This window comes from Alosa alosa, chromosome 7, assembly GCF_017589495.1.
Source record: "Alosa alosa isolate M-15738 ecotype Scorff River chromosome 7, AALO_Geno_1.1, whole genome shotgun sequence".
Classification (NCBI taxonomy): Eukaryota; Metazoa; Chordata; class Actinopteri; order Clupeiformes; family Clupeidae; genus Alosa; species Alosa alosa.
Genome location: NC_063195.1, coordinates 4,509,605 through 4,653,783, shown reverse-complemented (window position 1 = coordinate 4,653,783; position 144,179 = coordinate 4,509,605). Strand labels below are relative to the sequence as shown.

At 41.1% G+C, this 144,179-nt stretch overlaps 3 protein-coding genes and 1 long non-coding RNA gene across 8 annotated transcripts; 2 read left to right on the top strand and 2 right to left on the bottom strand.

The window, feature by feature from the left end:
* Positions 1 to 6,760: 6,760 nt before the first annotated feature.
* Positions 6,761 to 11,800, bottom strand: LOC125297686 (interferon-induced protein 44-like). Its single transcript, XM_048248124.1, has 5 exons — positions 11,615 to 11,800; positions 11,029 to 11,181; positions 10,513 to 10,726; positions 10,195 to 10,295; positions 6,761 to 7,532 (listed from the first exon to the last, which is right to left on the bottom strand). Exons 1-5 carry the CDS (start codon positions 11,798 to 11,800, stop codon positions 7,281 to 7,283), a joined length of 906 nt encoding a protein of 301 aa, XP_048104081.1. The 3' UTR covers positions 6,761 to 7,280.
* A 34,199-nt stretch (positions 11,801 to 45,999) lies between these two features.
* Positions 46,000 to 62,418, top strand: LOC125297321 (uncharacterized protein K02A2.6-like). Of its 4 annotated transcripts, XM_048247626.1 has the most exons (9): positions 46,000 to 46,110; positions 50,618 to 50,663; positions 58,139 to 58,303; positions 59,731 to 59,842; positions 59,929 to 60,115; positions 60,899 to 60,956; positions 61,116 to 61,201; positions 61,549 to 61,649; positions 61,749 to 62,418. In XM_048247626.1, the coding sequence occupies exons 2-7, from the start codon at positions 50,633 to 50,635 to the stop codon at positions 61,142 to 61,144; spliced, it is 582 nt and encodes a 193-aa protein (XP_048103583.1). In that variant the 5' UTR covers positions 46,000 to 46,110; positions 50,618 to 50,632; the 3' UTR covers positions 61,145 to 61,201; positions 61,549 to 61,649; positions 61,749 to 62,418. The 4 variants fall into 4 exon arrangements, 2 of the variants coding, with proteins under 2 accessions (XP_048103583.1, XP_048103582.1); XR_007193995.1 differs by having other exon boundaries at positions 59,918 to 61,201; XR_007193996.1 differs by lacking the exon at positions 50,618 to 50,663 and having other exon boundaries at positions 59,731 to 61,201.
* A 21,087-nt stretch (positions 62,419 to 83,505) lies between these two features.
* On the bottom strand, positions 83,506 to 127,327 carry LOC125297379 (interferon-induced protein 44-like). 2 transcript variants are annotated; one of them, XM_048247730.1, is made up of 8 exons: positions 127,261 to 127,327; positions 115,431 to 115,491; positions 115,145 to 115,178; positions 89,257 to 89,455; positions 88,557 to 88,709; positions 87,806 to 88,025; positions 87,622 to 87,722; positions 83,506 to 83,777 (listed from the first exon to the last, which is right to left on the bottom strand). In XM_048247730.1, the coding sequence occupies exons 2-8, from the start codon at positions 115,477 to 115,479 to the stop codon at positions 83,589 to 83,591; spliced, it is 945 nt and encodes a 314-aa protein (XP_048103687.1). In that variant the 5' UTR covers positions 115,480 to 115,491; positions 127,261 to 127,327; the 3' UTR covers positions 83,506 to 83,588. The 2 variants fall into 2 exon arrangements, with proteins under 2 accessions (XP_048103687.1, XP_048103688.1); XM_048247731.1 differs by lacking the exons at positions 115,145 to 115,178; positions 115,431 to 115,491; positions 127,261 to 127,327 and adding an exon at positions 96,218 to 96,589.
* Positions 109,301 to 114,547, top strand: LOC125297447. The gene is made up of 3 exons (XR_007194035.1): positions 109,301 to 110,790; positions 110,894 to 111,063; positions 114,462 to 114,547. It is a non-coding gene; the product is annotated as an uncharacterized LOC125297447 (long non-coding RNA).
* Positions 127,328 to 144,179: the final 16,852 nt, after the last annotated feature.

The window sequence follows — 144,179 nt, the reverse complement described above, 5'->3', positions numbered from 1 at the left end:
GCAAACCACCCACGGGTATTTGGTAACTCACACCATCCACCTTTTCACCATTCACCTTCTATCACAATGCCTTCCATGTATGCACAATGTCTCAGAGTAGACACAAAGTCTCCTGGCAACCTTGCCCAATCATGAAATCCTTGCTCTGCCATGGGATAGTATGGACCTACGAACTGAATTAGCAAGGAGAACAGTAGCCATATATAGCTTACATAATAGAGTTGTTTTCACATTGACGGTATTCAAATTAAATTTTTCATTATCGTTAAATATCATGATGGGAGAGTATTATTAAAAATGTTACAAGTATGCAAATGCATATGTTTACGGGCATTTAGGTTTTACTGTGTTGTTTTGTTGTAAAGACATGCAAGGCATTCTGGGCCGTAATGAACAGTGGTCGGCAGCACTCCATAGGCTACGTATTAATATGAATAGGTGTTTCTGTAAATCTAGGGATAATAAACAGCTATCTCTGTTACAAAAACGAGCTGGTAATCGCTCATTGAAGAGGGTACTATGATAAAAAGATTGTTTTCCTAAAAGCATGGAGTTGACGAAAGAATAAACAATCAATGTCAATTTAATGTTAAATAGCCTAGAACTATCTGAACGCTAGGTGGCAACGCGTTGTATTACATTTCACTAGTGTAGCCTACTTGAAATACGATTGAGATTCCCAAGTAAGGAAGGTGCAAATATTATGTAATTTATCATGGGAAATTATTGGAAATGTTATTTCTTGTTTATTCTAATTGCAAACCACACACATCCATTTGGAATCCACGTTACACATTTAATACTGAAAGACTATCATTTCGTTTATTTGATGTTGCCTTAGCAACACAGCCTTCAGAGCAAAGATTCTAGAAAAGGGCAGAGAGACACGCTTTGAGTTTGTGGCCAAGAACCTAAAATATCGGTTTCCATGTGCTGGATGGTGTCGTCCTTTATGAAAGTAAGTGTTTTATACAGTTAACGTTACAGACATAATGAGTCATGTTGTAGTGGTCAACATAAATGTGCCCCTTCTGTTATTAGAATGCTAAAGCGGAGAAGCATGCTAAGCAGAGATTTAGTATCATTAATTTCTTGTGTGGCTAGCTATAGGGAGGAGGAGATGTAGTGCTATGTTGCTAATTGGGATTTATGTTGTTTAGCGTAATGCCATGGTCATTTGATATGAGATGCTTGCACTTTCGTAACTTAGTCCGCGTGTAACTTTAGGACTGCTATTTTTTTTTTACTAACAGTAATTCACGAAGCACTTAAGCCCTAAAAGTAGCACCCTCGTCTGTGGCGGCTTAAAAGAAGTGGCAAGGACTCCTAACGCGATGTTTTGAAATGCGTCTACTATTGTCTACAGGAGCTTCCAATCGCGAGGGAACTTGCATTGTAGGCATGCAATAACACCACCAACAACCAAAACTAGCCTACTCATTGTCAACATGTACATGAAATGTAACGTTTCATGTGGATCAAATTAAAATGTTTTCTTTGCAAACGTAAGCATAGGCATATGGTGACAGATTAATTTATTAATGCTGCTGTGTGAATCACGGTAAGCGCGAATGAAGTGGCCACTTCTTAATGGGACCCACTGTATGGAAGTGGGATAAGTAAAATAGAGATGTTTTAAATAAGATAAGGTTAATCAGAATTGGCAAGGACTCCTAACGCGATGTTTTGAAATGCGTCTACTATTGTCTACAGGAGCTTCCAATCGCGAGGGAACTTGCATTGTAGGCATGCAATAACACCACCAACAACCAAAACTAGCCTACTCATTGTCAACATGTACATGAAATGTAACGTTTCATGTGGATCAAATTAAAATGTTTTCTTTGCAAACGTAAGCATAGGCATATGGTGACAGATTAATTTATTAATGCTGCTGTGTGAATCACGGTAAGCCTTGAATGAAGTGGCCACTTCTTAATGGGACCCACTGTATGGAAGTGGGATAAGTAAAATAGAGATGTTTTTAAATAAGATAAGGTTAATCAGAATTCTACTATATGCCCGCTTGACAATGGCAGAGATAGAACTGGCCTTTGGCCATAGCAACCATCCATTTAGAACGACTGGCCTTCATAGCAACCAAAGATCTGAGCTGTGTTGCAATGTGAGGCAAAGTATAGAAAGGTGATGAAACATACAGAGACAGGTCAAGAAATATAGTGCAATGTAGACAGTAGTATACAGTTGATTTACAGACGGTGGTTTAGAGTAATATGAAGTATTCCTTTATTCTGAGATAGGCTACATCAATAGGCTCTCAAAACAACCCCAGGCTCACAAAACAATCCCAAACAGACATACGGTCTTTATAGAGCAAATCCATATAGATTATTTGTCAAATAAACCAGTAAAACATAATTTGTGGGATGGAATATATAACATTCACACTCATAGCTCATATTTTTTTAAAATAAATCAGTGAAAAAGTATCCTGACAAACAAGTAGCTTTTTTAATGCCTTGGTCATATTTCATAATTTCAATTCCTCTGTAGGTTACCTGATAGCCCAGTTTGAGAGGCTAGAAGACACGTGACATTATTTATTTTTGCAGCCAATCACTGCTGTCATTTTATTTTATTGATTTGATCTCAGTCATAGAAGCTAAATTCTAAGGCAGGCCAAAGGTAAAATCCAACGAATCACATTCAACCCATGAAGCCAATAGTTGAATAGCCCTCTCCTAGAGCTTTTGGGATATTGCCACTGCTCCAACACTGAAAGGCACCGTTACAATGCCTGGATCAAGCCAGGTTCAGCATAGCGTATGCCACTGCCTGCTCACGTTGCTGACCGGACCAGGGCAAGCACACTTTCGCAGTTCCCGCCGGAAATGCAGTCTAGTTATTGTTATTGTTGTTGTTGTTCTTCTTCTTTTTCTTATCCTTCTGCTTCTTATTATTATTATCATTGTGTGTGTGTGTGTGTGTGTGTGTGTGTGTACATGTACTCACGTGGAGAAGGCAGAGTAATCTTTTTTTTAAATAGCCACGCCATTTCTCCCTGTGTCACAGAGTAAAATGAGAAATGGTGAATATCAAAGCAGATTACTCTAACAACTTTTTTTTTTCAATTTAAGACCTGTTAATTACATCAAAAAGTTTGTGTTTGTGTGTGTCAGTGTTTACATTACCAGCCACAAAAAGAAAATGACCGGTATCATGTGTAGTTGCCCAGCAGAAACGAACAAACAAACAAAAACACGGACAGAATGTCTGGAGAAAAAAATGCTAAATTCTGGATCTGATCTACCTGATCACTTCTGAATGTAAATGAGGATGTAAATTCTTCATGACAAGGGTTTACATGTAAATGAGGATGGGGTTCTTCATGATAAGGGTTTACATGTAAATGAGGATGGGGTTCTTCATGATAAGGCTAAACAAATCCTGAGACGGGTAATTGGAGATTGGTTCAGATTGATTAAGTCATCCAAGAATGACTGCATGACTCACCTGCATGCCCCCACTAAACACCTCCTCTTCCTCACCTGCCCCCTCAACACCTCCACCTCCTCTTCCTCACCTGCCCCCTCAACACCTCCACCTCCTCTTCCTCACCTGCCCCCTCAACACCTCCACTTCCTCTTGCTCACCTGCCCCCCCCAACACCTCATCCTCACCTGTGTGTGTGTGCATGTGTAGGCTGATGTGTTACTAAAGGAGGCTACTTAAAGCAGAACAAATATGTTCACTTTATATACCTTCACATCAACAATATTTTACTCAAACACAAACACACACACACACACAATTAGAAAAATAGCTCTTCAAGAGGTCATCATCAGTTGGGCAAGGTTCTATAAGTAGGTGTATTTTACTATTAAGTTAACTCAGGCATTTTATACAAATCAACATATACTTATTAACCACATCTAGATTTGGCTGTGCAGAAAAGCTAGGCTATTATGATAACATTGTTGTCTTTAGAAGTATTGCCAAGGTATTATATATTGTATATTATACGAAAGCTGCATTTCACATAGAAGAACTTTATGAGGAGAGGATGTTTACATCACTGCCTACTCTGCTATATGCCTACTCTGCTATATGCTTATCAGCAGCTTGCAGAAACAGTTTGACTTTCATAGACAGGAAGTGGTGACTGACACAAAGCAGCGTGTGGTTTAGTGTGGGTGCAGGATTGGATAAGTGCTCGTGGGAACAAAACACATAAAATGGGCCAATATTGGTTTGTGACCATGTTTAATGGTTGTACTATTTGTACAGGGAACGCACACACTCTCTCCCATGTTGAACGCTGAACAACACACATAGTTATTCCGATTTCCCTTTAATGCAAACATTCATAAAGCTTAATGAAAATAGGAATTCTTCTATCAACCAAGGTGAAGTTCAGTCTCGTATCTAACACTATTTAAAAAAACACACAGCTCAGCATTTCAGTGGGGCAAATTCTAGCTACCTTATTATATATATATTTTACATTATACGAAAGCTGCATTTCACATAAGAGAGCTTATTGCTATTGTTGTATGTGTCCTACTTTGTACACAACTATTAGCACACACTGATGCTACTAAAGGGTCCTGCTAGTCTGTAGGCCACTGTTAGGGCCCTGCTAGGGCTTAATGGGCTGTCTGGGCTTATGGCTGGCGTCCCTCTGTCTGTCCACTGCTGATGGCTCTTCCTTACATGCTGACCTGCACTCTGAACATTCCTGGTGTGTCTCACTCACTGACTTTTCTCATCACTTCATTCACGTAATCAATTAGTAAACATTTAGTATAAAATACTTTTGGTGTGGTCTCCTTTCCACATCATTCCACCTTTGAGCTAGGCGCCCCCTAATGGCGAATGTGAACATGACAAACAGGTTTGTGTCACTTCAAGCATATCTATGAGATATATATTTCTGACAATGAAGATCAAAGACTCACAACAAAATGACCACCATGCTGTTATCAAACACATTAACATACCATGATTACTTTGAATGAATGAATTAATAATAATATACATATATATATATATATATATATATATATATATATATATATATAATAATAACAATAATAATATATATTAAATAATAATAATAATCATAATTATAATAATAATAATAATAATAATAATAATAAAACATTGATCCACAGGTGAATGTGGTTGAGCTGTAGAACTGACTTTCCTTAACTCAGTTCTACAGCTAGGATGAAGATCTTGGTATCAAGACAAACTAGATGACCTAACACAGTCATTGGTTTTATACTTGACATGATGGCAAGAGGACCAGGGCTCAATACCACTCACAATCAACAATAATCATTGCAACACAAGCTAGGTCTGAGCAGAATGCAAATTAGGTTTGTGCAGGAAAAAAACAAACAGAAACTAGGACCGTAAATGATACCATTGTTGTCTTTACAACCTTCTCACTTCTTCTGTCATAGCCTACATATTGATAATTTTGTTCATGCACAAATGGAAAGAACACTGTATTAGAGAGGTTATTAGTTGTGTTTGTCCTACCTTTATGAGAAGAGGAGCTCTGCGTTTATATCTCAGTGTAGGCTACTGGATCTGATCATCAGCAAGCTTGCAAAAAGAGTTTGACTTTCACAGAAAGGCTTGCAAAATGAGTTTGACTTTCACAGAAAGGCTTGCAAAATGAGTTTGACTTTCACAGGAAATGATGGCTGGCATGAAACAGCGTGTTGTTTAGTGTTTGTACCGGACATAAGATGTGAACATAAGATGAGCTAGTAGGCCTGTGGGTTTGTGACAGTGTTTTATGGCTGTGATATGTTAACAGGGAACACACATTGTTTTCCCCATGTTGAATACACATACAGTATAATTGTCTTTCCAATGTCCCTGTTCATTAGAATAATCACTAAGCTTTATAAAAATAAGAATTCTTAAATCAACCAAGCAAAAAGGTCTATTCTACTAAAACATTGAATCCCTAAAACCATGAGTGAAAACACAGCTCAGCATTTCAGTGGTTCTAGCTACCTGACACAGCTATTAGTTTACACGGATGCTACTACTGTAAGGGTCCTGCCTGACACAATTAGCACACACTGATGCCACTACTGTAAAGGCCCTGCCTGACACAACTATTAGTTTACACTGATGCCACTACTGTAAAGGCCCTACCTGACACAACTATTAGTTTACACTGATGCTACTATTGTAAAGGCCCTACCTGACACAACTATTAGTTTACACTGTGGCTGACACTGATGCTTGTCTGTGCTGGGTCTCTCACGCCTACTTTTGCTAATGGCATTTGCTCTGGGCTCTTGTGTGTCTTTCCATCTGATGGCCTGTAGGTGGGGGTGTGGACGTAGAGCTCTCAGAGGAGGGCTGTATGAGCTTATGGCTGGCAGTCATTCAAATGAGGTGCTGCTAGTTTGAAGCCTGGGGATGAACCATACAGTGCACAGAGGTTACTAATGGAGACTGCTAATGGAGTACTAATGGAGAGAATGTACTGTACATGGAGAGAAGATGCAAATCAATGAAATATATTGATGATGATGACATCTGTGAAATAGATTGATTCAGTGGGTGCTTTAATCACCCATTACATTCATTGATGTGTCAGTTTGGATTTGGCTTCTTTAGAGCAAATACCCAGACAACTTAGAATGAGAAGAAATAATAATGAACAATCATTGTAAAAAGATAATAATGAACAATCACTGTAAAAAGGCTGATTTATTTCAACTAATCCAGAGGTAATAACTAACACCTTGCATACTGTATGTGACCCTGCAAGGTGAAACCAGTCGCTTTGCGCATGGTGCTATTTTGAGAAAATCCACGATAAACAAACATACGGGTTATAACGGCAAATTTGGATGCGGTTATCTTAGCGATACTTGCAATACCCTCAATATACATATTGTTGGAAAGCTTAGTTTATGGCCATTCATGATATGAGCACAATAACTTAAATTTCTAAATTTTACCAAAGCGACTGGTTTCGCCTTGCAGGGTCACATATTATGTTAAACAGATTATATGCCCTTTAAAAATCTGTGGGTTAATGCTTAAAATGGTTTGTCCTGGTTAAATGAATATTTAAATAATTAAGTAATAAAACTAGTGAAATCAGTTATTATGTAAAGTGTGTGTGTGTGTGTGTGTGTGTGTGTGTGTGTATGCGCGTGTGCATGTGAGTGTGTGTGTGTCTGTGTGTGTGTCTGTGTGTGTGTGCATGGGAGAGACAGAGAGAGGTAGTATCAGATCAATAAGAGGAATGATAGTACAGTATATATTTTTAAATGGGACTTTCAGTCTTGTATTTTCATCTCTGCCACGTGGTCGTTAGCTGGGTTCAGGATGTGTGTCAGTGCAGACAGCAGCAGCACGTCCACTTCACCAGTTTTATCTGCCACGTGATCGTTAGCTGGGTTCAGGATGTGTTTCAGTGCAGACAGCAGCAGCACGTCCATGTCCTTGTTCAGATCAATCTCCTCATGGTAGCACTTCACTGGGAAGATGCAGTTTAGGGGAACTCCTGTGTTATAACTACAGTGTTTCATCTGCAGACACACACACACACACACACACAGTGTTTCATCACACATACCACACAAGCACACACACACACACACATGTTTCATCTGCACACACACACACTAATCACACACACACTGCATGATATTTCATCTGCAGACACCACACACACACAATGTTAAGCACAGTGTTTCACATGTTGTACTATTTAAATCAAAAAAATCATTTCATGTTGTAAACTTAAATGAGATAAAATCATTTCATAAACTGCCTTTTCTTGCCCTTTTCTTGCCCCACCCCGCTCTCTCTCGAACCCGCTGCCCCTTCTCTGCATACATTAAATAAAACATTAACAATTTTTTAAGGATTGTAATTGCCACATAGAAGCATTGCATAGAAGACAGCGGGCTAAATTGCTATTAAATCTGCTTAGCATTGTGACCATGCTGCGCAAATTTGTTCAAAACTGCTGCATTCAAGATAACTCTGCTTAGGTCTTATAACAACATAGTACATTGGAGAGACTAAACTAAGTTATGCAATCAAGCCGTATCGCTAAGCGAACGTTAGAATACTGTTTGGATGTCGAGCTTAACATGCTCGTGCAGGGCTCTACTCATTTTTTATCTCTGACACTGAATCACCAACATAACATCCTTAGGGAACATTTTACTGGAGTTATCAAGCAGGCAATTTCTTGAATTTCCCCTTGGGGATCAATAAAGTATCTATCTATCTCTATCTATCTGAATATTTGCAATATTTTCCCGATGTAAATGGAATTCCAAGACTCAAAAGTGCTTATCCCAAGGAGAAGTACTGTACGAACCTTTATTTTAACTAACTACGTAGAAAACATGAATTGCATTCACACATATCATAACTGTGTTCAAACTGCAAGGGTTCTCTCACAAATGTCTTAAAGTGACAGGCACTCAATTAGATCTACACGCTTCTCATGATCATCGGCGGACACTCGAGGTTGAGTATGTCGGTCCTCCTTCTTGGTCCTTATGGGTCTTCAGGTGGGCGAAGAGGCCAATCCTGGACCCGCATATTTTGGGGCAATGTGGGCATGGGTGGGCAGTAGTGCATGTGGGTTTGGGTGTGCAGTAGCGCGTGTGGGTTTGGGTGGGCAGTAGCGCGTGTGGGTTTGGGTGTGCAGTAGCGCGTGTGGGTTTGGGTGGGCAGTAGCGCGTGTGGGTTTGGGTGGGCAGTAGCGCTTGTGGGTTTGGGTGGGCAGTAGCGCGTGTGGGCATGGGTGGGCAGTAGCGCTTGTGGGTTTGGGTGGGCAGTAGCGCTTGTGGGTTTGGTGGCCAGTAGCGCGTGTGGGCATGGGTGGGCAGTAGCGCTTCTGGGTTTGGGTGGAGCTTTTTTGGTGGAAGCGATTTCCTTTCTGCGTCTGTGTTTGTCTTCTGCAGCACTACGGAGGTCGTCGTTATACTGTGCAGCTCCATCTCGGACAAGTTGTCTCCAGGCTGCCCTGTTAGTTGCTGTGGCCTCCCAGGTATTGAGGCCTATGTGGAACTTCTTGAGTTTGTTTTGATGTTGTCTTTGTACCTTTTCTTTTGGCCACCTGGGGCACGCTTTCCTTGGACAAGCTGTGAGTAGAGGACTTGTTTGGGGAGGCGAGAGTCAGGCATTCGAATCACGTGGCCAATCCATCTGAGCTGGTGTTGGGCGATGATGGCAGTGATGGTGGAGGTGCCAGCCTCCTCCAGGACGCTGGTGTTGGACACAATCTATCACACTCAAAATAGGCGATCACATCTTACAAAAATGATCATTACTGATTGGGTGCTGCTGGACAATTTGGGTCCTGTGACATCAAATATTTTTGGGCCTCTGAAATGCTAAGGGGGTCTGGGGGCACGGTGACTTCTCGTGTATTTTGTGGAAACTAATTGATTGACTTAAATCACTTGATGAAACTGGCTTCGAGCCTGCATCACTTGCTAGTGAAGCCTACTTGTTGCATAAGCAGGCTACTCTGGTGATTCTGTCTTGTCTGCTTTGGTTCATTGTTGGTATTTGTTGATAGAGAACCAATCATGAGTCATCACCTATCTGGGACGCCACCACTGTTGAGCCTTCTGGAGATGTTGTTGGCTTAACCTGTTGAGGAGTGAATTATTTTCCTGGTTCCTTCTAGAATTCTATTCTACAGTCTATGGGGAAAATCTCTGAGGGTAATTGTCGCATCATAATATGGAACTCTCGGACTGCGAACATTCTAATCACATATTTGTGACCGTACTCCTCAACAGGTAAATTCAGTGAAAACACCAATGAAGGAAAGTGCCTGCTTGATAATTCCAGTGAAATGTTCCCTAAGGCTGTTATGTTGGTGATTTTGTTTTTGCCAGTAAATAAGCTTTGTTGTTGATTGGCCACTGTGTTTGAAATACCCTACCTATAACATTAGGAATGTATCGCTTGAGTGTATGTTTGAGATATTAGTTCCACAATGGAGTACAACTGTACTGTATTTTAACCTTGAAGGGAAGCAGATTTGTTCTGAGAACAAAATATACTTTGTGTACATGCATGTGTAATAAAAACACATGTGCAACAATTATTGGCACATTAGTAACTCACTATACCTTTAATAAATAAACAAGTATGTTTTACACCTATTTTTAGCGTCTCCTTCAGCTGTTTGTATGTAATAATGTAAGAAATGTGCACCTTCTCACGGATCATTTTGCTTCTGTAGACCATTTTAATGTTGTTGTGGACCTCTGGGCATGCCTCATCCACTTTTGATAGGATGATAATTTGAGGGATGCCTGAAACAGAAACCAGAAACATTACCTTTCCAATTGTGGGGGGGGGGGGGGGGGGTTTCTTATTTAGGGTGATTTCCCTGACTCAGGTAACTGTCCCAAGCAGGAAGGTGAGTTTTATAAGAAAGCTATTAATGTGCTTTATCAAAGCTTACACGTCAATATGAAATTGATGTGTGAGCTTTTGATAAAAGCTAATTGGTTGTTGTGTAACACTTGCCCATCTTGCTGGCACGTTCTCTGACGTCTTTGATCTTGTTGATGAAGGCTTCGTCCTTTTCCTGCATGGCATGTTGTGATATGTTCTTGCTGTCAGCACACCAGAGGACACTGTCTGCTGGAATGATGCTGACCAGACAGTGAACCCTGTCACTCAGACTTGGATCTTTGTTGTGACTTTTGTCGCCCTCTGCACATGGGTTTATTGGGTTGAACTTTCCAAGGGAGTAAGAAAGGTGACAAAGAGAAGTTAGTAGTTAGTAGTAGTTAGTTAGTCCTGTAGTTAGTAGCAAGCATTTCGTTTAAAAGAACACACCAACATTTTGGCCCATTAGCTTATTCAATGTCTCCCACGGAATAACATCCCCTGTAAATAACATTCCCTGTCATCTCTTCGTTCAGTCTATCAAGAAAAAGGTGTTGCATGTATTCATTTGTTGCACTGCTGTTTTGTTATTGTACAATTCTTGGTTAATAGTGGACACACATATAGAAGTGAAGTGTATGTGTGTATTACCATATAACCGTCTTTAATGTGATCCTCCAATATTTTCATGAGGTCATCTATTTGCACCCCTTCAAATTCTCCTCTTTCCAGGCCCATGACATCACTGAAGACAAATGGTAAGTAGGATCCGTATTCTCCAGCTTTCATTTTGTGGGTTTTATACTGAAAATTATGATAAATATTCTCATTAATTTACACTAATTCATAACAATCACAAATTATGCTGCTACAATTAACCATATATTTAAAAAATTAAAATTATTAACGCCATCAAGGAACTGCACAAGGCTCCATGCATTTGACTTGTAATTGACGTTTTCATTTAAATAAGTGCACTATGTTGTCTATCCAGTATATGTGTTTAATTTGCTAGGGATCAACACACATTTCGATTCTGCGTTCTACTGTGTACAATGTTCTATTCACTGCACAATCTGTGTGATTGCTTGCAAATTATCTTTATTCATTTTTTAAACATATCAATCATCTTGAGCAGCAGCAGCAGCAACCTTCTTTTATTCAGTTATTTACCATATCAATTAACTTTCTTAGACTTGTCACATATATTCAACGAGGTGCCGTGAACGTTACTCACAATCTTTGTGAAGCTGTGGCCGGCCGATGCTTCTGCTATGGCTCCACTGGTCATTCGCCCCTGAAAGATGCTGTCTATGGAGTTGATGAAGCTGGACTTCCCTGCTCCCACTGGACCATGGACCAGGATATGGAGATGCTTCACATCTGGAGTGCTGATTTGAAATCTCTTTAAATGGTCTATCATCTCATCCTTTGTGCTGTGTATTTAAACATTGATGGGTCTGATGAATATTGTGGATGAACACTCACTGAATAATAAGAATACTAATAAATAAAATCTGAATCTGAATATCATGTGAAACTTTAGAGATTGCTTAAGTTAAAGAAACCCTATGCAACAATTTCAGCAAAAATGACCTTAATTATGCAGGTTGAGAGTCGTTCTGATGGTTCTACAACACTTTCCAATCGCACCTCAAAAATGTAGTCAGATTGTAGTTTCTAAGAAAACTGCAAAACGGACGCCGACTTGGCTTTGTTGCTGTTGAAATTGTAAGTAGCCTACCCTTGGGTGAACTTCGTTTTGTAATGTGGTTTGATAGTCTCTTGAACAATGTGTTGCTCGACCGTTTTATTGTGAGCCATGTATGTGTTTAGCTTGGTTTCTTGATGGCTAGTTCGCGCTAGGGTTTAGCGTAGCAGTCACTTGCTACCGAAGCTGCAGGGGGAGCTATGCTGTGAAAAATGCGAGCCCAAATCCAGCGAAAACCCAGAAATAGCGAAGGAAAGGAATGACCAGACTTGCATAGGGTTTCTTTAAAGAGCAACATGCAGGTTGGACACCCCTATAAATCATAGTGTAGAAAAAGGATGAAGGAACTAGATTCTCAGAAAGAAAAATATGTAACTATGCCAGAAACAACATTTTTCGAGAAAATTGTGAGAAAAAAACTTCCGCGATGCCCAATTAAGACTCACAGGAAAGCTGTGGATAAACCACTAAGGGACTGTTCGTTATTTATAAACGGGGCCACCAGAGGAATTTTAAGTGCTTCAATCAAAAGTTGCATGACCCTCCCCTGCCTGCAAGTAAATTTTCAACGACCCTCCAGCAGTTTTTTCAAAAAAGACATGAGCCAATTGTCGATATCTTCCGCCCACGCTTTTAAGCGCTATGAAAACACATTGACTAAGGCTACCGTTCTAAAATCAACCTCTGCTTTCTGATCTTACACATTACACTTTACCAAGATGGTGGCCATTTCAGTAGATTTACTAACTAACATTGTTGTGGAAACACAATAAGCATGGAAACTAAATGCACACTTCCTGCAACTGCATTAGCCTACTTGAAATAAGTTACTCCTCTAGTAAGTATTCACATGAAATAAAACAATAAAACATTGAGACCATTCAACAAAGCACACTGGGTAATAACAAATTCAACACATGAACTTGTTGCTATGGACTCGTCTCTAGGCTTCCTCAGTCATTGTAAAGCAATGTAAAATTTCTCAGACGAGCGTCAATTTGGGAGCTTGCTACACCTTCCTTCTCAAATGACTTGAAAAGGCCGTTTGCACAATTTCACAAATAATCACAGGGACTGAAAAATACCTAACATGCCAACTTTTTCCGGGTTTATCATTTTAACTTTTCCCCGCTGTCTTGCCGTTTTAATATTTTCCCGTAGAATATCCCATATTACTGTAATACTCTCATAACATTAGTCCTGCATTCTGGCCTGTCTCTGTGTTGTCAGAGCCCGTCTACGGAGAGCCTTGCCACTCTGTATTCCCATTGTACCGAATTTTGGATGCAGTTCCACCAGAGTTCCACTGGGGGCGATCGCCATGAGTGCAGAATGAGAGTCAATGGAGCTAGACGGCTAAATTTGTCTCTTTCACCTGATTGTCGTTGACAAATCTCAGATTTGATTGTAGTTTGTATAACTTCAACATGGGTTATAGGTCAAAAGTTGAATGAACGAGTACTTATGTCCTTTTGATTTCTTACAGGTTGGGTCGTTGTTGCACATAACACACTAGCATTGTGCTAATGAATGACGCCATTGACACATTTGAAAATGCTTTTAGAACAATTAAGTGACTTTAAAAAATATAATACTCAACCAAGTGTATTTTCTTTGCCTCCCCTTTTCGAATACAATACTCAAATTACTTTAAAAAGAATTATATCCCGAGAAAAGTGGATTTTGAGGGGTACAGCTCCATAGACCTCCATGCATTCTGCACTTTCGTGGGCGGAGCGCTCCTCATGTGGAACCACAGAAGGAACTGCAACCAGTTCAGAAACCGGAAGTTTTCCTAGAGTGGCAGTTCTCCCCTTATTAGACAATAGGCGTGTTCGACTTGAGGCAGATCTGTGCAGATCTGACTTGATGTGATGCATGCTGGGTTGAACACAATGCATATTGGGATGGACGCAATGCTTGCTGGTTAGAAATTCTGTCCGACTTCTGTCAGCCGTGGAGGGACTTACCACCGTGACACCATGTCACATGACCTTAAAATATCGTGGGAGTCTTAGCCTGCAGACAGATCTTGCAGTTGTCTTCCACTGTAGCCTGTCTGTCCGGGATGAGCTGCCCTCTGTTGTAGCTCCTCCCGGCTAGCCTCTGAAGATCACGTTTACGTAGAAAGCCAGACCAAGTCAGACTCAGTCCAAGTCGAACAAGCCTATTCTCTGGTGTTGTCCTGTTGTTACCCCTTAGCCTCGTGAGAGGTTTCACTCGCAGATCAGTCTGGCAACTTTTCGTTAAAGAGAATTTGGAGCAGTTCACCAAACAAACGTCCAATCAGCGTTGGCTTTGAGGCGGGTTGAGGTGTGACGCAACGAACAACATGACGGCATCCACAGATGAGATGAGCATAGCTATCGCGCAAGTTTTATTCAAATTAGAAAGTATTCCTGGGTAAGCTGTGAAGCTATGAGTCTCAGCCATGCAGCTGGGAGGAATAAACGACACAGACATCCTCCACGGCCGATTCCAGTTCATAACGGAGGAATATACTTTCTTCAGAAGTGTTGGGTCTACCGTAAAAACTTGATGGGAATTGTCGTTGATTAGGTTCATGTCACATACAAATGGTAAGTTAAAACATCTTAACGTTAGTTACGTTACCTAACTTAATTGTATGTTAAACGAAGGCATTAGAAGAACACTTTGTTCATCTAATTGGTTGATTTGGCCCTTCGATAACCACCAAAGGTGGTGATAGACAGATGGCTTATCCAATCAGCTAACCAGTATTTCCGCCCCTTCCCAAAAGTTCTTCAATGAAAAGTTCCCAGATGAGCAAATCCATCTGGCGGAGTCAGGTTAGTTACCCCTTGCCCTTACAGTGAAACAGATGTATTCAAATAATCGTTTTGCTTGCTTGAATGGGAACTCAGAGTGATGTTAACCTAGGCCTATTTAAGTTAACGACGTGGTTGTCGTGAGAGCACGATTCATTGACGCTTGCAGTGTTCGGCCGTAGGCTAGGCTATGGGTGCATTCAGGGCACCTCGGAATGACAAGGACCGCCCCCATGGCTACTTTGTTTTTCCGACAGCAAGTGTTCATGTGCTTTGCCATCAGAATGTGTGACAAACACGGATGCCACAACAAAGGTTAAAACATACACTCACTAATCCTAAACAAACAACTGTATTTGCTTAAAATATAGTGTAAGATGCTCGTGAAAGAATGATATGCAGCTTTCAAGTGACAAAAACGGCAAATTCCCAAGTTCACATTAAAACTGTTGGACATGAAAGGCCACATGGACTACAAACGAACTACAACGTGACAACAAAAGTGATGACGAGCGCCTAACTGGGCAACTCTGTTAGCAAAATCTAGCCCCAGTTTCCGACCTCTGACTCACACATTAAGTGACGTGAATGACGCGGAATGATGATGTTTTCACTCTGAGAAAGGTTTTTCCGAAGCCCATAAACGCTAGGTAAGTCTACGTGCGCACCTGCCAGGCTACTCAGCTACGATTAGACAAAGAATTCCCCGTGTATTCACTCCAAGTTGGCCTACCATAACTTACCAACTCTACACTGTAGACCATAAACTGGCTATTTATTTGACCAATGTATTTGTTCAACTTTATGAAGCAGAATTACGCACTGCTACTTGGAACGTAACACATTTTTGTTGGCAGGAGAGAGAATGACAGCGATTAACAAATTGCACTTGTTGCTGGTTACCAATAAATGGGGCCTACTATATATTTTTTTTGCAAACAACAAAAACAGAAAGGATGGAGACAGCAAAGCTAGAGATGGGCAGGAACAAAGTCAATTGGTAGAAATGCTTGTCAAAACGTTAGGAGCTGGATGTGTGGATGAATGAAGCACAAGTATGCTTTATGTTAAGCATGCACACTGTTTAAAGTTAGTCTACAAGTAAACCAAAGTTAAATTTAGCTTTTTTAGGGCTGGATAAAGTTGACCAAATGGATATAGGCTGTGAATAAAGTAGGCTACTTTGTTGCTCCAACCCTTCCAACGTTAATGGGGACGAATGTTGACTTTTTCCGTATTTTGCGTGAGAAACCCGGGAAATCTCCCTTATTTTCATTGTTCAATGTTGACAGAGCTATGGAACGAAAGAGAACGTTATATGGCGACAGAAATCAACAATCAAACAAGCCACTTTGATTTTTTGCTGTTTTCATTAATACAAAAGATGGGTGACCCCCCCTCCTAGACAAAAAAAAGTTAGGTGACCCTCCCCTCAACAAAGAATAAAAAGACATGACTCCCCTATTTTCCTCCGGTGGCCCCGTTTATAGAGCGTCACAGTCCCGCCCCTCCTCCGAGAGAGCTTAGTTTCCGGAAGTAAATTTCCCATTCATTTCTCCCATTGACGTTTTGGAAAAATCCGTATCTAAAGAGTTTTAGAGCATGTCTTAGGCTAATCAGCTACGGAGTAACTCATAAGCATACAACATATCATTTCGAGTGAAAAAACAAAGAGAAAGTCCAAAAAAAGTCAAAGGTACAAGACTGTGTACATATTGTCATTTCCGAGCGAAGGAACTACTCATCCCATAAACCACCGCGCCTCACTGAATAATATATAAGCAATGCACGAACCAGCGCGATATCATTTCCAACTGGGCGGCGACAGCATGCGAACCCTTTCCTCCAAACAGTGATTTTTATATAGTGAATGTGCAGTTAATAGCAGTTATTTCAGGAGTAATCGTGCAAATAATTGTGTTTTGGTATTGAATGTTATATTTACCATCGTGCATTTTATATTGTGTGTGTGTGTGAAAGCGGTTAACGTTAGCAACATTGTGCAGTGCTTCATATCTGACTGCCATCCTGATGCATGGACCGGTGCATGGTCTGCTCTTGGACCACCATATTCAGTTTGCTGTGAATTATTACGCAAAATGTTTATTAAATGTACGAAGAAGTATTTCTAGGTTAATGATTGATGATATGACTCGTACAGTATGAAGGCTACAGTAGCCTAGCTAATGTTAACTAGCATTACCAACCTCCCTGCAAAACTCACCACACAACTTTGTAGGTCTTGTCCCTCATGCTGGCCCTTACAAAACCCACAAGCTAACCCTCGGACACACAACAGTCAATAATGTGACCTGATTTAAAGTGTTTTTCACCCCTTTGTACACTCTTGATTTCGTCCTTGAAACAGTGAAATATTCACGGGGGCATGGACGGTTTGCTAACCATTTTACTACAGTGTCTAGCTGCTAGCCGGTGGTAGCATTCAGCTTGCATGTGCTATCAGCTAGCTAGTTAGTTCAAAAGTTGAAGTATTTAATGAGATACAGGGCTTTTTATGCCTCGACTAAGTTGATGTGTCCTATAAACAACAATTAATGTTCATAGAAACAACAAGGTCACTAAAACATTATATTAATGTTAGCAGCATTATAATGACATTCTAATGTCTGAAAGGCTAATGATTAGCCTACCGGCTACCTGAAAAGTTAAGTGTTTAAACTAGCATTCAGTGTTCTACTTGATGGTGTATTGGCCCTGACTAAGTTCGTGTGATATATAAACCGCAATCCTTGTTGATACAAGTACCAATGTTCGTCTAGAAAGTTTTTATTCACATTAAAGATTTTCGCCATAGGCAGTAAAAGACTCCGCCATCTTTGTCAATAATTTTCGCTGATAAAGTTTAAACTATGATCATAACGGCCTTTCCACCAATCAGAGGCATCACTGTGGGATTGTGGGATTGTTCAGGATTGTGGGTAATGAAGTACTTATCCAAGACATCGCGATTAAAAGACATTTATTTCAAAACAAGGTTAGTGCCCCTTGAATTTTCGCCCTCTATATGACCATATACAATCGCTTAGTACAGCCGTAGCTGGTTTTGAGTCTACCATGTGCAGTTAAGTTTTTATGGCTTATACCCGAATTGTCAATGGAGAAATTTCATTGAATTCTTACTTCCGGAAACTCCTGTGGGCGGGACTGTGATGCTCTATAAATAACGAACAGTCCCTAACCGGAAGTGAGGCAACAGAGGGCAGTCTGTTCAAGTTGAATGTATCCTCACACAGACTCAGAGGAGATAGTAAACAAACGCTTCTAAAACAGATAGTTCTGGTCCTTGATTGTGATTGGCTGAATCATGTTTAATGCCCTTGTAAACTCCTGCAGAATCTAGACACAGCCAACACATTGACCGCATTTTCTCTATATTAGGCTACTGCAGCACCACAAATAGAGTAGCCTACTGAAGTGTGATGTTCTGTTTCCATGATGGCAGTTTCATTGGATCTAAACACAATTTGGCATCTATGGCCTCAATTGCATTGAATGTAGACATGTGCCATCATTTCTACCTAATAAATTGTTTTAAATGTAGGCTAGCCGTTTAAATGTGTTTTACCTGCTAGGCAGCAGCTTAGCAACAAAACATGGATTCCCTGCCATGTGTAATAGCAAGAAACAAAATCCCCAGTGGACATTTCACGCCTTATCAAAAAGTCTGGCGGCTGTCAAGAGTGATGTTTTTTGCCTCAAAAGTAAAGCAAAGACATGTCCATGAATTTAAGGATTTTAACTGCATGCTGTTTAAGCTAAATGCTGGTTTCTTTTACAGAGGATACCCATGCTAAAATAAAACTTAAAAATAAAAGTAAAATAAAAAAATTATACTAACGTCACATAAATATTGTAATTTCTTTGAATAGATTATTTCTTGGCAGAAGAATGATTATCTATGAATAAGTCGTTTCTCGTTGTGTGCCTTTTTTATGAAATATTGCCAGATATATGTAGTAACCATTTTAGAAAAGCAATAAGCTGCTCGAGTCCATAGGTTGCAATGATTTTATGACAGCTAAGGGGGGGTTTAGCACGCTCTGCTAGTGCGTTGTGCCTAACAATGGTCCTTATCTGTTCTAAGATCAGTGTAACCTACGGCCTCTCAGGGCTTATTGCTTAAGCTTATAACGGGCCACAGCCCTATAATTATGAGCCTCCTATGCAAGATAAGAGGCCAGGGAGAGAATAGGGGAAGCAAGAGGAGATGTGGTGTCAGAGAACCAGTGGCGAGTTGGGCAGAGAGAGTATTGGATTCAGAACTTGTTATTCTTATATTCACAAGTGCTTTATGTCCTGATGCCTCTAAATCGGTTAATAATCTGAAAAAGGTGGTACACCAATCTGAGGTGGAGATCCATAAAAATATTATTTTTGGCTTACTAGCTCTTGTTCTGATTGTCATGATGGTTTGCTCTTTGATTTACTGTGGGTGCTATTGTACACCAATCATGTGTAGCTATTTTTCATGAGTTTCACGAAATCAGTCTAATCGTGTACCTCCTTATTTGGGTCTGACTAACTTTGATGAAACCATTTTAGAATCATTTTTATTTTGTGCATTTCCCAGTGGCAGTATCTGATGAAATGTTCCAGCCATAAAGGCTGAAAAATGGGGACTGAGAGAAAGTGGAGTAGAACATAATGTCCAATATTCCAATATGTTATTACCATCACCAGGTTAAAGTCCAACAGCAACGTCACAAGTATGATTGATGGTATATATCACGACTCTACAGCCGACCTCAGAGACAGAAAGTCTTGAGGTCTCGCGATGTAACAAATTGCTTTGCTGCAGAACACACATACAAATCAGGCACTGGCTAGGACAAGGTAGCGCTGGAGTTTCTCAGACATTTGTCATGGCAGAGCCAGCAAAAAGAAGCAGAAAGCGAGTAAACCGTTGTCAGAGGAACAGGGGAAGAGGAAAACGAGGAATTTGAGGATATTTGAAAGTAAACTTACTCCCAGTCCAGTGTCCTCCAGGGTTCTGGCAGCACTGGGAAACAAATGAATAATACTAATGAATAAATTAACTAATGAATCAGAGAACACCAAAAACTTATCAGAACACAAATCAAACGTATAGTAAGTTTGATAGCCAGACATTGTGCTTTATGCCTTTATGACGGAAAATTATAACCTGGACACAGTCTTGGGGAAATCTTGGAAAGGTCCTAAATGTAAGGCTGATTATGGTTGCTGAATCCACTAAGGGGTGCTGGTGATTTAACAAGAAGAGTGTCCTTACGTGGAAAAGAGACAGGAGGACGAGGAGGGTGCTCCTTGGATTCTGATCCTCCCATGGCTGTTTCTGGGGGGGGTGAGATCATCTGGCATGGAATGTTTTGTTCTCATTTTGATCACAGACATCAAAGACATTCCAAAACATATCAAACATGTTTCATACACTGGTAGCACCACTTCACCACTTCTCATCTGTGAACCTGTGGGCAATCTTCATACTGAGGCCCAAATTTGTAATCCTTGAGCCCTTTTATTTTATGCACCGTAAATGATAGAGATTGTCATCCTCAGCTCCTGTGCCAGGTTGCCCCAACTGCCAAAAGGTTTTGGAGTAGTGTGAGGGTCAGTTTGGTACATTTGGATTTATAACTTGTCTTGTCTATGTTAGCAACTTACATGGTCGGAACTATGTGAGTACGAAACAACTGTTTCCCAAAATGATAGTTTGAACTATAGTGGTGCAACTTACACAATCCGCTGCATCGTTAAGCTACACATACAGAAATGTGAGGTTTCTGGCAAACAGTTGTGGTTAACGTTTGGCAATGTTCCAGCAAATTTGTAGCAATGTCATATGCAATTGAGGTTTGTCACCCGAAGATCAATGAAAGTTTGCAAGTGTGGCAGCAAATCACACAGACACACATACACTTAAATACACATAGAAACTCATGCTATGTGTATGTAAGTGTGTGTGTGTGTGTGTGTGTGTGTGTGTGTGTGTGTATGTGTGAGTATTTTTATGGAGAGAATATGCTGGACTGATCGCCGGTCATATTTTGTACTGCTATGTGGTACATCTACATGTGTTTTTTTTGTTTCTTTTACTATGATTTATCATAAAACATCATATAACTAATGAAAACATGATAAATTCATATATTGTTTTTCATATATAATTGTTATATTTTTTAACAATTTACACAATTAAATCTTGTTTTAACAATAGGAATATTTGTAACTTTGGTACCATTGAACTCTGTTACCATGACTTATGAAACATATATCTTAGAAGTACGTCAAAACAGTCACAAAATCGTTGGTCATATTATCGTAAACAAGTATAGAAACACTTCTGTGAGCTTTTTAATGTATATTTTGAGAACCACATGTTTGATGATGTTGACTTTTATGGTAAAAAATAATGCTAATTTTCTGTAATTCTGTAACCGAGCACTTTCTGGCTTTAAAATCAAATAGATTTAATTTAATCAACAGACCATTTTGTGTTACTATTTAAGTACATATAGGTACATACAAACTAATTTATTGTTCTTAAATTTTGGTTCATCAATTGCTGAGTGGCACCAAAAAATCTAGTCGGAATGTAACTCTGTTACCATGTGATCTTCCCCTGCTGTAAGATGCAGCCAAAACCTGTGGATTGGCAGGGCCACATCCTGTCTGAACTTAAAAGCCACACCAGACACCACTACAATCAGCAAGACATCACATGATACACAATCAGCTGCTTTACAATCAGGAGATCTCTTGAAGGAGTTCTGATCGGAATATATCGCCAAATTTCAGTTTTCTGCATTATTTAATCAGGATAAACCATGGAAAAATTGTTACTTAAAAAGAAAGTTTGTGACTGGTTTTCAACACATAAGATCACTTATGGCCAGGCCAAAACTGAACAATAACTGATTCTGCATCATATCCACATGCAATATCCAGGGTCCCCACTTACAAGTCAAATGTAAAATTTCATGACTTTTCCCTGAATTTCCCTTACGAAAAAAACTGAATTTCCATGACTTAGCCTCAATATAATGCCTAAGCCATTTTGTTGCTAATGCAAACAAGCAAACTAAAACCAAAATGCCACATTATCTGGGCAACCAGATTTTCTGTTCTACTGAACCTATGCCATTTTCGCTATGTTCTTTCTTTGAAAACGACAAATCAATTTCAAAAGGTCAAAATCACGAAATCGAAACATGTCCAGTCTTTTATCCATTTGTCTGGAGTATTAAAGGAAAGGTTTGCACTAGCATGGGCATATAAAGTTATTAACGTAATAGTTATTTGGCCTAATCTGTTCTGATTAGGCTACAATACTTTACTACTGTCAACCAGGGTGGCTTCAGACACTTTTTATTTTTTTTTTGGAATTTATTTACAACCCTGAAAAAAAATCAGAAAGTAGACTCTGACTGATGATTGCACTCAGGAAGCACTGCACCTACACAACGTTAGTTTCAGTTTTTTAAATAAAAAATGAAGACAATCTATTGTCAATAATTGCTTCAGTCACCGGAAAAGCACACTGCTTATCAATTCACAAAAAAACCTTCCTTTTCTATTAAAACTTTGGTATGGCATAGTATTTCACATTGTTAATTTGGTTTGTGTAGAACAGAAAATTGGTTGCTACTGAAAAGTGACATCACACTTTAATACTCTATTAAGAATCTGCAATAAATTGCTTAACATACAAAAATTTACCATTTCATGGAATTTCACTGAAACTTATTATTTGTTCACATTTGTATTATTTGTTTTCGTAGAAGGCTGTATGTTAATGATATCAGTCATCTGTATCTTACCTTTGTGAGGTGGAGAGTTCTCTGTGTTGTTATACTGGCAATCAACACTTCATTGGCATGTCTTTGGTATCCACTTCTTCTGAAACCTTTTCTTTTTGTCTCCAAAAACAGGATGCAGTGACTGCACAAATGTCAGCATGTCAGTTGTGGTTTGGAGCTCAGTTAAGGGATACACAGACACCGGAGCCCTTTTCAATTTGACATTATTTGCAGAGCAAGTACCGATTTAGACGAAGTACGGGGTTTTTAATTATGACCGCCACGCAGCGAAGCAGCGGTCATATAGGTTTAGTCAAGATTTTTTTTTTTTTTTTTTTTTTTTCGCATGTCCAAATTTCCGTCAAGGATTCCCGGGACACTGAAAGACCGAGGTACACGACACTTGGTGGGCATGTAACCCCACATGGATAGCATGGAACCATCGTTTTTCGTTTTGATCTGTAGCCCCCCGCTGGACTGGACCCCCCCGAAAGGAGGGTAGGGCAGACACAGTTTTCTGTGAATATCATTTTTAGGAGGACCATTTTTTTTTGTATGTTGATCTCAAGGGGCCATGTCAACTCATTCCATAACCACTCATTTCATGTATAGCCACCTAGTTAAACACAAAAAAAGTAAAAATGAGGTGTTGTAATCGAAGGTATCGATAGATATCTAGTGAAACATAACATAGTCAAACACTGCACCAAATTGGAAGTGTAAGATCATTATGACACCCTCTGAATGCACGCCAAGTTTTGTGGAATTCCGTTCATGGGGGGCCACACAATAAATTAATTTCTGTTACTATACACCAACTGGCCTGTAGGTGGCGGAGACAGTTTTCTGTGAATATCTCGAGAACCGTGGGGCCTAGGAGGTCCACCTTTTATGTATGTTGGTCTTAAGGGGCATGTCAACCCATCCCATTACCACTTATTTCATGTATAGCCACCTAGTTAAAAATTAAAAAGCAAAAATTAGATGTTTTCATCACAATATCTCTGGCTGACAAGGTCAAAACTGCACGAAATTAAAAGTGTAGGATCATTATGACACCCTCCTAATGCATGCCAAGTTTTGTGTACTTTCGTTCATGGGGGCCTTACAATAAAATAATTTATGTGTACATTTAGTGACGTACACCAACAAGGATTCCCGGACACTGAAAGACCGGGGTACACAAAAATTGGTGGGCATGTACCCCCACATGGATAGCATGGAACCGTCATTTTTCGTTTTTTGATCTGTAGGGCTGGAGGGATTCAAGGACTGGACTCCCCGAAAGGAGGGTAGGACAGACACAGTTCTCTGTGAATATCTTGAGAACTGTAGGGCCTAGGATGACCATTTTTTTTTTCCGTATGTTTGCCTCCAGGGTCATGTTAACCCATTTCATGTGCACACATGTGCACAAACAGATACACACACACACACACACAAATACATTCACAGTAATCATAATGTACATGATGACACATACTCACACAGTAGACATATGCATTACCCACAAAGATGCACACACACACACACACACACACACACACACACAGAAACACAACATATAAACATAAACATGTACACACACAAACACACACACACACATAAACATACACATGCACACAATTCAAGAATTTCTCAGAATTATGAACAGGCAAGATGGGGGTGGGGTTGTATAAAATGAATTTTACATGTGAAATCTATGAACTAATCATGTTTTGGTACTTGTTGTCTAGCAGATACCAGTGAAAATTGAGTGTGGATAATGCAATTTAGTGAGACAGTTAGAATCATATAGGCCTTTCAGCGTGATTTATTTTGGTGGAAAAAATGTGCTGGACTGGGCGGTGGTCATATTTTGTACCGCTCTGCGATACATCTAGTTAATAAATGTATACTCATCATATTTTGCCTTTTTCAACACAGTTTATGACAGTTAAGGAATTAAGGGTATGAGAAAAGGTTAGAGATCATTTTGCTTTAATACTGCAAGACACTTTTTAATCTGGACCGGTATAATGTTGTGCCAGGTGTAACATAGGGTCCATACTGTTATTTGTAGCTGCAGTGTTTGTGGACTCTCAACTGGTTTATAATAATGAGAATGTCGTAATTTTCAGTACAAAACCAACAAAATTAAAGATGGAGAATATGGATCCTACTTACGATTTGTCATCAGTGATGCCATGGGCCAGGAAAGAGGCGATTCCAATGGAGTGCAAACAGATGACCTGATAAAAATCTTGGAGGGTCACATCAAAGAAGGTTATAAGGTAAACACAACTACAGGCAATAGTTAATTAATGTCCAATCTATTAATGTCTCCCATATACATTTCCCCCGGCAATTTTCACCATCCAGGTTAAATTAATTTTCAATTTTCACCATCCAGGTTAAATTATTTTTAAATATTCACCATGCATGTTAAATGCAGAGGTGGACAGAGTAGAGTAGACTAAATTATACTCAAGTACAAGTAAAAGTACAACAGTCAGATGTCTACTTAAGGAAAAGTACTGAAGTACTTGTTTTTTAAAGTACTTGAGTATCAAGAGTACAAGAGCAGCCTACATTTTCTAAATATTGCATTACTACTGCCACAGTGCTTACATTTATGTACAGAATTGTCCTACATGGAGTTATGAAAATTTTTAATGTTAATACCTTGGAGAATGTAAAAGGAATTGAAAGTAACATCAAGTCATTTTCATCGTTTTACCATGTTGCCGGATGGGCAGTATTTCTAATACATGTATTTAAAATATGTATTTCTAATACAAAATACTATTTTGTAATTGACACACTTGAAGCAAAAACTATCATTAACTTGTTCAGAAAATTGAAATAGTCTGGCGAGATGGGGCCACAGGTTGGCACATTCCCGGGATGGACCTGCTGCGTCTTCATCCATTGTTTCATCCATGGTTTCATCTCTTATCTAAATCTGACCATGGAGTTGACTTTGGCGGAAAGCTGAAGGTAATTGCTGATACTAGGCTGTCCCAATCAGTGGCGCCTACACAATCCAATCACATTTGAGAGGGAAACAACAAATTGAGGGTTTCCGAGATTTTTCTTTTTTCCTTTTTTTTAGAAGTAGTAACGGGTACTCACGGTTTTGGATAGAAATGTAGTGGAGTAAAGAGTACAATATTTGCCTCTCAAATGTACTTGAGTAAAGTCATGAGTACTCCCCAAAAATGATACTCGAGTAAAGTACAGATCCCTCAAAATTGTACTCAAGTAAATGTACTCCGTTACTGTCCGGCTCTGGTTAAATGAAGGGCTTGCAACTAACTACAGGACATTGTTGTTTTTCATTTTTCTATTCCCTTGTACAGTTCAATTCTGCAAAGTCTTGTCAACAGGAGGAAAAGGAATATAACAAAGATCCAAGTCTGAGTGACAGGATTCACTGTCTGGTCACTGTCATTCCAGCAAGTAGCGTGCTCTGGTGTGCTGACAACAAGAACGTTTCAGGCAATGTCATGCAGGAAAAGGATGAAGCCTTCATCAACAAGATCAAAGATGTCAGAGCATGTGCCAGCACGATGGGCAAGTGCTTTTTACACCATTAACCCTTACTGAAGACTAAGTAACATTCCATTTTTTCACACTTGATGCCTTGTGGCAGAAAAAAAAGGCTTATTGTAAGGCAATGCTACATGACAGAGATAAAATAGACCCCACCATTTAAATCCGAGGGAATAGCCCTTTAAAGTTATATGAAATATAATAAATAATTGTGAGGGCTGAACAATACCTTTAAAATTCAACCCTAAAAAACACCAAAATATCCGTTTATCAATATAAATCTAATTTTCAGAAATTAGAATGGTTAATCTGAAAAGCAAACCTGGAAACCAGACTCTCTGACTTCACAGAGAGTCTGGCCTAGATCCATAGGCAAATGTGTATTTCCGGGTGGGAGGGCACAGTTTGCAATGTTCTCAATGCTCAAGTTCCTGTATAGAGACACTGATGATGCTTCGATCGAAGTTTCATGTTATGTCGAGCCTTCTTATTGTTTGAAAAATAGCGACCATGTAGTGTACTAAACTAAAGTTAGACTCAGGTACGTTCGTATTTCAAGTGACAAAATTAAGGTATGACTAAAGTTTAGCTGACGATATAACATCCTACTCGACTGTGACTTTGTTCGTGACACTCCTGTTAATAGGCTAAACTAGAAAGAGCTGAAATAACTCACACCAACCTTATTTGCGCCTTTTATTCACATTTGCTCAAAGATTTCATAAGTATAAGCCCTTTTCGCTCCCTACGTTGATGTATTCCAAGCGGTCTGCTTAGGGGACGGGGACGTAGGAATTGAAACACCACATGCCTGTGTAACGTAATCGCTCTCAGGGACGCCCTCTGTTCACTGGTTGGTTCAGAGGCCAGGCTACTGAAAAGCCCCCCTATGTGAGAATTTCTCCCATCTAGTGGTTAAGTGTTATATTGTAATCAACCTCTCAAGCGCTGCCTCGTTTTAAACTATGGTAGTCGTCACACATAAAAAAAACTGGCACTAGTTCCGGACTCTTAGGCGCATCAAAATGTAAATTTTTCTCTGAATGAGCAATAACAAAATATTAATATAATTTTGTGTACTATTCTATTGCCATTGCTTGTGTGTGATGCCAATGAAACAGTCTCTCGGACATGGAATAAATAGTTTAATTTTGCCTGTTGTCCGAGCTAGCTAGCCAGCTAGCTAATGTTAGCACAATAAACGGAAAGTGAATTGGAATGGCTAGTTATGTTTGCTAGCTAGGTAACAGCTGAATACTTTTGGTTTAACTTGTATATTGTTGCAAACTAAGTAAGGGATAATGGCCACAGAGGTGTCCTGTTACACATAATTAATCTTTTATTTAATAATTAATACAAAAGAAATGAACAGATCTACTTAGGTGTCCCGTTATTCAGAATAATAATAATAATAATAATAACTAGAAATGTAATGCCAGAGGAATTACAGTAGTGGATGGAAAGCTGCTGGCTTAATGTTGGTGGGAGATTCCTGAAAAAATCTTTGGGTTCATACAAACCCTCATACCAAAAAAACCTTGTGGTGCCACAGGTGCCATTAGCCAGCCTTAGCATGTTTTTAGCATATGTCGCAATTATTTGACTTTATACACAGACATATAAGACTGCCAGCCTTAACCCTTTACCCCTCACAAGCACGCCATATGGCAACTGAGGCAAGGAAAAACTTCCATATTCCAGGAAGAAACCTTGAGCAGAACCTGACCTAATAGGAGGAGCCCATCTATTCCTAATCCATAGTAGCCACCCCACCAGCCAATCACATAAGAGTATTTCTTCTCTCTGGCTGATAACCTGAAATAAGACACGTTCAGCAACTTTGTGGTAGTTTAGTTCTAGCAAAACTGTGTTAGGTTAGTTTATCAACTGTCTCTGGGTCTAGAAACCAGATATATATATATATATATATATATTTCAATGTCGGAAAGTTAGGAAGACATGTGGCTTGTAGAAAATGGGTTCATAACTTACATTGCTGAATGTAGGGAAATTCTGCAGATGAATGTTTTTTTTTTCTATGCATGCAGATGCCAAAGACTGAGCTATATTTCTCATATGTCCCTTGCTGGCCACCGTTATTTTATAATGGTGCTCGCACACGGAGAGTCGCCTCTACGCTATGTAGATGTAAATGAGGATTTCTCAGCCAATAGGTATACTTCGAATTGGTGGTGGTGATAATTAAACATGAATGGGAAATGTTGATTTAGTTAACAAACAACTGAAAATGTTACACAGGGGACCTTTAAGCTCTGTCAAACACATCCATTTAATTCCTTATATTATAAAAACACAAAAGAAAGACACTTTTTCTGTTTGGTACAGTAACTTGGGGAAATCAGCCATACCGATTGGAAAGGAAATGTTTCTTTTTTTAAGTTGGTGAGTTTTTCTGTTTCAGACATCCCTCAAGTTGTCATCCTGTCCAAAGTAGACGAGGCATGCCGTGAGGTAAACAAGGACATTAAAATGATCTACAGAAGCAGAATGATCCGTGAGAAGGTGAGAATATCTCTTACATTTCTTAGACAGCCAACTCTCTACCAGTAGCCACTATCTTGAGGAAAGGTACTGACGAGTCAGTAGGCTCATTTGACACAATGCCAACATGCATCACATTCAACCAGATTTGTGCAGCGCTTGAATGAGCCTAAAGCTTTCCTTACACCAGTATACTTTGACAAGATTTTGGGAAAGATTATTTAAAGAGTTTAGTCTTTTGAAGTAGAGAGAATTACCAGTGCATGAAAATGCAATATATATATATATACAGTATAGGGTACATATGATGGTTGCTGTGCCAAATAAATGCTGGTTGTTGGTTGCTACGGTGGTTGTAAGGTTGACATTATAGGAATGGAAGGCTAGGGCTAGGGTAATATTATTATTATTATTATGCATCTTACCACTTTTTCCATGCACTATTAAACTTGAACTATGTGTGTGTGTGTGTGTGTGTGTGTGTGTGTGTGTGTGTGTGTGTTTCCAGATTAAATATTGCAGTGGCAATACAGGAGTACCTCTAAACTACATTTTCCCAGTGAAGAACTACCATGAGGAGATTGATCTGAACGAGGACATGGACGTGCTGCTGCTGTCTGCACTGAAACACATCCTGACCTTCGCCAACGACTACGTGGCAGAGATGAAAGAAAGAAAAAGTCTGAAAAGCTCTTTAAAAAAATCACTATCTGCAATCACTTCATGATGTCTTTGTCCTCATATGATTTTGTTGTAATACTCTGCATTGGTCTTCCTCCCCCCCTGTTTCACACATATACACCAATGCAAGACTTTACATTACAATTGACTAAACAGACGTTGAATGTTTTTTTTAAAGAAAATATTAATCTAACCAGGACAAATAATCTAAGAATGAATTACTATATACAGCATAACACATTCTATACAGCATAAAATAAATGTTTCACATAATATGTGATGTGGTAGCTATTTCTTTGCTTGATCTTAAAATGATCATTCTAACACTAACAAGAAATAAAAAAGTTTCCAAATTCAAACTGACACGTCAATGAATCAGTGGGTAATTAAAGTGTTACACTATATGTAGGCCTATCTAGTTCACAGTCCTCATCATCATCAATATAAATAATCAGCCGTTTAACCCTTGTGTTATCCTCAAATCCTACCGACACTCTTTATCCTTGGGGTCAATTTGACCCCAGCTAAATAAACCCTCAGAAAATTTCTATTTCTATTATTTCACTGGATGGGCAATATTGCCAGCCAGGGTTCCAAGGTTCATAAAGGGGGGTGGGATTGTTTTGTAGGGCTTTTCATGGTGGTTATTACACTCTTGTTAAGTACCTGTCACAAAAAAACTGGGTAAGTGTCTTTATACTACAAACAAAATAGATTTTAATGTTAATATAACATTAATAGTACTAGCATTAGCACCCAAAATAAATAATTTATCAACATGGAATCTCTCTTACTATCTTGGTGAAACTGCGATCAGTTGCTCTTTCGGCGATGGCTCCACTGGTCATTCGCCCCTGGAAGATGCTGTTTATGGAGTTGATGAAGCTGGACTTCCCTGCTCCCACCGGACCGTGGACCAGGATCCGCAGACTCTCAACCTCTGGGTTTCTCACTGTCATTTGTTTCAGTTTTGATTTCATTGTTTCTTCCTCACTGCCACAAAGCATATGACTTGGTCACTACAGCAAGTGTTCAAGATGAATCCTAATCATTTTGCCAATAAAATGAATTTGAAGAAAATATTCCACTCACCCCCACTTAATGTCTCGCCAGTCCTTTAACATCACTGAGAGAAATATAAAATAACACACAGATAATTGTACTTTTCTCTATCTCTCTCTCTGTCTTTGTGTGTGTGTGTGTGTGTCGAGTAAAGGTATTCTGCAGGTTATCAGTTTTATTTTACTAGATAGATAGATAGATACTTTATTGATCCAAGACACTGAATACGTAATTTTTACTGTATGCTCTTTGCAATTCTACAGCATTGTGACAGAATTTGATAACTAGTTCAACAATTTTGTATGTAATGACTCAAGCAATGAAATTAAGACTATTAGTTTTATTGGGTACGACTATTCAGCATTCATAAGTATAGTTCATTTTGACTGACATGACATAAGCAAATGATAATGTTAAAAAACAGCAGAGAATTGTATGAAAGCAACTGATACATGTCCAAAAGTATTTGCAATTTGTTCAGAGGAAGGAGAAATTGCTACTATGATGTGCACAAATGACTAAATGTTGTGGAGGTTGAACTAATAGTTATGAGAATTTTCATTCTGATCTGAAAAAAGCACCAAAGCGACTGAGAAAAACTGTAAAGAACCAGTCCATTTTGTCCTGTGTGTTAAAAGGAAAGAGGAAATGGTCACGATTCAACAAACGTGTTGAAAATTACGAGTTCCGGCAAATTGTATTATTTGAATGCTTGTTGGGTTTCTACATCATAACCCTTTTTCATTACTTTTGTGCAGGGACTAGTAACAACATAATTATTTTCATGTTTGTTTCTGTCTGAGCAAAGATATCATTCGTTCCAGTATTCTTAGGTCTCTCCTACAGTTAATAAGTGTAATAGGAAAATGGTTAATGATGTTACATTAAAAATCACATTTCTTTACAAATTGATTCATGGTAGGTGCTATAATAGTCAAAGTTTTTTTTCTTCTGCACAACACACAGGTTTAAAGGCCCTCTACAGAGTGTTTTACTTTAAAATAACATTTTCCAAAATTATTACGACACTTCCGTCGCACTCTGAGCAGATCTAATGGCTTGGAAACTTGGAAATGGCTTACATTCTTTGCACAGCAGAAGTCATCTCTTGCGAATGTGTTCACACATTTTCATTGGGTTCACACGTTTCTCACACCCTTTTGCAAAACAGTTAACACAGGTGTCATTCAAAAGCCCTAAATTCTATTGGTTTTCCCATGCTAAACAAAAGGAAAACATCTTTTCACAGGTGGTATAGATTCCATGCATAAGTCTGAATCTCTGATACACCTGTGTGAAACTCCTTTGCACAATTCTTCAATCAGCAATCATTCATTATACATAAGAGATGTCTGTTCTGTGTTGCTATTTGCAAGTATGGATCTAATGCACATTTGACAAAGTATTGTATTGCCTATTTGGTGGAGAAAACCGTACAAAAGGTGTTTACTGTAGGTTTATTTCGATGAAAGTTGTAGTTCAAGGAAATTTACAGTATCTTGGGAGGAATGAATAAATTATTTTTTTATTCAGTACATTTTGTCTTTTCACAGTTTTTTTCTGATACCAGAAAAATTAGAAAGTAATGGAACAGACATAGCAAAAATGCTCATTTTGAGAACTAGATTTTGCATTTTGTTGTCAAGTGTGTAATGATTGATTAAAGACTGTTTTTGAATTGGCAACAAGTTGTAGTGTTTGAAGGCAAGATTTGCTTTTGCTGCATGTTTTACAGTAAGTGTTTTGAGAGAGTAACAGCCTTTTGCAAGCAAAATGTGTCATTTTGTCCAGAGTGCTTTTGTTCAGACACGGGTGTTAACTGTTTTGAGAACGTGATGTCACAGTTGACACAGGTATCAAAACGATCGAGAAAAACTGTATTATTGCGCTTCTCAACTGTAGAACAGACCTTATTTAGTGGCGTTTTAAAGGTTTAATCAAAACACGTTAGATATCAAGGCTAATCAAAGCACATTAGATATCAAGGCTAATCAAAGCACATTAGATATCAAGGCTAATCAAACCACATTAGATATCAAGGCTATGTGTGTGTGTCTGTGTATGTGCGCTTGGTGTGGATGCATGCGTGTCTGCATGTGTGTAGGCCAATATGTATTAGCATGCGCTATGGGGAGGATCATATTTAATGGTTCTTTGATACTCAATTAATGCATTAAAAAGGGATTGTTGATTTGTGTAAAATGCCCACACCACTTGGTCTTCATAGACAGGAAGTGGTGACTGGCACGAAGCAGCGTGTGCTTATCAGCAACTTGCAGAAACAGTTTGACCTTCATAGACAGGAAGAAATAAATATCATATAATCTATACAGATAAAGCTTATTGTTATTGTTGTATGTGTCCTTGTTATTCTTTGTGAAAAGAGGGTTTTTCTTACTGTACTATCAGCAACTTGCAGAAACAGTTTGGTTTTCATAGACAGGAAGTGGTGGCTGGCACAAAACAGCATGTGGTTTAGTGTGGGTGCAGGATTGAATAAGTGCTCGTGGGAACAAAACACATAAAATGGGCCAATATTGCTTTGTGACCATGTTTAAGGGCTGTAATATTTGTACAGGGAATATACATAGTATTTCCCATTCATTCCATTCCAACGTATAGTGCCGTCATAGGAATTTAACGAGGCTTCGAGGCAGGGTTTTTGCCTCAAGTAATTTTTGTAATCGAGTTATTCGAGTAACTCGATGAATCGTTTCAGCCCTAAACTTAACTTCTTAGGACGTAGCTTGCATATTCATTATTTTTGCCTGCAAGGCAGCACAACTGGAAAGAAAACTGTATTCAAATGTATAAACTGTGTTTGTCCTACCTTTATGAGAAGCGGATGTTTGTGTGTATACCACTCTATAGTAGGCTACTAAGTCTGAATGTCAACAACTTGCAAAAACAGTTTTTATTTTCATAGACAGTAAGAGGTGACACAAAGAGGCGTGTGGTTTTGTGTTTGTGACTAGGTGTGTGTGCAGGACTAGCTACGCACTTGTGTGAACAAACTACATCAAATGTGCCAGTTTCGCTTTGTGACAATATTTCATGGCTATGCTATTTTAACAGGGAACCCAAACAGTTTCCCCATGTTGAAATCTCAATACATATTGTTATACAGATGTCCCTGTTCATTAAAATAATCATAAGGCTTAATGAAAAAAAAAATATTATGCCAACCAATCAGAAACATTCAGTCTAGCATCTACAGTAAGTGAATCCCTAAAGGTGTGATTTCAGTCAGGATTTCCCTAAAGCCTGGTTCAGTCTAGTTTCTGAATCCCTAAAACCATGAGTGAAAACACTGATGCAACTATTAGCTTACGCTAATTCTACTCCTGTAAGGGCATTACATTTCAAAAAAATACATTTCTAAATTTAAATTTCACGTATATAGTTTTAACACATATTATAATGTTGGTCTGACATAATGTTTTACACATCGTTTAGCCAAAGTGTAGAACAAAAACATTTTACACCTGTGATCCAAATCAGCCTCACTCCCTACTTAAACCCCAATCTCCCCGCTGGCCTTGTCTGAGACGACATCTGAAGTGTACTGGTTTACACATTGTTTTATGGCGTTTAGCAAACCTGTATAAAACTGCAGTTTTCTCTGCTTGTGTGACAAAGACACAAACACATGCCCACAGACACAAACATGCAACTTCAAAAGGGCTCCGGTGTCTGTGTCCCTTAACTGCACTCCAAACCACAACTGACATGCTGACATTATTTAGTTCAGTCACTGCATCCTGTTTCTGACATGAAAACAAAAGGTTTTATACAAAGCGGGCACCAAAGACATGCCAATGAAGTGTCTGTGTTGAACAACACAAGGAGCTCTGCACCTCCCAAAGGTAAGATACAGATGACTGACATCATTAACATAAAATCTTCAGTGAAAAAAAGATGAAGTTATATAGTAGAGTTGCAGTGAAATTCCATTAAATTTTATTGTTCTAGTTTAGCAGGTTAATTATGAGAAACACTCTGGGAAATTAATAGTCATACAAGATGATAATAGTCAGGATTCATACTTCATATGACAAATATTTTCAGCCTTCGTCCACACTTATTGTTCAGTTTGGCTATTATGTGTGGGCCACAAGTCATCTAACGTGTTGAAATGAGTCGCAAACACTCTGTTGGATTAACAATGATTCCATGGCTTATCCTAATCTAATGAGATTTGGCTTTGGCTATATCTTGAGATTGGGGCAGAACTCTTCCAAGAGCTCACCTGATGAAGCCCCTCATCATGTGTCATGTGATGTCTTGTTGACTCTCTAGCTGTGTCTAGTGTGGTTTTTAGTGGCAGACAGGATGTGGGTGTGCCAAACAACAGACTTCTGACATTCAGTTTTTGTCATAACAAGTTAGGGTTAGGATTAGGGTCAGGTTTAGAGTTAGGGTTAGGTTTGGGGTTAGGATTAGGGTTAGAGGTTAGGGTTAGGTTTAATGTGTCATACAGAGCAAGGGACAGTGAGCAGGTGGTGGAGCCTAGTTGAGGCTACATGATAAGAACTCAGTGGTGGAGCAGGTAGGCTATGTTTGACATACCATGCTGACGATGATGATTATGATGACTTATTAATTGCGATAATGTAATGATATGGTTATGATAACGTAAGGCCGTGCTGTGATTACAATAACAAACAGTGCAACAACAAAATGTTCTAAATTAATGATTTGCAAACCCGGACAGCAAAAGAGTGTCAAATCGATGTTAATTGTTGGTCAGATTGATCAGTTTCCGTCAGGCGCCCAAATTTCAACATCGATGGCATGAGTGGTGGTTGGTCTCTCAAAGTCAAAACCCTGAAAGGGTTCTATCGTGGAAGGGTTATCATGGTAAAGATGGGCTAAAAGACTGTAGACGGAAATGTAGGCTACAAAACATCAAGTCAAATTCATGCACAAGCCAACTAATATACAGTAACCTATACGATAGGCTACTGGAAGACATTAAAGATAATTAGTTAATGTAGCTATAATGTTCCAAAATGTAGCAGCAATGTAGTATAGCCTACAGGAATAAAATATTTCCAGCAACAGCCCTGTTTATTTTGTGTTGTTTCAGTTGTCCTACAGTGATAACTGGTATAAATTACATTAATGTCTAAGACAATCTGGGTAATTTAACTCTTTACAGATAGGCTTCAGTAATTTTTGGTGCTGCTGTCAATTGTAGCCTATTGAATAATTTGAAATGATACTTTGAATTCAAGCAGAAACTCTTCTTTAATAATTGCTTGTTAGCCTACTTGAATATGGAGATCATGTGCTCCATGGCTACAGGGTGATAGCCAATGAGGCCTACATCACTTTCAGTGCTCCATGACAGTTAAAAATATATACATAGTTAAGGAAGGTAATGCAAAGATTTTGTATTTAATTAGGTTTGCCCGACCAGTTTGAGGGCCGCTTGGGCCAAATATGCCAGGGCCGATTTTTGGCCCCAGTCCGCCCCTGGTTAGGGTTATGACAATGCCATGTCACTCTTATGTAGATATCTTCAGGTAAAGTCTTACCGAGAACCCCAGCTGATTACAACATAGAGCCCTGATTACAACATAGAGCCCTGATATTCCAGCTGATTACAACATATAGCCCTGATATTCCAGCTGATTACAACATAGAGCCCTGATATTCCATAGAGCCCTGATATTCCATCTGATTACAACATAGAGCCCTGATATCCCAGCTGATTACAACATAGAGCCCTGATTACAACATAGAGCCCTGATATTCCAGCTGATTACAACATAGAGCCCTGATATTCCAGCTGATTACAACATAGAGCCCTGATACCCCAGCTGATTACAACATAGAGCCCTGATTACAACATAGAGCCCTGATATTCCAGCTGATTACAACATAGAGCCCTGATAATCCAGCTGATTACAACATAGAGCCCTGATATTCCATAGAGCCCTGATATTCCAGGTCAAAAGTACTGCCAGGGAACACAAATAAAATTGTTGCTACCTAACTTGAGTTACCAGTCGGCTACAAAACTTTGTTTGTGTTTGTGTTTGTACCTTTTAACATACTCAAAATATCATTAAAGAGCTATGCAACATGAACAGAATCCTTACGAGACACCACTATGCTAACTCATGAACTGTGATGAAACAGGATATGCAGTGTTTGTACTTTACAGGAATTAACCAGGAGAAACAGTGCTATAGTGTCAGCTCCAGTGTAGGGATTTGAGTACAGGAGAAACAGTGCTAGTGTCAGCTCCAGTGTAGGGATTTGAGTACAGGAGAAACAGTGCTAGTGTCAGCTCCAGTGTAGGGATTTGAGTACAGGAGAAACAGTGCTAGTGCCAGCTCTAGTGCAGGGATTTGTGTGAGGAGTGAAATGGTCTGCTCTTTTAGATTTTGAAAGGACCCTCACTGCTGCACTTTGAACCACCTGGTGCTGCTTGATTTTCTCTCTGGGAAGCCCTGTAAAAAGCCCTGTAAAAATCCCATTGAAGTATCAACCCTGCTAGGGTGTGTGTGTGTGTGTGTGTGTGTGTGTGGAACCCTGCTAGGGTGTGTGTGTGTGTGTGTGGAACCCTGCTAGGGTGTGTGTGTGTGTGTGTGACCCTGCTAGGTGTGTGTGTGTGTGTGGAACCCTGTGTGTGTGTGTGTGTGTGTGTGTGTGTGTGTGTGTGTGTGTGTGGAACCCTGCTAGGGTGTGTGTGTGTGTGTGTGGAACCCTGCTAGGGTGTGTATTTGTATATAATATTTTTAATGTCTTGGCATCAAAATGAAAAACCTTCCTTCAGTGCAATGTTATTTTTAAACCTTCCTATCAGTGCAATGTTATTTTTCCCTCTCAGAAACAGCCAGTTATGGGAGAATCACAATCTAAGCCATGTCCTCATCCACTCTCCTCTCCATGTAAGGGCACCTTTTCTGACCAGCACCCCCTAGTGGATACAGCAATCATAACCACGTTTACATTTACACCTATTCTTCCAGCATTGTGTACAGATTATGAATTCCCATTTCAAAGGCATTATACAGTCTGTCTGGATATCAAACATATATGAAAACTATCATTTTGATTTGTGTTCTGATGGGGTTTTGGTGTCTCATTAGTTAATTCATTCATTAGTCAGTTTCATTTGTTTCACAGTGCTGCCAGAATCCTGGAGGAAACTGGACTGGAAGTGAGTTTCCTTTCAAAGATCTTCAGATTCAATAGAGTGAAAAACCTCCTACAAGAACACAACTAGCACTGTCCTACTGAATGCATCAGGAATGGGCCAGTTTGATCACTTATGAATGAAATTGACCTAATTATTTGCAACATGAACTATTTGTATTTTGTTTCGCTTGTGTTGAAATGATATATTCAATGAAAGACATGACACAACTGAAATGCATCTTTAATGGACTCATGTTTAAATTTGTAGATACATTTGCAACTTAAAATCTCCAGCAATAACACAACGTCAATGACAAAATGAGATGGGTTGCATTGTTTTCAATTAGAATGACCTAACTGTCTGTGACACATCTGAAAACTGTTTCTATTTTATTCTGTCTCTTGTGTTGAAATTGCATATTGAATCAGACATGATGCATATTTCATTGGATTAAAATGTTTCAATGCACAGCAAAAGGGATGAGATGATAGACCATTTGAGGAGATTTCAGATCAGCACCCCAGATGTTAAGATTCTTCGTATCCTGATCCATGGTCCAGTGGGAGCGGGAAAGTCCAGCTTCATCAACTCCATAGACAGCATTTTCCAGGATCACATGACCAGTGGAGCCATAGCAGAAGCATGTGCTGGGCACAGCTTCACAAAGATTGTAATCTTTGTAATGATGTTTGTAATGATAATGATATCCTTGCTGAAGACCAGCTTAAGGTGGTTTGCTGGTTGACCAGCTTGTTAACCAGCTTGTTTGACCACCCGATGATAGTTGACCTGCTAGACCAGCAAAACTGTAGTGGAAACATACTGTGCCTTCAGCTAGTTTACCCAGTTTACGATGGTAATTCAGCTGGTTTTGCTTGTCATGCCACCTCAAGCTGGTAGTTTTAGCTGGTGTTGCTGGTCTAAAAAGTAAAAAAAAACAGCTACCAGCATAAGCTGGTTTCTAGCTGTTTTTGTCAGCAGGGATCTCATTAGTTCCAAGGCGTTCCATGAATGGAACAAGTACCTCCCACCAACATTCTAAGTCATGTTTATGCATCATATTGTTGTGTAGCATAGTCAAATTATACACCATTTGAAAGCTTGGACTTGGGAATCAAAACATGACAATATCTGTCATGTAAAATATGTGTGTAGTACTTTACATTATCAAATTTATCTTACTATGTCTCAATTCAAAATGGCCGATGCCCCTCTTTCCCCCTGGTCCTTCCTAACCCTCTTGCCTTGTCTTTAGGTAGAAGCAGACATACCATATCAGTTCTTGAAATGTTCACAAGAATCCATAGAAATGGAATATCCATGTTGTTTCATCCAATACAATTTGTGTAGATGTATAGTCCATCTTAACTAACAAGTTGAATCAACATAGCGTTGCAAAAATAGATATTTGTGTGCTTATTCCATATTTAGTGTAGTGTAGTAGATAGTTGTGCAATTATTCCATATCAGAACCCCTTACATACAATCCAAATACAGGTATGAAACTGCAGAGTGTTACCGCTCATTTGAGACCAAGATTATGCTTCTACTCAAAGGGGTTCATATGCAGTAAACTTTGATTGTCAGTAATGGATTGATTGAGCAGTGAACCGAACATTTTGCCATACACCATGTTTGACACACACACGCAAGCAAGCAAGCACGCACACACGAACGCACACACACACACACAAACACACACGAATAATTGCAATCATGTTGTCAATTGTAGCTACAGTATTTGTGGATGTTACTGTGAATAGGTTTATATTAATGAGAATGTTTCTCATAACTTTCAGTATAAAACCTATAAAGTTAAAGATGGAGGACACGGATCCCATTTGCCATTTGTCTTCTGTGATGTCATGGGGCTGGAAAGAGGAGAATTTGAAGGGGTGCAAATAGATGACCTCATGAAAATCTTGGAGGATCACATCAAAGAGGGTTATAGGGTAACACACACACACACACACACACACACACACACACACACACAAACACACACACACACACACACACACACACACACACACACAAACACACACACACACACACACAAACACACACACACACACACACACAGACACACACACACACACACACACACAGTGGTTTTTTTCTGCTTCCCCTCGACTCTAGAATAATCTCCTGTCCCACTATCAGTAGCTTTAAATCAAATTTATTTTTATTTTTAAATCTTATTTTATTTTCTTTGGCCATTAATGTTCAGTAATTCTCCCCTTGTTTGTTTATTTATCTTATTTCTATTTTTCTTTTCAGCATTATATAACTTTACATTTTGCTCTAGGCCTAAAGTAGTAGCAGTTAGTTAGTAAACGTATCGTCTACAATCAAACCGTCTTTATCTACAATCATTTATACTATAATACTTATATTTTTGTTTATATTACAATATTTATTTTATTTCTGTGAGAACCGTGGGTCAATTGTATTGTGTTTAAGTGTGCAATAGAAATAAATGTGACTTGACTTGACACACACACACTTTCCTTTTTTATTTGTGTCCACAGTAAATATACACAAAGACACAAAATTGACAGGTGCAATAATTGCTCAAACAAGGTTCAGTTAAGTTCTCCAATAGACTAGTCTGAAGTGACTAGTTTATGCACGTGCCCAAAACTCCCAAGATCACAAATTTACTTTATAATAGGCTGATCTTTGAGGGTCGTCACACACGTCCACGCGCACGCACACACACACACACACACACACCTCTCCAGTCTTATTGACCGGCTGGCAGTAAAAAACGACTCTCTCAGTAACCTGCCATTTATTCACTGCCCAATATCTGCTGATTCCCCCACCACCAACCCACTACCAACCCACCACCAAAACATCCCCCACCACCAACCCACTACCAACCCACTACCAAAACATCCCCCCACCACCAACCCACTACCAACCCACCACCAACCCACTACCCACCACCCACTACCACCACCAAAACATCCCCCACCACCAACCCACTACCAACCCACTACCAACCCACTACCAACACCACCAAAACATCCCCCCACCACCAACCCACTACCAACCCACTACCAACCCACCACCAAGCCACTACTAAAATATCTCCACCACTAACCCACCACTAACCCACCCACCAAGCCACACCACCAAAATATCCCACCACCAACCCACCAACCTACATCACCAACCCACCACCAAGCCACTACTAACCCACTACCAAGCTACACTAAAACATCCAACCCTAACCCTACCAAACTAACCCACCACCAAGTTACATTCCCCCCACCACCAACCCACTACCAACCCACCAAGCCACTACCAAAACATCCCCCACCACCAACCCACTACCAACCCACCACCAACCCACCACCAAGCCACCACCAAAACCACCACCAACCCACTACCAAAACAACCCCCACCCCCCACCCACACCACCCCCACCACCAACCCACTACCAAGCCACCACCAACCCACTACCAAAACATCCCCCACCACCAACCCACTACCAAATTTTACTACTCCTAATAACCCACTACTAAATATCACCACCAACCCACCACCAAGTTACACCACCAAAATATCCCCCCACCAACCAACTCCACTACCAACCCACCACCAAAACATCACCACCAACTCCATCCCCACCCACTAACAACCCACCACCAACCCACTACCAAAACATCCCCCACCACCAACCCACTACCAACCCACCACCAAGCCACTACCAAACATCACCACCCCCACCACCAACCCACTACCAACCCACCACCAACCCACTACCAACCCACCACCAAACACCCACCAAGCCACTGCAAATATCCCCACCAACCCAACCCCCACCACCAACCCAGCCCCCACCACCAAAACCCCCTACCAACCCACCAAGCCACTACCAACACTGCAAAACCCCCACCGCAACCCACCACCAAGCCACTACCAAAACATCCCCCCACCACCAACCCACCACCAACCCACCACCAAGCCACTACCAACCCACCACCATCCCCCACCACCAACCCACTGCACCAACCCACTACCAACCCACCACCAAGCCACCCACCATCCCCCACCACCAACCCACTACCAACCCAACCCACCACCAAGCCACCACCAAAACATCCCACCACCAACCCACCACCAAGCCACCACCAAAACATCCCACCACCAACCCACTACCAAGCCACCACCAAAACATCCCCCACCACCAACCCACCACCAACCCACTACCAAGCCACCACCAAACCACATCCTAATGTATGAAGAATCAATAATACCAGAAATCTCTTTCTCTCTTTTTCATCCCCTCGACAGTTCAGTCCAGTCCACTCATGTTCACAGGAGGAGAACCAATACAACAAAGATCCCGGTCTGAGTGACAAGATTCACTGTCTGGTCAGCGTCATTCCAGCAGACACCCTCCTCTGGTGTGCTGACAGCAGTACAATTTCAAACCATGCCATGTGGGCAAATGACAAAGCCTTCATCAAAAAGATTAAAGATGTCAGAGAACGTGCCAGCAAGATGGGCAAGTGTTACACAACAGCCAGTCAGCTTTTATCAAAGCTTAAACATAAATTTCATTTCTTATAAAAAAAAATGTTTCAGGCATCCCTCAAGCTGTCGTACTGTCAAAAGTGGACGAGGCATGTCCTGTGGTCAACAAGGACATCCAAAAGATCTACAGAAGCAAAACCATCCGTGAGAAGGTGTGTATATCTCTTACATTAAAGTCAAAACAACTATTACATCATGCAATTTTCAAGCGATTTCACAGTTGGAGACTGAACATCAAAAGTTTGAATGAAATCATGGAAGGCACGCTGCTTTCATCTAGCTTAGGGTTTCTCAACAGGGGCGCTGTGAACAAGAGGCCTCTCTCTGTGCTATTTTTGCCTACATGTATATACCAGTGTACAGATGCTGCCAACATTTCTCGGATAGCCTCTCAGGCAACATACTGTAGCTTTCTGATAAATGTTATGTTGCCTAATCATATTCAAAATATCAGAAAACTGAAAGGCCTTTCCTACACCAGAATACATCACTCATAAATAATACAGTCAATCAGAGAGATTTGAGTTCATGTGATATTTCTGGCATGTGCTTTCTATGATACAAGTTGGACGATGCCAAATACAACTTACAAGTTAGATGCCAAAACTCTTATTTTTGAGGTGTTTAACAATGCTGTGTGTGTGTGTGTGTGTTTTTGCGTGTATATTTGTTTGGGTGTGTGTGTGTGTGTGTGTGTGTGTGTGTGTCTGCAGATGAAACACTGTAGTTATAACACAGGAGTTCCCCTAAACTGCATCTTCCCAGTGAAGTGCTACCATGAGGAGATTCATCTGAACAAGGACATGGACGTGCTGCTGCTGTCTGCACTGAAACACATCCTGAACCCAGCCAACGACCACGTGGCAAATAAAACTGGTGATTAAAAGAAAAGACGACTGAAAAGCTCATTAAATGAATGACTTACTTCATGATGCCTTTCTCCGTTATGCTTAAAAATGGTTTTGTTCTGGTACTATCACTGTGGCATACAGTCACACACACACACACACACACACACACACAGACACACACACACACACACACACACATCAATGTCACTCACAAGTTGACTATTTCTCAGGACTTTTACATTACAATTGACTTGACTAGTTTTATTATGGTTACATTTTTATTTCAATATTGATTTAACCAGGACAGATCATCTTAAAGTAGCTGTATGGAACATTGGCCACTAGCATTTAAAACACATATTGTAGTCCAAAATCAAAACACTGAAGAGCAATAGGTTAAGGGTTCAACCACCATGTACTGAGCTAAGGGCATTATTCATTATTACTATATAAGAACAGTCTTTATATTTATCAATATGTGTTCACTTCTGGCAACCTGGCTACCTAACGAGCAATCCCGAGCAATTTGGGACTTCTTCAGAACACCACAATGGCTGTGTATGAAAAACAAAAATGGGGGTTACGCTATCTAGAATTCTTAGGTGGTTGAGAAAACGTTTTCCACTTTTGAAGACATATGCACACTAACCCTCTGCGAACAATTGAGGAGGACCACAATTCAAATCCATTCTTCACTGTTTAATTGCTCACAGAGATCAGAAATCACATATCATCACACAATGCATATCACATGAACGTACACAACCCAAGCTTCTAAATGGTGCTAGCCGTTAGTTGTTATGATGCACATTTTGCAAGGAAATTAGCTTTTGAACAATGTAATCATATTTATGATTTCCTCCTGAAATATGGGAGTTATTCCTTGCCACTGTTACCATATGGCATGCTTTTAGGGTTTTTTTTTAGGGCGAAAATTGACCCCAGGGTGTTTTTTTTGCATTAAAACATATCAAATAAGTCGCTGAGCCAGTATTTTTTTTCGCTTGATCGACCACTACAGAGCTTGGCCCGCTATGGCCCCAAATCACAAACAGTGAATTAGCTAAGGATGGTAAGCAGGAGGACGGGAGGTCTGGAAGCTTGAAACAACATCAGTAAACAACTGCCAGGAAATGGAAATGTGTTTTTTGTGTTGTTATAGTGCTGCTGCCTCATTCCTGTTATTAGCATTTTGAACCTATAGCCCTCATTGACACCAGACCCTTCTCAACTGAGAGAGGGTGTGCAAAAAGTGCATTGACTTACAACATCCAGCAGGGGCATTACTAGCAGTGAAATTAAACTGAGGTTGTTACATTAAACTCTTACCAAATTGTTTCCGAAGTGTAGCAATCTTGTAAACAAAGGTTTTAAATGCAGTTGTTAACTCTTTTCCTAAGTAATACATGTCCATGCCAGATTAGTGATTGTATTTTGCATGCCTGTGTTTTTTTGGATATTGAAAATGGGCTTTTGATGGTCTCTTGGCCAGACACACACACACACACACACATTAGAACACCCATGCCCACATTCTCAACCGCTCATGAATACATCTCACCCATCATCCATAGCTTAACACTGTCTCATCAACACAACTTGCCCACTCCCACACTACAGTAAGTCTGTAAACGTCACTGCACTTTCTGAAGTTTATGATTAGTTGTTTGGTTGTTGAAAGACAAGTTGTTTTCTGGGCACCATGTGACCAGACTGTGGACCTCTGCTGTCTCCTGTAATGAGTCCGGCAAGTGTGGTGTCGTCAGCGAACTTTAGGATGACCTACAGGCTATTGAAAGGAATGACACAAGAGCCCAGCGCAAGAGCCAGCAGCAAACGTAGGCGTGACAGACTCGGCATTCAGGCAGGGCCCTACAGTTAGCCTGGCGGGCCATCCTATATCATTGACATGTATAGTCTGGCATCGAACCATTCACCTCGCTTAATCCAAGGGGCGGGCAGAGAATTGTCTTTCAAACTGCCTAGGCATGCAATAGGCCAGCGCTACAACCAAATCCGTTTCCGGTCGGCAAAACGGCAAATACATCCTTCTTCGAAAGGAATGACTTAAGTGCATTGTGTTGCTCAACTTTCAAAGAAAAGCACAAGTCCAACTTCTCCAAAGTTGACGCCAACGGCGATTCAAACAACTGCTCTTCGTTCGCCATAGCCACCTTCCTTGTTGTTCACCGTCGCAGGACTGTCGTTATCCTGTTAAGCCCGCCTTAAGACTCTCTAACAAAATAGAGCGCTGTGATTGAATAATATCCACGGTGTTAGCCAATAGAAATCCCTATGGTTTGATACTAGACGTACAGGCTGAGCAAATTAATTTTGTTACGCTAGGGTGCGTCTAGATTTCTAGGCTACCCTACAGTAGTAGCATCAGTGTAAACTAATGGCAGGGCCCTACAGTAGTAGCATCAGTGTAAACTAATGGCAGGGCCCTTACAATAGCATCAGTGTAAACTAATGGCAGGGCCCTACAATAGCATCAGTGTAAACTAATGGCAGGGCCCTACAATAGCATCAGTGTAAACTAATGGCAGGGCCCTACAGTTAGCATCAGTGTAAACTAATGGCAGGGCCCTTACAATAGTAGCATCAGTGTAAACTAATGGCAGGGCCCTTACAATAGTAGCATCAGTGTGTGCTAACAGTGCAATCTAATAGCTGTGTCAGGCAGCTAGTTTTGCCACCACTAAAGAATTCCTGTGTTCATAATGCTACTGTATGATTATTGGCTTGAACAGGGAGATTGGAATGACAACATGCTTGTAGGCATTAGGCATATGCACGCAGGCACGCACATGCACACACACAGGCACGCACGCACAGACTCACATGCACACACACACTTACCCCCACTCACCTACTCACAAGTGAACACCCACACACACACATAAACACAAACAAGTGCACGCACGCACACACGGAGAGACTGTGCAGGACTGGGCGGCAGTCATATTTTGTACGTAGTCTTGTGCAAACACTAAACCATACGCTGCTTCGTGCCAGCTACCTCAATCAAACTGTTTTTTGCAAGTTCCTGACCCAGTAGCCTACACAGTGGAATAAACACAGATCTCCTCTTCTCATAAAGGTAGGACAAACACAGTTCATACGTTTTAATACAGTTTTCTTTCCAGTTGTACAAGCAAAAAAATCAACATATGTGGGCTGTGTCATGAAATCTGTCTAATGACAACAATGTTATTATGTCAAGGACTGCTTCTTAGTCGACCCAAATGCAAGGCAACCAACACACACATAGTATTTTCACAAAACTACTACTACTATATACTCATGGGGTGCAGCACAGGGACTATATAACAATGACACAGAAGGAACAGAACAAAACTAGGGGTTTATATACACAGGGGTTTAACCAGGCTAACAGAGCAATACATCAAAATATGCAGGGTGCATCATAAAAAGAGAGGGCACTTTATCTAAAGACAACAATGTTATTATAATGACCTAGCTTGTGTTTGTCTGCAAAGCCCGTTTTGCAATTATTATTTGCCTATCTGTTGATAAGATTTGGAGTACAATTGAGCCATGGGGGTATTCTAAGTACGCGGTTTACTCAGGGATTAACCATTAGGCCAACTGGGCACTTGCCCAGGGGCACGGGACCAGTAAGGGGCCCTGGGCACAGTCAAAATATTACTTTCGATCACGTTACAAACACAGTACTCACTTCCCTAATTATATGCAGATTTTGCAACCTGTTCAATCAAAATATTATGTTAAATCACGTCAAAAACAGTGTCTGTAGTTGCCTGCACAAATGCTGCCTGCCGTCAGTCAATGAGTGAGGGCGAGCTATCACGTCGAAACATTTCATAACATCCAGACTACACTATAGTCGTCATGTCGAGATGTCATTTTAGCTAACGTGGTTAGCGTTTTCGCGGAGGCAATTGAGCAGTTAGTCCACACTTCATCAACCCACAAACAAGAAATCTACTTCTGTCAAAACTTTTGAGACTAAATTAAGTTTTGAGTGTAGCGCAGTAAGCACAAGCATAATTTTGTGGCTTTACGCACAGCGAGGGCATTCGTGTTTGTTAATGCCTGGTACAGATTGCAATCTAATGCAGACAAGGCTTACATGCAAAGAATATTACTGTACACACGTTTTGACTACAGACGAAGCTAAAGGTGAAGATATCTATCTCCTGTTACTATCAGCAGGTCAGCAGGTAAGACAGGAGGTGAGGGTGCCACCCGCACCCCAGACAGACTCACTAGCCCAAAGTACAACCAGTGGAACAGCTTTGAGAACCACCGATGGGCTGCTAAGAAAGGCTCTGTTGTAGTTTCTAGATGATAGCCTACACATACAAAAGTAATTTCTGTCAATTAAACATCTTATCAGTGCAGATTATTTATGGGTATCTTCATTTATTGTGATGTCCAAATTCCATGATAGTGTTTGTTTCACGCAGTGTGTGGTTTGGATGAGCCAGACCGCAGCTTGCCTGTCTTCAGCTTAAAGTTTCTGTCCAAAATTGCATGATTGTAGTGTAGATGGGTGTGTGTACCATAGCATTCATTCCTGCAGGCGACCCTGTGTCTGGTGATTGATGCGGGTGGCACTCTTACGTCCAGTCTTACCTGCTGATCCAGTAACAGGAGATAGATATCTTCACCTTTAGCTTCGTCTGGTCGAAACGTGCATCATATTTATGTAAGCCTTGTCTGCATTAGATTGTGATCTGTACCAGGCAGAATGTGCTTGCTCTGTGCGTGAAGCCACTACATTTTGCGTGTGCTTACTTTGCGTGTGTCTTAATTTAGTGTCTCTCCCTTTCAAAAGTTTTGACAGAAGTAAATTTCATGTTTGTGGGTTGATGAAGTGTGGACTAACAGCTCAATTGCATCCGAGAAACTTCTAACCACGTTAGCTAAAATGACATCTCGACATGACGAGTATAGCCTAGGAATTGTAGGCTAAGTAGGGTAGGCTACACAAATTTGGGGGTTCAGGGGTTTTTCTTGGTGTTTTTTTTTTTTGCAGTTAATTGGACGTTTTTCACACAATTTTTGACAGACACTTTAAGCTGCCCATCTGGCTCATCCAAACCACACACTGCATGCATGAAACAATTAAACACTATCATAGAACGACATAACAATAAATGAGGATACCCATAAATAAATCTGATAAGAGGTTTAATTGACAGAAATTAATTTTGTGTTTGTATCATCTAGAAACTACAACAGAGTCTTTCTTAGCAGCCCAACGGTGGTTCTCACAGCTGCTGTAAGCTACAGGTTAGCTTTTGGGTTAGTAAGTGCTCGCCTGCAGGTGTATGGCCGAACGCACTGTGCGTACCATCAGGCAACTGTGTGCTGGCGTGCATGCGGGGAGGGAGGGGGCACATTCCGATTTTGTGCCCAGGGCCCATGGTCATGATAATCCGGCCCTGATCAGTACACATTGATTGGGTTTACTGACAAAATGGGTAAATTAACTCAGAGTAAATGGTAAACCCCTACAACAAGATCCCTATGCCATTGTTTTGTAAGGAGAATGAAGCCACACAACTCTTTTATTACAATAGGAGGTTTACTCTTTACTCTGAGTTAACTAACTAGATGTACCACAGAACGGTACAAAATATGACCGCCGCCCAGTCCAGCACATTTTTTTCCACAAAAATAAGTCACGCTGAAAGGCATGATTCTAACTGTCTCACTGAATTGCATTATGCACACTCAATTCTCACTTGTATCTACTAGACAACAAGTACCAAAACATGATTAGTTCATAGATTTCACATGTAAAATACATTTTATACAACCCCACCCCCATCTTGCCTGTTCATAATTCTGAGAAATTTTTGAATTGTGTGCATGTGTGCGTGTACATGTTTATATTTATGTGTGTTTGGGTGGGTGGGTGTGTGTGTGTGCGTGCATGTGCTTGTGTGTTTGCCTGTGTATGTGCCTGTGTGTGTGTGTGTGTGTGCATGCATGCGTACAGATGTCTACTGTATGAGTATGTGTCATACATATGATTACTGTGAATGTATGTGTGTGCGTGTGTATCTGTTTATACACATGTGTGCATATGGAATGGAAAAAATTGGTCATCCTAGGCCCTACGGTTCTCAAGATATTCACAGAAAACTCGGTCACGGTACGGTCACTAAATGTACACATAAATTAATTTATTGTATGGCCCCCCATGAACGAAAGTCCACATACATTCAGAGGGTGTCATAATGATCCTACACTTTCAATTTTGTGCAGTTTTGACCATGTTAGGTCACAGATACCTGTGATTACAACACTTCATTTTTACCTTTTTGTTTTTAACTAGGTGGTGCTATACATGAAATGAGTGGTTATGGAATGGGTTGACATGGCCCCTTAAGATCAACATACAAAAAAAAGGTGGTCCTCCTAAACCCTACAGTTCTCGAGATATTCACAGAAAACTGTGTCTGCCCTACCCTCCTTTCGGGGGTCCAGTCCAGCGGGGGGCTACAGATCAAAACGAAAAACGATGCTTCCATGCTATCCATGTGGGGCTACATGCCCACCAAGTTTCGTGTACCCCGGTCTTTCAGTGTCCCGGGAATCCTTGACGAAAAATTAAGTTATTTGTGAAGTTATATATTTTTCCTACATTCTTCGGAACTAGTGAATATGTAAGTCAATGCTTGACGGAACTGTCTTCTGGGTCTCAATTTCAGACTGATGGGTTTTTCTGCAACACATTAAGCTTGAAGGTTAACCTCATAGCGAGCAGGCTAGTTCTGTGGCATAAATTCCCATAGTAACCAAGGTGGAACTCACGTAAACCACACTAATGGATTAGATCGGTCACTAAAATTAGCAAGACTTAAGCCAGGTTTGACCTTTAGCAAGGTTGATGGAATACCCCCTCGTTAAAATAACTGGCTGACAAATGACTGGCTAATAAAAAACAAGGTAATCAAAACTATGACAAATGAACACTGCACTTTGAGATTCTTTTTTTTTCGAATATGCTTTTGGTTCGCCTTGGGGATCAATAAAGTATCTATCTTCCTATCTATATATCTATCTATCTATCTATCTATCTATCCATCCATCCATCCATCCCAGCTCCAGAGCACTAACCCGGAATACCAACCATCAGGATTCTTATATTGCCGGATTCCAGACAACATCATCTACACATATGAATAGATATTGGCATGGTTCAAAAAATCACATTTTGAGACAAATTTCACAAATTTGAGACATTTTTTGTCCTTGATATAAAGGCTGACATAAGACATGCAAGTACTTTCCCAGATATGGGTAGCTTAGATGACCAAGATAAGAGCTTAAAAGTAAACGTAGTAAAATAACCCTGAAACACCATGATCGTAGTTGTCATCATTTCATATATGAGGTCATGTGAATTGGGGTACTATTTTCGGCACAATTTCCAAGCAAAAATCCAAACCCAATCATGAGGGTTTTCTAAGATCCAAACCCAATCATGAGGGTTTTCTAAGATCATTTGCAATTGAGATGAGCTCGTCATTTTGTATACTCATCATTTCCGTGTCATGTATGTTGAATCATGTAAACCCCACCATGTTCTCTTTACATGTATCATACAGCACAAACAAATAGAGATGCAGAATCAATCATCTGAGCCAGATTCACGTAAGTACACACACACACACACACAGACACACACACACACACACATAGGGGTGCCATTTGGGTGGGTTCTATGGGTTCTGAGGGTCCAGCATTCACAGGGGGCTCTCAGAGGATGGCGCTAAAGGAGCATTTTACTCGTAAGAGATGAAAAATATTTTTTTCTTGTAAGATCATTGAGTTAGCCAACAGCTAGAGTTGCTATAGACCGGTTTCAGGGGAACTCAGATTCTGATGCTTTGATCTCACATAATTATTTTTGTTGAAGGTGCTATGTAAGCAATGTAACACGGTTTCTAAGGTAAAACATTTTTGTCACATATGGCTAACATCACCTCACCATCCGCTAGCTGCCTGTGCCCTGAACCTTGCCCATAAAAACATAACAAACTGTTCCAGCATATTACTGATGAGATGTGCATTTGGGAGAGTTTCAATTTCACGGGAGGAAGGGAGAGGGAGTAGCGAGCAAGCTCTCTGTTTTGTTTGAACGTCAACAGAAGTGATGTTACCCTGCATCGCTTATAGCACCGTTAAGGGCTTTGTGTAGCCTACTATGTTGGTTATGACATATTCTGAATTATGTATCTCATGGATGCTTCAGAGTTAGAGCCCTCTTCAAGCCACAAGGTAACCGCCAAAGATTCTAGAACAGAGCAAGATAGATCAGTTACGTCATAGGCATGAAGTACCTAAGCCCGACAGGGCGCCATTTTGGTAAGCTCAGCTACATTTCATATACAGTTCCAATTCTATGAGCCCACCTGAACAGCTGGTTTTTTGTTTTTTTTTACTCGGTAATGAACTGCAAGGACTGACAGTGTGAAAGGCCTGATTTATCTTTTTCCAAGTTCCTGAATAAGGATAGGTAAATAGGCCTATTATTTAGACAGAAGTAGCTATTGCACTGGTAAATAGATCACATAAATTCCCATTGAGAGACTATAGCTGTTATATACCTGTTGGTAATTGATCGCCCCCTACTGGCGAATGGAATATACATGAAAAAGTAGGGTACTGTGTGTAGTTCTGCAAGCGGTTTGATTCAGTAAACAACCTAACCTGCATACGGCCTCCGTTTCTTCATTATTAGATATCACGGATATAACAGTGGCGACGAGGATGGGATTGATTGTCAACGGAGAGAAAACGGCTCACGTCTAGTGATAGGGGATAAACTTTCAGAAGAAAAGAACAAGTCACGAACGAAAATAACCAGGTGAAGTGAAGTTAGCTGTGCTTTATTGCTAGCATCATGGCGTCTTTCCAAATTGGAAGCATTGGGGAATATAAGGAATCAGATGAAGATTTTGAATCATATCTTGAACGCTTTGACCAGTGGATAATTGCGAATGCTGTGCCTTCTGACAAAAAGGTCAGTACATTTTTATCCATGATTGGGGCAGAAGCATATCGGTTATTGAAGAACTTAACGTCCCCGACCAAACCTAGCACCATGTCATACAAACTGCTCAGTAAAGCACTGACTGACCACTACAAACCAAAGCCAATGGTGATCGCCGAGCGATTCCGATTCCAACGGAGACAACAGCAAGATGGAGAAAGCGTGGCCGATTACATCGTTGCACTCAAACAACTCTCAACATACTGTGAGTTTTCTGGATATTTAGATGAAGCTCTTAGGGACAGATTTGTCTGTGGGCTGAGAACCGAAGCCATTCAGAGAAGGCTTTTGACAGAGCGTGATTTAACTTTTAAGACTGCTTGTGACATTGCGAGCTCGATGGAAATGGCATCTAAGAACACAGTGGAATTTTTGGAAATGCCAAACGAGGCGTCAGAGGTGCATAAAGTCTACAGCCAGAAAACAAGGCGTGAACAAACCAGACGTACCAATCCAAGTGGTAGCCAGCTGGATGGATCACTGGCTGACGTGAGTAGACAGCCATGTTATCGATGCGGGGGCCAACATGCCGCTAGTGTCTGTAAATTTAAGACAGAAAAATGCCACCATTGTTCCAAATTGGGTCACATTGCACGTGTGTGCAGGAACAGAAGTAAAACAATGAGAACCCAATATGTTAAACAAGAACACAGACAGGAAGATGAGGCTAGTGATTGCGAAAATGAACTGTTTGGCGTCTATTCAGTGTACACTGCTACAGATGGGACTGATGGCATTGGAATAGTGTTGGACATTGAAGGCAGCTCAATTCAAATGCAGCTAGATACTGGAGCTGCGGTGACACTAGTTTCAGAAAAAACATACAAAGAGGCCTTAACACATCTGCCACTGCGACAATGCAATTTGACATTAACCACTTTCACTGGAGATGTCATTCCTTTAATGGGCCAAGTGAATGTAGCTGTAAAATATGAGGCACAGAGACAGACATTGCCACTGGTGGTAGTAAAGGGTGACCGTCCGGCACTGCTGGGGAGAAATTGGCTGAAGAGGATTAAATTAAACTGGGCAAACATTTTTGCAGTAGACAACAGAGCTGGCCGTGAGCCTGAAGTGTCGGCGTTGCTGCAGCGCTATCGGTCTGTGTTTGATGAGGGACCCAGTACAATCTGTGGATTTAAAGCACATATCAGAATCAAGCCAGATGCACAGCCAATATTCAAGAAAGCCAGACCCCTGCCTTATGCTTTAAAAGAGACGGTGGAAAGAGAACTGGACAGATTGGAAGGAATGGGCATAATATCTAAGGTGGACCGCAGTGAGTGGGCCTCACCTTTAGTCGTAGTCCCAAAAGCAGACAAAAGCATTCGAATTTGCGGGGATTATAGTCACCATCAACCAGAGTGTGGAAGAGGAGTCCTACCCACTACCGAATACAGAAGACCTGTTCGCAACACTGGCAGGTGGTAGATGGTTTTCAAAGCTGGATCTTTCGCATGCATACCAGCAATTAGAGCTGAGCCCAGAGTCAGAGAAGTATTTGACTGTCAATCCTCACCGGGGATTGCATCGGCACCACCGCCTATCATATGGAGTCTCCAGTGCGCCTTCACTCTTCCAGGGGGTAATGGATCAAGTGCTACAGGGACTGGATGGAGTCACCTGTTTTTTGGATGACATCCTGATAACGGCAAACTCAAAACAAACTCATTTGAAGAGGCTGGAAGAAGTATTGAGCAGGCTGGAGAAATTTAGAGTGAGAGCAAAGCGAACAAAGTGCCAGTTCATGACAAACAAGGTTGAGTACCATCTCATTGATGCAGAGGGGCTGCACCCCACAGAAGAAAAAGTGGCAGCCATAGTGAATTCTCCTAGGCCTAGCAATGTAACTGAGCTGCGATCCTACTTAGGTCTCTTAAATTACTATGGACGCTTCCTAAAAGACTTAGCCACACTGTTCCAGCCACTTCATGCTTTATTCAAGAAAGATGTTCCGTGGGAGTGGACCCCTGCCTGTGAGGCTGCTTTCAGACAGGGCAAGGAGCAGCTATTAGGAAGTACAGCATTAGAGCATTATGACACAAGAAAACGGGTCAGGCTGGCTGTGATTTCACATGTGATGGAGAATGGGGAAGAACGGCCGATTGCTTTTGCCTCCCGCACCCTGACAGAGGCAGAAAAGAAATATGCTCAAATAGAGAAGGAAGCACTAGGGATTATCTTTGGGGTCAAGAAGTTTCACAAGTACCTTTATGGGAGGAAATTCATCTTGACTACAGACCATAAGCCCTTGTTGGCCATTCTGGGACCGAAGTCAGCCATTCCAACACTGGCTGCACTAAGAATGCAGCGCTGGGCACTGATCCTCATGGCTTACACGTATGAAATAGAGTATCGCAGATCAGAGGACCATGGAAATGCTGATGCATTATCAAGACTGCCAAGAATACAGAATGATGACACTGCAGCAGAGCAGGGGATCTTCTATTTCTCTTATGTGAACGAGCTCCCTGTGCAAGCCTCAGAAATAGCTGAAGGTACTAAGAACGATCCAGTTCTCAGCAAAGTTCAGCATTATATTTTGGAAGGATGGCCTTATGACATTCTAGACACTTCACTGAGACCTTTCTTCAACAAGAGGACAGAGTTGTCAGCCGACCATGGCTGTATCCTGTGGGGGCTAAGAGTAGTCATTCCACCTATGCACAGACAACGACTGCTGAATGACTTACATGACGGACACCAGGGCATCTGTCGTATGAAAGCTTTAGCAAGAAGCTGCATGTGGTGGCCTCAAATAGATAATGACATTGAAAACAGGGTACAGAGCTGCAGAGCTTGTCAGGCTGTCAGAAAAATGCCGGGTGTAGCACCACTGCACTGCTGGAAGTGGCCTGCACGAGTGTGGCAAAGGATCCATATTGACTTTGCTGAAAAAGACAAGCATCACTTCCTGGTGGTTGTGGATAGCCGCTCAAAATGGCCCACATGAGTGTAACAACAGCATCCAAAACCATTGAGGTTCTCCGTAGTCTGTTTGCATCTTATGGCCTACCAGAGGAATGTGTGAGTGATAATGGACCTCAATTCACCTCAGCAGAGTTCCAACAGTTCCTGAGAAATAATGGAGTAAAGCAGACCTTAGTTCCAGCTTACCATCCTGCCTCGAATGGGGCAGCTGAAAGGTCAGTGCAGACACTGAAGGCATCTTTGATGAGGCAGGTGCTGAGTGATGATCCTGCAGGCCACAAACCTTCCCTACAGCATCGTCTGGCAAACTTTCTCCTGATGTACCGCAGTACACCACATTCTGTCACAGGCTGTACACCAGCTGAATTGTTCTTGAAACGCAGACTGCGGACCCGATTCAGTCTTCTTAGACCAGACCGTGCCAAGTTCATGGAGGCCCAGCAGGCCAAACAGAAAGCACATCATGACAGGCCTTCCTCTATCCTACAGGACCCTACATGACGGCGACCTGGTACGAGTGAGAAATTTCCGTGAGGGGAAGGAGAAATGGAGTAGGGCCACAGTGGTGAAGCGTCTGGGGCCGGTGACCTACCTCATTCATGATGGAGTGCGAGAGCGCACTGCTCATATTGACCACCTGTTATCATCCAAAGAACCTGCAGATGTTCCCAGTGGTAATGACCATAACCCGACCCACTGGGCAGAGCTCCCAACTTCAGTAATGAATTCACCTGAGACTCCAGGGGCAAATGAAGGCATCGGCATAGACCGAAGCATGACACCAAATCACCCACAAACATACACACGTACTCCAGCACATGCACTTGCTACGCCACCTACAACATCACAAACACCACATACACACCCAGTCAATACACCCACATCCGACCCGGAACCACAAAGATATCCCCAGAGATACCACACTGCTCCTAAGAGACTGGACTGGTGATGGATCTGTTTTTAGTTAAAGGCTTTAGTATAAATTGTTTTAATAGTGTTCATAGCCTTTAAGTGAAGAACTTGAGTAAGTGTACATGTTAAAACGGGTTTCATTTTGACAGTAGTATGAAACTAAAAGATAAACAAAATAATATGTTAATAAGGTGAAAATCCATTGTTATGTTCTGATAGCATTTTGAAAAAGGATTTAGTTGCTAAAAGGGGAGGAGTGTTATATACCTGTTGGTAATTGATCGCCCCCTACTGGCGAATGGAATATACAAAAGTAGGGTACTGTGTGTAGTTCTGCAAGTGGTTTGATTCAGTAAACAACCTAACCTGCATACGGCCTCCGTTTCTTCATTATTATATATCACGGATATAACAATAGCCTACTGATAAGCTAGCTAGCAGGCAAACTAACTTAGCTAACGTTACATTATCACCATTGTTCTTTTTTCTACCTGTAGGCTATACGTTAACCCTTTGTTCACGACCTGCTTAAACACAGCGCATAGGCATAGGCTATTATTATCAATCACTAATAAGGTCAAGAGTTCACTCAAGCGTCTGACGTAACTTAAATAAATGCAAATAGTTGGCCTAGGCTAAACACAACCGTGCTTGACACTAATTATTATCGTTTCCATGCAGTCAAAAACTCCCAAATTGTCCTGCTTGCCTATGTGAAATGCATATGACCACAGAAGTTCGTTTTCAAAAATCATTAGCCTATATACAGGCTGGAGCCAAATTAAAACATGTCTTTGTAAAATAGGCTACGTTTAATTAAAAAGTGTTTCTTGCGTGCGTTCATTCTCTCATTCCCTCTCCAAAATGTTCCTGTTCTAGGCTGGCCAAGTGCATGAACCCAGCATCGGTGCGCGTGTCACATGAAACACAATTGAGACAATAGATTGACCATATTGTACAACTGCAAAGCCGCATGTTATATTCATGACATGAAAAGTGGAACTGAGAAATTGTGCAGTCGGCTAAACGTTTTAATCTTGCGCAAAACTGATGAACCCAGCATTGGTGCGTCGCATAAATTAAAACACAAATTGAAGCCGCACAGCTTGACCATTGGACAATCCTACCACAAAACCTTCCATAGGCATGCAACGTTTATGACATAAAAAGTGGAATATGAACGCATTTCATCACACCTGACAAATAAACAGGGTTGTGGCCGCGATTTGACTGATTTATTGAGCTCTCAGCGCAGTGCTGACTTGCGCGTCTTTGATGAGCGTATACAAAGGAAAGCCCTCTAATCGGACGGGCAAGACTGACAAGGAGGCCAGCCCGTGGCTACGCGTAGACTACTGTATGTCAAACAGGTGCTTTAATCTCTTCAACCTCCACAAATTAAGCTACAGTTAATTCCGTAGTCGTTTGAATAAGTTTGCAATTGACAACGCGACTGACAACGTTGTGATAAATAGGCATTCTAACTTTTGCAAAGTCAACTTGAATGCATCAATTTTGAACAAAGTTGTGTAGGCTACACCGCGCCAGTTGTAGTCTGCATGAAGTTCTTGCACAAGCCACCGTTTTGATTTCCGTAGGGGAGATGCGGGCTGAACCCGCTTGAGGGAGAGAGGTGCAGGGAGAGAATGGGTGCTCTACACTACGCACATCTCTATGAAATAATGTAGCCTAGACTAATCCATATTTTAAATATTTTAAAAACAATCATGGAAACAATGTCAATAGGCTAGACAGATATTGTGAGTAGGCCTAATGCAGGAATGGACGTTACAGTTATTCAGTAACTATAACGAATTACTGAAATTTAAATTGTAATGTGTTACCTTTAGACTACTTCGTTTCCCAATAAAGTAACGAAATTACAGTAACACGTTACCCCCAACACTGGCCTATTGAACTTTGATGGATGATGGACAGATGTCAGTGCCCTAGCCTAATTTACCCTCGGAAATAATTCTACATTGTCTTTATACAATATATTTAACTGGTCTAGACATGGTGTGGTCTATTGGGTTTCACGTAATTTCAACATACAGCTTTACAGAATAAATATTGTTAACATGTTAGGATCAGCGCCATAGGATTCCCACGGTAGCCAGCGTCTGTGACGACACCTGAGCTTACCAAAATGGCGCCCATAGAGTCATAGAACGTACTTCAACATATCCAACGTATTCTCCTGCCAGTAATCTATCTTGCTCTGTTCTAGAATCTTTGGTAACCGCTGAGGAGACCAGTGATATTCTAATAGAAAAAGAGGATGAGGAAGAGGAAGATGCAAAGAACCAGGAAGCAAGTGAGGCAGACATGAGGGATGTTGCAGAAAGCAAACCACTGGTTTCTGACCCAGATGATCTGCTGTCAGCTGTCCCAGGTTAGTTCATAGCCAGACTTCAAATGTACTGTATTCCTAGTGTTCCTTTTTCACATGACTTAAAAAGGCCTTCTCAAAACTCTCTGAATACTGGCCATGGGCATAAAATTTGTGTGATGTTAAGTGGCGCCACATATATGATCAATGTCCAAGGGTCCATAGTTATGTGAATTGGAGAAACCATTGAAGAAACCTGCAGTGCTCTGTTATGGGTGCAACTGGCATCGATTATCAGCTGCAAAGACAAATGCAAATTGAAATCTGAAATTGATTGAACCAAAGCTCTCAGACTCCTCCTTGTCACTCTCCACCTGGCATCAAGACATTTACCTTTTAGAGGTAAAACCAAAGAGTTAAGTAATTTCCCTGCAGCTTTTGGCACTTTATAATCCACATTTGAAAGAGCATCCTGTAAAAGTGAAAACTTCAAAAAAATGGTTGAATAGCTCACTATTGTATTTCAGACATCAAAAATATATTCATTGAATTGTGTGGGATAAGAGTCCTAAAAACAATCCTTAGAGAAAGGGAAGATGCCATCTATTATGGCATTGTTTGTGATGGCACAACAGATATTTCCCACACTGAGCCAAATATGATATGTTGTATCATAATGCTGAAGATATGATATGATATATGTTGATGATATGCTAACGAATTGGAAATAATTGAAAAATTCATTCTAATGAAATATTTCTACAGAAAACCAGGGAGTGAAATAACAAGGATGATAGATGGTGTGCTTGTATTGACATTAGTGATTGAAAGGGACAATGAAATGATAATGGTGCAAACATGAAATGAAACCAACATCAAACTGAAAACTTAAACTGAATGTAAAGTAAACCAAGATGTGCAATTACACTACTAAAAGAAATGTAAGTAGGAATAACCGCCTAGAACAAATGCCACATCTGAAAATGCCCTAAAGGAATTACAACATCTGAATATGCCCTAAAGGAATTACAACATCTTCCAACTCAGACGGTGAGGAGAGGTTAGGTGTGAGATTCACATAACGACTACAGTGGTCTTAGTCTAAAACAATATAAATATTTTAGATTGTAAAAGCAAACATGGACTGCTGCCCATATTACAAGGATCAATTCAAGACCAATAATTAATCGTATTCATGTCAAGCATTTACAGATATTTGGAAGTAAGTACCAGTTAAATCTTGGCCAGATCCTCAGGCGGTGTATGTTTTGTATTTTGTATGAAATGTAGATTTCGGCTATACAGTTTACACAGAGACCGCTCGTCTGTCTGGATAACACACAGCAACAACACATGGACAAAAGTCGTAAAAAACACACAGTAAAACCACAACATGCATACTGTATACTGCACACGTGCACGCACACACGCATGCACAGCACTTCCCACAACCATGAATCTGATGTCTGGCACCATGGCCCTGTCTTCAGCCCAACCAAGAACTCCAGTTCTGGCAATAAAGGAGGTGGTGGGACCTGGACCAGGCAGACAAACTACGACCAAAACACTGATGGAAAAGCCTTGGCGAGATATTCACTGGGGGTAAGATGAGTACTTCCTCTATATCTTTTAATTACAAAATGAGTGCTCCATCTTGACTTGCTAACCACTCAAAAGATTTGTGACAGTCAAGACAGACTGATGACAAAAAGAATGGAAAAGAAAATGATAGAGAAGAACCCAGATGTTGAGCATCTCCGTATCCTGGTCCATGGTCCAGTGGGAGCAGGGAAGTCCAGCCTCATCAACTCCATAAACAGCATCTTCCAGAGGAGGATGACACAAGCACTGAAAACTGATCACAGTTTTCCAGAGGCAGGAGAGGTTCCATGTTAATACCCTTTTGACAAATCAATTATTTTCTGAACTCAGTATACTTGAGGCAAATAACACAATTTTTACTGTTATGTAAGCCACCAGCAAAGCAGACATTGTTTCAGTTTTATCCACCTGGTTCTTATCTCGGTTGACCTACTCATCAAGGGGAATTATTTTAGCCAACAAATTCAGTATTCAATATTGTGAGGATAATTTTTAACGAGTACAAGTGGGAAAGCACTTAATGGTTTGTTATCTTACCACTGCCTTGTCTACAAGCTCTTCGTAAATCGTAAATCAGGTTTCTGGGCCAAGTATACTTGCGTATACAAGGAATTTGGTCTTTGCATTTATCCCATCCGTGAATTAACACTTAGAGCACACAGTGAACACACAGTGAGGTGAAGCACACACTAACCCAGAGCTGTGAGCTGCCTTGCTTGTCTACCTAGCTGTGAGCTGCCTTGCTTGCCTACCTTGCTTGCACAGTGAGGGGTTAGGCACCTTGCACTTCAACCGACAACCCTCCGGTTACAAGCCCGAAGCCCTAACCAGTAGGCTACGACTGCCTCACCTTTGCACTCACTCTACTGTAGAAAAAGGGCTGAGCATAAAAAAGCTAGATGACCTCTGACCTTACTCTTGTGCCCATGCCATTCTTTTCTCCGGAACTATTGCATCACAACGTCTCACAAGTCATCACAAGTTTGAGGTTGGAAAATTGCCTTAACCCTGAGGTCAGTGGTGTGTGTCATTGACATCATTCATCTGTTATTTCAGTTCAAAATCCACAAGATCAGAGATGAGATGCAGAGATGCATACACACACACAATCACAGTATGTTGCCATTTTTCTTTTACTACTACCTGAATCTGGTCATGATACTTTAGAGCTGCTCTTCTCTCTGTAGTTTAACCCTACAAGTTCCTGTTCAGACACAGACCCAAACTTTGTCAGCAACTCCACTCTGAGTAATAGGATTCACTGCCTTGTAAGTGTCGTTCCAGCAGACAGGGTCACTCTGATGGAAGAGAATGACTTTAAGAAGATGAAGCAAATCAGACAACAGGCTAGTGAGATGGGTAGGTGACAATTAACAATTTTCACAAATTACTTAAATTCAAAGTCATATACAGTCAGTAATACATAAATAAGTAATACATAATAAATTACCCATACATTTTAACATTCCTTTGACCAAGGACTATGGACCCAGGAAGTTTCCCATCCAAGCACTAACCAAGCTTGAGGCTTTTTAGCAGATGGTACATGTGTAGGCATGTGTCCCATTCACACAGTTGGCCTTTCTTTTCTGGCTTTGGCTGCATTAATTGTGATGATTTTGGGGTTTTGTCAAACCAGCTAAAATATTTCTTGTATGCTGAACTTTCTTTGCAGACAAAATGTAATAAATGAATTAATCCTGCAGGAATCCCTCAGCTTATAATACTAACAAAAGTGGATCTGGCATGTCCAGAGGTCCAGAAGAACATCAAAAAGATCTACAGGAGCAAGAAGATCAAGGAGAAGGTACACTTTCACCGCAGAATATGCAGGTGTGCAAGTGATATATAGGATACTGTCAACATATTGGCTATTTTTTCTTCTCTTTGCAAAACATCTCCTCAGATGCAAGAGTGCAGTAACAGACTGGGAGGTCACATGACAGACATCTTCCCAGTGAGAAACTACCATGAGGAGATTGATATGAACCCAGATGTGAACATGCTACTACTGTCTGCACTGAAACCCATCCTGAATCACGCCAACGATTATGTTGAAGACAACAAACCTGGCTGGAGCGTATTCTCTTTTTTATCTTGGATCTTTGGACAATGACCCTTGTAATGGTTGTGTCACAGTCAGGAGGGGTTTATTATTATTATTATTATTATTATTATTATTATTATTATGTATAAATGTCTGATGCTGGGGGAAAATGCTTATTTGTGCACAATGAACAATTCCCTGTGATGGACGTTTTCCTGCTTTCTCATGTGGAACACTGTGATTGGTGGATGGACTAATTGGACTGGGGTGTGTGAGGGGTTGTGATTGGGTAAATCCTTATAGGGAAAGGGGAGGTTGTAGTGACGACGGGGGGAACTCAGGGCTGGCCTGATGACGCGACCCCGAAGCAACAGCTGATGCGAGGTGGACTGCTGGATGACTGACCGCTGACGGGTTGATTAAGAGGACGCAAACTAGCGATCCATGAAGGAAAGTAACTTTTGCTTATCTGCTGTCTTGCTGTGTGAGTGGGCCATCGGTCATCTGTCTAAGTTTTAAGAACTGTCCTTTTCCCCGGGGTGCCGACTTCCTGGAGCTGTGCAGCCTGACTGAAGAGAGGAGACAGCTGATATGCCGATCGTGACGCCTGCTAAAGGAAAGTAAAACAATCATTCTGTCTTAGTGTGGATGGGCCAGCTCAAGGTTTACACGGCGCATTAAAACATTGTTCTCTCCCTCGCGATTATTTCTGCCGACAAGGAAGTCTTCTGCGCGCTTTGGACAGCAGTCTGAGCGTGCCCTAACGCCACTGGCTGCAGGGGCGGACTCCACGGAGACAGCGCTGCTACACCACCCAGTGCATTGTGGGATTTGTTGTTTTCTTGGTCGGCGAGGAGGGTGCCGCCGACCAATGTTATTTCTCTGATCGGGGGCCAGCAATGCGCGACAGCGGAGGGGGCGTGGACTGTGTCATGGTGAGCCCTCCCTCCTTATAACTGCTTGGGCCTATTGCACAATTGTCTACCTGTGTGGCAATTAAGAAACAAACTGGACTGAAGTGATTTATTGTGTGCTTATTCCTATGTGGCTTTATTGGTGTTAAACGTATTGCTATGCAATTCTGAATGGTACATTCAGGAATGCTGTGAATAATATTGTGTTTCTACTAGTGCTAGCCTGTGTGTGTTGGTAATGCTATTCCCTTTGCTGTGATTGAGTGTGTGGGCTATTTTATCTTAAGAGAGTCCTGTGATGTTTTTCTTGTTGCTCAGAGTTAGGCTTCTAGTGGCTTAAACTGGTATTGCGGGCACTGTGTGGGTGATATCCTGGACTTTAACAGAGGGTGGGCTCGGGCCTGACACTGTGTACACTTAACATCTTCTGCCGGCTCTGCATGTATGCTTGCTGCTGCTCCCTTGTAATAAATAACTGTAAATTTATTCAGTGTGGTGGTTGTGTCTCAGAGAGGTTCGAATCTGCATTCCTAAGAGTTGGACTCCAGTAATTAGTGGATGAGAAGCATTTTTTAAAGTGGAATGACAATAAAACAGAGGTACTTTTGGTTGGACCAAAATCAAAGCAAGACACTGTAATAATCTTGTGAACCTGGCACACCAGGTCAAATCAAAAGTAACAAGCCTAGGTGCAGTAACAGATCAACGATCAACAACCCCCCCACCCAGCAAAAAAAAACAAAAAAACACCAATTACCACAGCTACCACCATCACACAAAATAATCCAATAAAATAAGCCAGAATAATCACTACTGCTACGCGAAAAGAAACACCTGACAGTGAAATTGCCAGCTTGACTTGACACCAACAAATAGAAATCAACAGCCTACACACAATATACAGTATACCACACAATTGCTAACATATATTATATTAAAGGTACTGTAAGCAATGTTGGGTAACGTCACTTCTGTTGACGTTCAAACAAAACAGTGAGCTAACTTTACCTGATGGGCGTCACAGCGTCCTCCACAATTTTTGCCACCCCTGGTAATACTTATTTCATTAACTGCAAAAGCATTGCTTTAGGTAAGACTAATATTTTTATTTACTTTCATATCTTTACTCAAAAAATGGCTTACCAGTGGTAGGAGTTGTTATCATTATTTTACCTCAGGGATCCCTCAGGTGGTCATCTTGACAAAAGTGAATGAGGCCCATGTAGGAAACCGAAACTTAGCAATTGGAATGGGAGGAGAGAGGGAAAGTCAAATAATTATAATGCATTTCTTTGCAGACAGTCTTACCTAAAGCAATGCTTTTGCAGTTAATGAAATAAGTATTACCAGGGGTGCCAAAAATTGTGGAGGACGCTGTGACGCCCATCAGGTAAACCAATCTGGAAACAGTAGTGTAAACTGGAAGCATTATTAGCCGTGTTTAAAAACCAGCTGTTCAGCAACCTGACTGGAAGAAACTGCTATTAAGGAAGTGTTAGAAATGACTCAAATATACGTCATGTGTTTTTGTTTTTTTTGTAGATGGATGGATGCAGAGAGAACAGGGCATAAGCAGGGTGGCTAGTAAATTGAACAGGGCATAAGCAGGGTGGCTAGTAAATTGAACAGGGCATAAGCAGGGTGGCTAGTAAATTGGTAGACAATGTGATTGTGAACAACTTGAGTTTCTAAGAAAGAGGAACACACAGGTTAAGCAACATAGGTTAAGCAGACAGGTTGTTGTTGGCTGACTAATACACTAAGCAGACAGGTTAAATTGTTGGCTGAATAGGACACTATAAACCACACAGGTTAATTTGTTGGTGGTATTCCAGTAATTTGTTGTTTTGCACGCTGTCTTTTAATCATTCAGTGTTTTTGAATTACAACACCAAATCAGAAAAAGTTGGGACGTTGTGTAAAATGCATATAAATACAGAATGTGATAATCTGCAAATCTCAAAACTCACTTCTGCAAACTTCTCCTGTTAATTGACTTTTTTTCTCATATTGCCCACCACTCTAGTTTTGTCTGCTGCTTTGTCCACATCCCTGTGTGATATTTCAACCTTTATGTAACCATGTCCAAGTAGCTTGTCTGTTTGTTATGTACCTACTGTATCAGGCCCGGGGTGGGTAATCAGGAGAATTCCCTTTCACTGTAAAAATTGTATAATTCATGTACAATAAGCCTGAATTGAATTCCATGAGTAGTTACCATGATGACCACGCTTAATAAAGCATAATTTAGAATGATGTACCCACCATACTTAATGCTTTAGTTGATATGTTGTTCATGCATGAGGTCATGAATGACATATGATGAACTCATGTCAATTCCTGAATTAATGAATGAATGCATGAATTCATGATGATTTATGGTACCCTTACCATAGTGTTACCAAAAAATCTATAGCTTCTGAGCTGCAGATCAGCCAGTCCCTTGCTAAAAATGATGACGAGCCAGAAATTAGCAATGAGGACGCCATGACTACAGGGACAGGTAGAGAAGATAAAAGAGTAAGCAATATGAATTAAAGTACTTAATGTAGGAAAGAACAGTATATGACAGGCTACATGATAAAACAATTGTTACCTCTGTTCCCTGTTGGAAAATACACACTTGGAGCAGTTTGTTAATTTCGCAGAAATGTTGTATTCCCAGAGAAATTCTTAGCCAGAGAGGTAGAATACCCCTTCAGTATTCCCAGAGAAATTCTTAGCCAGAGAGGTAGAATACCCCTTCAGTATTCCCAGAGAAATTCTTAGCCAGAGAGGTGGAATACCCCTTCAGTATTCCCAGAGAAATTCTTAGCCAGAGAGGTGGAATACCCCTTCAGTATTCCCAGAGAAATTCCAAAGTTTTTAAAAACTGTTCCAGCCAATTGCCCTGTCCCAGGTTAGTATAGGTTTAGTCAGATTTTTTTTTTTATTTTTTTTTTTTTTTTTTTAGCATGCCCAAATTTCCGTCAATGATTCGGGACACTGAAAGACGGGGTACACGAAACTTGGTGGGCATGTAACCCCATATGGATAGCATGGAACCATGGTTTTCGTTTTGATCTGTAGCCCCCGCTGGACTGGACCCCCGAAAGGAGGGTAGGGCAGACACAGTTTTCTGTGAATATCTCGAAAACCGTGGGGTTTAGGAGGACCATTTTTTTTTTTTTGTATATGTTGATCTCAAGGGGCCATGTCAACCCATTCCATAACCACTCATTTCATGTATAAGCGCCACCTAGTTAAACACAAAAACAAAAATAAAAATGAGGTGTTGTAATTGAAGGTATCTGTGACCTAACATAGTCAAAACTGCACGAAATTGGAATTGTAGGATCATTATGACACCCTCTGTATGCACACCAAGTTTTGTGGAATTCCGTTCATGGGGGGGCCACACAATAAATTAATTTATGTTACTATACACCAACTGGCCTGTAGGTGGCGGGAGACAGTTTTCTGTGAATATCTCGATAACCGTGGGGCCTAGGAGGTCCACCTTTTTATGTATGTTGGTCTTAAGGGGCATGTCAACCCATCCCATTACCACTTATTTCATGTATAAAACCACCTAGTTAAAATTAAAAAGCAAAAATTAGGTGTTTTCATCACAATATCTCTGGCTGACAAGGTCAAAACTGCACGAAATTAAAAGTGTAGGATCATTATGACACCCTCGAATGCATGCCAAGTTTTGTGTACTTTTCGTTCATTGGGGGCCTTACAATAAAATCATTTATGTGTACATTTAGTGGCGTACACCAACAAGGATTCGGGACACTGAAAGACCGGGGTACACAAAACTTGGTGGGCATGTACCCCCACATGGATAGCATGGAACCGTCATTCTTCGTTTTGATCTGTAGCCCCCGCTGGACTGGACCCCCGAAGGAGGGTAGGGCAGACACAGTTCTCTGTGAATATCTTGAGAACTGTAGGGCCTAGGATGACCAATTTTTTTCCGATATGTTTGCCTCCAAGGGTCATGTTAACCCATTCCATGTGCACACATGTGCATAAACAGATACACACGCACACATACATTTACAGTAATCATCACGTATGACACATACTCACACAGTAGACATATGTATGCGCATGCATGCACATGCACAAACACACAAACGCGGGCAAACACACAAGCATGCACATACACACACACACACACACACACACACACACCCACACACATAAACATAAATTTATACATTGCACATGCACATAATTCAAAATTTTTCGGTCATCTACTCCCTGAATTTTTGGTCATTGATACCGGGACACCCGAACCACCCGGGTACACATGACATTTGGTGGGTATGTAGCCCCACTAGACTTTTAACGGAAAAATTTCATTTAGATCCCGGGGACCACCACCACCCCCTGCTGGGCCCCTGAACATAAAAAAAAAAACAGTTTTTCCTAAATAACTACCTGAACCGTGGCACTGAGGATGAAGAATATTTTATGGTATGTTGGTCTCAAAGGGTCCACATCAACCTGGCTCATAATCACTCATTTGTGATTTGCACCCCCACCCCCCGGTAAAAATGAAAATGCAATATTATTCTGCTTTAATTGCCCCTATCTTCAGTTAAGATGTTCAGAACTGCACCAAATTTTATGTGTATGATTGACCTGGCATTCTCTGGGGGTATGCCAAGTTTCGTAGAATTTCATCCATGGGGGGTCTAAAAAAATTAGGTTATGTGTACATTTAGTGACTGTACACTCATTGGCCTGTAAATGGCGGTGCACACATATACACATGCACACACACAGGCACCCACATACTATCGGTATTAGAACGGCCGATACATAATTACAAATTCAGTAGGATTAAAAGAAAGCCAAAATAAATATTCATCATCATCATCATGGCTGCATTTTCAGTATTGGCGATAAGTAGTGGTTTGTCCACTAGATGGCTTATCGTTGCAGTGAGGCGTAATTTTGTTGGAAGTTAAAAGTGGGTTGGAAAAACAATGGGCGCTTCCTACAAGGACTGTAATTTACTGCAGCGGACATCTAATAAGGATAGGACGATGTTCACATGAAGTGTAATTCCCATTTCTTCTTGAAGCCGAAATAAATCTGAGGATGTTTATCGGACATGCTTGGTTTTTACTGCAGGTACGTTAATCTTGTAATATCAATAAGGACCTAGGTAATGTTACCGTTAGCGTTGGTTGAGTGATGGAGGCATTTGATTGATTGCATTTGTAGAAAACTATAAATGCGGTTATACCAAGCAAATTGATAGCAGCACTGTTTGTATCTTTCGACTGTCATTTATTGCACGTGCTACAAAATCATTCTGTGCAATGGAAGATTTACCAACGTTACACCGGTCTGATACAGTTTTGCCTATACATGCGTGAGACTGAGACGCCTGTTTATTTTGTTTTAAAGTGCGTGCAGGGTGTGAGAGGGGGAATCGATGTGCTTTGATTACAGCTTGGTAGTTGTAGTCTTGTGAAATTAAAAAGCACGTGTGTGTGAAGTATCAAACAATGACACCTTCATTTCATTATGGCTGCTTTAGCAACACACCTTAAGCTACTGTGTAGTGGGTCCCATCTAGAAGTGGCTACTTCATTCGCCTTTTCCTTGACTCATGGAGCTGCTTGAATGTTATTACAATTTTTAAGCCCGCGATATGGCAGTTTAAGTCCGCTTGATACTGTAAAGGCGTAAGCCATTGGTTTCCAAAGGAGATTTTATTTGTGTAAGCCAGCATAGCCTATTGACAATTTATGTTGTAAATAGGCCTACCTTATAATCCTACCTGTAGCTTAGGGAAGCTAACAGCTTTCTATTAGGATCTAGTTTGTTAGTTACCGTTTTGTCATAACTCCCTGATGCATTTTTGCATTTAGAATAGCCAGAGCGTGTATATCTCAATCGGAAAATTAAACAATATCCGGTGCCTATGGACTAGGCTGGGTGAACCCAGCCTGATCTGCTCAATTTATTTTTGATTTCTTAAAAGATTGAGCTTGGTCTGATGAAAGCCAGACTAGTCATGGACCTCAGTTACACAATGCAAGGGAATATGAATCAGCCTATATTTGCCGCGAACAATAGCGGACAAAAGCTCTTCAACTTTGGCCCGTTAAAATGTGTATGAACAGTCTAGCGACGCATTTCATCAAGGCCCATTTGGACATGTCAGTTATTTGCACCACTGGTTAGATGTAAAACAGCATTTGGTTTCAGACTAGGCTACTGTTACTTAATTTGTGCATTAACAATAACGTTTCAGACTACTGTTACTTAATTTGTGCATTGACAATAAAGTATTACATGAACTAAAGATGACTAAAATCTTATGTAGAAGAAGAAACATTCACAAAAATCCATCCATCCAAAATGACCTTTGTTTTTGATAGCTGTTGAAAACGGCATGGAACTGACAGAGATGTTTTTGTTTATAAATACACAAAAATAAAAAAATAAATAAATAAATAACATTATGCTGATACCTTTTGCTTTTTCCCAAATACAATGTAGCCTACAGGTGTAAGTGACCTTTCATCAATCCAGTTGCAATGGATGAACTGTGATTAACTGCCCTACTTGTGATTGTTTAGAGATTTTTTAAAGGTTTTATAACAATGCTACATCTTCTTTGGCTATTCAACAATCTATTCACGTTTTCAACACCAGTAGGCTACTTTCTGTGCAGCCGCACACACACACTCAGGCATGCCAAACAAGCATACACAAAAGTTTCAAGAGTGGGGGATGGAGTAAAATATGGAGACAAATTGAAGTGTGATTTATTTTCGCGGAACCGATGTACAGGACTGAGCGGCGGTCATATTTTGTACAGCTATGCGGTACATCTAGTTCTGTCTTATTTTATTGGATTATTTTGTGTGATGGTGGTAGCTGTGGTAGTTGTGGTAATTGGTGTTTTTTTTTTTTTGGGTGGGGGGGTTGTTGATCGTTGATCTGTTACTGCACCTAGGCTTGTTACTTTTGATTTGACCTGGTGTGCCAGGTTCACAAGATTATTACAGTGTCTTGCTTTGATTTTGGTCCAACCAAAAGTACCTCTGTTTTATTGTCATTCCACTTTAAAAAATGCTGCTCATCCACTAATTACTGGAGTCCAACCATTACAAGGGTCATTGTCCAAAGGATAAAAAAGAGTCATTTGTTGTCTTCAACATAATCCCATTCAGGATGGGTTTCAGTGCAAAAAGTAGCATGTTCACATCTGGTTCATATCAATCTCCTCATGGTTTTCTCACTGGGAAGATGTCTGTCATGTGACCTCCCAGTCTGTTACTGCACTCCTGCATCTGAGGAGATGTTTTGCAAAGAGAAGAAAAAATAGCCAATATGTTGACAGTATCCTATATATCACTTGCACACCTGCATATTCTGCGGTGAAAGTGTACCTTCTCCTTGATCTTCTTGCTCCTGTAGATCTTTTTGATGTTCTTCTGGACCTCTGGACACGCCAGATCCACTTTTGTTAGTATTATAAGCTGAGGGATTCCTGCAGGATTAATTCATTTATTACATTTTGTCTGCAAAGGAAGTTCAGCATACAAGAAATATTTTAGCTGGTTTGACAAAACCCCAAAATCATCACAATTAATGCAGCCAAAGCCAGAAAAGAAAGGCCAACTGTGTGAATGGGACACATGCCTAGACATGTACCTTCTGCTGAAAGCCTCAAGCTCATACCTGTCAACACTCCCGTTTTTCCCGGGTTTCTCCCGTATTTCAAGGTCATCTCCCAGCACCCTCCCGTTTTGTTATTTTTCCCGGAAAACTCCCGTAATTTGCATGGCCATCAAACTTCATTTTAAAATCATTGATCCATTCAGGTTGCCAGATTGTGTATGAAATACACCCTACACATACACGATCACTTCGTTTCAATTTCAACCGTTTTGTCATAGGCTAAAACCTGGCAACCCAAAACCCAAATAACAAGTCTCGTCGTAAGCAAGCGGGCTAGTTGAATGGCCTACTCCAGAACTAGCTGTTGTGGAATTGTTGGGAATTTAATTAATTAACACATCACATAAACTGTTATTGAGTGTTGTTGATACACTGAACCTGTGCCCTCAGAACCAAATCTGATAGCAAGCAGCTTTGGAGTTTTGGAAGTAGGCTGCAGGCAGGCAGCTGGTGAATATATAACTGGCATGCGTAAGGTAAATGGTAAGGTAAAAGCAACGACCGAAATGCAGTGTTGAAACACGTGTATGAAACGTATTAAATATGCAAACACAGATCAGGTGTAAACACTGCCCCCCCCCCGAAATTTTTTTCCCCGTTTTTGGAAAGCTAAATGTTGACAGGTATGCTCAAGCTTGGTTAGTGCTTGGATGGGAAACTTCCTGGGTCCATAGTCCTTGGACCAAGGAATGTTAAAATGTATGGGTAATTTATTATTTATTACTTATTTATGTGTTACTGACTGTATATGACTTTTAATTTAGGTAATTTGTGAAAATTGTCACCTACCCATCTCACTAGCCTGTTGTCTGATTTGCTTCATCTGCTGACAAAGTTTGGGTCTGTGTCTGAACAGGAACTTGTAGGGTTAAGCTACAGAGAGAAGAGCAGCTCTAAAGTATCATGAAAGTATCATAAAGTATTATCAGATGCAGGTAGTAGTAAAAGAAAAATGGCAACATACTGTGATTGTGTGTGTGTGTGTGTATTTTTACCTTGTAACCCAATTTTATTTGACCTCTTAACACTTTGATGATGTCTTCAGGATGCACCTCTTCTGAATCTCGTTTTTTCCAACAAGAGGCAATTAGTAGTTGTATCATCTCTGATCTTGTGGATTTTGAACTGAAATAACAGATGAATGATGTCAATGACACACACCACTGACCTCAGGGTTAAAGGAGAATTCTTGATATTGACCATGATACCTGTGAACTCTCAAAATCTGGCTTGTCCCCTGCACTCCAAAATCTGGCTCTAATTAGCCGATGCTACCAACAGCTTTTTCAATGGTGGTGCTTCGTCATCGGGCTAGCCATGCAAATAAATCACTGTTTTACACCATTTACGAGGCTCAATGTATCTCCACACTTCATTGGTAGACTTCCGAGGGCCCTGACTTTTAAAAGAGACATTGAGAACTTTGAAAAAGCACTGGTAGTTTACTTACAAGACGATTTATGCAGACAGTATCTTCACGAAGTTTAGCGTTTGCAGCCATCTTGAATTTAGTCACCATAAGTCGAGCGACAAGTAAGAATGAACAGGTATGATAAGGGATCAGATTCCAAAAATAATTCAGTGGAAATGCATGGATTCCAGTTTCTTCCAGTAGCAGCAACTGAGAGCCCCCTGTGAATGCTGGACCCTCAGAACCCATAGAACCCACCCAAATGGTGCCCCTATGTGTGTGTGTGCGTGTGTGTGTGTGTACTTACGTGAATCTGGCTCAGATGATTGATTCTGCATCTCTATTTGTTTGTTCTGTATGATACATGTAAAGAGGACATGTTGGGGTTTACATGATTCAACATAAATGACACGGAAATTAAGAATATACAAAATTACAAACTCATCACAAATGCAATGATTGGGTTGGATTTTTGCTTGGAAATTGTGCCAAAAATAGTACCCCAATTCACATGACCTCATTGGATATGATGACAACTACGATCATGGTGGCCCCAGCCGTGATTCAACTGGCTGGGGCATCGGCACCGTACGCCGGCGACCCTTGTTTGATTCCCGCCCCGTGGTCGTTTCCGGATCCCACTCCGACTCTCTCTCCCACTTACTTCCTGTCACTCTCCACTATCCTGTCGCATTAAAGGCATAAAAGCCCCAAAAATATACTTTAAAAAAAAACTATGATCATGGTGTTTCAGTGTTTTTTTTTCTACATTTACTTTTAAGCTCTTATTTTGGTCATCTAAGCTACCCATATCTGGGAAAGCATGATGTGGAAATACTTGCATGTCTTATGTCAGCCTTTATATCAAGGACAAATAATGTCTCAAAAATGTGACTTTTTGAACCATGCCAATATCTATTCATATAACGTGTGGATGATGTTGTCTGGGATCCTGCAATATAAGAATCCTGATGGTTGGTATCAGGGTTTGAACTCTGGAGCTGGGCCCATTTTCCCAAAAGTATGTTCGAAAAAACAAATGAACGATTCAATTATGAATCTTAGAAAACCCTCATGATTGGGTTTGGATTTTTGCTTGGAAATTGTGCCGAAAATAGTACCTCAATTCACCTGACCTCATATATGAAATGATGACAACAACGATCATGGTGTTTCAGGGTTATTTTACTACGTTTACTTTTAAGCTCTTATCTTGGTCATCTAAGCTACCCATATCTGGGAAAGAACTTGCATGTCTTATGTCAGCCTTTATATCAAGGACAAAAAATGTCTCAAATTTGTGAAATTTGTCTCAAAATGTGATTTCTTGAACCATGCCAATATCTATTCATATGTGTAGATGATGTTGTCTAGAATCCGGCAATATAAGAATCCTGATGGTTGGTATTCCAGGTTAGTGCTCTGGAGCTGGGATGGATGGATGGATGGATACTTTATTGATCCCCAAGGCGAACCAAAAGCATGTTAGAAAAAAAAAGAATCTCAAAGTGCAGTGTTCATTTGTCACAGTTTTGATTACCTTTTTTCTTAGCCAGTCATTTGTCTTTCTTTTAACTAGGCGAGGGGGGTATTCCATCAACCTTGCTGAAGGTCAAACCTGGCTTATTCAGATAAGTCTTGCTAATTTTAAAATTTAATTTTAGTGACCTATCTGTTCCATTAGTGTGGTTTACGCGAGTTCCACCTTGGTTACTATGGGAATTTATGCCACAGAACTAGCCTGCTCGCTATGAGGTTAACTTTCAAGCTTAATGTGTTGCAGAAAAACCCATCAGTCTGAAATCGAGGCCTAAAAGACAGTTTTATCAAGCATTGACTTACATATTCACTAGTTCCTAAGAATGTAGGAAAAATGTATAACTTCACAAATATTAACTTGACTTGTGTGTATATTATTGGAGTCTTGCTACTCACAATATTAACATTATATGGTGATGCAATGAGTAGTACGACAGTACATCAAAGAAGCATTCGTGCTTGTTCAGGTTTGCTTCAAACATGAAGCTACATGATAATTTCTGTTATTCTAGACACTTTAGGATTCTTAGTTATACTTGAATGAAATAAATGCCCTACTATTGATGAAGGGACAAGCACATTTAGTAGCCTTTTCAGTGACAGTAGCCTAACCATATGCCAGTGAGCTACATTAAATCTAGCCTGATGCAAGCCAAATAAGACATGTCCTGTATAGCTTAATCCTGTAGTGTAAACAGGAAAAACCTGCATGGATTCTGATATTTTCAGAGCGGTTTCAGGCATCATTCATACAATGCCTATAAAAAGTATTCACCCCTTGGATATTTACCCTTGTATTGCTTTAGTAAATTGAATCTTTGTCATTTAATTTGTCATCAGATTGTTATTAACTGCATCTAGATTTGGATGTAGAAAAAGATAAGCTAGGTAATATAATAACATTGTTGTCTTTAGATGCATTACTTTTTAACATAAGTTATGACATACATATTCTTCATTTCTTGTATGCATGATAGCAAAACTATTAAAAAATCCTTTATTACACCTAGAGCTTATTGTTATTGTTGTGTGTGACCTACCTTTCTGAGAAGAGGTTGTTTTACATCACTACCTACTGTACTGGGTATATGCCTATCAGCAGCTTGCGAACACAGTTTGATTTTCATAGACAGGAAGTGGTGGCTGGCACGAAGCAGCCTGTGGTTTAGTGGTTGTGCAGCATTAGGTGAGCACTTGTGAGAACGAAATGGGCCAGCATCATTTTGTGACTTTGTTTACGGATGTAACATTTTAACACACACAGTTTTCCCCATGTTGAATACTGAACACATATAATTGTCATTTCAATTTTTCCTGTTTGTTAGATGTGGCCGGGTAAAATACACACAGCACAACAAATACAAAAGATAGGGTTTATTTCTGATAGATTCTTAGTTGACTAGTTACAAGATATAAAAGAAAGAAAATACAGTATGCTTCAAATAAAAGGGAAATGTAAAGCACTATCTGCCCTGTATTTATCCCAAAGTCCACTCAACTGTTAGCAATACTGGACCAGGTAACCCAGCTAAACTTGTCTTAACACAGTCACGTAACCCAAGACTGAATCTCAAAGATACCTATCTCCTTAGGCTCGCGGTTCCTAAACAAAATATCTTACTATATGTCTTAACTAACTGCTTTATTGCAGGAGCTAGATCTTTAAGTCCAAATACTCAAAGAAAATAATAAAAAATATTTCACTTATGAACTGTGTGGATTTCAGATTAGCCTATGCTTTAGCTATCCAGCTATTATCCTAAATGACTGTTACAATGCAAATTTCTCCAAACAAAGAATACGGCAGTGGCAATGCTGACAAAGGAAAATATTCACATTAGTCTACTTTCTAGCACTGTCATTATTACATTCAATTAACTTGTGAACTCTTATCTAAACACATATACTTACTTCTACATGAACTAGCGAACTCATGCAACCATAGGTATCTAGCTAGCGGGCGTGAGTCCTGGACAATCCATCCTCATCTTCGGGTTACAGATTAACATGCAAACGTACTCTCCCAAGATATAAACTCATTAACATCTAATCTCTTACATCTCATTCAAACTGCACACTTGCAACGTGCATTAAACTAGGATTGCTGGGTTTTTAGTTACACCATGCTCCATCCGACAACTTCTGATCTGGTCTCGTTGCTGATGACATCATACTGGCGCGCACGTTCTTAAAGGGACCTTGTGTTTTACCCAGAACACCATATAGCTGTACAGCAGATAACCCTGCTCTAAGTGACCCTTTCATCACCTGGCTACATAGAATAATCATGAAACTTAATGGAAATAAAATTCTCATATCAACCAAGCAGAAAAGTTTGGTCCATTTAACACTGAATCCCTAATGCCATGAGTGAAAATGCAGCTCAGCATTTCAGTGGTGGCCATGCTAGCTACCTGACACAGCTATTAGTTTACACTGATGCTAATGGCCCTGCCTGACACAGCTATTATTTACACTGTAAGGGTGCTGCCTGACACAGCTATTAGTTTACACTCATGCTACTACTGTTAAGGCGCTGCTTGACACAGCTATTAGTTTACACTGATGCAGGGCTGCCAACTTTTCAAAAAACCTTGGAGTGAGATTTGGTGGGGCCAACCAAAATTTTGCTGCGGAAATTTTTGTTTGGCCCATTCAGCATTATACCTACAGTAAAAAAAACGTACATCAGTGGTTCTCAGGTGTAGGAACCAGGCATGGACGGATTATGAACTTTCGGGCCCCTGGGCCCAGATGTATTAAGGGCTCCCCACTAATTGTCGCATATGTGGAAGGGGGGTTTGGGGGTACTCCCCCAGAATTTTTTTAATTTGTTTAATGTGATTTCCTGTATTCTGGTGCATTTTGGGGATGGGCATACTAAATTCGATTCATCAATCAGATTCATAGCCTACATCCTGATGTGTTGATATTGAGGCAATGATTCCATGCAAAGGCTTGGGCTTCAGGGCCCCCTGACACCTTGGGCCTGGGCCCGGAAGGCCCGTGCAGTAATCCATCCCTGGGACCAGGGTCCCAGAGTTTAAATAACATTGGTATCAAAGGGATCTAGTCTACTACTAGGACTATGGGCGTTGGAGGCATTCTGAAAGTGGTTAAGGGGGGTATGGGGGTCCTCCCCCAGAATTTTTTTTGTTTGACTAGATGCAATTTCCTGAATTCTGGTACATTTTAACAGGTTATTTAGATACTTCTATATAACAAAATAAAGCCAGCCTATGAAATTAATCAAAAGTAAATCATGCATAATTTAAAAATAACTCAATATATAGGCTACTTGGCTATTCAATAAGGTTTCCATAACAGCACCGCGGACGTTCAATGAACGCATGAAAGCGGATGGTTTGTTTGAAATCCCGACACTCTTTCAACTACATGGAACGTAATAGTGATCATCAAATACCTCCCCAGATTTCAGTGCCCATCAGTCCCAACATTTAACAATATAATCAAACAGTCCAAAAGTAAATTAAATATCAAACTAAACCGAAAATGTCATGCTTTTGAAGGCCTACCAGTATGCCGCTCCAAGAAACGCATGTCTCAAAATAAAACTCGCATAAGAAATAAATCACTGTGTGTGTGACAGAAGCGGAATGGGAGAATGCGTGTAACAAAAAAAAAGTTTATGAGCGATTTATGCGCAAATGGGAGAATCCAATGAAAATGACAATGAAGCACTAAACAGATGCTGAAAACAGCACTGGTATTTCGCACGGCAAAAGTGTGTGTGTGTGTGTGTGTGTGTGTGTGTGTGTGTGTGTGTGTGTGTGTGTGTGTGTGGAGGGGGGGGGGGGGGGGGTCCAAACTTAACCATTTTAAAAAGTGGGTGGGTGTTTTGTAAGAATTTAAGAAATGTTTGTATATTTTAACTTTTAAATGTATCAATCAGGTCAGACTTGCTTATTTTTATGGAAATATTTGTGCTGTAGCCTAAGCTATTTTGCACTTCAGAATTATAACCATGCACACACAGGTGGAATAGTTATGGTGATATTGCAATAAGTTCACAACCACAAAAACATATGCTACATTTCACAGTTCAGAAATGTTCAAAAATGTGTGTACATTTCAGCACTCCATGAAATTATGCAGAAGTGGTCACCTGTGTTATTCAGCTAGTTGTAATGGTCATTGTGATGGCCATAGCCTATAGCCTACATGCTATTCCTTTTTCAGGATGTACCCATATTTGCATGATGTGAATGTTTGCATATGGCTTATGTCAGGCTTTATATCAATATTTGTGTCTCGTTATTTGATTTTCTTCATATTTTTGCATTAATGTCACTAGGAAGCATGCCATATTCATTAATCTGTAATGGGATTGGCTGGAACCTGACAATATAAGAACCATGATAGTGGGATAATCTATGGCTGAGCAATTTACAAAAATGTATGTAGGCCTACTGACAAATAGTTTACATTAGAATACATTATAATTTCGCCCCAAAGAGGCTATGTAGAAATGTGTTGCAATTTCAAAACCGGATTAGTCTACTCAGGAACCACTTATTGCACAGAGGCATGTTTTATATCCTCGTATTCGGTACGGTTTGCTGTTTATTGTGATATTGGGTTTGCCACGTGTTGTGTGAAGAGTTAGTGAAATATTAAACCGAGAGTAATGGGTGTGCACTGTGTACAAAATGCAAATATGATTAGCCTAAATTGCACGTCGGATCAATGGTAATTTTCGCGAACCATTTATCACAGCAACTTGGCGCTAATATCATTGGAAAGCCTAGATTCCGCACGTTCATATGATGTGTGATATCATATGTATAGGCTTAGTTTAGTTGAACCTTATCTGCCAGGTATTGACACTGACACAGCGTGAGAAATCGGGGGTGTGGCGTGTGAGTGTGTGAAACTAATCAAATGCGTGTGTCTCATGGCCAATGCGTGAGAGTTGGCACCTATGTGATGCTACTATGCTACTACTGTACAACTTTTGTTGCTGGCATTTGATCTGTGCTTTGCTGTCCCTGTGATTGCCTGTAGGTGGGGGTGTGGAGCTCTCAGAGGAAGGCTGTTTGGCTGGCATTGCTCTGCCTATGTGCTGCATGGGGCTGACAGATTTGATCTCTCTTTTGCATACATGTTCCCATGCTGACTTGCTCTACATTCTCTCACAGACTTTACTCATCATTTCATTCACATAAATCGATTACTTTTGGTAAAATTTATGTTCAGTGTGGTGTGGTCTCCTTTTCATGTCACTCCACCTTTGAGCCAGGTGGACTCAGATGCCCCCTAGTGGGGATTGAGTGAATAGAGACAGAGAGAACAGATGAGGCATGAGAAGCAGGAGGATATTTGTGCCTTTCTTCATTGACCATATACTCAAAAACAAATACATACAAAAACAAAAAAATAAATACATACATAAATAAATAACACATTCAAAAACATATATGAAATTAATCACAGACAGAATTTTCGCAGGCCTTAACTCAGTTAAGTTCTACAGAAAAATATGACCTTACCGCAAATATGTGCTTTTTGATGCAATTCGTTATACTCAAAACAAACGACCACACATACACAAAGGAGTCACTGACTCAGATAAACGAGTGAGTGATGCTCAGATGGCCGAGTTTGCAGACAAATACAAGCTAGGTTATTATAATAACATTGTTGTCTTTAGATAAAGTGCCCTCTCTTTTTATGATGCAGCCAGCCCGCATATTTTGATGTATTGCCCTGAATCTCATCTTATATCAATGTTATGAAGCACCAAATTCCCTAAATGACCTTCATTTATTTTAAATATTGATGCAAAAAATTAATAAGAACAAACTGTCGCTGAACTGTCACAAAAATCTGTATTTTAGCTCTGAGAACCACCTAAATCTATGGAATTTATTCTGAGTTACCGAACTTACTTGGATGGATCAGATGAATCTGGGATAGAAGAAATGTAGTTGACCTCTACTGTTGAATTTTCGTTCGAAACAGCTGTATTGTATTGTTTATCAGACTACATTTGTGTTTAACTCGTGTACTAAAAAATCAGCGAAGTTCTGCTTTTCTCTGATTTGATGATCTCCCATTTGACTGAACTGGCATGTGCCAGCTTTCCTTACCAGCCTGCCCAGTCGCCCAGCATCCCTCTTCTTAGTGCTTCCTCCCCAGCATAGCAGAGTCGGTTAATCACTGCATCCTTCTCTCTATAATCTCTAACATGTGAATCTCCGGCTCTGCTCTCTCCTGGTTTGAATCCTACCTCACAGGACGCTCGTTTAACATATCATGGCTTGGACAGCTATCTGCACCTCACTATCTCACCACAGGGGTCCCCCAGGGCTCAGTGCTGGGCCCCCTTCTTCTTGCTATCTACACCACCTCCTTGGGACAGATTATCCGTTCGCATGGCTTCTCATACCACTGCTATGCAGACGACACACAGCTTTATCTGTCTTTTCCACCTGATGACCCCTTGGTCTCAGCATGGATCTCAGATTGCCTCTCAGACATAGCTACATGGATGAAGGCACATCACCTCCAGCTGAACCTCTCAAAAACTGCTGGTCCTCCCAGCTAAACCTCCCATACACCACGACATCAACATCAAATTTGACTCCCTGTCTGTTTCACCTACCAGGGCTGCAAGAAATCTAGGAGTTGTTCTCGACAACCAACTAACCTTCTCAGATCATGTTGCCTCAGTCGCCCGGTCGTGCCGTTTCACACTTGACTCAAGATGCTACCTCCTGGTTCAGGCAATAGTCATCTCACGTCTTGACTACTGCAACGCCCTCCTGACAGGTCTCCCAGCTTGCACAGGGAAACCTCTTCAGATGATCCAGAACATGGCGGCACGCCTGGTCTACAACCAACCTAAAAGGGCACATGTTACCCCGCTGCTCATCCAGCTACACTGGCTACCTATGGCGGCCCGCATCAAAATCAAGGCTCTAACGCTTGCCTACAAAGTCTCCGGTTCTGCTCCCGCCTACTTGAATGCCCTCATACAGACATGTGCTACCTCCTGACCGCTGTACTCTTCAGACGAACGACGTCTAGCTCTACCACCGGTACGCTCAGGCCAATCCAAACTTTTCTCATCTGTTGTTCCTCTTTGGTGCAATGCACTGCCAGTTCCTACAAGGGCAGGGACATCCCTCTCCATTTTCAAAAAAACTCCTGAAAACCCAGCTCTTTAGAGAACATCTCCTCTCATAGCACTACTTACAACTAGTCTTGCTGATCCTAGTACTTACAGTACCACCTGTCTTGAACTGACACTCAACTGTTTAAAAACAGCACTCACTGATGCACTTATTCTTACTGTACTCTACCTTTTTTAAATTGTCCTAAAATTGTTGCTTTGGTTAAAAATGCGTCAGCCAAATGTAATGTAATGTAATGTAATGTAAAGGCAGTGGCAACAACAGACTGGTAAAACTTCCAGAGGAGCTTGCTTCAGACATTGAAGGACTGCAGCCTTCACAGGAAGAACAGCCTGCTCTGCACTTTCCTGTAGAGTGCTTCAGTGTTGACTGACCAGTCCAGCTCATTGTCAAGGTGTATCCCCAGATACTTGTAAGTGTTTACCACCTCCACATTGACCCCCTCAATGGTGACCGACAGCAGAGCGGGCTTAGACCTCCAGAAATCCACCACCATCTCCTTGGTCTTTGAAGTGTTTAGTTGAAGGTGATTGAGTTTGCACCACTGCACAAAGTCCTCCACCAGGCTCCTGTATTCCTCCTCTTGCTCTTCCCTGATACACCCCACAATTACAGTATCGTCAGAAAACTTCTGCATGTGGCATGACTCAGTGTTGTAGCAGAAGTCAGATGTGTACAGGGTGAACAGGACTGGAGAGAACACAGTTCCCTGTGGAGCTACCCATCTGCAGGAGCTTGTCACCCAGTCTGAGGGGTTGGATGGTGTTAAAAGCACTGGAGAAGTCAAAGAGCACTTTTCCATTTGTCCAGGTGAGAATGCGTCCTGTAGATGGCATTGGCATCGCACATGCCCACTTTCTCCTGGTATGCAAACTGTAGCGGGTCTATTGCATGGCGTACCTGGGGTCTGAGTATCCCCAAAACCAGTCGCTCCATGGTCTTCATCACGTGTGATAACTGCCGTCACCTTACAAAAACCTATAATTTTTGTTCTTTCACTTGGTTTACATTGTCTCTTAGAAGATTGTTGGGGTCCTCATCTTCTAACAAAGAGCCTTAATCAACTTAAGCACTAGTTTGCCCCATGAGTAGATTTAGAGCTTTTGCCCAAACAAACTGCATGGCTTGAGTAGATTTACAGAAAAAGGTGGCTTGGGCACTGATTGATTCAGTGATAAAAAAAGTTTTTTCATGAATATCTCAGAAATTAAAGGTTTCTTCATAACACTAATATAAATGTGGCATTTCCGCATCTTTTAAGCCAAAACCTTCAGGAGCCGAGATACAGGTCTAAAAAGTGGGCGTGGCCGTTTCAGGGCCTTCCCCCACCTAATTTTTTGGGCTCCTTGCTTTTTTTTCTTTATTGGGCCCTAAATGAACAGAAAAACATTGGCTCAAATGTTAATCATGATTTGCAGCCTTGACCCCATTTTTGCCCCAAACTGACCAGACTATATCTCTGTGTAGGCTACTGGGTCTGAATGTCAACAACTTGCAAAAGCAGTCTGATTTTCACAGACAGGAAGTGGTGAGACAGACGCAGCATGCAGTTTAGTGTTTGTGCAGGACTAGGCATGCGCTTGTGTGAACAAAATTCATAAAATAGGGTAGTATTGGTTTATGGCAAATGTTTTATTGCTGTAATATTTTAACAGGTAAACACAATCATTTTGAATACTGAACACATAATTATCATTCCATTTTCCCTGTTCATACAAATAATCATGAAGCTTTATGAAATTAGGAATTCTTAAATCAACCAAGCAGAGAAGTCCATTCTACTAAAACACGGATTCTTACTGTTGCTACTACTGTAAGTGCCCTGCTAGTGTGTGATGGGTCTGTCACGCCTAATTTAGTTGCTGGCATTTGCTCTGTGCTCTTGCCATGGACTGTTGTGTGTCATTCTCTCCAATGCCCTGTAGGTGGGGATGTGGAGCTGTCTTGGCTTATGACTAGCAGTCATTCAGACGCTTCATGCGAGCATTAGTGGCTTGCAAATGCTGGTTATGTTTTGCATATATCACACAGATAGTGGTTGGTACTTGGACACGGGTTGCTAGATTAGCCAACTTAGGTGAACACAGCTAGTTGCAGCTATGGAGGCAAGCAAGAAATTCCTAACCAGTGACTCTGCCAGCACTATCATCTGAGCATTTGTTTTCAGGATTTACCAATGCATTCAGCTAACCCTGACGAATATGTATTAATATGTGGTAGAGGCTAGCTTGCCTAGCTCGGGTGGCCTACACTATTTGCAGAAATGAAATGAAATGTCCTTGCCTTTGTTAAATGGAATTGGTGTCTTCAAGTCATAATTTAGTTTCTGAATTAAATTATTTCCAGATTCTACTCTGATAGCTAGGTGTACATATTAGAACATCTTCAGGTAAAAAGTTGTCAGGTCCAATCTGATGTAATTCTGTAGACTTGACAGATGGTTTCTAAAGACCTGATGCCTTTTAATATGATGTCTGAGTAAAGTTACCAGAGCCCCCATTTAGTTTTTGCATACACAGCCTTGCCAACATGGTGTTTTGGAGAAGATTTTAGAAATAGCTAGTTACCATGTTGCCAGGAGTGAACACATACAGTATTGATAAATATAAACTGTTCTGATATTGTGATACAACTTGAATTTCCCCTGGGGATCAATAAAGTATCTATCTATCTATCTATCTATCTATCTATCTATCTATCTATCTATCTATCATGACAACATACTTTTTACGCTCCTTGTGTTTAGCTCAGTTCATGCTGGATGGGGGTGGGGGGGGTAGTCAAGTGTAATATAAAGTGTTGATATACAGCAAACTGTCAGTGACATTGGTGTGTGTGTGTGTGTGTGTGCACGTGTACGTGTATGTGTGTGTGTGTGTGTGTGTGTGTGTGTGTGCGTGAGCCTGTGTGTGTGTGTGTGTGTGTGTGTGTGTGAGAGAGTTTGTTTTAAAAAGCATAACGGAATCAATGGTAGTAAATTTTAAATGGGATTTTCAGTGTCTTCTATTTTCATCTCTGCCACGTAGTCGTTGGCGAAGTTCAGGATGTCTGTCAGTGCAGACAGCAGCAGCACGTCCATGTCGTTGTTCAGATGAATCTCCTCATGGTAGTTCTTCACTGGGAAGATGCAATATTGGGGAACTCCCACATTAACACTACAAAGTTTAATCTGAAGGAAAACACACACACACACACACACACACACACACACACACAGCATTGTTAAAGGTGACAGAGTGATTGAATGAGGTATTTATCCTTGTTCTGTTATGTGACATATAGACAGCATAATTTTGGTTGGGTCTGTAATGCCTTAGAAGCTTCTGAAAAACCTCTCTCAGAAAGCTATGTTAGGGTGGGGGATTTCAATGCGTGGTTTTGCACCTATTTGGCGTCCTTTCGGGCTTAACTGGCAAGCTCATTACGAAATGCAAGCACTTGACGCTGATTGGCTGATTAGAACCGTTTCAACAAGGCCTATTTGTAATAATATGAGCCTCAAAATAGACAGAGCGGCTCGCTCAAAGGCTTATGCTTATTTGTTTTGGCTATTAAAAGTTGAAACGTGTATGTAGCGTCTTAGGACAAAAGTTGGAATACAAACATTACAAATGTTTCCCATTACCAATGTCTCAGAGACAGCTAGGTAGGCTACTTTCATGTTTTCGCACCAGGCACAAACTAAAGGCACAGATGCCAACATTCCATCGTCTTAATGTGAACATGCAACAACTGATTCAGCTAAAGCTTGGCCAAGGGGGCATGGGCGTAGATTTGCGTGGGGTCCGCAGGACGTGTCCACACCAATATCAAATAATGACTGAAATGTCCCCACCAATATTCAGGTTGAAACGGCAAAAAAAGCGCCTCACAAAACCACGCAAAAAATGTGGTACACAAAGGGTTAAATGACAACAGAACGTACTTTTTCCACACGCTAAGTTCTAACACACATACTGTAGGCCTATCCCCTCTCGCTTTCTCTCTCTCCATCCCTGCACACGGTGCTTTCTTAAAGGAGCTGCACCATTTTACAACAATTGCATCTACATTTTCATATTAGAATGTTTTGTCAAGTGTAAGCTTAAACTACCGTGATCAATTTAAGTTCCCGTGCCCCCGCTGCGTCATGGAAGCAGAAAGTCAGTCGCATCAAAAATAGTAGTGGCACCCAAGTGACACCTTGTGGTTGTTTGTGTCAACTGCAGTTTGTGCCATTTCTGCTGAGAAAATGGGGTGCGTGATTCATGAAGGAACCCGTTCAAACTTAACGGGGACCCACTGTATATGGTAATGGAGCTGTGTGCGCCTGAAAAGACGATAGAAGTAGCTTTCTGAATAGCACAGCAAAGACGGCTCTGGTCATCCCATACCCTCCCCCCACTTCCTGTAGCCTACCATTATGAAGGCCTGCGGGAATTCGCCTAAAACGACTCGTTGCCGTTTTGGGACATTAGCTTTTTCACGTTAAGCCCCCCTCCCCCAATTTCACAAGCAGTGGGGGAGCGCGGGGCACAAAGTAACACCTTTTGGCTTTGGCTAAATATTTCTAAAATCATTTGAGTTTCACTAGTCATGTTTTAACAAGCAACACTTGTTATTGAACTAGATAACAGACGTGTGTCGAAAATTGACTTCATCTTCCATACGGAGAAATAACATGCAGAGTCTAACCAAGGTCAATATTGGCAAAAAAAAGCCCTCAAACCTGAAAACACATGAGGCAAAAGTGCAAAACATCACAAAACTAACTAAACTAACACCCGCATATTTTTGTATTGCAATCATTGCAGCCTACAGTTGTAACAACGCGTTACAACTAACCCCGCTGGGTCACGTTTCTTTTAAGTTTAGATAGCTCCTATGTGTTGACTACATGTTTCAAAACGGTGTTCATTTTTAGCCTACAAGACGATTATTAGTCAGTGAGCTGCACCCACAACTCAGTAATCGAAAGACAAGTAGCCTACCACCTATTTACTTTGATGCCTTGAAAAGACGTTTTGCTGTAGATCTATGTGAAAACACATCCATACGGACTGAAAATTTGTGGAACACCGTCTCATAGTAATGTGGTTAACTGACCAATATGTCCCGATCAACCATCTGCAACTAGGAAAAAAGTCCATGTTACATTTAACCCTGCGTTACTTTGTGCCCCGCGCTCCCCTGCAGCTTTCTGAAGTGGTGTTTCTGAAGCTGTAAGCCTAATAATACCACCTTGACGTGAAAAAGCTTAACGTAGCTTATGTCCCAAAACGGCAACAAGTCGTTTTACACCCCGTATGTGCTCATTATAAAGAACGTTTAACGTGTCACAAAAACAGCTATCAATTAATCACCAAACGTCTTATAAACAAGTATTGCCAGGAGCAACACCTTGCAAAAAATGATAACAATAGGCCTTGGCCTTTATATGGCTCTGCTCCTGCCTAGATTCGAACTCAGAACTGCCTGAAAGTTGCAGACCTGTTCTGGAAATACGTGCATTAACCCACTCGACCGTCAGACAACGCTATCTGCTTCGAGTAGGCCTATTGGGTAGGACTGTAGCCTACACTGGTTGCTGTGGCACAGTCTTGAGTGACCAAATTCGTTTTCCTTTGTCATATGAATGCTGTCATTTTGTTAACATTACTGTTAAGGAGATGCTGTAGGCAAAGGCTATATTTCAACCTCGTTAGTGTAGTAAAAAAAACAGAACTATTCACAAGGTTTCTGGGCATCATATTTATGTTCCGTTAGCAAGCGAACTTCTCATGACTGCCGACAAAGTAGCTTACTGCCAGCTGACGAAGCTCTCATTTTCAAACATTACTGAGACAGGCACTGTACAATCAAGAAATCTTGCCACTGAATCCAAAACTATGTTTAACATTATGTACAAAGCTTATAGGCTACAGTGGACTAGAATGTTGCAGGGGCTGCTAAAAACACAGAGAAACAAACTGAAAACTCGGCCAATCACAGCCCTTGCTCGGCCAATCACAGCCTCTTGCTGTCCGGTTCGACCGCAGAACGCCACAGCGGACTATGCTGCCCCCAAGCGGCTGTAGTTGTAGATACATTTCACCCAGCTGCGTGAATCACCTTGATCGTGAATGAAGTGTCAATTTTTAACTGGGACCCACTGTAGCATTATCAGCGTCATGGACATCAGATTGCGAACGCTGTCAGACCCAAGTTTCCGTCGTATCTATCAAACTAGTGTAAACTGCGCCTTTCTCCGCCCATAAACACAATTTACGAACGTCCACAACTGAATGGCAGAGGCTATACAAGCGCAGTTAAATGAAGTTAACTGATGACAACATTAAAAAGAATCAAACGTTTAGCGATCATGAAATTATACCATACATTATAGGAGATGTCAACAAGCAGGGAGATAATGAAGATCAGTAGTTCTACTCAAACTACTTGTGCACGTAGGCTTTGGAAGATTGGTCAAATCTAGCAAGTAGGAAAGTTTAAGTGAATGACGTGAAAATGAAAGTAAGACATTCAAAAGGCCAACGAAAGTTAATGTTGCTGTTGGTAGTACAAATACTTACAAAACTGGTGCTCTAAATAGCGATTCTGTTGTCTTTGAAAGGTTCTCTTATTGACACATTGAACTGCAATTTGGATTAACACCTGCTTTTACAAGGCGGAAGTATTTAGGCGCAGAATAGACGTGCGCTTTCAGGAGCAGTCTTTGTACATACCACGGAATACATAATTAAGCGTTCTTTACGCTTGGATCCTCCCATGAATGCATATGCATGACACGAAAAACGCAATTAGCCATGTTCAGCTCCCGCGACAGCGCAGTTTGCGCTTTTACATCATTGCGGCCTGTTTGTACTTACCTCGCAATGATTTTACATGCACATTGCGAAACAAATACGCCTGATGTGGGCGCAAACGCGTTAGTACATCTGGCCCTAGTCTCCAACTCTGAAATCGCTTGAAAATTGCATGGTGTAAGGCCAGCGTTAGCTGTTTTGACTGAGGAATGTAAGAGATATACACACCTTCTCACGGATGGTTTTGCTACTGTAGATCAATTTAATGTCTTTCTGGACCTCAGAACATGCTTCGTCCACTTTTGTCAGGATGACAACTTGAGGGATGCCTGAAACAAAAAAAAGAGTTTCATAAGAAATATATTGATGTGTTAGCTTTCATAAAGTTGACTGGCTGTTGTGTAACACTTGCCCATCATGCTGGCTGCTTCTGCTCTGACATCTTTCATCTTGTTGATGAAGGCTTCGTCCTTTTCCTGCATGGCATGTTGTGATATTTTCTTGCTGTCAGCACACCAGAGGACACTGTCTGCTGGAATGATGCTGACCAGACAGTGAACCCTGTCACTCAGACTTGTATCTTTGATGTATCCGTTGTCTTCCTCTTCTGGAAGTGCGCTTAATTCATGGAACTGAAGGTGGAAAAGAGAGTGGTATCTGGTATTATTGATTCTTTGTCATTTATTGAACACATTAGTACTGTATGTTGTGCCTGTGGACATGAGGTTACTGGATTGAACTGTCGAGGGGGAAAGTTAAAAAAGAGAGCGGTATCCGGAATCCAGATTATTTTACATTATACATTTACATTATCTGAGTTGGTGGTGGGAATCAGCAGATATTGGGCAGCAAATGGATGGCAGGTTACTAATCAGAAATGATTTGTTCCTGCCAGCGGGTGACAATTCTATATTTTCTGACTAAAATGAAGACCTATAGATATGGGACAATAGATTGGAAGTTGCTGATGTCCCCATTGCCAGTAGTTGCTATGTGTGTGTGTGTGTGTTTACCATATGACCTTCTTTGATGTCCCCATTGCCAGTAGTTGCTATGTGTGTGTGTGTGTGTGTGTGTGTGTTTACCATATGACCTTCTTTGATGTCCCCATTGCCAGTAGTTGCTATGTGTGTGTGTGTGTGTGTGTGTGTGTGTGTTTTTACCATATGACCTTCTTTGATGTGACCATTCAATATTTTTTTGAGGTCATCTACTTTCACCCCTTCAGATTCTCCTCTTTCCAGGCCCATGACATCACTGAAGACAAATGGTAAGTAGGATCCGTATTCTCCAGCTTTAATTTTGTGGGTTTTATACTGAAAATTATGATAAACATTCTCATTCATTTACTGTAATTCACAGTAACATCCACAAATAATGCAGCTACAATTAATAGTATGATTTATGTAATTTGCACTGTGTAAATGTACTATGATGTCTTGTAATTCATATAAATTTACTATGATGTCTCCAATCTATCTGTGCATGTATTTGCACTGTTTAAATGTATGTTGACTTCTATTATGTAATTTGCACTGTGTAAATGTATGTTGACTTCTAGTTTATATAAATGTACTATGATGTGTTCTAATTCATATAAATGTGCTATGATGTCTCCACTACGTTTGTGTGTGTGTGTGTGTGTGTGTGTGTGTGTGTGTGTGTGTTGGGGGGGGAACGTGGTGTGTGTCACAATGTTCTTATTCACATTAATCTGTGTGATTGCTTGCTCATTATCTTCTTCAACATCATCAGCTTCAGCAGCAGCGACAGCAAACCCCTCTCTAGTTACCCCCATTTAAATGAACTTTCTCCATCTTTTAGACCTGTCACATATTAAATGAGAAAACATGAGATACTCACTCTCTTTGTGAAGCTCTTCCCAGCACTTGTTTCTACTTGGGCTGCACTGGTCATTCGCCCCTGGAAGATGCTGTCTATGGAGTTGATGAAGCTGGACTTTCCCGCTCCCACTGGACCATGGACCAGGATACGTAGATGCTCAATTTTGGGTTGGCTGATTTTGAAATTCCTCAAATGGTCTATCATCTCATCCCTTTTGCTGTGCATTTAAACATTTTAATTCATTAAATATGCATATATGTTGCATCATGTCTCATTCAGTATGCTATTTCAACACAAGAGACAGAATAAAATAGAAACAGTTTTCAGTTGCGTCACGGCCAATTAGGTCATTGTAATTGAACATAAAGTAACTCATTTTGTCATTGACACTCTTGCTGGTGGTTTTTTAATCCTTAATTGAAGAGTTTAGATGCAAAAGCCTCTAATGGCGTTTACAAATGGCCTCCTTCAATCAGACAGGTTATTTATTCGCAGTCTGCCTCTATCTGCCTAAGTTGCAGCATCGGCATCACTCCGCTTGCAAGAAGGAGAGCTACTCCGCGGACCATGTCTTTGATTAGAGCAAAGTTTGATGTAGGATCGATTGCCCTCGTTTCGCAAGGAAAGCAGACCTGCGTCGCCTTCTCCAACAATCAGTTTATCTTTCCTCTCCTACTATAGCCGATCAACCGAGCTCCGTTCCTCCAGCGTCTCCCCGTGTTCACGCAACATGTTTTTCAACTCCGCAAGTTATGGCAGCCCGCGTGCAGCCCTCTACCTTGCCTTCCGCTACTGCGGCCTCTTTCTCTATTCCTAAACAGCTTTTCCCCCTGCTCACTCAACTCAGCAAGTTATGGCAGCCTGCGTGCAGCCCTCTACCTTGCCTTCCGCTACTATGGCCTCTTTCCAGCTAATCAACCCTCCCCACTTTTCTCTTTGTCTACCTAGGGTGCTGCGCAACCTCCTCCCCCTTCCCCCGTAGCGACTGCGTCACTACTTTTTCCCCTTCCCCCATCACCTCCCGACGGCGCAAACAGCGTTCGAGCCCGCGTTTTATAACGTTAACGTCATAAACGTCGACCCAGATCCCCATCAAGAAGAAAACTACATTAGCCTGCTTTGTGTTGAATTATTGACAAGCGTTGGCTAGCACTAACGTTAGACAAACTATGATGGAAGAAAGTGTGTTCTTTATTAAGCAACGTTTGCCTAAAGTTCACCAATGTTCTTTAATATTATGTGTGGTGGTGTAGGCTACCTCACAGAAAGGAGGATGGTGCTAGGCTAGTCACACTTCACATTCATTAGGCATGCTAATGACATTGTAGCTGTGTTTTTCTTTAATCGTGAAGACATCTTTTAAAATGAGTCTAATGACATGCATTTTATGAAGTAGAACGTTTTTTTTCCACCATTGATATTAGAGGGGGAAATAAACCTGGTGTTCTACTAAGTTAGTGCTATGAGCTTAGGCTACATGATTGATATTTATGCCTTGGTTTATGCGATAGATTTAGATTTTTTTAATTATTCGTGTTTGACAGAGCATTCAAGTTCATTTCATGGTAGTGTTTGTAATTCACCTAGTTTTAATCTGTAGCCTAACTATGTTTTTACAGGTGTTCCTGGACAGTTTTGAAACCGAGATGTCTGAACGCAGTGGCGGAACAAGTCAGAGCCGGGCCGTGGGAGGGGCACATGAACGGGCCCTTTATTAAACTCATCATAACATAATTTTACAACATATATGCACATGCCCGCAACAGCTGGGTCTTTACAAGCGCCAGCTTCCACGGAGAGCAACTATGTAATTTTGAAGTCCATCGAACGCACATGAAGTGTAACCAAGAGAACAACAACAAAAAACATAGGCTACATGACCCCTAATAATAAAACAACAATATTACGCAGCACTATTTGAAGGGCATACGACGAAGCCTTTTAGGCCCACCGGCCTCGTCCACGATGCTCTGTGTAGGCCTATGTCCATTTTCTTTGCTCTCTCATTCTCTATTGACAACATGGCAAGTCCACTCAGTCTCTCCTGTCCCACTGTGCTCCTCAAGTGGTTTTTAATGATCTTTAACTTGGAGAATGAGCGCTCAGAGGTTGCAACGGTGACGGGAAGAGTCAAAAATAAAATTAGGGCGGTGCAAATCTCACTGAATGCAGAAGTTACTGCTGGGTGGTTGCATTGGCGGAGCGAAGGGGTGGCTTCGGCGCCTCAAGCCCCGAATCTCTTTTTCGCTATCGCAAATCGCTAATTTAACTTCCCCTCGGTTTCTGTAGCCTACTGTAGCCTACTATTGCTGAGCAAATATCCCTTACTTTCAAAGCCCAATACTGACAGATAATCTGATTTACCACACGATGAGTTTAGGCAATGCCAGAGCCGAGATGTAGCGGTTTACGTCATAAACCTGGCAGGAAAGTTCAGAGCAACGCAGTCAGTTTAAACAGCAAGCCGGTAAGAAAAACTATTGTCAAGACATTAGGCAATTAGGCTACTGTACCCCAGAATACAAAAATAAACTTCAGAAAGTTTGTTGTACTGTATTCTGTAGTCTGTATTCTGTAATCTCAATGACCGAATCAGTAGATATAGCCCACCTGTTGTCAGTTGAGTTCGTTGAATTAATTTAGCCTAGCCTAGGCATGAAACGGAGATGTAACGTGGCTACCGGCGGGATTTTGAACTTGTTTCATGTTTCATGCATTTAAGGGCAAAAAATACCATGGGATTGATGTGTTCTCCACTTGAGTAACGTAATCAATTGCGGACGTGCACAGACAGCTCAGACACAGAGCGCATAGGCCAAGGTTAGGCTACTTTCACTTTCTAGAGCGCATTCATTAGGCTACGTAAAAGATGCTTTATACCAAAACAACGATCAAACATTATCAAATGTATCATGACGTGTTGTCACAAAGACAAAGGCTACTCCAATTAGAAAATCAAAACCAAAATCATGTAAGTGTAAGTGTTCTCTCATTGACGCCTGTAGGAGACAATATCGTTGATCCAATTTTGTAAATTTGCACGTCGTTAAGTTCAATATGAGAGTTAAAATAAAGCCAGTCATACAGCAGAACATTTTATTCAATATTTTACACCTACTAAATCACCAAAGTAAATTTCAAAACTTTTCAGCAACCGTGAGTCATAACTCGTCCTGACTGGGGCAACCTATAAGCCTAATATGTCCCACTCTGATGAAAATGATTGAAAAGAAACCGTTTGCATGATCTTAGCTCCTCCGCCCTTGTGCCGTGGGAGAGGCCCGGCCCCACCCACCTTACCCGGGGGGCGCCAGCACCGGGAGGTCCCGGGCCGGGACGCGCACCCCGCACCCTCTCAAGCTCCTCCCCTGTCTGAACGCCTCAAATAATCAGCAGTAAAGGTAAATATTCTTCATCCAGGACCTTGCCCCATTACTCTTAAAGCATAACTCAAGGCAAAATGCAACCTAGGGTCTTTTTGTGAATTTACCTGAGTCAAACTTTCGTTTAAAAGCATAATTAAGTCAGAAGCGCCATTAAGCTTGACTGTTTCTGGGTCAAATGCCATTTTGAATGGGAGTCGTAGGGGCAGAACTATTTTGATACATGATGATTTTGATTCATGCATCAAAATAGTAGGCTAGTGCCCCTACGACTCCCATTTAAAATGCCATTTGACCCGAAAACGATAATACGGTTGTATTGGAAACAAAGGAATCTAAGATAATCAAATGCAGAAAACAGGGTGGTTGCACTCATATCGGTGCCAAGGTGCACAACGCTTTAAGGAAAGACTACCTGGCCAGGTCTACCCATACCAGGATGGCAAACAGATGGTGTCAATACCAATTTGACCCATAAAAAGTAAATGTCAAATAGATACAGATAATCTGTAATAATCTAATCATTGCCAATGGATTTCTGTGTAAAATATTGTTTATCTTGTAAAATGTTGTCCATCTTCTTTCTGTTCACAGACAACAGAGACAAATTCTCTAGTACCAACGTTTCGGTTGCCACCGAAAACGTTATGCATCTTGGACTGGAAGATGGTGTGCTAGTAAGGAGCTAGCTACCACAGCTTTTGCCACCACATCTCAGTGTTGGGAGGGAAGTTCACTCACTGCACAACTCTACCAGCTGTACCTTTCCTCCTCCGCCATGATCCGTAACCACCATGGTTTTCTTTCTGGGCCAGAAGACTTTGCAAACAAATAAGCAATAAATGATCATGCATTACAAATTTAGCCATGTTAGACTGTTAAGTTGTTGGCTTGTAGGCTGGGTGTCCAGTAAACAATTTCAAGCTTAGAGGGCAAATTCTCTCACCTAGGAGGGTAAGTCTAGCGAGTCTAGCGCTTCCACAATCCTTCTACACATCAAGGGTCTCCCTACGGTTGTACTACACACATCTACAGTCTCTTTATTGTGACAGCCCAGCTCTAACATGCCATGTCTGTCTTTCTCCCTGGATGGCCTTGCCGCATGCCTTGACTTTTTCTTCAATAAAGATTAATGAAAGATAGGCTGATCAAGAATTCCCCAAAGTAGCAGGTGTAGCAGATAGGGAGACCCTAGATGTCTGGAGTGACCTTGGAAATGCAAGACTCAAAAAATGTTCAAATATAAATATATTATAAATAGGGCAAGTCCATTTTTCCATAATCAGCTGCTGTAGTATGTTGCTTGGGAGGCCCTAGATGTGTGGAGGGATTTTGGAAGTACTAGGCTCAATAATAGCAAAGCTATTGAAATAGGGCAAGTCATTTTTTCCCTAATTAGCAGGTGTAGTATGTTGCTTGGGAGGCCATAGATGTGTGTTGTGATTTTTGAAGGAGTAGGCTCAATAACAGTGAAGATACTGACATTTTCCCCCATTAAAATGTATTATAAATAGGGCGAGTCCATTTTTCCATAATTAGCTGGTGTAGTATGTTGCTAGTGAGGCCCTGTGATTTTGGAAGCACTAGGCTCAATGACAATGAAGATATTGAATTTTACCCCCATTACAAATATATTATAAATAGGGCGAGTCAATTTTTCCATAATTAGCTGCTGTAGTATGTTGCTTGAGAGGCCCTAGATGTGTGCTGTGATTTTGGAAGCACTAGGCTCAATGACAGTGTGTAGTGTGTAGCTAGGGAAGCAGTAGCTGTGTGCTATGATTTTGGTAGCCTGGTCCTTACCGCCTGTGACTACGTTTCTCTTCGTCATACAGTCTGGAACAAAGTATTAATAATCTGTCTCCGTAATGGGCGGATGCTTATTTTTGAGGTTTAAAATCATTGGAGTTCCCTTAACCAATCAGCAACGTTTGGTAATGGCGTATGCTGTGCGCCGGAGTTCAGGCTCTTACGCTTACCACTTCCGCTTCAGGCTCTGCTTCCCACTTCTGCTCTCAGTAGTGAACACACCGCTGGCTAGTATGCAGGCTACCTGACCGCCAGGGCAGTCTCTTCGTAGTGGATATATCTGTAACTTGCGCCAGCCACAGACCGAGAGTTGTATACCAAAAGCGTCACGTCACCGAGATTATATCAGCTCGTCACACGCCAGTTTTCCCTCTTATCTCTTCTCGCCGCTTATCAGACGATTGTTGTTCTACGCAGCCCGGTGACTTCGTCGAGCTACGGAGCTTACTTCGTTCTCCATGGGCTGTTCAGGCTACACTCTTGGATAAGTTGGATTGTATTGACGAGTTATTTAACCTGGAGCTTGCTCAGTTAAACTAACAGTTATTCGGCATAAAACAACGCAGCCTCACCTAGAGCCACGCTCGGTGACTGGCTAACGTTACTGTCCACAAGCACGGTAGCCTCGCCTGGAGCCCAGCTCGGCCACAGGCTAGCCTCTGTCAAACACGGAGTGGTTTACCTTGAGCCCAGCTCGGTAACCGCTAGTCCCAGTCAAGCACAATCACAGCAGCCTTGCCTTGAGCCCCGCTCGGTAACCGGCTAGCTCACGTCAAGACACACCGCCTCACCTTGAGCCCCACTCGGTAGGCTAGCTAGTAGCTAACATTCCATTCCTTAAGTAGGCTTATGCTGCATTGATTTTGTTAAGGTAATTTCAGAGTAGGGGGGAGAATAACGAGCAGCAAACGTTTATTTGAAAACATGATAAGTAGTGATGCATGTAGTACACTTATGCGTTTAGGTTTAGTTATCACCATCTGATAAATCAAACTTTTCCCAAAGCCAGTTGGAAGGAGAGTTATAAGACGTCCTTGCCATTTATAAAATTGACAAGAGAAGCCTCTTGTTCCTGCTTTAATTGCGTGATGCCCTCGAGAGTTGAGACAACTTCGCGGATAGCTTCTAGCGTCTCTTCCTCCGTCGCCATTGTTGCTATGCTGTTGAATTACAAGCTTCGCTGGACTACAAGCAACTCGGCAGGCAAGTTCCGCGTCATCACTCAACTGTTCGCTGAATGGCTCGGCTACACGCGAGCCATATAATGTGGATTGGGCCAGACTACGTGCGAGGCTGAAATAAAATTTTGGCCGGAAGTACATAGGATGGTAACGACCAGGCTATGATTTTGGAAGCACTAGGCTCAATAACAGTGAAGCAATTTAAATGCATCTTTGTATCCACTTTCGATTTTGCCCTTTGTAGAAGGTCCCTAGACGCTTGGCTGACAGCCGAATGCTCACAGGGATGCGTTTTTTTTTTTATCCACATATGTACACGGTTCTTTCAGATGAAAACCTGGTTGTAGTTTGTTGTCTACCTTACTACGGTAAGATAGAGCTCTCTATTGTGCAATTAAAACATTTCTCCTATGATTTATTGAACAGCAAAACGCGAATCTTGCGAATCTGCCAATTTCTGTCTAACTTTACCTAAGTATGAAGAAAAGCAGATAAGCATTATGGCGCTGACAACGTAGCCTAAGTAAAAACCACAACAAAGCAAAATACAACAGGCACTTATTTACAACTAGGAAGGAATTTGGATGAGAAAATCGTTGTACTTACAGAAAATGCTCAACTTTTGTAGCTGCAAGCTATTGTCGCAACCCTCTCCACTATATCTGGTTATTTTCGCCTTACAACGAGAAGAACTGAGGCGACGACGATGTTTTTTTTAAGCCGTTAGCTGTCACAAGGACAGGTTCGTCCATTTAATCGAAATCCATGACTGACTTATGGTCTTCTTTTTCTTCTTCGTCTGTGGACTGACGTATGATCTCTGAAAAGCTGTCAAAAAAGCCGGCTCCTCAGCACGCCGCCATGTTCAAACAGAGTGAAGTCACATGATTCCGTATTGCGTTTTGATTGGTTCTCGGAACATAGAGGCTTTTCCTGACAAAGGGAAGTGGCGTTTTCAAACAATTTACAAAGACCAGGAAAAGAGTGGTATTTAGCGGGTTTTGACGCAAAATGATTTGATTAACGTATAGGGCCTACCAGAGAATGTCTAATAGGAAGAGAATTGGCACTGTCTGGTTACTTCCGGTTTCTGGACTGGTTGCAGTTCCTCCTCAGATTCCACTTGAGGGGCCCTCGGCGAAAGTGCAGAATGCATTCGCGGTCTATGGAGCTTTACCCCTCAATATCCACTTTTCTCTGGATATAATTTTTGAGTAGTAATTTGAATGTTGCATTAAGCTAGGAGAGGCAAAAGAAAATACACACTGTTGATTGTTATATTTTTGAAGTCACGTAAAGTCTTCTAAAAAGCCTTTCAAATATGTCAATGACGTCATTCATTAGCACAATGCTAGCGTGATATGGGCAACAACGACCCAACCTGTAAGAAATGAAAAGGACATACAGTGGGTCCCAGTTAAGTTTTGGACGGGTTCCTTCAGGAATCATGCACCCCATTTTCTCAGCAGAAATGGCACAAACTGCAGTTGACACAAATAACCACAAGGTGTCACTTTGGAGTTCTGCCACTACTATTTTTGATGCGACTTGACTTACTGCTTCCATGATGCAGTTTCCAAGTCAGTAGAACAATCAGAGAAAGCTGAGCCATTACCAAACATATATGATAATACAATAGCATGAGTTTATATATCTTATACCCTATTTGTCCCGCGGTTTACTTATAGATTTGATAGTGTAACGATAAGCATGAGACTTTCAAGCGGGGGCACGGGAACTTAAATTGATCACGGTAGTTTAAGCTTACACTTGACAAAACATTCTAATATGAAAATGTAGATGCAATTGTTGTAAGATGGTGCAGCTCCTTTAAGAAAGCATCGTGCGCAGGGATGGAGAGAGAGAAAGCGAGAGGGGATATGTGTGTTAGAACTTAGATGCGTGTGGAAAAAGTAGACGTGCTGTTGGGACTGGAGCGAGTCATATTCAAAATAATGCAAAAAATAAATCCGCAGATGAAACCAATTATCCTCATTCATTGCAACCGCAGCATGCCTGCATGCCGACGTTCAAACGAAAAAGATATCAAAGCACCTTTTGCGTTTGAATGTAGCACGATTTTTTTTTAAACAGCTAGACAAATTATTTAGCTAATTGATTATAGCCTGTACACCAGCAATTGTTGAACATTTACCTGTACAAGTAGGCCTACATTGACAGTAGCCCAGCCTAACAAGCATGTTGCATGTTGTAGGCCTACTGTAGAAATTTCACTTAAACTGCAACCGCAACATGCCTGCTTGCCGACGTTCAAACGACAACGAAATAGATATCAAAGCAACAAGAGGGTTGAGTCTGAATGACACGACTCATATTGCTCCTCATAACCTTCTATAAAAAATTTTTTTTTCTTTTCTTTTTGAGCACGTCCGAATCCAAGGATATAACCAGAGAGGGTAAAGGATCTTTGATATAACACACTGGACCTTATAAAAGGCTCGAGATATAATTCCAAAGGGGGCAGATAGGGGCCTACTGCACTTAAAACTTAAAAAGATTGAACGAAGCTTCCCGAAATTTGAAATTGCGATCAGTGACTGGCATCGGGTGAACGAAGCTTTTCAAAGTTGAACAGGCTATTAAAAACTATTTGCGCACCTCAATGTCACAGGAGAGACTGGGCTCTCCCTTCTATTAATTGAAAAAGACGGTATGCTACCTGCAAACTGGCCTATGATTTCATTGCTGAGTTTGCGGCAAATCAAGATATGGCGAGTCAATGTCATTTATTTGTCCAATGTTAGCCTACAGACCAATTTCCATAGTGCAAATCTTATCAACAGTTTGAATGTCGTGTGTGTTTCTGCTCATTGACAAATACCGTTCAGCACAATGACCCAATTAATTTCCCCTGTTAAAGTGTTCACCTTTGTTACACTATTTGGTTTCGTGATGTAGCCTATGATAAACACCATATGGCCAAATATGTGACTCAGCTAATGTTATAGGCTATACAATTTCCCTCTTTAAAGACAAGCTGGTGTAGCTTATTAGACTAGGCTACTATTAAAATGCACCGGCGGTAGCCTTGGCTATGTGTAAAGTAAGCTATCGCATGATTTCATGCACGTAAGTTCATGCATCTGTCAAAGTTCGCTGGGGGCCTCGCACCCCCTTGCGACGGCCTGCAGCTCCTCCTAAGACAGCGAGGAAAAAAAAAGTTAAAATACTAGCGATAAACCGGGAAAAGTTGACAGGTTTGTTTCCGATCCCGGTGATCATTGTGAAATTGTGCAAGCGACAGCCTTTTCAAGGCATTTCAAGGAAGGAGTAAGTAGCATGCAAGCTCCCAAATTGACCCAGATAGCCTACAGAAGGCATCAATAGCCTAAATTGTTGGGACTGGGGAGGGTCATGCGTTTTTTATCAATCACTTTGGAGGGTCATAGAAAAAAAAAATTTTCTTGCTGGCGAGGGAGGGTCTTTTTGACTAACGCTCCCAAAACTCCTCCGGTAGCCCCTGAACAGTCCCTAATTGATTATAGCCTGTAGGCCTACACCAGCAATTGTTGAACATTTACCTGTACAGGACATTGACAGTAGCCCAGCCTAACAAGCAGATGTTGCAAAGACATCAAAAGACGCCAATTAATCAGAAATAAATAATGTAATCTGCATCGCTTTATTTAACAAACTGCAAGCAACCGCGAGGGTTGAGTTAAGCTGTGAGGCCAAACCCAAGAGCAGAGCCTATCTGTTAAGGCACTCCATAGGCTATAACGAGTTGTGTGCGCCTGGAAAGACAATAGAAGATGCTTTCTGAATAGCACAGCGAAGACGGCTCTGGTCATCCCATACCCTCCCCCCACTTCCTGTAGCCTACCATTATGACTTGTTGCCGTTTTGGGACATTAAGCTTTTTTTTTCACTTTAAGCCCCCCCCCCCCCTTCTTTCACAAGCAGTGGGGGAGCGCGGGGCACAAAGTAACACTTTTTGGTAGACAAAGGACACACACAAGGGAAGTTTTCTCTCATTGTTGAGGGACTGACGTGCGGGCCATTCAAAATCATCGCCAGCATATGGCCTTACATGGCCCGCGGGCCGTATGTTTGACACCCCTGTTTTAGAGAGGAGAGACGCCGGTGCAGCTCAGATGTCTTCTTAATTTTCTTTATTGTTTGGTAAAAGGTGCAGAACATTATTTAACTTTGACTAACGTTTCGATGTGTCTATGTTTTTGACTAACGAACCTGGGGATCAATAAAGTTTCCCCTGGGGATCAATAAAGTATCTATCTATCTATCTATCTATCTATCTATCTATCTATCGAAACGTTAGTCAACGTTTAATAATGACGACATCTGAGCTGCACCGGCGTCTCTCCTTCTCTCTAACTCTTTTTGGCTTTGGCTAAATATTTCTAAAATCATTTAAGTTTCACTAGTCACATGTTTTAACAAGCAACACTTGTTATTGAACTAATAACAGACGTTTGTTGAAAATTTACTTTATTTTCCATAGCCTACGGAGAAATAACATATGCAGAGTCTAACCAAGGTCAATCTAGCCAAAAAAGCCCTCAAACCTGAAAACACATAAGGCAAAAGTGCAAAACATCACAAAACTAACTAAACTAACACGCGCATATTTTTGTATTGCAATCATTGTAGCCTACAGTTGTAACAAGAGCGTAACAGTCGTTTTATGCGCTCATTATAAAGAACGTTTAACATGTCCTAAAAACAGCTATCAATTAATCACCAAACGTCTTATAAACAAGTATTGCCAGGAGCAACACCTTGCAAAAAATGATAACAATAGGCCTAGGCCTTTATATGGCTCTGCTCCTGCCTAGATTCGAACTCAGAACTGCCTGAAAGTTGCAGACCTGTTCTGGAAATACATGCATTAACCCACTCGACCGTCAGACAACATCTATCTGCTTCGAGTAGGCCTGATTGGGTAGGACTGTAGCCTACACTGGTTGCTGTGGCACAGTCTTGAGTGACCAAATTCGTTTTCCTTTGTCATATGAATGCTGTCATTTTGTTAACATTACTGTTAGGGAGATGCTGTAGGCAAAGTCTATATTTCAACCTCGTTAGTATAGTAAAAAAAATCGGAACTATTCACAAGGTTTCTGGGGAGCATATTTATGTTCTGTTTGCAAGCAAACTTCTCATGACTACCGACAAAGTAGCCTACTGCCAGCTGACGAAGCTCTCATTTTAAAACATTACTGAGAGACAGGCACTGTACAATCAAGAAATCTTGCCACTGAATCCAAAACTATGTTTAACAATATAGCCGCAAGCGGCAATGGCGGGCCCGAGCACCTGCGGGCCGCAACCCGTGACATTTCAGAATCCAACAAAGCACCGACGTGGTGCATTTGTAAAATGTACATATTTGATGTGTGTGCTATTTGTTTTTGCATGTTATTTTCTGGCACATTTACTTGCTTGGCCAGGTGGGGGCGCAATGCAAGGCAGGCCCATTGTGTGTCATCATAATCATAATATAAATTAACCTGAGAAATTTGAGATTATTCATTTTAAGCAAATAACATTTCTGAAACACTTTTTGGCCAGATGGGGGCGGTATATTAAGCATTTGAATTACACATGGGAATATCATCACACTAATGATATCCAATATTTTGCAAAGTTTCAGATCAACCAATATAGGCATTACCAATTTCTGGCACATTTTCCTGCTTGGCCAGGTGGTGGCGCTATGCCAGGTAGGCCCATAGGGTCTCTGGATATCATCATAATTATAATATCTATTAACCTGAGAAGTTTCAGACCATTCATTCAAAGCATAGAGCATTTCTGGCATGTTTCCTGTTTGGCCAGATGGTGGCGCTATGCTAGGCATGTGAATTATATGTGTGAATATCATCACCATAATGATATCCAATATTTTATGAAGTTTCAGATCAATCACTTAGGGCATTGTCCATTTCTGGCACATTTCCTACTTGGCCAGGTGGTGGTGCTATGCCAGGCAGGCCCATTGGGTTTCTGAATATAATCATAATCATAATATCTATTAACCTGGGAAGTTTCAGACCATTCATTTAATGCACTGTGAGTTTATGACACATTTCCTGTTTATATGGTGAGATATTAAAATCATGACATATTACAACATATCAAAAATCCCTTCACAATTTAACATCAGCGACATCTTGGCATAATGTTTGCCAAATTTCACATGAATCTGACAAACCGTCTAGGAGCAGTATGTTAAAATTGATCATGTGACATCAGTGTAATTGTCATTCTTTCTGTTGCCAGTTGGTGGCGCTATGCCAAACATGCATTATGGGCATGTGAATATCATTATTAACATGGTCTTCAATGACCTGTGAAATATAAAACATTTGGTAACACTTTATTTTAATGTGTCGCTGTTACAGTGTACCGACCTAATTAGGTACAGTGGTACAACCTGTGTAACAACATGTACTATCAGGTACTATCATTGTACTTGCATAATGTATTTGTGGGTACCTACATATAGTTGTTACAATGTAATACTGAGTGCTTTTACAAAACTTTGCCAATTTGCCTAAATTTTCATCAGAGGCAAAGAGCTGACCTGAGACCTGCTGGATGGGGTAAATCTGCCCATGATGGATTATATATACAAAAGGCTTTTACTATATGTTAGGCTTTTGCATCTAAACTCTTCAATTCATCTACTGTGGGGAAATTCCAAGTAATTAGATAACTCTTTAGCTGTTAAATGTCTACACTTTAAAGACATGTAGTTTAAAGAAATTTAGACATTACGAGGATGATCTCAGTTATTTTGGGTTTCTCTTGTCCATGACCTCTCTCAGGGAGTCTGGAGTAACAGCCTTATCATGACAGCTCTTTTATTTTCATTACATGTAATCCAGTGGTCCCCAAACAACGACACCCACCACCTCATTTTGGGTAGCCCCCAAACCATGTCCATGGCATATAGCATCGGGCCCACACAGGAGTATGACACCATCAAACTATAACCTAACTACTTTCCCCCATTCATTCTCTATGGCAAGTCTTAACATTACACATATTGTAATACTTTTTGTCCATTGGTTGTTTTGGCACTGTTTCGAGTTTGCCATTGAAAACAGTTTGAAATGTAGGCCTATCTGCAAACAATGTATTCTAAAGTGCTCTAAAAGTTTATCAATTAATTGTTAACCCTCTACTGCACAGATTTTGATGATACATGATAAAAATAACTTCACATCATTTATTGGTTCATTTTGGGATATTTTATTGATAAAAAATATTTTTTTTTTTTTTGAACCCCTCACCTGAAATATTTTTTTGTTGCCTAAAGGCAACGTTGTGCAACAATGGTACAGAATCACATAGAAAATTGTGCATTCACAGATCATAAAACAGAGTTCAAGAGTGTACAGTGGGCGTTGCTTTCAAATGGTCACTTCAGTCGTGCATTATGCGGCGTGAAGCTGTGTGAAACTTTAGTCCCACTTTCAGCCACTGCGTCGCTCTGCCACTGTACATCTACGTTATTGTCAGTGTTGGGGGTAACGCAACTACGCAAATCAAAACAGTGTCTTGTGTGATAATGAGCCTGTTCAGAATTAATCTGTAGCCTTGGGTAGGCTTCTGTAGAAAACAATGTTGTTGGCGATTTAATACTATCTAGCGACGTTTTTAACAGGCTACGCAATAGAGGCTTAGACAACTATGACCTATAACTTGACTAAACCCGTGCAAAACTGGAGGTAGCTACACCTGTTATCTGAGCAGTCTGTAGCCTATGTCCTCATTTTGCGAATGCGAGGACGATATGAGCCTGTTCCATTTCGTTAGATGTCCGAGTCACGCATAATGTTTGAAAACCACTGGCTCGTAATCACAATAATTTAACACACGACAGTTGGATACTTCATGTTCCCATGCCTACATTTTGGTGAGTAGCATAGTGATCGTTAAAAACAATAAAGTATGGCTCTCCGTTTGGGACATCGAAAACTTATATTCTTAATAGGGTAGACTACCGTCAGAGATGCTGACTTGCAAAGGCCTCGGGATAACACGTTATCTCCACTATCATCAGTCAATGCCCCCTTGATCAAAGTGGGGAATGAAAGAAAAAGTTTGAGAACCACTGGCTTAACAAGTTACCTGCAGTCCAGAACACACAGAATATTGCAACAGAAAGTTGCCTTTATAATCAACAACTATTTGTTCCAACAGCATTCAAACAAAGCCTTTATAAAAGTGAAAAAAAAATATTCCATAAGAAGTAAAATAAAATACTGTTACTGTAGTAACTGTACCACATTATCCCAAGCTTCAAAGAGCTCCCCACGTCTGTGACAGGCAGACATGACACCGCTAAATTCTCAGCTTGTTTATACCCCACACTGAACGCGAAAAATAATAAAGCCCAAAATAAAGGCCTGTGGTTTGCTCAGCCTACAGTAAGTAGCCTAGGTTAAATAACAGACCCGCCACAATGTGTGGTATGATGATTTTTTACGAGCAAGATGTTTTTGGTGCCCTACGCGCACTGCATGTTCTTAAATAACAATGATCATCAGTAATATTTGATAATATAATAATAATAATAATAATAATAATAATAATATTTGGTAACACTTTATTTGAAGGGGTCTACATAAGGGTGACATGTAACTGTCATAACAATGACATGACACATGTCATGCACATTAATGACACATTACTGATGTTTATGACTACTGTCATAATGTGTCATTCGGTTTTTGGAATGTCAAGTTGACATTGTTTGGGTGTCATCATTATGACAACTTGACATTAGCCAAGATGACATTATTTGACGGTGTCTTTGTCATGACAACTTGACATTAGCCAAGAAAATGGGTAACACTTTACTTGACGGGTGAGTTCATAACACATTCATAGCAGCTGTCATAAACTGCACATAAAGCATTCATGACTGTTTCATGAGACATGACTCAACATTCATACTAAACCTTTCACAAATGATTGCAATCCTTCTGTAGGCTACATGGAATGAGTTCAATGGGATGTAATGTGAAACCATGTTAAATGGCCTATTTTCAAAGCAGTTATTGTCTGCTCACACACACATACAACCTTAGGTTATCCTCATCCTGCTTTGAACACAGTTGTATTATATAGCATATAAGCACCACCAGTTTGGGAAAAGCCTGCGCTGCACAAGTGCTGACCTACCGAAATAAGTTCTTATGTGCATCCGAGGGTTTGGGGTTGTCGCGCACTATGCAGAAGGTTCCCAGTAAACAAAATAAAGTCCTGGCGACGTCCCCTAAAGGTCCCCTGGCGAACATCACCTCCTCGACATTGTGTAGGGTTCCCTTTACGTCCCGCGGACCTCTGTTCGGGAGGTCTAAAAGACATCCACAAGACTTTGAGAGGACGTCCTGTAATGGTCACCGCGACGTTATGCACGCAACGTTTATATTTCCGCGATGGTAAAAAAAAAAAAAACATGAAGCGCGATTTGGTACAGAATTACATCCTGTATGTCTGAGCGTTGCTAGGAGAGAGGTAGACGGAACATGAACACACATTAATGACTTGCTCGACAACTACACAATCAACTTCACTCACCTCATATTTTCACGCATGTATGAAATCACGTCCTCCGAATGCATTACACAAATGATAAGTAGACATGGTGTCTACGGTGTCATTTTCTTAATAAACTAATACGACGTTTTAATGGGCATATCCCGTAGCATATTGTTCAAAACATAATCAGAGTAGGCCTAGGCTAGCCTAAGATAAATTGTTCAAACCATATTGTTTCAAAATATTAAAAACTAATAATAGCCAAAAATACTAAATGAATCGCAATGCATGCTGGGAAGCAAAACTCAACATGAAATAAAGTACATGAAATATAACTAGAATGCATTGACGTTATATCCACTCGTTTTCTTGGACCTGTGATCAAACAGGGACAGCCTATAAATGTCAGCCTTTCTTCCTGGAACATTGCAGACAGGGCTGTAGTACTCGAGTCCGGTCTTGGACTCGAGTCCGGACTCGAGACCGTTTTTCTATGGTCTCGGACTTGTCTCGGACTCGCTGGTATTTGGACTCGGACTTGTCTCGGACTCTGCCACTGGTCTTGCCAAATATGGCTTTTGGTCTCTTTATTATGTTTCTGATAATATTGGAGGAAAAACACTGGCCACTTGATAACCAATCACATACTAGTGTATCTTCGCGCGCCCTGCATCTGCGTCATTTCATTTTTATTGCTTCACACTCACACACACTGACTGACAAACGATGTCCTCCAATAGCAGTAATAAAGTTCGCTTATATAAACCATCAGGAGTTTCTGAGAGGTGCTCCAGAGGTGCTTAGCCTTATGTGTTAACGTTAACATTAGCCAGCATAGGGGAAGATAAAGGTAACTTACGTCTGGTATTACTGGTTTCATGAGATATATGAAAAATCAAACGATTATGATATATGTGGCGCCATAGAAGGTTGTGGCTGTTGTTAAGTACTTTGTTTCTTGTTTTGGTCAGACCCCCATTCTTATTTTTGGTCTTTTTTAATTAAGACTCACAATATGCAGTACCGAAAGTGTCATGGGTGGCGCTGTGAGATAACGCTGGTATTAGGTAGCCACTAGCCAGCAGCAAGTCTCGGTTAGTTATTCAAGCCAACGAGACGAAAAAGTATCAAAGCCACTCATGCACTTTTGTTTTGATGTTTTATTTGATTTCAGGTGAGTCCGAAATCACAGGAAGGATATGTAATTCATTTGTTAGTAATTTGTGTAATGTTTGAGCAGATGATACACGCTGTAAAATGTGTTCACCGTTAAATACATGTTTATTTGTAATCGATGCTAGCTAGCTAAGCCAGTCTGCTCGAACCAGTAACTAGCCATCATAGCCTGATGTGAACGAGTAGGCTGTTTGGGATATTTGGCGGGTGATTATGCTTGACAACCAGAATGTTAATGCATTGCTGTTTGTAATGCGAAGTTAATGTTAATGTAAAACAGCAAGTCTCGGGTTAGTTATTCGGCCAACGAGACTAACGAAGTATCAAGCCACTCATGCACTTTTGTTTTGATGCTTTATTTGATTTCAGATCAAACTTTAAAAAAAATAAAATATGTGGCACTGAAGAATATTGTCTCTTCTTTTCTCTGCGTGTGCAACATATTTTTTGCGAGCCAGAGCCAGCAGAAGACTTCTGAGTACTTGAGGAGACGGTATCCGACGGACACTCCTGCTTAGAGAAGAAATCGGAAGATATGGAGGAATTACAAGACACTGTGGCTTAATAAAGCTACTGACACTGCAAACTCCTGATCTCATCAAAGTGTGCTATCACATTAAATGCAGCAAACCTGTGGGTGGATTTGAAGGACAGTCTAGGCGTGCATTAACAAGAATGGTGGAGAGGAGTTTGGATGAGATTGAGGCAAGTGAAGAAGATGCTGAGACAATTCCTCAGAGACCTCTTGTCATTATAGGCTGTTAAGCCAAATAAAACACCTTCAGACCCCAAAAGACAAGAGCAGACAACAAGAACTGGAGCAGTTAAAAAGACTATACACAGCTTCTGTAAGCACAGTCAGCAACTGCTGCCTCTGGAGAAAGTAGATAAAGGGGCCTTAAGGGAAAAGCTGGAAGCTGAAAGACCCCACAGCCCCAGTGACTGGTCGGTGCCTGGGATTTACCTCAGAAAATTAGATCTTTGGACAGATGGGGCCGGCCAGAAAGAAAACTCTCCTACAAGCCTCTGTAGATGGTGGAGTCTGAAGAGTCGGTCTTGGACATCGTCAGGTCTGCTGCATAGGCCCCAATGAGCATTACCCAAGAACTGGACTTTAAGTACGAAATTTCAGATAAAAGCCTTATCTCAGCAATCCCCAACGTACAGATGAGGAGCTGATAGAGAATGGAGGTGAAGCTGCAAATTTAGAGAAGACCCTCAAACTGAATGAAATACAGACAGGGACACATCATCACAGGAGAAGAAAAAAAGCGAGGACGTAAATGGGCTGGCGCTGATGCTACCAAAGGAGGACCTCAGAGCAGACTGTGGCCAGAAGATGTTCTGCCGACAATTCAGGCAACCAAGACAGTCACATATGGTGACCGGACATTGTCACTCTATCGAAAGATGGGCATCTCTCTAGGGATGCAGACAAGAAAGACCAGCACAGGGGAAAGCGAGAGGGCTGCTGAACGGGACCCCCAGTAGCCCTCCCCCTCCTGGTCCATGAGTTCTTCCCTGCAGGCCTCACAACCACCCAAGCTAAGCATAGGAGTGTGATATGCACTTGACACTGGTGTCTTGCCAAATATGGCTTTTGGTCTCTTTTATTATGTTTCTGATAATATTGGAGGAAAAACACTTCACTGGCCACTTGATAACCAATCACATACTAGTGTATCTTCATCAAAAACAGCAGAAGAGGCTTTCTTGGGAAAAAAAGATACCTGCATCTCCAAGTCATTTCATTTTTATTGCTTCACACTCAGCCCTGTGTACAGACCCGGAGACTGACTGACAAACGATGTCCTTCAATTCTGCAGTAATAAAGTTAGCCTGGGACACAGATTATATAAACCATCAGGATCACTCTCTGTTTCCAGCACAAGCAGTGGAGAGGTGTTCCAGAGGTGCTTAGCCTTATGTGTTAAGCAGTTAACATTAGCCAGCATAGGGGAAGATAAAGGTAACTTACGCCTGGTATTACTGGTTTCATGAGGTATATGAAAAATCAAATTTACGATTATGATAATTATTGGTTGTCATGTATTATTGTATTACGTTTGTGGTTGTGTTAGCTACAAATGAACGGTCACGCTAACATTAACCTTAGCTGCTAGGGTTAAGTAAACTTTGCATCAGGCTAAGACATGCCTTAAAGTTATACGCCAGGCTAAGACATGATAACGTATGGTGGTAACTGTGTCTGTGTGTCATATTTATGTGAAAGGTGGTGATTTTGGGTGATGTTTGACACTGGTGATGTTTTCCAAATTCCTCAGTTTTAAATTGAGAGGCTTAGCCACAGCCAGCTACTACTAACATTACTCTTCAAAATCTTGAGGGAGCTAGCATAAAGATTCACGTTTAACTAGCAGGAGGCACAAGCATGCTGCACGTCTCTGAAATAAAATGGAAATGTAATGGAGCAAAGTTAATATATATTGCCGAGTTGCTTGTTAATTTATGTCACTGAGTAATATAACTTTGTTAACGTGTTATCACTGTGTAGTTATCTGATCAAAATAAACTGTAAGTCAGGCCACATGCATAGAAGTTGACTTATGAGGGAGTGCGAGTGGCTATGATCTCAAATGTAAGGCTGCCTGCTTAAGGGCGTCGCAAATAACATTTCCGATAGCAAGCTATAGCCTATTTAAGGTCAAAATAATCCTCCCGACCACAGAGTGTCTAGTAAATTGAATTTTTGATGTATAGGCTATATTTGAGTTGCCGTTTGAATGTGGAATATCAATTCTATGCCTATTTAAAACTTTTTTTAAAATGTGTGTGCAGTATTTAATATATTCTGTAACAGACATTTTGGAATATGTCCAGTCAGAAAAAAAGTATAAAAAAGTACTACTGCAAATATGACTCTCCCTTCATGTCAGTATCTGGACACAGCTTTGAATGCCATTTCAGTTTCATAGAACATTTAATAAACAAAGAAATCCATTTACTAGGCTAATAGTTTGAAAATTCAGACACAACTTTCTTTAGTTTGATTATGGGCATGAATGGATAATTGGGAATACAGATTTCACTTATCTTTAAATAAAGCTTATTATCTGCCTGTTATTCCATTCCAACACTTATAGATGCTTTTGTATTTCCATCTGCAGCCTGCAGGAGTATCGGCAAGGACTGCAACAGGGGGATTCACAGCCAACGATTGATGCATTTCAGCAACAACCATTACAAGTTCAAGTTTATAATGCTAGTTCATCAAGGCAGCAGGCTATCCACCAAATGATCATCCATGACCTTATCATTGGCTGCTGTCTACCTATATCAATCGTGGAAAATGAACATTTCTGAAATTTTCTACGCACCATGGATGAAAGGTACACCCCAATCTCCAGAACAACGATAACCAGCAAAGAGATACCTCAACTAGTGATGAGAGTGAAAGGGTGCATCAAGTCCAGTCTAGTAGATCAGAAATCAATCTCTATAACTGCTGATATATGGTCAGACCGCACAATGAGATCTTAACTTGGAGTTACAGCTCATGTTCTCAACTCTTCAGCCAGTGGGTACACTCTGAAGTCCTACCTGCTTGACTGCAGGAGATTCAAAGGGCGTCACAGCTCTGAAAACATTTCAGCTGCATTTGATGAAATACTTGAGGAATACAATATCAGTGATAAGGTAGATTTTATCATCACTGATAATGCAGCTAACATGAAGAAGGCTTTTAACGTCATTATGGCAGACCACTCAGATGATAGTGAGGATGACAGTGAGCAGGAGGAGGACATGGTTGGGGAACAGCTAGATACAGACATTGTCCTTGGTTCCCGTCAACGGCTATCCTGCTTTGCCCACAGTCTTCAACTGGTTATTGGGGATGGGATGAAAGAAGTAAAAGTGATGTCTCGGGCACTCTCAAAAATAGCCAAACGTGCCAGTCTTCTGCATAGTAGCACTGTCTTTAAGGATCGGTTTGAGGCTGTTTTTGGAAGTGGTAAAAGCATTCCAGTCTCAAATGTCACAAGGTGGAATTCGCAGTTCAGACAAATACAAGCAGTCATCGAATTAGATCATACTGCACTAACTCAGATGTGCTCAGTGGACTTTGCAAATGTTGTCCTCAGCTCACGTGAATGGGCCCAGTGTAGAGAACTTACACTAATTCTTGAACCGTTTGCTGAGGCCACTGAATTGACAGAGGGTGACAAAATTGTTACCATCAGCATGGTTGTCCCTACTGTCCTCGAGCTACATTCTCACTTATCAGATATGGATAGTGAAAAGAGACTATGTAGGCCACTGACCAGGGCCCTCAGAGCCTCACTTAAAAGAGAGGAAAGATTTGCCATTTGGCCATGATATATATATGCAGGGAGCGATGCTGGACCCTCAGTTCGGGTTGAACTGGGTCGAGTTGGATGTCAGGACCAGTGGCAGTGCTACCACCATACAACGTACAAAGAAGGAACTGCAGAAGTCACTAACAGGTATATATTTCAAAATCCCCCCTTTAAGGTACAGTGTATTTGCAAGGTTATTGAAGTGGAAGAAGAAGTGAGTCAAATTTATTTCTGTTTTCTTTTTTTCCAGACAGCTTGATCGCTCAGGCTAAGAAAGTGGACCTGGACATCTGTGAGGAACTCACAGAACCAACCCAGGATTCTCCCCCAAACGCCAAGATTCCACGGCTCCTGGCAAAATATAAAACTCACAAAAAGAACAATTCCACCCATGGATATCATCCAAGTGTCAACAGTGAGGTAAATGCATACCTGGAGGACATTCAGAGCTGTCCGGCAGAGGACAGTGCCCTTGTATTTTGGTTGAAAAACAAGGACAAATACCGTCATTTGCATGCCCTATAGCTGTCAAAGTGCCGTCTGTACCGGCTTCTTCAGCACCAGTAGAAAGAGTGTTTAGTGCTGGAGGGCTCATTATGAGGCCCCATAGAGCCAGTTTAGAGCCAGAAATGCCTCCTTATATTTTCTGAAGTGCAACAAACCACTTTTGTAAGTAGTTGTTACACATCCATGTACAAGTTTGTTGATAATGTACACAGACTTGTTTTTGTTGTTACACATTCATTAGCAGCTTTACTTACCTCACCTGCAAACAAAGTGCTGCACTAAAAGTTTGTTGATAATTTACTCAGATTTGTTTTTCTTGTAAGAGCTTTATGCTAAAAAAGCTATTGAAGGATACAACTGATTTTGGAACAATTGATTTTGATCCACCTCCTTGTGAGTGAGTGTGTGAGTGAATGAGTGAGTGAGTGAGATAGATAGTGTGTGTGTGTGTGTGTGTGTGTGTGTGTGTGTGTGTTTGTGTATGTGACCCAACCAACTTACTGAACTTCCTGATGGTTTTGTTTTAAAATAGTTGTTTTATTTAAAAAAAAGTAGTTGTTACACATTCATGTACAAGTTTGTTGAAAATGTACTCAGATTTGTTTTTCTTGTAAGACGTTTATGTTTATTGAAGGATACAACTGACTTTGGAACAGTTGATTTTGATCCACCTCCTGTGTGTGTGTGTGTGTGTGTGTGTGTGTGTGCGTGTGAGTGAGAGAGAGACATAGTGTGTGTGTGTGTGTGACCCAACCAACTTAATGAACTTCCTCATGGTTTTATTTTAAAATTCTGCACTTTGTTCTAAAATAAAAAGAACATATGTTAAATTACACTCTGTTCATTGTTGTGTAACCAAACTTTAACGCTTTCTGAAAAAAGATGTTTTTCCCATTAACCCACATCCAAATACCAATGTAATACAATATTTTTTTCAGGGAAGGCATAAACCAACAATAGGGGTACACTCTGTAATACTGGTCACTTCTTTTCTATGTGGAGTGAAGCTATATTGTCTTTAGTTGCTCAAATGCTCAGTACTAGTACCTAGCAGTGGTAATAGTAGTGGATTGGTCTTTGTATCAGTTCTAACACTGCTATTATGAGGTATCACCATATATCATTCTGTTTTCTATAGATTAGGTTATATGATATCAAGGGAAATGGTTATACCTACAAATCCTGGGAGTACTGACACTGTTTTGCTTTTAGATCAACAAATAATAACTCAAAATGATTGTCTTGATACTGTCATGCATACGACTTGTTTTTTCTCTCCTGGACTCGGTCTTGACTCGGGACTCGAATCTTTTTGGACTCGGTCTTGACTTGGACTCGAACCTCTTTTGACTCGGTCTTGACTTGGTCTCGACTAGTCCTGGTCTTGGACTTGTCTTGGACTCGACAAAGGTGGTCTTGACTACAGCCCTGATTGCAGATAAAGACAAATGTATCGTTTTCTCTAGGCTATGAATGCTCTTTGTAGCCAACTTTAAGATGAAATAAATAGATTCCAGATGTTTCTATTCTATATCATTGTTTTTTTTAATAAACAGTAAGGCTCTGGTGAGGCTTCTGCTCCTCGTCAGAAATCTCATCGGATATGTGCACTCTTTGCTGTTTCCACAAGGAGCTGCTGTGACATCGGGGACAGCTATGTGACACTTTTAAACGCTAACATGCGTCAAATAAATTACAATGACATTTAAACAAGTCATGAAGAAGCAGTATCCGTAATTCTTCTGCAATGTAGAGCTAGATCGTTTTGCTTTACAAATTAGTCACTTCAGTTGCTAGACAACCCTAAACATACATTTTGAGTTTACAACCCTTTTCCCAGTTTATTTTGCGTCTATGAGCAAAGTAGAGGTTCTACTTGCTCATAGACGCACAACTTCATAAACTGTATGATATGTTGCCTTAGACTACGGTAGGCTAATGCAGCTACTGCAAGAGACTAGATAGATATACTTTAGTCATCCCCAGACGTGTAACATGAAGTCGTGCATGGATGTGATGTCTCCGTCCTGCAGGTGGTAGCCAGAGCGCTCTCAACTCCGCTGCCACCCCCCCCCCCCATGTCCCCAGTATAACGTTATTGTTGGGTCCTTAGGAGGTATTTGAAATGACCAAATGCAAATGTCATCCGAGGGACCTGACGGTGACGTCCCCAGAAAGTCCTGCACCGGACGTCACGCAATAACCAAACGATAACTTGCTCCGGACGTCAATAAGGTCACCGGAACGTCTGCTAGAGAACATGACGTTCGGGACCAATCGGGGACGTCGTGAATGTCGGCATAAAGTCCGGGGGACGTCCCGTGTTTGTCGGGTTATTCTTCAGCTGATAAGGTGTTCCAGAGAGAAGTTGCATGTTCCGTCGCTGACAAATGAATCCATAACACCATGGGCGTCAATTCCGATGTAAACACACTGTGCAAATAACTCAAGTCGCTGTAGTACGTACGGTAGGCTATTTGGAGGTTTCTGGTAAGTGAAATCTGCATTTTCCTCTCGAGTTAAACGTGTGCTTGCTTGTGCCAAGGCTACTGTATGTAGGCCTATTGGTGTTGTGGCGTGGCTATGTTGTAAGAATGAGAAATTGATATAATGAGCAGAGATAAACAATGATGCGCTTTTACTGTAGTGGAGCTTACGAGATGGAAACGAAAGGGAAAAGGCTTTTAAGATGCCCATTTAAATTGTAGCCTAGTGCACCCGTGTGTGTTTTAGCATAAATCCGAAATAAGGAGGAATGTGAGGAGGCTCCTGTTAACTGTAAAGAATGCATCTGCAATCTAAACATGTACACAAGAAACACAGAAACTAGAAACACAGCTAAGGTCGGGAGACGTTAGATCAGAAGCAGCAAATGTGCATCTGTCATCTTGTCTGCAGTCGTTCATTCAAGATCAACAGAGTAACGCAAGTAAAAAACTCTTTGAAATTTCAGTAATTGTAATTGCATTACTTGATTTACAAAAATACTTCGTTACATGCTTGTTACCACTAAAAGTAGTGGAATTACAGTAACGCGTTACTTTGTAACGCATTACTCCCAACACTGTTTATTTACTTGTTCTTCGAATGTTCAAACAAAGACAGCAGAGTTCACACCACATGAGTGAAAGTGAAAATGGTGGTCATTTCAGATGTTTTTTTCCAGCACTAAATAAAACTCTCAGAGTTTGAGAAAAATTATTTGTAGGATATTGCTTGTTTACAACTTGAGTTCAGAGTTCACAAATTTTGAATAAACATTGTATATTGTTACATTGTATTAAATATAGATCTTGCCTGTGCCTGATCAGGTGTCCCCAACCATGGCAACCTTGACAGGAACTACAAGGAGGCGGACATTGTGCAGACATTTTCCCATCAACAGACCCCAACTAAGGTAGACTGCTGTTGTACACAGCACTAAGATATTTACGGTTACTGACATCCTCCGAGTCTCTGGCCCTCTTTTAGAGCCAGGCATAGTGAACTGGCCCTCTGAAGAAAACTTTTGGGGACCACTGATGTAATCCATTAAGAATATCCTGTTACATTTTCACACAATCACTGCATATTAGCAAACCTTGAAATAACCTCACTGTGTATTCCACAGAGGAAAAGGTTCAGTTTGGGAATCTAGTCTGTTTGGTTCAGCTGTGGAAATACATAGTCCTACAAATAATAATAAGACTTCAACAGACTTGTTGCTCTCATGCTCGCCTATGATGCTTGTGTGTTAGTAACCTTTTGCCTCTTTGTGGATTAATACCTAATATCTACAGTTTTAAACATGAATATATTAAAGATGCATCTCAGTTGCGTCGTGTCTTTCATGGAATTTACCATTCCAAGCGAAACTTACATATATACAAGTAATTCACGTTACAGATATAATCAATCTAGTCGTAAACAAAGGAATCACACTCGCGACACATTCAGTTAGCTGTGTTCTTGCTGGTTTTTTAGTGAATCTGAGGGTCTTTGGAAGTAAACTCACCTCCCATCCAGTATCCTCCAGGGTTCTGGCAGCACTGTGAAACAAATTAATAACACAAATTAATTTATTAACTAATGAATCAGAGAACACCAAAAACCCATCAGAACGTATAGTTGTCATTAGTTCTCATTAACAAAATAGCAGATATATCAGTTTGATGTCCAGATATTGTATTTCATGTCTTTGAAACGGAAAATTATAACCTGTACACAATGTTGGAAGAATAGGTCCTAAATGTAAGTGCTGGTGATTTAACAGGAAGATTTAACAGGAAGAGTGCCCTTACATGGAGAAGGGGGCGGAGGAGGGCACTCCGTAGATTTTGATCCTCCCATGTCTGGCTGTTTCTGAGAGGGGAAAAAAATAAATAATCTGGTAAAGGACAGTTTTGTTGTGATTTTGATTCCAAGTTGTAAAACATATTTTCTTTACAAATACACTAGACTTAAGTCACTGTAAACCCCAAAGAAATATTTTTTTGTTAATATATTTTTATTGCTTTCACATAAAAAAAAACAAATAAATGACACACCAAACAGCAATGCATAATGTAAAATGTAAACAAAAACAAAACATAACAAATTGAGGGGGGGTACACTTACAGTGCTGGCTGAGATACACAAGTATTTACAAAGAAAAAACAAAACATACAGTAGGCTACATTTCATGACTTCAGAGACACATCAAGTGTTTGAAGAAAAAAGATATAGCAGCTGACCAGTTATCAATTGTTTGTGACGTGGCTTTGTGAAATCTTGCCGTAGCACGCTCAAGAATTATTTTATTTTTTTTAATTTGTCACATCTTATCGATGATCCCCAGTGTCCTAACAATCCATGTTACACACACACACACACACACACACACACCCACACCCACACACAGAGAGAGAGAGACTGTAAGAAATAAAACACTGGTGTAACATGCATGAAGCAGGACCCTGTTGCTTGGCACGTCATCCTGTCTGCCACTAATAGCCACACCAGACAGAGAGTCAACAAGACATCACATGATACAAGATACATGATGAGAAGCTTTACCAGGTGAGCTTGTTGTGTTCTCTGCTTAATTAAAACTACAGGAAGTAGGTATACAGGATGTTTACAAATGATGTAGTTATGCTTCCGTACATGCTGCCATGTTCTACTGATGCCATGTTTCTTGACTGAGTAAAGTACCGTCCGTATACTCTGCCATTCCTTACATAAAACATTACCAAATTGGCGACAAGATTCATCTTCTACTTCTCCAGTGATGACGGCTGCAAACGTGCCTTTTCCAAGTTTTTTCCTTCCATGCCCCGGTGGCTACAAATCTTCGAAAACTACTTGCTAGTTATCAACGCGACTGGAGAAGATTGGCCAGTTGCCAGCAGGGCCGCAGCTACCCATGTTTTGAGGGGTATGCAACAACAAATTGGCGCGTGCGTACAACAGTAGCTACATATAGAATATACCAAATATATTATTATTATTATTATTATTATTATTTTTACCATTGCTTTGGCTTTATGGTGCCCCATGGTGGAGGTTGGTGGAAAAGAGCTGTCCTACTACACTGTGGTGAGGGACAAAGACTTTTCTACTCACTTCCCAACACAGGTACCATGCTTGACACAGCTGTGAATGTGCTTAAGGCCTAGTTTAACGACTAATCAGTGGTGGAGCCCCAGAACGCGAGTCAATACTCCAGCATGTCGCAGCTCTGCGTGAATTAGTGTCAACTTGTGATTTTGGCGATCGTGCAGACGAAATGATTCGTGATCAGCTGATAGAAAATGTGTGCAACCCAAGGATACGTGAAAGACTGTTGTTTGACCCTGATCTTACACTACAGAGAGCTGTGACTTTGGCTACTCAAATTGAGTCTGCTGCAGACCAAGCCAAGGCAATAACAGACACACGTGTTGCCCCAGTACAGGCAGTGCAGCATACATTCAAACGAAAGGGGAGAGGGAAGCATGTGAATGCTGCTAGTTCCAACGCACCTGTTAAAGGTAAAAGAAAATGTTATCGCTGTGGATCTGATGCCCACTTAGCTAATGCAACAAATTGCCCAGCAGCAAGAGCAACATGTAGGCAATGCAAAAAGACTGGACACTTTTGTCAGGGGCGATTCTAGACCTAGAGCTTTGCTGGGGCACAGGCCCCCAACTCCCAATACATAAAAAAAAAAATAATTAACTGTGTGCGCAATATGAAATAAATGGCTAGCCTGATTTGGACCATCACATATCTCCCCTAGGTCACAGACGTCCTCCTCCATACTCCATACTGAATAGTTTTACGTCTAGCCCCCATCATGTCCTCATCCGTTTCTTGCCTGTCTCTCCTCCTCCTCCTCCTCCTCCTGCCTGGTACTGGACTGCCCAGCCTGTGCTCTTTCTCCCTCTCTTCTCCCTCTCTTCGACCTTCTTCTCCTCCTCCTCCTCCTCCAGCACTCTCTCCCTCAATTGTTGTAGCAGCCACTATCCAGCAACATCCAAACACATAGGCATAAGTAGGCCTATACTCACTGCATGAATTTAATAGGCTTTCCTACTAACACAAGGGAAGCTTATTTTTAGTCAAAATTGAGATATACTTCCCTCCCAGGCAAGGGTCCTATAGACATCCTGGCAATACTGCAGTTCATTGTAGCTTAAATAGCCTACTAAAGCCTTCATACTGACTTTTGGTGATAATTTGCAAATGTAGCCTATAATAATCTACACAGATGGCTACTCTGATTCTGTGCATATTATTATAGGGTACATTTACAAATGCAGCAAACTTATTTGAGTTTGCCATTAAACCATTGATCAAATCACAGCACCCTGGCTATTACCAGCATAAATGTTAATGTTACCGTTAATGTGGGCAAAATTATCATACCTCCCTTTTCTGATGTCCATCTCTGAATAGTTTATCAGAAGGCTATGTTTAGTTTTACAGTAGGACAGCTTCACAAACAGTATAGGCTACTTTTACAGGACTCTCTCTACAGTATAATGTGTAAATCCTTATTAATTGTCCGCGATGTGTGCATGCAGCCTACGCATGGTGTGAGTGTGTGTGTGAGTGAGAGAGCACAAGCTGGTAAACTGTTGCTAAATTTAGGCTACAATGACGCTAAGCATTGAAAAACAGATGCTAGTTATGTGGGTAACACTCTCTAACAGCGATCAACTAAGGCTGTGCTAAGAACTTTGTCCATTTGGTGAAAATTGATTATAAAGTTACACCAGTTCGCCAAAAGCTCCATCGCCTGCCATTGTCAGTTCGAAATGCAGTGACGGAGGAACAGCACCATCTACAAACCGCAGGTGTAATTGAGAGGATTGATGCATCAGCATGGGTGTCATCAATTGTTGTCACACAGAAAAAGTCAGGTGTCGACCTGTGTTGACCTGCGCGAACCCAACAAAGTGGTCATTGTGGATGCTTTTCCATTGCCTCATATGGATGAACTGCTGTCCAAATTGAAGGGTGCCACTGTATTTTCTACAATTGACCTGACAAGTGCTTACCAAATGCCTCTGCATGAAAACAGTCGTGATCTTACAACAATTCATTACCCACGATGGGTTGTTTTGTTTCTGTCGTGTACCATGCAGACTAGCTTCAGCACCTGCTGCATTTCAGAAAATAATGAGCATCGTCCTTGCTGGCCTCGCAGGGGTACAAAACTACCTTGACGACATCATGATACATGGTTGTGACATGCCTGCCCACGACAAGGCCCTGGAAGCTGTTCAACACCGGCTGAAATCTGCTGGCCTGCAGCTTAATGAAGAGAAGTGCCGTTTCCGCCAGCACAGCCTGCCTTTCTTAGGGCATATTGTCTCAACCAATGGCCTTCAACCTGACTCAGAGCGTATACAGGCTATTGCCAATGCTCCTGCGCCTTCTGATGCCTCAACTCTACGCTACTTCCTTGGTACTCAAAATTCTTGCCAAACCACACTACTGTGGTGGAACCGATGTGCGCATGTCTTAGAACTATTGACAGTGAGTTTCAGTGGTCTGACGAAGACTAGTTTCTCGACTGTTAAAAAAATGTTACTGGATGATGAGATGATGCACTGAACATCGCGAGACTGAGAAGAGAAAAACAATTACTACCTCTCTACAACTCTCATCAAAAACCGGATTATATTCTCCACCTTTTCCGACGGCAACCTCTTCATTCTGGACGTTATGGCATCTGAACCCAGCAAGAAACGCACCTGTGACTACTCAACAGAGACTGAACCAGAATCACCTTGCGTTACTTCTACATCCATCGAGGTCAGTTTATTACAATCCATAAACAGCAAACTTGCAATACTGGAACATCTGCACGCAGATATTAAGGACTTAAAAGCCAGCCTCGAATTTTCCCAATCACAGATCGACACACTCGCATTAGAAAACCGTGAACTCAAAGGAAATATCACAAACTTGTTGCTCAACTTTCAAAGAAAAGCACAAGTCCAACTTCTCCAAAGTGGCGGCAAATTAATTTGCTCAGCCTGTACGTCTAGTATCAAACCATAGGGATTTCTATTGGCTGACGCCGTGGACGTCATCCAATCACAGCGCTCTATTTTGTTAGAGAGTCTTAAGGCGGGCTTAACAGGATAATGACAGTCCTGCAATGGTAGCAACAAGGAAGGTGGCTATGGCGAACGAAGAGCGGTTGTTTGAATCGGCGTTGGCGTCAACTTTGGAGGAGTTGGACTTGTGCTTTTCTTTGAAAGTTGAGCAACACAATGCACTTAAGTCATTCCTTTCAAAGAAGGATGTATTTGCCGTTTTGCCGACTGGATACGGTAAAAGTTTACTTCCCCGTTCACTGTTTTCATTGCTCTGGCCACGTCATCCTGCTCTTTGTTCTGATTGGTCGTAGCGCTGGCCTATTGCATGCCTAGGCAGTTTGAAAGACAATTCTCTGCCCGCCCCTTGGATTAAGCGAGGTGAATGGTTCGATTCCAGACTATACATTTCAATGATATAGGATGGCCTGCCAGGCTAGGTCTAGACTTAAATATCTATTGAAAACTTCACAATGGAGCGTGTTTTTAGAGCGTGATCTGCAGGCGACCTGTTGGCTATTTTTAGAAAGTGCGCTGGGGGCGCCTCATAGCCGTCCCGCGGGCTACCTGGTGCCCGCGGGCACCGTGTTGGAGACCACTGCTATATATCATTAGAAAACCTATCAACTACAAACTTAATCAATACTCAGGATACAACCTCTCCTTGGTACCCCTTTATCACCTACTTACAGTCCTGACCCTCTTTGCCTGAGATCCATCTCCACACCATCATAACACACTTCATCAACAGATACACATATCATCGAACACTGGGCAGGGGATGGTAGCTGGAACTATTATTTTTATTATTATTATTATTATTATTATTATAAATAGCAAATAAATAGCATCTCCTTCTTCCCCTCCCCCTTTTATTTATTTCTCTGATAACTTTACTAATTTCAGTCTTTCTCTCTGCCTCTCCCATCGTTATTCTGCCGGGGCCCCATTGGATGGCTTGGGAGACTCGGTCCTGGCGGGTCGCTGTGTGGGTTTGGCATTGGTTGGGTCCTGTGGGTTATCTATTGGCCCTGGGCCCCCGTTGTGCACCCTCATCATACGCTCATGCACACGCCTTGTCCTGGAAGCACACAGCACGCTTTACTCTCTTTTAATTGCACTACATGTTAGGTAACATTCATCAAACATAAACAAAAACTACAAAACAGGCTAGGGTAAGAGTGGAGTGCAGGTAGATGCCTCATCAGGTGTCTATCTGCATGCCTTACTTATTTTAATGCACACATTACAGAGGAGGCATACATCTTACACAGGGTAAGTGTGGTGTGCATGGGGAAATCCTGACAGATATTCACCATGCATGCCCACTTCTTTTAATGCTACACACTAGATAGAGCCCTGAACCTAGCCATTCACATACATATTTAGGTCAAGAGTGGCGTGTTGGGTGGAGGTCTAGGGGCGAGGTGTGGTTGGTCGTGGTAGTGGGGGATGTGTGCATATGCTGGGGGCCTGGGGGGTTGGGTGGCACGCAGGTCCTCCCCTCTGTCAGCTCGTCGCCGTATAACTGCGGGGGCTGGGTGGAACTGTGGCCATTAATAGGTGCCCAGGTTGTCAATCAGTCAGGCAATCAGTTATTCTTATTATTACACCTATCTTTAACAGAATAATTACAACTCCTCTCCTCTGAAACCCTCCCTCTCTGTGTTCCAGCTTCTCTCCTCCTGGCCCAACACATACAGTATGCACACACACACACACACATATACATCCTCACACACTCACTACCCATCCCCCCTTCTTTTCATTCCGGTCATCAATTTCATCCCTGATAATCATATCTGTAATCATCCTGGACCCAAATCATCCTTAGCCTTTCTGGTATTAACGTTATGTTGTGTTAAGAAGTCAAGTCAATGTGATGTCTTGTTAAGCTACAGTATGTGTTTGTGTAATGTACATCTGTTTGTCTTATGTAGTATTCTTGTGCATGTCGTAGTGTTGCATTTTCTGTAATGTCAATGGTGTTTGCAATAAATAAAATAAAAAAATCTATATATAAAAAAACAAAAATGTTACTGTATAGCCAGGCCCTAGCATCGTTTGATCCCACACTGCATACCATAGTGTCCACAAATGCATCAGATTATGAATTAGGTGGCGTACCTTCACAGGTGGGCTCAGACAAGGTTGAAAGGACTGTGGCGTTTGCATCTCGAGCTCTATCTGCCGCTGAGCGTAAATATGCTACAGTGGAAAAGGAAGCCTTAGCTTGCGTGTGGGCTGTTGAACGGTGGCGTACATACAGTGGGCATCGCTTTCAAATGGCCACTTCAGTCGCGCATTACGAGGCGTGAAGCTGCGTGAAGCTTTAGTACCACTTTCAGCCACTGTGCGTCGCCGCTGCCACTGTACATCGCCTGTCAGTAGCCTGACTGCCGCCCTTCTCTGAAAAAGCAGGAGGCTAGGCTACCTTTAAACGTAATTGTTACCGAGAGGAATCCCAGCCTACGAATTCAATAACAAAATAAATCGTAATTAAACATTACCTCGATTAAGGCTACTTGGGTATGGCTTAAGGCTTGACTACACGGTGGTAGCGAAAATCGAAATCTGCCTTTGATAGCCTACTGGTGCCGCTCCACAAAACAAAAAAATATCTTAATTTGCTGTCTATGTTATTGTCAGTGTTGGGGGTAACGCAACTACGCAAATCAAAACAGTGTCTTAATTTGCCCTACTTCTTGACTGCAATGTAGTCAATTGACTGCTTGACATGTCATTTTTATTTTTCTGTACAATAAACAAATACATCTGCTTTAAGCCGCAGAATTACATTCATATTTGGCTGACTGCAGATGCGTCACTTCCCTCCCCATATTCCAAGATTAAGATAGTAGCCTATACAAAAAGCACTTCATACTATCATAAAAAAATCGTTAAAACGAATAGCTATTTGCAATTTGACAAAACACTGGTCCTCATTTTGCGAATGCGAGGACGATATGAACCTGTTGCATTTAGTTAGATGTCCGAGTCACGCATAATGTTTGAAAACCACTGGCTCGTAATCACAATAATTTAACACACGACAGTTGGATAGCCTACTTCATCATGTCCCCATGCCTACATTTTTGTGAGTAGCATAGAGATCGCTAAAATGAGTATGGCTCTCCGTTTGGGACATCGAAAACGAAGATGCTGACTTGCAAAAGCCTCGGGATAACACGTTATCTCCACTATCATCAGTCATGCCCCTTAATCAAAGTGGGGAATGAAATAAAAGTTTGAGAACCACTGGCTTAACAAGTTACCTGCAGTCCAGAACACAGAATCTGTTGCAATATTCTGATGATCGGCGATGAAATCGGCAAATGTTTTTTTTCCAAAGTAAGAATTTCACTTCTCCATGCACCTTCGACAATGAATAGCTCATTATTTGTTAGGTACTGTTAAACGTATGCCTACCTGGTATCATTACAAACATTATTCTGTGTCCTAAAACTGGCATATTTTATGGCATTGTGTCATGTAAGTTCGTTGCAAAATCTAGAGAAATGTGTGAGGTGGTCAGTGGGGGACAATTGAGACACACATTGGATTGTGTTATTACTTGAACATTCCACACTATCCACGGCCTATCAGGGGCAGGAGGATTACTGTTGGCGCAGGCTTTATATAAAATTCTTCAACAGAAGGCCTCGAATGTTGTCTTGTTTGTGGAGCGCTTTGCTTCGCTTCTGTAATCTCGGCTTCATTGAAAATGAGGGCTTCCCTCAATGACCTTCCGAGAATAAATTGAATTAGGTTTAATGAATGAATGAATGAATGCCCAAAATAAAGGCCTGTGGTTTGCGCAGCCTACAGTAAATAACAGACCTGCCAGAATGTGCGTTATGATGCTTTTTTACGAGCAAGATGTTTTTGGTACCCTACGCACACTGCATGTTCTTAAATAACAATGATCATCAGTAATATTCGACCATTAATTTGGGTAAATGGGCAAGCGTGACCACCTTGATTGGCTGATTGGCTGATGATTGTAACGCGGGCATGATTCCAAACACCTCCCTTACGATGATGAGTGACAGGTGGCAGGTCTCAGAATGCGTGCGCTACACAAGGACGGAAGATGATGAATAACTGGGGCCGTAGGCTATTCACAAAGCCTTTCAGACAACTCCTAAACTAGGAGTGAGTCTTCGTGGCTATGGATGACGTCATTAGTCATGCACGAGCTTGACTGAAGTGACCACCTTGATTGGCTGACGATTGTAACGCAGGAATTCCAAACACCTCTCTTCCAATGATGAGTGACAGGTGACAGGTCGGAGAATGCGTGCGCTACACAAGTAGTGCGAAGGACGGAAGATGATTAATAACTGAATAAAAAGGCCTAGCCTAAATGAATAAAGAGTAAGGCAAAACAAATAGCCTAGTAGCCTAATGAAACATAGGCCTTTGGATTGATGCAGTAGCCTACCTTTGCAACATTATTAAATTAATCAGTCACCATATGCCTGGGCTACGTTTGCAAAGAGGAGAACATTTTAATTTGATTCACAATGAAACGTTACATTTCATTTACATGTTAACAATGAGTAGTTTTGGTTGTTGTTGGTGGCGTTATTGCATCCCTTTTATGAATGCAAAATTGTTCCCTCGCGATTGAAGCTCCTGTTAAGCATATAGGCTACGATTTCAAAACATCATAACGTAAAATGCCACAAAAAAGCTGTTTATAAATAGGTCTTAGTGAGTTAGGAGTCCTCTCGACTTAAGCTTGTTGGCGGCGTTATTGCATGTTAGTTATGCCTACAATGCAAAATTGCTTCCTCACGATTGGAAGCTTTTGTAGCTGCATAGGATTTCAAAACACGGCAAAATGCCGCAGGTTTGTGAATAGGTCTGTGAGTAAGGAGTCCTCTTGACTTCTTTTAAGCTGTCAGAGGTGGGAAGGTGTGATTTGTTGGGGGCAGGGCCGGATAAAACTGGGCACAAATGTCTGATGGCCCCCCTTCCCCCCAGCCAACGTGAATCGGGTGGTTAGTTAATAGGCCTATCGTGAAGATTTTTCCTGCTATCAAAGGGCCTGTCCACACAGAGACGCTTTTTAGGTTAAACGCAGAGGTTTTGCTTCGTCTTGGCCGAGCGTCCAAACGAATCCTGTAAACGCACTGCCCGAAACCGCACTTTTCTGAAACCTGGTCCCAGAGTGGAGAAATCTGAAACCGTGAGTCCGCTTGAGTTCGTTTAGACAGCGAAAACCGCACATCCTGCTTGCGTATCGATGATGTCATCTCCACACCTCAGCTGCCCTGGACTTGCACTTATAGTATTGCCTAACAATACTAGTTTTCATACATGACATTACCTACGATTACACTCCGTTAAGATAAATATCACAACTGTTGCTGCGCAGCGCCGATAGCTTATGACTTGGTGGACTGAACACTGTTTTTCCCGGTGTTTTTTTTATGCATTCTAGCTACTGTCAGTGACGCGAGAGAACTTAAGTTATTAGGAAAGTCGCGTGTAAGTTTAGGCTACATTAATTTGTGCGTAGTGCCAGTGTCATTCATTTATTTTACATGTTTTACAACATATATACATGCATTCACAGTCAAGTGAAATCAGATATAAGCATACAAAGACGCTTAGAACTCACGTTAAGCCGATGGTAGCACACTGAATGCGAATGCACGATTTGATGCAGGCAAAAGTATTGACTGTTACTAACGAAGGTTTTATAGCAATATTATAAATGTGGCGACAGAATAGCCTAGAACTTGGGTAAGCCTTGCGTTTAGTAGCCTAATTGCGGTGATAGCCAAAACTAATGTGAATCACGGACTATCATACAACCAAAGAAAGTAAAGGTGATTAGTAGGCCTACCTGCGTTAGCATTGATCTGTCACACATTTGCCTGCATGTCTTTGAATATGTGATCAATTGCGTATTTGTCTTAGGACTCCTTTGTTTATGTGTGCTAGTTTTGTTTTGAGGGTATGGTCTTTATTGTCAATGAAGAAGTCAATGAAGAAAGGCATTAATAAAAGAGGCAAAAGGGCTGTTATGTCTCTTTTCCCCAATCTCCACCAGGGGGCGCTTGTCTCTCCCTGATTCAAAGGTGAAATGACATGAAAAGGAGACCACACCAAAAGTATTTTATACTTTTATAGCCTAATCGATTACGTGAATGAAGTGATGAGAAAAGTTAGTGAGTGAAAGGCACACCAAGAATGTTCAGAGTTCAAGTCAGCATTTGGACATGTGGGCAAATTAGATCAAGGAAGAGCCGTCAGCCCTGTGCAGAACATAGACAGAGAGACGCCAGTCAGAAGTGACTAATGCTAGATAAGATCCACTGGACAGACAATGGGGCGGGCAATGGGTTGAGGTTAGCATTAGGGTCAGCTGTACTTCAGCTGTCAGAAAATGTAGTGGAGTACCACTTGGGATAGCTTGCTGGCCACCAGTGGTCCCCGGACCACACTTTGAGAAACACTGATTTAAAATATAGACAGACTGTATTATTTTTACATCTGTATTATTTACAAGGATTTACAAGGAGTTTCACTACATTTCAACTATCTGTCTCTTAGAAACACAGTGGTTTATGCTCAATTAAATTACAGTCAGAATGTGGATATGATGAAATTATCATAAAACATGCTTAGTGTCAAGAATATATAAAGGCACTTTGGTTGTTTTACTGTAATTGGTTGTTTGTGTCAGTCAAGAGCTGAGCTACAGCTGAAACAGACTTTATGCTGGCAGTCCAAACTCTTACAAGCTGCTGTTGTTTATAACATACTCATAAGTCAAGGGCTTTCTTTGTTAACTGTCTTAAAGGGCTAAAGTTTTTGTCTTGTCTGACTGAAAGGGCATTATAAATATTCCCACAGCCTGACCTTGTGGATAACTTTTCAATTGCATTATACAGATGGTTAATTCTAGCCAAATCGGTCAACTTTTAAAACCAATAAAAAAAATTTTTTTTTTCTGTCTGTATAGTGCTTCAGCTAACTGTTGGATCAAATTTGGCTCATGTCCAAGAGTTGTAAAGGCACTTTATGGAACTTACTGGAAATCAGCACTAGGGAAACATTAAGCCTGAAGTGTAACATGCTCTCTAAGTCTATTACTGAATCAATAACACGCTGAAAATTAATTCATGTTTCAAACCCTCTATACACATAAAACACTGGACATTAAGTATAGCACTACATTAAGTTGATGCTATTTAGTCAAGTCACCAGAATCATACCTATTGGTTCAATGTCAGACTCTATATTTTAGAAAGACCCCTGCATGACTTGAAAACTACATATGAGTAGGAATCTGACACCTTGGGCCTTATTACAGAAACAGGTGTCAGATTCCTACTCATATGTAGTTTTCAAGTCAAGCTAATTGTTGCATCAGACACTCTGCAAATGAAACACTTCAGTTACGGGTTGGTGAAGCCTCCCTTTTGGGTATGGGGTCGCAGGAAACCAGCACAAGGACAACATTTAACCCTTGAGTAAAGCAAGCAGCTAAAACCATTATTTTCTATCCCTGATTACCATATTTAAAATATGTAAAGGCACTCACCTTGAGATCTTTTTAACCACCGAAGATATATGCCACCTGTACTGGCTGTTACCTGTTTCAGAGTGAACTTTGTGTTCCTGCAAGAAGCTGTTATGAAAGGTTTTACAGCTTAGATAACGTCACACAGCACTAGAGCCCATCCTTCAGTGTTGAGATTGTTTCCTTAAAGACACAGTATGTGGCATAGGCATAGATGGGAGGGGGAATTTTTCACAATTAACCTGAAAAAGTTGATTAATAAAAAACTTTAAAAAAGTCCAAACATGGGATGGCAGCAATACAGAGGAAAACAAATCCAAACTACAGGTCCAAGACGATGGATACTGTGTTCCAGGTCAATCAGGGTTGATTCATTTATAAAGCACAAATCTTACACACTGGTTAGTGTGGTGAGCCAAATTCCTCTCGAAGGAAAGTTGGTAAGTCTTCTTGACAGTCTTCTGTAATAAATTACGGGTTCGCTAACTAAGTTGTTGGTGCTTCGTTTTATGTGTAGGGACCCTGAGCAAGCTACTGATGAGGTTTGACGAGTGCACCCCAGAAATGTTTTTTAAAAATATATACAGTCATGTGTTTAAATATAAAAACAGGAAGTCCAGCAGCCAGTTGCAGAGGGAGGTACGCTGTTACACTGTCATACTTATGATAAACATAATTGCACTTATATGGCCTTGAACGTTTGAATTGATGTAGTTGGTCATACTTGAGTTTAACTGTATTGCACAGTAATGTTTCAGTCTGAAGGGCTAGTTCATTCTGCATTCCCATGTGTATTACTTCAGACAGATGTATTATTTTATTTCTGTGTTAAAAATAAGCTGGTGGAATCTGATTAACCTGATGTGAGAAAAACGTACATGAGTTCTTTATCTGTGGTTGTGATCAATAAGCAGTATTGAAGACTGTTATGACAATGGATTACATGATTTTATATTCCATGTGAATACAGTTGTACATGTATGTTTGGGTAAGAATATTGAGCCTTTTCTTAGAAGGGGGAAAATGTTGTGTTTACTGCTTAATTAAAACTACAGGAGGTAAGTATACAGGATGTTTACAGATTATGTAGTTATGCTTCCGTACATGCTGCTATATTCAGGGTTGGGTAGTAACGGATTACATGTAATCTGGATTACGTAATCAGATTACAAAAATCAAGTAACTATAATCAACCCAGATTACAATAAAAAATTGTGTAATCAGATTACAGTTACATTGTTGGGGATTAGCTGATTACATTTTATCATGCAAACAATGCAACTTTTTTATGATAGCCTAGCTATCTTTTAATTTGACAAGCTTCGGTCTTGCCGGTTCGATCACCGACCAGTAGAAAAAATGTGGGCGGGGGAAGTGGATGAGCACTGCTCTCCCATGCCCACATCCACGGCTGAAATGCCCTTGAGCAAGGCACCTAACCCCTCACTGCTCCCCGAGCGCAGCTGTAGCAGACAGCTCACTGCTCTGGGTTGGTGTGTTCTTCACCTCACTGTGTGTTCACTGTGTGCTCTGTGTGCTTCACTAATTCACGGATTGGGAGACCAAATTTCCCTCACGGGATCAAAAGAGTATCTATACTTACTTACTAACTTATTTACTATTGGGGCAGGTCTCTCGGCACACATCTCGGATCTTTTCCTCCTAATCTTAATGTAGCCTCTAGTTTTAGTGTTACCGTTTACTTTTAGAAAGTCACCAGGTCCCCCTGGTTGAAAAACATCCCAAAGGAATAATTTTCTCACCCCCACAATTGAAATGGACATGGAAATGGACATACTCAATCTCAGGCCATGTCCCTGGGTCAAAAAAATTCAGCGAAAGCTAAATTCATTGTCCAGGTGTGCCCTAATAAAGGTTAATCTGAGTTGTGCATGTTTGGACAATATGATCCATGATCACATCCATAATGACTAAGGGCCCTATCATGTCATTCTAAAGTGCATCGTCACTCGTCAAAAGTCTATTCAAATTTAGTAGGATGTCCAGTTCACATTGGGAGGGGTTTTGTTATCAAAAGTGGAGCGCATGGCATAACAAGGTGTTCCTAGGTATTTTAATCAGTCATATGGGTGTGTTTGGGGCGTAACATCATTTTAAACCAATGAGAATGACATCTGTCATTCCCTTTAACGGCGCAACGCGCGATATGTCAAACAAATGCATCGGTATTTTGGCATTCAACGGCGCATTTGAAGGAGGCTGCTTGCGAGACCGTAAGAAATAGTCATTCTTAAACCATGCTTTACTAAAACCTAGCATAGCCTTCACGCATTTGTACTCGTCTATTATTTGAACTCATTGGCAAAGTGAAACTAACTTCACCAAGGTGTCAGTCAACGAAGACAGTTATATGCAGTTACTTTCACTATTGACTGACAATGGGTTACCATCGAAAACATAGGCTGGAAAAAGCAACACTTACCCTAATATTGCTCAAATGACTGAATAAAACAACATTTATCCTGCAGAGGAGTTGCTTATATCTCGTGACAGTGCGTCTTCAGCTGTGCTCCATACGTGTCTCTGGCCTCTCCCCTAATCACTTTTAACTGTCATTACCAATTTGCAAATGATGGTGAATAACTACTCATTATGAGATGTACAGTATTTCGTAATATCTTTATTCTAATTATGTTTCCCATTGTAATCGTGCAATTTGTAATGCTTTGCATGGACGTGCCCTGGTGTGCGTTCATGAATGATAGAAGGATGGTGCGTGCACCTGACAATATGACTGTTGACATGAGCTCTTAAAATAGCATATGAACAACTCGCCATTGACTTCTGACCAGGTTTAGGTGGTGTATGATAGCGATTTTTAGACAACGCGCTAGTCCCCTCCCTAGGTTGTTAATTGCCACACCCCTGGGCGCAATGTTTAAAAAATAAACGTGCAAAATAGCGAATTAAGCTTTGCGCGGGTGAATAACGAGCTTTACGCCATGCGCTGGAGCCCTTGGCCTAAACCCAACCCCTCATCTTAACCCTTTATTTATCAATTATTTATTTATCAATTATTTATTTATCAGTTATTTATTCATTAATTATTTATTTATCAATTATTTATTTATCAGTTATTTATTTATTTTTCTTCTTTTGTTTCTTCCCCCTTTTCAAATATACATAATTTCCTGATTAAATATTTCTCTATTTATAAATTATTTTATTTCTAGACAGTTGCCTTCTTCCTACCCTTATTCCCCTCCTTGTTGGTGTGGTTGGATCCAATCGGCCAGTGCACTCACAGTCACCCACTCCACCAAAGATCATGTTCCCCTAACCTAACCCTAATCCTGACCCAGACCCTAACCCATTGCCCGCCCCATTGTCCGTCCGGTGGATCTTATCTAGCATTAGTAACTTATGATTGGCGTCTCTCTGTCTATGCTCTGCAAAAGGCTGATGGCTCTCCCTTGATCTAATTTGCACACATGTCCACATGCTGACTTGCACTCTGAACATTCTTGGTGTGCCTCTCACTCACTAGCTTTTCTCATCACTTCATTAACGTAATCAATTAGGCTATAAAAGTATAAAATACTTTTAGTGTGTACTTCTTTTCATGTCATTTCACCTTTGAGTCAGGTAGAGACAAGCGCCCCCTGGTGGAGATTGGGGAATAGAGACGTAACAGGCCTTTTGCCTCTTTTATTAATGCTTTTCTTTATTGACTTCTTTACATTACATTACATTACATTTGGCTGACGCTTTTTAACCAAAGCGACTAACAACATGGTAAACAGTAAGTTTTTAGAACAATTCTCACAATTTTAGGACAGTTTAAAAAAACAAAAAAACATTAGAGTACAGTAAGAATAAGTCGTCGGTGAGTGCTGTTTTTTTTAACAGTTACTTGTCAGTTTAAAACGGCTGGTGAGTGCTAGGATCAGTAAGACTTGTTGTAAGTGTTGCTATGAGAGTAGGTGTTCTCTAAGAGCTGGGTCTTCAGGAGTTTTTGAAAGTGGAAAAGGATGTCCCTGCCCTTGTAGGAACTGGCAGTGTGTTCCACCAACGAGGAACAACAGATGAGAAAAGTTTGATTGGCTTGAGCGTGCCCGGTGGTAGAGCTTAGGCGTCGTTCGTCAGAGGAGCGCAGCGGTCTGGAGGTAGTGTAAGTCTGTATGAGGGCATTCAAGTAGGTGGGAGCAGAACCGAGACTACTTTGTAGGCAAGCGTTAGAGACTTGAATTTGATGCGGGCCGCCATAGGTAGCCAGTGTAGCTGGATGAGCAGCGGGTAACATGTGTCCTTTTGGGTTGGTTGTAGACCAGGCGCCCCGGCGTTCTGGATCATCTGAAGTGGTTTCACTGGCGCAGGCTGGGAGACCTGTCAGGAGGGCATTGCAGTAGTCGGTCGAGATGACAATTGCCTGAACCAGAAGTTGGGTAGCATCTTGAGTCAAGTAAGTCCTGATTTTCCGTTATGTTGTAGAGTGCAAACGGCATGCCCGGCGCGACTGAGGCAACATGATCCGAGAAGTTTAGTTGGTTATCAAGAACAACTCCTAGATTTCTTACAGTCCTGGTCGGTGAAACAGACAGGAGTCAAATTTGATGTTGATGTCGTGGTGTATGGTAGGTTTAGCTGGGATGACCAGCAGTTCAGTCTTTTGAGAGGTTCAGCTGGAGGTGGTGTGCCTTCATCCATGTAGCTATGTCTGAAAGGCAATCCGAGATCCGTGCACTGAAACCAGGGGGTCGCCAGGTGGAAAGGACAGATAGAGCTGTGTGTCGCCTGCATAGCAGTGGTATGAGAAGCCGCGGCTAACGGATAATCTGTCCCAAGGAGGTGGTGTAGATAGCAAAGAGGAGGGGCCCAGCACTGAGCCCTGGGGACCCTGTGGTTAGATGGTGAGGTGCGGATAGCTGACCAAGCCATGATAATGCTAAACGGCGTCCTGTGAGGTAGGATTCAAACCAGGAGAGAGCAGAACCGGAGATTCCCATGTCAGCTTGGTATAGAGAGAAGGATCACGGTGATTAACCGTGTCAAAGGCAACCCGATAAGTCAAGCAGAATGAGTACTGATGACCGGCGGTCCTTAGCCTGGCTTCTTTTAAGGCTTCTGTTACAGACAGCAGAGCCGTTTGGTAGAGTGGCCGCTTTTGAACCCAGACTGATTTGGATCCAGAAGGTTGTTCTGTGAAAGGAAGTCAGAGACCTGTTTGGAGACTGCTGCTCGTTCAATGCCTTTGGATAGGAAAGGCAGTAGTGAGACAGGGCGGTAGTTCTCGACTTGAGCAGGGTTGAGAGAAGCTTTCTTAAGTAACGGTGTTACCCGGGCCATTTTGAGCAGCTGTTGGAAATGTGCCGGAGGTTAGCGAGGCATTGATCACATGTGTGATAGCTGGAGCGATGGTCGGGCTGATGGACTGAAGTAGGCTCAGAGGTATAGGGTCCAGCGAGCATGTGGTAGGACGGCTGCATGTCAGGAGTCTGACACTTCATTCTCGAGAGAGAGGCGTGAATGCTGAAAAAAAAAGATGTTCCAGCAGTCCCTAGAGGTTGTAGGAGTCGCGGTATCTGAGCCAGATCGTTGAGTGGGCATGTAGAGAATTTACTGCTGATTGCCGCCACTTTGTTTGTAAAAAATGAGGCGAGGGTATCTGCAGTAAGGCTGGATGGAGGAGGAGGCAGCTGAGGGTTGAGTAGCGATTTGAAGGTTGAGAAAAGTTTTTTAAAGTGTCTGTAGCTGTTGATTTTGTCATTGTAGAAAGCAGTCTTAGCAGCAGTGATGCTGGCTGAGAAGGAGGTCAAAGTGTCTGGTAGTTTTTGAGGTCGCCAGCTAGTTTGGATTTGTGCCATTTCCTCTCCATGGCTCTGAGTTTGGTGCGCCGCGATCGGAGGGTATCATTTAGCCATGGATGAGAATGTTTGGATCGAGCTGGCCTTGTGGTAAGAGGGCACAGCTCGTCTAGAGACGAGGTCAGTGTGGAGCAGAGCGAGTCAGTGGCATCTTCTTCAGTGGACTTCTTCATTGACACTAAAGACCATACACTCAAAACAAAAGCCCCACACATAAATAGAGGAGTCATTGACACATGCAATTAAAGTAAAATGAATGCATTCATCACCGTGATCAAATTAAAATAATTAAAGAATAATGCAATAAGACAAATACGCAATTGATCACAGATTCACAGCCTCACAGACGTTTGAGCTCACTTTGTGTTCACTTTCACATTTACAGTTACTGTAGGATGTAGATCGTAAGCACTGTGATAACATTATTATTGTAATAACATTATCATTGTAATAACATTGTTGTCTTTAGGTACCTTAACTTCTTATGACATAGCCTACATATTTGTTTTTGCATGCATGCTAGCACAACTGTAAAGAAAACAGTATTAGAGAGGTTGTTAGCTGTGTTTGTCCTACCTTTATGAGGAGAGAAGGTCTGTGTGTATACTACTGTGTTACTGGGTTTCAATGTCAACAACTTGCAGGAACAGTTTGATTTTCATAGACAGGAAGTGGTGGCATGAATCAGTGAGTGGTTTTGTGTTTCTGCAGGACTAGCTACCCGATTGTGTGAAAACTACATTGTCACTTTGTGACAGAACAAGAACATTGTTTAATGGCTGTAATATTCTAACAGGGAACACGCACAATTTCCCCATGTTGAACACTGAGCACATATAATTGGCATATAAATGTTTCTGTTCATGAGGCATTGGTTTTTCCTCCTAGAGCTTCTGGAGTAGCCAATGTGATGTGCATGTCAGGGCCTGTTATCAGAGTCTGTATCGAGAGAAGAAACAATGCTAGCTCTCTCCTTCTGTGAGTCATTATTTTTTCTTTTCGGAATGATGATGTTACAGTCACACCAGGTTCTCCTCCATACACGCTCACTCCTCACTCTTGCAGTTCCCTTGTCTCGTTCACACTCCCCAGACTAATGATTGGCACCTGTATCCAATCCAGAGATGTAAAGTCCAGCTTCAGAAAGTAATTCCTGCCATGTCAGCGTCAAGGCCCGCCCAAACAGGAATCAGCTGATTAAGTGAATGGTTGGAACAAAAATGTGGCCAGACTTTTACACCTCTGATTCAATCTCCCGTCAGTCATTGTCTGGCCTTGACTGAGACGACACTAAGGAAGTGAAGTGATCTCCACAAGCCTAATCCAGCATCTTCATGCTATGATCCCTCGTAGCCCCCTCTCTGATCATGTGGATCTCTAACTTATTATGTTGGTCTGACATACTGTTTTACACATTGTTTTATGGCGTGTAGCAAACCTGTATAAAGCTGCAGTTATTTCTGCTTGTGTGACAAAGACACAAACACATGCCCACAGACACAAACATGTAACTACAAAAGGGCTCCGGTGTCTGTGTATGCATTCCCTTAACTGCACTCCAAACCACAACTGACATGCTGACATTATTTAGTTCAGTCACTGCATCCTGTTTCTGACATGAAAACAAAAGGTTTTTATAATCAGTCATCTGTATCTCACCTTTGGGAAGTGGAGAGTGCCATGTGTTGTTCAACACAGACACTTCACTGGCATGTCTTTGGTGCCCGCTTCTCATGAATTATAGATTTTTATATCTGAATTGATTTTTTGCAGAAACTTGATGGACTACAAATTATCTTTGTTAGTTTGTGTAATAATTTGTGTTACAAAAACTTGTGTTCTAGTTTAGCAGGTTAATTATGAGAAACACACTGGGAAATGATTAGTCACAGCAGTCAGGATTCACCCACACTTTGTGTTCAGTTTTGACCTGGCTATTATGTGTGGGCCACAAGTCATCTAACGTCTTGAAATTAGTCGCAAACTCTCTGTTGGATTGGATGATTCCATGGTTTATCCTAATCTATTGAGATTTGTCTTTATCTTGAGATTAGATCAGTTACAAAGCATGGCATCAGTAGAACATAGCCAGGGTTGGGTCAGATTACTTTGAAATGTAATCCATTACTGACTACAAATTACATGGCAATTTTTGTAATCAGTAACATAATCAGTTGGATTACCAAAAACATGTAACGTAATCTGATTACTTTAGGATTACTTTTAGATTACTTAAATAAATGTGTCCCTTAAGTAAAAGACACCACCACTGGTGAATAGAATTCTCATTCTATTTTTCTCTTTATTATTTCATTACATCTAAGAAATCTCTTTGCTCTGAGTAAAGCAGTACTGTGTGAATTAACTGATCTTTTCTCCAAGAATCTTAATGAGGAGCAGTGATTTGTAAGTGAAAACATAGGGTTACACTTCACTTCACAGTATCGACATAAGAGTGACAAGACACTGTCTTAAACAAGTTAGAACCGTTTATGACATAGTGCTTCTGTTATAAAGTGACATTCGGTTTTTGTCATAACAAGTTAGGGTTAGGATTATAATTAGGATTAGGTTTAGGGTTAGGGTTAGAGGTTAGGGTTCATGTGTCATGACAGTGTCATGTGTTCATAACAGTGTCATATCACTCTTATGTCGATACTGTCAAATAAAGTGTTACCAAACATAGTTCCAAGTTCACACCAACAAATTTCACTGAAGGCAATTAAGGGGCACAAGCCAACAACATAGCACAAAGCAATCACAGTCATGGGGGGTGGGGAGCTGCCAAGTGAGTGGTGTCACAAGGCCAAGTAGGAAGTAACGTTATAAATCCCTGATCAATGTGATTGGTTCAGCTGGACCAATGATTTCAAAGTTAGCGCAAAGTCTAGGCCTGTCATGATGTTGGAAAGGTTTCTCAAATCTTGAGTGACCAGATACTATTTTCAGTTCCAGCGTAGTATAGAACTGAGTCTGTCTACATCATGCTAGAAATAATATCTATCTACAGAAAAAAAAACACTAATCATTAATTTAATTTGTATAGCGCTGTACAAAACACTCAAAGATGCTTTACAATTTTCATGTAGATCTATTCATAATACAAGCAGCACACAAGGTTACTGTACATAAACAGAAGAAACACAGAAGACGTGGAAAAGAAGGTAGAAAATGAGGCAAGGGAAGAGCTGAAAAGGTTTGAAGAGTTGGGGTTTAGATAGATAGATAGATAGATAGATAGATAGATAGATACTTTATTGATCCCCAATGGGAAATTCAAGAAGATTTTGAGGATTTTGAGGGCCTATTTGAAGAATGGAAGGGTGTTTGATACTGAGCCAGATGGCCCTTTACGATGGCCCACTACACATATTGCATAGGGCCCTATGATGGGCTCTGTTTTGATTGTGATGTAGAGGCTGTTCCAGAGGGAGGGTGTAGCAGCTGAGATGTTTGTCTACAAAGCTCAATCAGTCTATCACACATTTGGTGAGGTAAAATTAACTTCTATTTGACACTTTTATCCAAGTACTTCTTCCCAATGTCAAAGCTAGAAGTGACGGCACAATAGACAACCCTCCTGAACAAATTAACGTTCTGTGTAAGGGATAGTGTATAGAACGCCGGTCATTATCGGAAAATAAGTCCCGACACGGCGAACAGGACCCCGACGTGCCAGCGTTCTGTACATTATCCCACTTATCCTAACCCTAAAGGCTCCCACATTCAGTTGCGTTCCATCAACGCATGCCAGTGGGTGTTCCCTACGGTAGCTATGCAAATGACTTAAGGTATTTGCCTGGTGTCCCTTTAAGGTATAACCGTAATTTGATTGGCTGGTGTCGTTTGTTGTTCGCTTGTTCGTAATTTGATTGGCTGGTGCCATCTGACGGTGCACCAACAGCTGAACTTCTCAACGCGAGCGATGGGAGCAACGCGACACAACAGACTCACAATTCAGTTCGGCAACGGATGGCGTGAGCCCATGTACAGTGAACAGGATGCGTCTCCAGCACTGCAACGCAAGCGACTGTGTGCAGAAGCCGTTGTTTCAAGAGGTAGAATGCATGATACGTCCTTAAAATAGGTTAGTTAGATTCACAACACGTTAATCTTGAAAAAAGAAAAATTCTCCTGAAAAGTCCATTGTGATACGAAGCAAATGCAATCCATTGAGAAATCCATACCCGGCTTAAGTCAAAACTTTCCTGCCATACTGAAAACAGAGCTAGGTGACGGTAATGCACATTGATATTATGGTCTGTATTAACTTTCTAATGGGAAAAAAAGTTCCTGAACCGAATGACACCCAAATTATAGGGTGTTTATCCACCAACATTAAATTCACAGCCGATTTAAAATGTGACATTGTGGAACTAACTTCCGGTATTTCTCGGGAAAAATGTAATCGTAATGTCAATAAAAGCATTCATTTTAATATTTATCATGTCAGAAAAGATCATTTAAACATTACATTTCGAAACATTAGTATCTAAGCTATCATTTACAAGTATAAAAAAATATTTTTGTATTTTTTTATGACTAGGACTACTTAACGCTCTTTATCGCTCTTTAGGGTCTGCCCACTTTAGCCAGTTCTCATGGGCGGGGTCACATATATGACTGACTGTAAAATATTCATTGCTACTAGTGCAGCAGAGTCAACATCTTACAGAAAACATACTAAGGGACCATTCGGTATTTATGGAAAGGACCACTGGAGGAAAATAGGAGAGGGTTATGACTTTTTATTCTTTGTTGATGGGAGGTTCACCCAACTTTTTTTAGTCTAGGAGGGAGGGTCACCTAACTTTGGTATTCATGGAAACAGCAACATTTGGGCCGTCGCCCAGGGCCTCGCGTCCGACGGCTCGCGTCTGATGGGCCTTGCACCTGGCCAAAGACTTTAAGCGTTTATTCTTCATTAACGCCTATAAGCCTAAGCAAAAAGCTTAACGTGGCTTAATGTCCTAAAACAACGATCAGTGATCACCAAATGTCTCTCATATTGTTCCTCATAATCACTAAGAACCTTCAAAAAATGTAGCATGAAGTCATATTAGGCCTATGAATGGTTAACCTGACGTGACAGCATGTTTTTCTTCAGTCTCCTTCACTGACGCCTATGGAAAAAGCTTAACATCCCAAAACAACAATCAATGATCATCAAATTTCTCTCTCATATTGCTCATCATAACCATCTATAAAAATCTAGCCCAAAGTTTTTTTTTTTTTTTTTGAGCACGTCCGAATCCCAGGACATAAGGCACTGGGCCTTAGGCTCGAGATATAATTCCAAAGGGGGCAGATCGAGTCGAGTCGAGTCGGCTTTTATTGTCAATTTCTTTACATGCACTGGTCATACAAAGAATTGAAATTTCGTTTCTTACTTTCCCATGCAGACATAGACATGCTTTAAATACAGACATAGACATACTATAGACATAGCCATAGACAATAAACATTAAATTAAAGTGCAAGACTGAAATATAGAACATGTATGTATCAAAATAGAAATATAGGACATATATATAAAAAAAAATAGAGGTAGTTGTGTTGTATATTGATATAGTCTTAACAGTTACATGAAGTTTAAACTTGTGCTTGTGTGACCTGTATATTTACATTGATATGCAGTATGCAGTAATTTCAAGTATATCAGGCTTGATGTGAAGCAGCAACACGTTAGGCTGCGCAGTCACAGTGCAGTTCCACAGGGCGGTGTTGGGGGGGGTTAGGGTAGACAGGATCCTAGTTTCCCTAGGTTCCTGGCTGGCTGGTGGGTGGGGGGCTGTCAGTGATGGGAGAGTGGGTAGAGTGTTCAGCATCCTGATTGCTTGGTGGATGAAGCTACTTGCCAGTCTGGTGGTGCGGGAGCCGGAGGCTCCTGTACCGCTTCCAGAGGGCAGGAGGCTGAACAGTTCGTGTGCAGGGTGGGTTGTATCCTTGACAATGATTAGTGCTTTGCGGGTGAGGCGGGTGGTGTAAATGTCCTGCAGGGAGGGGAGTGGTGCTCCAATGATCCTCTTAGCTGTGTTAACAGTGCGCTGGAGGGTCTTCCTGTTCTGATCTGTGCAGCTTCCGCCCCACACTGTGATGCTGCTGGAGACGATGCTCTCGATGGTCCCTCTGTAGAATGTAGTCATGACAGGAGGCGTGGCACTTGCCTTCTTCAATTTGCGCAAGAAGTAGAGGCGCTGCTGGGCTTTCTTCGCCAGTGATGCTGTGTTGGTGGTCCAGGAGAGGTCGTCGCTGATGTGCACCCCCAGAAATTTTGTGCTGCTCACTCTCTCCACAGCATCTCCGTCGATGGACAGTGGTGGCAGTTGTTTGTGGCCTCTCTGAAAGTTGACAACAATCTCCTTGGTCTTGCTGACATTCAGCTGCACTTAAAACTTAAAAAGATTGAACGAAGCTTCCCGAACTTTGAAATTGCGATCAGTGACTGGCATCGGGTGAACGAAGCTTTTCAACTTGAACAGGCTATTAAAAACTATTTGCGCACCTCCATGTCACAGGAGAGACTAGTGGGCTTGCCATTCTATGGATTGAAAAAGACGTTAGGCTATAACTGCAAGCTGGCCTATGATTTCATTGCTGAGTTTGCGGCAAAGTAGGCTAAGCAAGATTTTTTTTTTTGAGTCAAATTATGGCGAGTCAATGTAATTTATTTGTCCAATGTTAGCCTATAGACCAGTTTCCATAGTGCACATTTTATCAATAGTTTGAATGTCGTGTGTTTCTGCTCATTGACAAATAGCGTTCAGTACAATGATTCATGCCCAATTAATTCCCCTGTTAAAGTGTTCGCCTCTGTAACACTAGTTTGATTTCGTGATGTAGCCTATGATAAACAGTGTTGGGAACGTTACTTTAAAAAAGTAATTAATTATAGTTACTCACTACTTGTTCCAAAAAGTAACTGAGTTAGTAACTGAATTACTCTATGATAAGAGTAACTCGTTACCAGGCAAAGTAACTATTTGCGTTACTGTTGCTATGTCAAAGAATTTTGATTTTTTGAGCTGCCAGTTGAAATGAGTAGAACAGACAGGTGTTTGTAGGCTACATACATTTCGATATATAGATAGATAGATGGATAGATAGATACTTTATTGATCCCCAAGGGGAAATTCAAGATATTGCACATCGACAGACCTACGGTTGACTTCAGCCTGTGTCATAGGTTTTTGTTGTGAGGCAGAAAGCTTTTGCTGCTTGGAGGACTTTGCTCCGAGTCCTTCTTTGCTAGTGGATGGCGAGCTATCATCTGTGGTGGAGGTATCAGTGTTTTTGGCCACTAGCTTTAGATGCATGTGTGAGATGCTTCATTAAATTAGAGTTGCTTACAACGGATGTCGACAAAGTCTTCGCTCCTGGACATAATGTAGGCCTACACATTACATGCACGTTCTTGCCCTGATGAATTTGAAGTAGTGCTTATATCTCCACCTTGAAAATGCCAACTTTTCGGATTGCTCCTGACCTCTGCTGTTTCGTCGAATCCCTATTTTAGCTGTTGCGTGTGTGTGTGTGGCACGTGTGCTGGCAAGTGTGTAAAAACACTGGCTCTGATTGGCTATCATGAAACATGACTCTGCCTTAGCCAATCATAATCGATTACATTGTTATTAACCCACCTCCTCACTAGCTGTGAGCCAGGGTGCGTTCGGATTACACAGTATATTTAATCAATGCATAGTAACACACCGCATTTAACGTCCAGTAACGTTAACGGCGTTGTAACGACGGGAAAAGTAATTAGTTAGATTACCCCGTTAGTGAAAAAATAACGTTGTTACCTAACGCCGTAATTTTAAACGGCGTTATTCCAAACACTGATGATAAACACCATATGGCCAAAAATGTGACTCAGCTAAAGTTATAGACAATAACTCAGGGCCTCGGACCCCCTTGTGACGGCCCTGCAGCTCCTCCTAAGACAGTGGGGGAAAAGTTAAAATACGCGATAAACCCGGGAAAAGTTGACAGGTTTGTTTCGGTCCCGGTGATTATTTGTGAAATTGTGCAAACGACAGCCTTTCCAAGTCATTTCAAGGAAGGAGTCGTAGCATGCAAGCTCCCAAATTGACACAGTAGCCTACAGAAGGCATCAATACATTTTTGGGACTGGGGAGGGTCATGTGTTTTTTCTCAATCACTTTGGAGGGTCATAGAAAAATGTCTTGCTGGCAAGGGAGGGTCACATCTTTTTTGACCAACGCTCCCAAAACTCGGGTAGCCCCTTAAATAAATAACGAACAGTCCCTAATCTCTTACTATTGCTTTACTCTGTGTTTTATTCTAGCAGGAGAAAATGGGGTATTTGTGGTCTAAAGAACCACCTCCATCTGAACAAAGTAAGTGTCCAATAAGCCCCCATCCACATATTCATAAAGGTGCACACACATACATTTACATGTAGATATGTTATAGACACAACACAAACCTTGTTCCATCTCATTGGTCTTCTGTGTCTTCTAGTGATGGAAACTGGCTGGTGTGAAATCAACTGGGGGACAATGTAGAGTGTCATCTTGTCTGTCTATTACTTTTTCATAATTAATGCATTTGTGAATTTGTTGAGAAATGGAACACAACATATTCTGCAACATTCCTTTATATTCAGACAGTTGAATTGAATTTACCCTGAATATATTTTTACTGCATCAATAGTCAAAACAATGAGATGAAGAAGAATCTGAGGAAACTTCAGCTCAAGAATCCTGCTGTTGAGCTTCTCCGTATCTTTGTGATTGGCCCTGTTGGAGCCGGAAAGTCCAGCATCATCCAGTCTGTGAAGAGTATGTTCAAGAACAGGATGGTCAATGCTGCTTGCACAGTGGCAGCTGGTGGTTGAACCCGTTATACCAAGAAGGTGAGATTCTCTGTATCATCTTAAGACTCATCTTAAAATGGATTCAATTATTTTTTTTCTCATCAATCTACACACACTACTCCAACACTTCACAAAAACAGGTGTTTGGAGTGTTTTGTAAATGTATTAAAAAATAAATAAAAGACTGAAATATTCCATTTACAACCCTTTGTATGTAGTAGGATGCACCAGAGCTCAATTACAAGTGTAAATTCTATCAATGGTCCTTGAGGTGCTTCTACAACTTGATTGGAGTCCACCTGTGCCTAAATCAATTCACTGGGACCAGGTTGTGAAAGGCACACATCTCTTTATATAAGGCCCCACAGTTGATGGTGTATGTATCCTTCCCCAGATCTGTGTCTTCCCTGTCTCGCAATTCTCTCGACCACGTGGCTTGGTTTTCACTCTGACAAGAAAAGTTCTGCAGCATTGAAAGTGCCCAAGAGCACAGTAGCCTCTATCATTGAAAAAGTTTGGAACAACCAACAGTCTTCCTAAACCTGGCCGCTCAGCAAAGCTTGGTCCTTGGTCAGACAACGACCCAATGGTCACTATGAATGACCAGAGTTCCTTTGAGAGGATGAGAGAAGCATAAAGAAGGACCAACATCAGTGCAGCTCAGTGCCTGGTTCCTTCCACACACACACCGTGGGGAATTGTGGCCAAATAGTTCCGCTTTTGGTTTCATCAGACCAGATGATTTTTACTTCTCATGGTCTGAGAGTCGTTCAGGCGCTCTTTGGGAAACTCCTGGCCTCCATCTGTCCACTCTACCATAAAGGCCTGATTGGTGGAGTGATGCACTGATGGTTGTCCTTCTTTACGCTTCTCTTGTCCTCTCAAAGGAAGTCATAGTGACCATTGGGAAAAATGTGAAAAAGTGAAGCGCTGTGAATACTTTCCGTATGCAAAATTCAGCATTAGATGTAATGGTTGAGTTAAATGAAAGGTGGCTGGTAATCAATACTATGTAGCAAGAATTAGGAAAATACACAACTAACCTGCAAGGTTACTATAATTGCTTCCAATGTGGTGTTTTAATGTTATTAGTTCACAACCAACCAATTTGAAGATGAACGTGGAAGCATTCTGCCATTTGTCATCAGTGATGTCATGGGCCTGGGGGGTTCTGGAGTGCACCCTAAAGACATCATCAACGCTTTGAAAGGTCACCTCAAAGAGGGCTACACGGTACAACCACATAGACACAAGGACAAACACTACCAAAAAGAGACAAGGATTTGCAGTATTGGGTATTTTTATACTCTGTCTCTCTCTCTCCCTCTCTCTCTCTCTCTCTCTGTAGTTTAATCCTGTAAGGCCATGCTCTGAAGAAGACACAGGATACAACAGCAGCCCAACTCTGGATGACAAAGTTCACTGCTTGGTGTTCGCCATTCCATTAGACAACTTCACAGCTAACAACAGCTATGCAGATGAGAGGACACCTCATCAAGGCCTCATCAAGACGATGCAAGACATCCAACATAAAGCTTGCGATTTGAGTGAGATGCTATTAATTATTAAACTAGTAAAAGCTATTGAATTAGTAACAACTGTGTTTGTGTGTTATTTTATAGTGGTTGCATGCTTCTGCTGAATTCCTTGAGTTAGTAACAACTGTGTTTGTTTGTGTGTTATTGTATAGTGGTTGCATGCTTCTGCTGAATTCCTTGAGTTAGTTGTTTATTTACTTTTTATTTTTTTATGTTTACTAAAAGCACACAACCACAACTTCTTACCAGAGGTACTGTATGTTGTATGAGTTATCATTATTTTACTTCAGGGATCCCTCAGGTGGTCATCTTGACAAAAGTGGACCTGGCTTGTCCTCATGTGAAGGAGGACATCAGGGGGCGTTAGTTCTGGGCAATGTTATAGTCAATCAAGAAAAAAACTTGCACACCATTATTTGCTGTTGAATAAATAGACAAAGTGTTGTGACTTTTATTGAAATATATCCTTTAGTTTATATATCTTTTATGTAGTATCTTTATTCTGTGTAATATCATTGTTTTGTGAAACTGAATTCTGTAGTATGTTCAGTGTGGGAAAGGAAGACTGGTTTAAGTGAAAGAGCAGGCCTGGCAGAAAATGTCATAGATAAGGTTTGGTGCCAGGAAATGTAAGCAAAACCTAAAGAATGGCAAAACCTAAAGAATGTATGAATAACAGGATGAGAGGGCAAAGGTGGAGTACCATATATTACTTGGTCAGTTGTCTGTAAACATAGA

Bases quoted from the DNA above. Each gene is read 5' to 3' on its own strand.
- LOC125297379 (XM_048247730.1), bottom strand. From the start codon at position 115,479: ATGGGAGGATCAAAATCTACGGAGTGCCCTCCTCCGCCCCCTTCTCCA. The intron at 88,710-89,256 runs GTGAGTATCTCA...CATAATTTTCAG, and splicing joins GGAAGAGCTTCACAAAGAGA to TATAAAACCCACAAAATTAA. The intron at 88,026-88,556 runs GTAAAAACACAC...TTCCACCTTCAG, and splicing joins ACATCAAAGAAGGTCATATG to TTCCATGAATTAAGCGCACT.
- LOC125297686 (XM_048248124.1), bottom strand. From the start codon at position 11,800: ATGATAGACCATTTAAAGAGATTTCAAATCAGCACTCCAGATGTGAAG. The intron at 11,182-11,614 runs GTGAGTAACGTT...CATAATTTTCAG, and splicing joins GCCACAGCTTCACAAAGATT to TATAAAACCCACAAAATGAA. The intron at 7,533-10,194 runs GTGCACATTTCT...GTGTGTCTGCAG, and splicing joins GCAAAATGATCCGTGAGAAG to ATGAAACACTGTAGTTATAA.
- LOC125297321 (XM_048247625.1), top strand. From the start codon at position 51,916: ATGGCGTCTTTCCAAATTGGAAGCATTGGGGAATATAAGGAATCAGAT.